This window comes from Manacus candei, unplaced genomic scaffold, assembly GCF_025592945.1.
Source record: "Manacus candei isolate 608988 ecotype Guabito, Panama unplaced genomic scaffold, ASM2559294v1 h1tg000048l, whole genome shotgun sequence".
Lineage (NCBI taxonomy): Eukaryota > Metazoa > Chordata > Aves > Passeriformes > Pipridae > Manacus > Manacus candei.
Window position 1 is genome coordinate 14,730,006 of NW_026138096.1, and position 136,400 is coordinate 14,866,405.

General features: G+C 55.6%; 8 protein-coding genes across 49 annotated transcripts; 4 read left to right on the forward strand and 4 right to left on the reverse strand.

Moving 5' to 3' along the window:
* The first annotated feature begins 4,239 nt into the window (after positions 1-4,239).
* Positions 4,240-7,200, forward strand: EGR4 (early growth response 4). The gene is given in 3 exon segments (XM_051798186.1): positions 4,240-4,527; positions 4,529-4,925; positions 5,247-7,200. Coding segments are annotated over 3 exon segments (2,031 nt in total). The 3' UTR covers positions 6,593-7,200.
* Positions 7,201-13,922: 6,722 nt separating this feature from the next.
* FBXO41 (F-box protein 41) lies at positions 13,923-30,583 on the forward strand. 2 transcript variants are annotated; one of them, XM_051798182.1, is made up of 12 exons: positions 13,923-14,705; positions 18,866-19,094; positions 19,432-19,511; positions 19,998-20,308; positions 21,672-21,940; positions 22,305-22,420; positions 22,955-23,107; positions 24,930-25,025; positions 26,292-26,410; positions 26,765-26,923; positions 27,599-27,714; positions 28,584-30,583. In XM_051798182.1, exons 1-12 carry the CDS (start codon positions 13,984-13,986, stop codon positions 28,644-28,646), a joined length of 2,433 nt encoding a protein of 810 aa, XP_051654142.1. In that variant the 5' UTR covers positions 13,923-13,983; the 3' UTR covers positions 28,647-30,583. The 2 variants fall into 2 exon arrangements, with proteins under 2 accessions (XP_051654142.1, XP_051654143.1); XM_051798183.1 differs by having other exon boundaries at positions 18,866-19,076.
* Positions 30,584-33,946: 3,363 nt separating this feature from the next.
* CCT7 (chaperonin containing TCP1 subunit 7) lies at positions 33,947-48,640 on the reverse strand. 2 transcript variants are annotated; one of them, XM_051798212.1, is made up of 13 exons: positions 48,493-48,640; positions 46,713-46,866; positions 45,330-45,436; positions 44,140-44,265; positions 43,169-43,221; positions 42,746-42,886; positions 41,531-41,702; positions 40,212-40,376; positions 38,565-38,753; positions 37,913-38,010; positions 37,103-37,235; positions 35,740-35,946; positions 33,947-34,561 (listed from the first exon to the last, which is right to left on the reverse strand). In XM_051798212.1, the coding sequence occupies exons 1-13, from the start codon at positions 48,496-48,498 to the stop codon at positions 34,337-34,339; spliced, it is 1,776 nt and encodes a 591-aa protein (XP_051654172.1). In that variant the 5' UTR covers positions 48,499-48,640; the 3' UTR covers positions 33,947-34,336. The 2 variants fall into 2 exon arrangements, with proteins under 2 accessions (XP_051654172.1, XP_051654173.1); XM_051798213.1 differs by lacking the exon at positions 42,746-42,886 and having other exon boundaries at positions 48,493-48,639.
* Positions 48,641-48,750: 110 nt separating this feature from the next.
* PRADC1 (protease associated domain containing 1) lies at positions 48,751-52,387 on the forward strand. Its single transcript, XM_051798266.1, has 5 exons — positions 48,751-48,836; positions 49,918-50,018; positions 50,710-50,819; positions 51,453-51,620; positions 51,898-52,387. The coding sequence occupies exons 1-5, from the start codon at positions 48,785-48,787 to the stop codon at positions 52,016-52,018; spliced, it is 552 nt and encodes a 183-aa protein (XP_051654226.1). The 5' UTR covers positions 48,751-48,784; the 3' UTR covers positions 52,019-52,387.
* Positions 52,388-52,706: 319 nt separating this feature from the next.
* SMYD5 (SMYD family member 5) lies at positions 52,707-59,933 on the reverse strand. The gene is made up of 13 exons (XM_051798232.1): positions 59,250-59,933; positions 58,980-59,088; positions 58,369-58,508; positions 58,058-58,179; positions 57,403-57,472; positions 57,114-57,218; positions 56,613-56,675; positions 56,391-56,461; positions 55,578-55,684; positions 55,269-55,325; positions 54,899-54,993; positions 54,592-54,662; positions 52,707-54,070 (listed from the first exon to the last, which is right to left on the reverse strand). Exons 1-13 carry the CDS (start codon positions 59,313-59,315, stop codon positions 53,932-53,934), a joined length of 1,215 nt encoding a protein of 404 aa, XP_051654192.1. The 5' UTR covers positions 59,316-59,933; the 3' UTR covers positions 52,707-53,931.
* A 2,685-nt stretch (positions 59,934-62,618) lies between these two features.
* Positions 62,619-64,106, reverse strand: LOC127475985 (homeobox protein not2-like). Its single transcript, XM_051798287.1, has 2 exons — positions 63,553-64,106; positions 62,619-62,777 (listed from the first exon to the last, which is right to left on the reverse strand). Exons 1-2 carry the CDS (start codon positions 63,682-63,684, stop codon positions 62,619-62,621), a joined length of 291 nt encoding a protein of 96 aa, XP_051654247.1. The 5' UTR covers positions 63,685-64,106.
* A 13,465-nt stretch (positions 64,107-77,571) lies between these two features.
* LOC127475922 (homeobox protein not2-like) lies at positions 77,572-80,172 on the reverse strand. Its single transcript, XM_051798112.1, has 3 exons — positions 79,965-80,172; positions 78,291-78,475; positions 77,572-77,790 (listed from the first exon to the last, which is right to left on the reverse strand). The coding sequence occupies exons 1-3, from the start codon at positions 80,170-80,172 to the stop codon at positions 77,572-77,574; spliced, it is 612 nt and encodes a 203-aa protein (XP_051654072.1).
* A 12,143-nt stretch (positions 80,173-92,315) lies between these two features.
* RAB11FIP5 (RAB11 family interacting protein 5) lies at positions 92,316-133,799 on the forward strand. 40 transcript variants are annotated; one of them, XR_007906388.1, is made up of 8 exons: positions 92,316-92,821; positions 107,656-108,095; positions 109,864-110,578; positions 120,141-122,669; positions 128,037-128,226; positions 128,856-131,857; positions 131,892-132,092; positions 132,326-133,799. XR_007906388.1 is itself a non-coding variant. In XM_051798156.1 (6 exons), exons 1-6 carry the CDS (start codon positions 92,442-92,444, stop codon positions 129,063-129,065), a joined length of 4,464 nt encoding a protein of 1,487 aa, XP_051654116.1. In that variant the 5' UTR covers positions 92,316-92,441; the 3' UTR covers positions 129,066-133,799. The 40 variants fall into 40 exon arrangements, 1 of the variants encoding a protein (XP_051654116.1); XR_007906394.1 differs by having other exon boundaries at positions 131,892-132,025; positions 132,126-133,799; XR_007906399.1 differs by having other exon boundaries at positions 131,892-132,025; positions 132,359-133,799.
* Positions 133,800-136,400: the final 2,601 nt, after the last annotated feature.

The window sequence follows — 136,400 nt, forward strand, 5'->3', positions numbered from 1 at the left end:
CAGCAGGGAATTTCCCAGCTCTACCCATCCCCACAGAGAGGTTTGGATCACCAGGAGCAGGGAATTCATCAGCAGGTGTGAGCAGCCAAGGCATTGATCACACACACGCCCATCGCTCGGAGGCTCTTCCCAAACCGGCCAGGGTGGAAACATTGGGCACATTCCAAGCCCAGGAAAAGGAGGGAGGTTTCTTTACCTAAAACTTACATCACCTCCCAGCACAGGGGTTGGTAAAGGTTCCCAAAGCAATCAGGGGAAAAAGCCACTGAGGAATGTTCAATGTAGGGCATGGGGTCGGCTGCGGGAGGTACGTGATCCGTGGATGTTTGGAGCTCGGAGAAGACACGTGGGAATTCCACTTTTCCCCAGTTATCTGCTGGCTTTGGGCACGCAGCCCCAGGTCTGGCTGCCAAAGGAGTGTTGCCATGAACCTACCCCTCAGCCCATCCCTTTGGAAAAATGAATTCCAAGCTCCCATCGGTGCTGCCCATCTCTGCCCTTGCCTGGGGCTGCCTGCTCTTCCCTGCCCGCGTGTTCCAGTGGGAAAAGTGCTCCCTAGACCTCGCTCCAACTTCTCCCTGGCTTGTGGCGAGGCAAGGCAGGAGGAAGAGGATGATCTGCCTCCTTTCCACGGCAGCTCCTCCATTAAACAGGGCTGTAAGTCCTGGAAGCATCCAAAACCTGCCAGGTTTTAGGGAAAACCCCAAGCCAAGCCCTCGGACGTGAAAACCAGGGGAAAAATGGGACAGAGCCAAAGGATTATGGCTTGTTTTCCATGCTGGAACCCCAGCTGGGAGCGCAGACTGGGAAAGTGGATGGGAAGGAAGGCTGGTGAGCCATTGCAATGGATTTACTGGGATGGTGGGGAGGAAGGGGACTCCTGAGAGCGAGCTGGCCCCTGGCTCTGTGCAGGAATCAGGGGGGATCAGCAGGAGCCAGCGAGGAGCTCGCCAAGCAAGGAATGTTGGAGGTGGGCGAGTGAGCAGGGCTGGTGGCTCGTGCCAGCCAGGTCCAGATGGCAGGGGACTGGGGGAGCCCTGGGCTTCGGAGAGCTGTGCCCTGCCAGGAAGCTCAGAGACACCTCCAGGCTTCCCAACAGCCCTGGAGCAAACCCAGGTCTTGCTTTGGGGTGGTTTTTGCTGCCCTGAGGATGTTCCCAGTTCCCAGAGCCCAAAGTCCTCCTGCTTGGGTGACCCTTTGCTGGAGATGCCCCACAGACACTCAGGGCTGTCCCAGGGCTTCCCAGGCTGCTCCTAAACACCTCCAGCAAAGCTTCCTGCAGATCTCAGGGGTCAGAGAGAGAGAAAGGACCCAAAATCAGGGCAGAGCTGAACCCTGAAACCCCCCAAGGTGTCCATGTGTGACACTGGGGGTACCTGGATCCCGCAGGGATTTGGGACCCGGATCCTGCAGGGATTTGGGACCTGGATCCTGCAGGGATTTCCTCCCTGTGTTTTCCTGACGACACATTTCACCCCGGGAAGGTTATCCCGCCTCCTTGCCAGCCAAGTGCCCCTTCTGGGAAGGGAAAAGTAGTGCCAGCACCTGCTCCCAGAGCTTGGCTTTAGCCATGGTCACGTTATCCCATTACCTCATGCGTGGTGTCACCTCCAGCACAGCCACACTCCTCCCCTGGAATGTGCCATCCAAGAGGGTCACTTTAAACTGTCTTTTTTTTTAAATATAAAAAGGTTTCTATTTATCTCAGTATATATATAAAATAAAATATCCATCCAGAGGAAGAGGGGACATCAGACAGGAGCTCCACAGCCACCCCTGCAGTGTCAGTGACACTCTCCTGAGGGTTTATGAACCTCACAATAATTGTTTTATTTTCTTATCTGGGGAGCTGAAATATCAGCACTATTTTAGGATCAGCTCTGAGGATGGAGGGATGTTTGCAAGGGCTGCCTCTGACCCGTGGTGGTGGCAGAGGAACCTTCCCCTGGTGGTGTATAAAAGGTGGGACAGTTTTTCCCACCTCTGGGAGGAAAAGAGAGCTGCTTGTTTAAGCTGCTTATTCCCAGGGATGATCCAGGCTCCAGCTCAGAGACATTCCAAAGTCTGACATCCCAGACAAAATGTGGCCCAGCCAAATAAAACCAGAGTGACCAAGGCCTGGGGGTCCTTGGAGCAGCCAAGGAGAGGTGAAGAAGAGAGCAAGGACCCCCAGGTCCATCCCTTGGTTGTATCCCAAGATCCAGCAGATCCCCTCAGCAGCAGGTTGGGGTTGTGCTCAGCAGCCACAGGTGGAATATTTTGATCCTGTTCATCACCTCAGTCCCCAGGATGTCCTGAAGTGCCGAATTCCAGGTTCTCTGAGCACTTCAGGATTAGCTGTTGCCTTTGGTTTGCCCAAAACCCACTTTCTGGCCGCTGCACTGAGCTCTCCTCATCTCCCACAAGTGAGAAACAGGGAATGACGGGCTCCCACTTGCTGTTTCCTCACCCTGATAGTTTCCTGGATCTCTCCATCCCCCTCTTTTATTCCCAACCTGAACCTTCCAGCTCATTCCCTGACTCTTCCCTGAATCCCCGGCCGGGTTTGCTGCTCCCTTGCCCCTCTTTGCCAGCGCTCTGGGTGGGTTTGGCAGAGGCAGCAGCGAGTCCCCAACGTGGGGAAGCTCTGCCAGACACAGCTCCGAGTGCTTTGCCAAAGGTAAGGCAAAGGTGGGTCATCCCTGGAGCCGGGAATAACTCCAGAGCAGGGCCCCCCTTCACCTGCTGCTCCCCGTGGCCGTGGGTGTGGGCACCGGGGAACATCCCCAGCACATCTGGCCTTCCAGCAGGGGCTAAAACACCTGGAGGCAGGGAAAACACACAGCCAGGGAGGCCAGGGAGAGGTCCCCTCCTGCTTTTTCAGCTCCTTTGCATCCCACAGCTCTCTCTGTCGCTTCCTCATCACCCACCTTGAGCTGTGAACGGCGGGTTTGTGGCTCTAAATGTTTTTATAGATGTTATTTTATAGTGGGGTTCAAACCCAGCAGCCAAAATTCCAGAGAAAACCTCCTCCTCCCCATCCAAACTGCCTGTGCTGGATGCTGGTGCTGATCCCGGGATCAGAGAGAGAGAGAAAGGACCCAAAATCCAGGATCAGCTCCCAGTCCACGCTGGAAATTTGGAAACCTGCAAACAACCAAGCAGGGAAAGCAACACCCTCCAGCTTTGCTTTGTGCAGAGGCTTCACCCCCCGGCAGCCCTTGGGGGAGTCGGGGGGATGCTCAGGGGCTGTGGAAGCGCTGCCAGGATCCCTCCTAATCCCTGCTTGTGTTGAGCCCGCTCTTCAAACATCCCCCTTGGAGCCGGTGGGATTTGCATATGGATCTGCCCTCTCCCGGCCTAAATCCGTGCCTGGGTGGGAGCCATGAACTGGGATGACTGAATCCCGGCGAGGGAGGGAGCTGGACGAAGCCTTTGCCTTCTCTTTTTGGCCGCTCGCTCCCTCGCAGGAGGAGCCGGCATCCAAATCGCGGCTCCCTATCCCAGCGACCGCGAAATAAATGCCAGCAAGAAAGTCTTGCAAAAATCGGGCAGGGAAAGGAGGGGAGGGAAGGGGGGGGGTTGGAGAGGGAAAGAAACCCGGCACCTTTCACGCTTCCAGAAGGAACAAGAGCAACAAAAGGCATTCACGGGGAAAAAATAGCAGAGGGCGAATAAGAGCCTCGGGGAGATGTAAATCTGGGAGAACGGCAGCCCACGGTGGGAGGGGAGCCAAGGCTGCGGAGCGAGGGCCAGAGCCGGGGGGATGCAGGGCATTCCCTCCCCCCCTTTTCCCCAAAAAAAAAAAATATGTGGGAACCGCAGGGGCAAAGCCGAAGCTGGAGGGAGGCAAAGGTTTGGTGCCCAGGGTTGTTCTTGCACACCCGCGTTCTTGCACACGCGTGTGGGGATGGGGGGGATGCAGGGGGTGATGGGGGGGATGCAGGGGGTGATGGAGGGGATGCAGGGGGTGATGGGGACCGGCAGGGGGGAAGCTGTGCACGCGCACACACAGCCAGGGCAGAGGTTCGTTAAAAATATCGCGATTATTAGTTAAAAAGAGAGAAGGAAGGGGGGGGGGGGGGGGGGAGAGAAATGAAAAACACAGAGGGAGAGAAAAGGGGGAGGGGAAGAGGGGGGGAGGGAGAGGGAGGGGGCAGCGCGTCACGGGAGAGATTTCCTTATTGGGACTCCCTAGCCTACATCCTGAGTCCATATATGGGCATTTACGTCACGGCAGCCTCACTGGGGACTCCAGAAATGGCTGCGGCGGAAGGTCGGAGCAGCCCCGCTCCAGCTATAAAGGGGACGGCGGGGAGGGAGAGCCGGGTGTCCGCACGGGCTGCGCTGCTGCCGGGCCCTGCCTGCCCCCCCCCGCACCGCCACCGGCCCCCCCGCCCACCCCCCGGGGCGCAGCACCCCCCGCAGCATCCCGGCGCCCAACCCCAGCATCCCCTGGATTGCCCCAAGCACCCCGCAGCACCCCCCGGATTGCCCCAAGCGACCCGGAGCATCACCCGGAGGGTCCTTGGCATCCACCCCGAGCATCCCTCGGGTCGGTCTCGGCACCCCGAGCGTCCCCCGGCTCCCCGCTGAGCATCCCTCGGCTCGCTCCGGGCACTCCGAGCATTCCCGGCTCATCCCGAGCATCCCGGGCTCGCCCCGAGCATCTCCCACCTCGTTCCTGAGCATCTCCCGGCTCATCCCGAGCATCTCCCGGCTCATCTCGAGCATCTCCCGGCTCTCCCCCAGCATTCCCGACTCGTCCCAGCCCGCCCCCCCTGCTCCGGCAGTTTCTCCAGGGAAGATGCTCAACGTTATGGATTTCTCCTGCTCGGATCCGCTTTACTCCAAGTACGAGGAGAGCTGCGAGATGAAAACCGGAGACCTGCAGGGCTTGGGGCAGCCTGAGCAGCAACTTCTGGCAGAGGCCGATTTCCTCGGAGGTAAGGATGGGGGGAGGGAGCCGGGCAGGGACGAGGGACCCCGCTGGGAGTGATCGCTGCAGCCAGGAATTGGGAATCTTCCCCTCCCCTGCCCCCAGCGCCGGGCTGTGGGTTCGACAGTCCCCTGCCAGCTCAGGGAGGGGGTCCCGCTGGAGAAGGGAGGTGAATCCCGGAGCTCCCCGTGCGGTTCCAGGGACGGAGACCTCGCAGTGACGCAACACCAGCCTCCCGCTGTTCGCCCGTATCCCGCCCCCCCAGCCCCGCAGCCCTCCAGCCCTCCAGCCCTCCAGCCCTCTAACCAGCGTCTCCTCTGTTCCCCAGGTGAGCTGGTGGGCATCCCGGCGAGCGGCGGGGCCGTGGATTATTCCCTGCTGGGCAGCCAACCCTCCCCTTCCCTCAGCTACACCGGCAGCTTCTTCATCAAGGCGGTACCGGAGCATCCCCAGGACCAGGAATCCCTGTTCAACCTGATGTCGGGCATCCTGGGCATCTCCCCCTTCTCCTCCTCTTCCGAGAGCCACCCGAGGCGCCTGGATGCTCTTTACCCCTGTCCCGAGGTGGCTCAGGGCCAGCTGGACCTTTACCCCACCTGCCAGCCCGAGATGAGCGGATCCACCCAAGCCCCGTTCCCGGAGCAGGGATACGGCGGATTCCCCGCGGCCGAGGGGGCTCAGCCCCTGCAGGCACAGCCCGCCTTGGGAAACACCTCCCAGTGCTTCTTCCAGCCCAAGCTCCTGGACAACAAGCAGGACATCAAGCTGTCCTCTGGCTCCCCGCCCCTGGACAAGTTCAAAGCCCCCTGTGCCCAGTGGGAGCCCCTTGCCCAGCACCAGGCCTACTTGCCCGCCGGATACCCTTCTCCCGAAGCGTTCCCGGCTGGAGAGAGCAGCCAGGGGCTGTTCCACCCGCTGGGCTCCAAGATGGAGAGCGTCCTGTCCGTGAGCTGCCAGTCGGAGCTGGGCAGCCTGGCAGAGGATGCCGCCTGCTTTGGAGCCCATCTGGGATTCGGCTGCGAGCCAGAAAACTTCCCGGCCCGCGGGGACTTCGCCGACGCCAAGATCCACAACATCCCTCCTCCGCTGATGCCGGAATTCGACGCCGCCGCCTTGGCCCAGCCGGAGGTGCTGCCGGGCCTGATGAGCTCGGCCGAGCTCCTCCACCCTCACCCCTCGCCCTCCGTGCCCCCCTCCACGGACTTTTTGGGCCACGCCGCCGCCGCCTCCTCCTCCCTGCCTTCCCTGCTTCCCGCCAACCCTCCCGCCTTGGCCCAGGAGCCCAAGAAGAAAACCCGCCGCACCAAGTGCTCCTCCAAGTGCTTCTGCCCCAAGCCCCACGAGAAGGCCTTCGCCTGCCCCGTGGAGAACTGCGTCCGCAGCTTCGCCCGCTCCGACGAGCTCAACCGGCACCTCCGCATCCACACGGGCCACAAGCCCTTCCAGTGCCGCATCTGCCTGCGGAATTTCAGCCGCAGCGACCACCTGACCACCCACATCCGCACCCACACGGGCGAGAAGCCCTTCTCCTGCGACACCTGCGGGCGCCGCTTCGCCCGCTCCGACGAGAAGAAGCGCCACAGCAAAGTCCACCTGAAGCAGAAGGCCCGGACCGAGGAGAAGCTCAAGGGCCTGGGGTTCTTCTCCGTGGGTCTCTCCTTCGGGACGCTGTGAGACCTCCGGCGCGAGCAGCGCCGGGAGAGAGACGGCGTTTCCCGAGGTTCCCCCCGAGCGTCTCACGGGAGAGCCGGGGTGGGGATTCCCTCCCGGGGCAGCCCCCCCTGGAGAGGAGGGAAGGAAGGATGGGCCGTGCCCGGGAAGGAGAAGGGCACGCGGGAGGCGGAGGCGATGCCGCGGTGCCGGAGGTGGGATGTGGAGCCGTCTCCAAATCCTGTGTTTTACACGGCTCCTGTTCCAAGGAGGGGGAAAGGAAAAAAAAAAACATGGACAGAAAGAAATCCACGGAAAGGTGGGTTTTTTTATCACCCAAACCTACAGACACTGGGTGTTTGTAGCCGTGATTTGCCCTGCCAGGACTTTGCAGGATGCTCCCGACTGGAGATTTCCGGATGGCACAGTCGGAGCCGTGGCTGCACTGGGTCCTTTCTCCCCAAGGAGAGAGATGCCACCAGGCTCTGGCAACTGGTGCCTGACAGGCCCTTTGGAAAGGTGATGTCATTATTATTATTATTATTATTATTATTATTATTATTATTATTATTATTATTATTATTATCCTGTTTGTAAAAAAGCAAAATCCTCTATCAGGAATATTCCAAATTTGTGTCTATTTTTCTAATTAAAGATTTGAGCTGATCCAAGCCCTCGCCAGGGTTACTTCCTGCCTTTTCCATCCCGTGTTCCCGTTGGGTTTCGGAACCTCTTGCTGCTGCGTTTTGGGGGAGAAAAAGGTGGTTTGATAATGAGCAGGGAGAGAAAAATCCATCGGTGCAGCGGGAAGGGGGTTGGTGACACTCGTCCTCAGCATTCCCAAATCCCCAGGTGGGGGCTTATCCTGGGAGAAGGGTCTTGTCCCAGGACAGAGCAGAGTCCTTGCTGATGGGTCTCCCTCCAAAAAAAAAGGATTGTGGCTCCAGGTTTGTTGCGATGGGGCTGAGTCCTGGAGGGATCTGCCCCTCTCCTGTGGGGTCCCCAAACCCATCCCAGAGCCCCCATCCCGGGCTCCCGGTCCCCAGTGGGATGTGGATGCCCCGTGTGCCCTTGGATTTACCCACGAAAAAACGGGATGAGATGCCTGCCCATTCCCCATTTTCCACCTGGCTCATCCCCAGGGCTGGAGAAGATCCAGGCGCCCCCAGGCAGGCAGGACATGGACCCCTGTGAGATTGGGGGTCTCTTCCCTCCTTTTGGAATTTTAAATGCTGGAGAGACGCTGGTCCCCTTCTCCTGGGAATACCAGAGGCTGGATGGCGCTGGAGACGACGCTGCAGCCGGGGAATGTGTCTCCCACGGCAGAACTTCCCTCCTCTGGTGGTTAAAAATCAGCTAAAACCATGAAATCCCAAAATCCCATCCTTCTGCTGGGAGATACTTGAATGGGGCATGCTGAGCTTTGGCTTCAATTAATCAGGAGGAGATTCCCGTGGGAATGGAGGGAGCAGGAACAGGGCAGTTGTCATGGATGCTCAGGTGTTTTAGGGACAATCATCCTTTCCTTGGAGAGGGGGAAAGTGAGGCAGGGAAGAGGGATGGCTGGAAAGCTGCTCTCTCCGGCGGATTTTGTCCCCTGGAGAGGGGGGATCTGCCCCCAGACTGTGCTATGAAGGAAAGAGGGGTCTCCCTGTTTTATTCCCTCATGTCCCCTCAGCCCTTTGCCAACATGTGGACTGGAGCATTCCGGGGCTAAACACCAGTTCTCCCAGCAAAATCCACTGTCCCAGTTATCCCAGCAAAATTCACTGTCCCAGTTATCCCATCAAAACTGGAGCTTGCCATGGGGTGTAAGGAACCTTTGGAGCTGGGGTGAGAGGCTGGGCAGGGGATGTGGGGGCTGAGAGCAGAGGTGGGATGTGGGAAAGGGCCAGGAGGAAACCTGGTGAAGGGGGAAATCTTAAATGTCCCCTCGGAGCCATCCCTAAAATCTCACACTGCCGATGACCCCGAGGGTGCTCCTGACCTTTGGATGAGCCATCCCGGGAATGTGGGAGCCCGACCCTGAGCAAGGAGCACTCCATGGGCTGCAGGTGACCCCAGACACCAGGAAAAACCCTTTTTCTGGGGGGACACCCCAGATGGGATTAATGGGGACCTCAGCCCCCAGGATTCCCTTGGGAAGGGGCTGGTTTGGGACGGGATGTCGGATCTCTCCAGGCACAAGAGCCGAGCTTTCCTGTGCCACTGGCCATGAATGATGCATGAGGCCTTTATTAATACCCTCTGGAAGTGCATCCATAATTGATGCCGAGGCTGGAAGCTCTGCAGAGGCACCAGCTCCAGCCTTGGCCCTCTGCTCCCTCCAGCCAGCACTGCCAGGGCAGGGTGGGAAGGGATGGCAGGGATGGGAGGGATAGCAGGGATGGGACACCCCCCACAGCAGCTGCCTCTGGGAGGGATGGGATTGAGGGCACGTGGCTGTGTTGGTGAGAGGGGAGGATCAGTGACACCCCAAATCCCAGGGGATGGGGACAAACTCTTGATCCCGTGTCAGCCCAAGCTGCCATTCTTCCCACGTGTCCAGGGAGAGGAAAACACCGCAGTGCTGGATGCCTTTGGCACGGGGGAACAAGCTGAGGTGCTTGGGGGCTGGATGAGGACCCAGTCAGGGATTAAACTGGGATGATCAGGGACTGGATCAGGACCAAATCAAGGATTAAGCCAAGGTGCTCAGGGACCAGCTGGGGACCAAGCCAGGGTGCTCAAAGACTGCATCATGACCAAGCTGGGGACCAAGCCAGGATACTTCAGGACTGGATCAGGAGCAAAACAGAGATTAAGCCAGGGTGATCAGGGACCAGCTCAGGATGAAGCCAAGAACCCAGCTGGGGTGTTAAGGCATCAGCTGGGAACCAAGCCAGGGTGCACCTGAACTCAATCAGGACCAAGACAAGGATTAAGCTGGGGAAATCATGGACCAAAGCAGGACCAAACTGGGAACCAACCCAGGGAACTCGGTGACTGGATTGGGACCAAGCCAGGGGTCTTGAGAACCACCTGGGAACCAAGCTAAGGACCAAGACAGGATGCTCAGGGACTGGATCAGGACCAAACCAGGGTGCCTGGGGACCATCTGGGGACCAAGACAGTGACTAAAACAGGGCATTCAGGGACCAGATCAAGACCAATTTGGGAATCAAGCCAGGGCAGGATCAAGCCAGGCATTAAGCCAGACTGCTCAGGTACCAGCTCAGGACTAAGCCAAGGACCAAACCAGGGTACTCAGGGGCTGGATCAGGACCAAGCCAGGGACAAAGCCAGGGTGCTCAGGGACTCAATCAGGACCAAGCCAGAATAGTCAGGGATTCAATCAGGATCAAGGCAGGGATGGGAACACGATGGTCAGGGGCTGTCTCGGGACCAAGACTCAGTCCTGACACCTGTGGGTCCAGCCCGGGACGGGGAAGGAGCAAGGCAGGTGCCCAGGCTGTGCCACACACCCCCGGGGGAGGATGCTCGGGATGATCCCGGCCGGGAGCTTCCAGGGGCAGGGGCTTCATCGGTGGGGGCGAGGGGGGGCTTGGGGGCAGAGGGGGAGCAGGGGGCGGCCATGGCAGCCAGGCCCGCGGTGTTCGTGGGGACACAGGCAGAGGGAGCTGTGCGGGAGCAACGCGGCAGCGAGACGAGCCGGGCTCCGGCTGCAGAGCAGAAGGAGGAGGAGGAGGAGGAGGAGGAGGAGGAGGAGGAGGAGGAGGAGGAGGAGGCGGCTGCTGGCGCTCGCCCTCCTCCTTCCTCCATCCCTGCATCCCTCCCTCGCCATGCAGAGCCCCCCCTGAGCCCCCAGCGCCCCGGGGACCCGCCATCCCCAGGGTGCCCAGCAGCGCTCCCGCCACCCCGCCGGGGCCTTCAGCCTCTGCTTCCTTCCTTCCTTCCTCCTCCGCCTCCTCCTCCTCCTTCCCTTCCCCCCCCCCAACCCCCCCGCAGCCACCACCCTCCCTCCCTCCTTCCCCAGGGCCTGCCTGGCATGGAGGTGCTGGCCACGGGGAGCCGGATGCTTCCCGCGGGCTGCATCGCTCCTGCCCCGCATCCCTGTGGCTGCATCCCTCCTTCCCCGCATCCCTGTGGCTGCATCCCTCCTGCCCCGCATCCCTCCGCCCTGGCACATCCCTGAGCCGCTCGGCAGCCGCCTCCTTTGTGCAGAGGAGCTGCTGTGCGGGCTCCCTGTCCAGCCCCCCCACCCCACCCCAACCCCGCAGCCCCCCGGCTCGGGGGTGGCCGGCGGGCGAGCGGGAGAGATGCTGCCCTCGCCGGAGGAGCCCAGCGCGGGAGGTCGGCGGCCAGAAGCAGGTAATGGGGTGAAACGGGATGGTTTGGAGCGGGGATGCCGCGCTGGGAGGTGGCGGTTCATCCCCAGGATGCTCCTCACCCAGGGCCCCCGGGAGCGGGGGGACGCAGCGGGGACAAAGCCGCTGGCGGGAGGTGAGGGGGGGGACCCGCCGCTCCCCGCTCCGCGGGTTTTAGGGGTGATAGGGGGGATAAACGCGCCCCGGATTTTCACGCCCACCTCCCCCTGAGCCCCCTGTGCCTCATCCCCGGCCGCCCGCGCCCACCAGGGTGCTCCCACCCTGCTCCTTCCCATCCCTCCGGAGAGCCGGGGATGGACGTGGATCGGCAGCACCCACCGCCCGGGCATCATCCTCCACCCCGGCACCATCCTCCGCCGCCACCCCTTTTCTCCATCCCCCCCTTCCCTCTTTAACCAGGCAGTGGAGCTGCCTGCTGGAATATAGATATATAATTTTTTTTTTTTTGGGGGGGGGGGGAAGGGAGGGTGGGCAGGAAAAATGTTAAACAATGCGAAGAAAGGCTCCATGATGAATCGCAGGTAGCGGCGCCGGAGCAGCCCGGGGATGCTGCAATCCCCCGGCGCTCGGGAGCCTTTCCCGGCTCTCCGGATGCGTCGGGGGCTTTATTAGCGTGGCCGCCGTAGTAATGACTCCACTAATAATTTCCTTAAATCCCGCTCGTTGCCGGGGAGATGGGAGGGAAAGGGAGGTTTTGCGGTCACGGCGAGACCTGCCCGGGAGAAGGAAGGACCGGGCGATATGTGCTTCCAGATCCACCTGGGCCGGATCCTGCCTCGGTTTAAAGGCTGGAAAATACGGGATGGGGGCGGTTGGGCACTCCAGGAGCCGCGGGCAGGGATCCAGGCCTGAGATCCCGGGGCCACGATGCTGTGGCTTCATCCCTGTGGTGGAAAAGAGCTTTCTCATCCCACCGGAGTTGCCGGACGTGCTTTGTGCTCGCCCGGGGGGTTTAACGTGCAGGGAGGTGTTTTGTGACGACCCCAAACAGCTCCAGAAACCCTCCCAGCTCATCTTGGGGTTTGCTGTGGGTTTTTTTTTAATGGATTTCTCGCCTTTACTGTTTTTTTTCCCCTTAAAAAATGGTTTCCCAACCTCGTGGCCTGGTTGTGCCCCCCCCCGAGGGGGATGCTGAGCCACGGGGGATGTTGCCCTGGGGACCAGCACGGATGGAGGGTTCCCTGGCAGATCAGTGCCCACCAACTGGTGGTTATGGAATGCAGGAGGGCTCAGAGGGGTTTTTAAGGTGGTGGGAAGAGCCCTTTGGGGGATATTGCAGCACGATGAGCAAGGGATGCTCCCACCCAGGGGTGCCCTCAGAGTTTTGGGGTGAAAGCTTCGCAGTTTTCACTGTTGAGGGAAAAATGAACGAAAAAATGAAAACATTGTGCCCTGATTTGTGCTTGTGCCCCCCAGACTGGATTTTTTTCTGGCTTATCCCGTTTCAAAAGGGTGGGGGTTTCTGCCCCTGGTGTCTTGGAGGATTTGGGGAGTGAGGGGTAAAGCAGGTCCCACAGGGACCCTCACTTACCCAGGCATGGGAAGCCACCATGTCCTTCCTCTGCATCAGGCAGTGTGGGGGTTCCATGGATCGATGAGAACTCTTGGAGACAAATCCTGTTGTGAGGCTGCATGGGTGGATCCAGTAGGATTGGGTCACCCTTTGGTTGCAGAAGGTGGATCCCAGTGTTGCACACAGGGATGACCCTGGGGCTCAGAGACCTCTGATTCTGCAGGGGCTCATCCTGTGGTTGGGCAGGAAAGCTCTTGGGTCACCTCTGCCACCTCCCGTGGCAAACTCAGGATGGATGGAGGGAGGTTTCCCACGGGTTGTCCACCTTCCTGGTGGCTGCACTCCTCCGGAATGCTTCTAAACCTTCCCGATGTCTGTGCACCTTTCCAAGGGGTGGGGGACCTTCCCAAGGGTTATGGATCTTCTCAAGGGTTCATAGAATCATTTAGGTTGGAAAGGACCTCTAAGATCATTGGGTCCAAGGGCTGTGGAACTTCCCAAGAGTTGTGGAGCTTCACAAAGGTTGTGAAACTCCCCAAGGTTTGTGGAGCTTCCCAAGGGTTGTGGTGCTTCCCAGAGATTGTGGGTCTTCAAAAGGGTTGTGGAACTTTCTAAAAGTTGTGATTTTTCCAAGGGTTATGGAGCTTCCCAAGGGTTATGGAGCTTCCCAAGGGTTGTGGAGCTTCCCAAGGGTTGTGGAGCTTCCCAAGGATTATGGATTTTACCACGGGTTGTGGAGCTTCCTAAAAGTTATGGAGCTTCCCAAAGGTTGTGGGTCTTCCAAAGGTTTGCAGAACCTCCTAAGGGTTGTGGATTTTCCCAAGGATTGTGCAGCTTCCCAAAGGTTGTGAAGCTTCCCAAAGGCTGTGAAGCTTCCCAAAGGCTGTGAAGCTTCCCAAGGGTTGTGGAACTTCCCAAGGGTTGTGGAACTTCCCAAGGGTTGTGGAACTTCCCAAGGGTTGTGGAACTTCCCAAGGGTTGTGGAACTTCCCAAGGGTTGTGAAGCTTCCCAAAGGTTGTGGGTCTTCCCAAAGGTTGGGAAGCTTCCCAAAGATTTTTTGAGCTTCTCAAAGATTTTTGGAGCTTCTCAAAGATGTTTGGAGCTTCCCAAGGTTTTTGGAGCCTCCCAAAGGTTGTGGGTCTTCCCAGAGGTTGAGAAGGTTCCCAAAGGTTGTGAAGCTTCTCAAGGGTTTTGAGTCTTCCCAAGGTTTCTGGAGCTTCCCAAGGTTTTTTTTCCTCAAAGGTTGTGGATCTTCCCAAGGGAGAGTGGGAGGGACATGGGAGGGTGGGGTGGAGGCAGAGAGGGCCCCAAGAAGAAGGACCAAGGAGGGACTTTCAGGGACCCCCCACCCCCATATCACCACCCCCCCCATCTCTTCCAGCGCCCGTCACCGGCCGATGCTGACACCCCTTCCCCGCGAATCCCCGGATCCCACAGGTCCATCCCAGAGCCCTCCCCCGGCCATGCCCCAGTGGAGCCGCCGCCACCCCACCTCCGGGGGCTCCGGATCGCGCCCTGCGCCGCCCGCGTCCCTGCGTGCCGCGCCATGAGCGCCGGGGCGCCGCGCTGAGGGATGGCCTCGCTGGACCTGCCCTACCGGTGCCCGCGCTGCGGGGAGCACAAGCGCTTCCGCAGCCTGTCCTCGCTGCGGGCGCACCTGGAGTACAACCACACCTACGAGACCCTCTACGTCCTCTCCAAGACCAACAGCATCTGCGATGCCGCCGTCTTCCCGCTGGCCGCCGACGGGGCGCTGCTGGCGCCGGCGGCGCGCCGGGACTACTTCGAGAGCACCTCCTTCCAGGGCAAGGACCAGCGCTTCTCCTGCGACCTGGTGCCCGCCGAGGAGCTGGAGCCGGCGCCGTCCTCCTCGCCCTCGCCCCGCTACGTCCACGAGATCGAGATCCCGCTGACGGAGATCTTCGCCCGCGGCAAGGCCGTGGCGCCGGCGCCGGCGCCGCCGGCCGCGATGGACGCGGCCTACGAGGAGGGGCTGGCGCGGCTGAAGATCCGCGCCTTCGAGAAGCTGGAGGTGGACAAGCGGCTGGAGAAGCTGACGGAGGAGGTGGAGCAGAAGATCGCCTCGCAGGTGGGCCGGCTCCAGGTGGAGCTGGACCGCAAGAGCTCGGAGCTGGAGAAGGCCAAGCAGGAGAGCCTGCGGCTGAGCCGGGAGAAGCAGGAGCTGGAGGACCGGGCGTCGGAGCTGTCGCGCCAGGTGGATGTCAGCGTGGAGATGTTGGCCTCCCTCAAGCAGGACCTGGTGCAGAAGGAGCAGGAGCTCACCCGCAAGCAACAGTGAGTCCTTTACCCTTCCCCCTTCCTGGTTGCAGGGTGGGGGGAAATCGGTCCCTGGTGGTGAATCCCAGGGAAACTGTGGATGTCCCATCCCCGAAGGTGCTCAAGGCCAGGCTGGATGTGGCTCTGAGCAACCCGGTCTAGTGGAAGGTTTGCCTTCCACCCTGCCCATAGAACAGGATGATCTTTAAGATCCTTTCCAACCCAAACCATTCCATGATTCTGTGAGTGCTGAGGAGCCCAACACCATCACCAAGCCCTCAGACCGAGTGCTCAGGCACAGTTCCCTTGGCAGTGTCCATCAGCATCATCCCTCATCAGGTGTTGCATCTTCTCCCACGTGGTCAGTGTCCACAAAGTCCTCAGCCCCTCCACGAGTGAGTCCAGCCTGGATCACATCTTGCCAGACCTTGTTCCAGAGCCACCAGTGCTGCCAGGACATGGCCAGGCTGGAGACCACAGAATCATGGGATGGTTTGGGTTGGAAGGGACCTTAAATCCCCTGCCATGAGCAGGGACACCTCCCACTAGATGCACGTGGCCATCCTGCTGTCCTGCCAAGGGGCATGGTGGGGGCCATGGTGCTGCAGCCCATCTCTAGTTCCAAAGGATGTCCCCCCAAACCCGGGCTGGCTCATCCCCTCTGGCTCCACAGCCGAGTTATCCATCCCTATCCAACCTGAGCATCCCACTGACCCGTCTCATGGTCTCATAAACGTGAGAGGGGCCACCTTGGCTGTGCCAAAATCAGGGGGTTTTTCCCAGAAGGAGGGTGGGACAGCCCAAGCACCATGACCTCTGTTTGCTGGTAGGACCATGGCCCTACCATCCTCATTTTCATCCCACATCCCCCACTCAACACCCCTTTCCCACCCCAACACTGCTCCCAGTTTTCCCTCCAGCCAAGCATCGGGTCATTTTGTTGCCCCAGCAAACTAGACCTTGTTCCTCAGGAGTTTCTTATCAAATCCCAAGGGCACCACAGGGTCCAGAAAGTCAGTGAGGAGCAAGTTAGTGAGGGACAGTCATGGCTGTGCTGGGCTGGGAGTACTAGTGGGATCCCTCAAGGATTTGTCTTCATCCCCACCATCCTCAGCACGTTTGTTAATGATTTTGACTCCAAAATAATGACTGTGGCTCAGGAAGAGGGTTCACAGGACGTGGTGGTGGGGATGGTCTGGGGTGAGGATGGGATGGTGTTGGGTCTGGATAAGGACACCACCTCTTGGTTTGGGGGCATGTGGGGGGTTTAGGGGGCTGCCATCAGCTGCCTTGTGGGTCTTGTCCAGGGGCATTTTGGGGATATGTGGTGATGGAATGAGGGACACCATTCCTGCTAGAGACATGCAGACAGGGTAAACAGAGGATGACCAGTGGGTCAAATGTGTCTTGGTCAGTCCATGGTGGAGCTTGGACATCGTTACCACCTAAAAACCTGGGTTTATGCCCCAAAACAACTTCCTGAATCTCCCTTTCTTTAAATAAACTCTCCTACCCCTCCACTGTCCCCATCAGTCCCCAAACTCCTCCACCCACCCAGAGGGACAAAATACCTTTCCAGGTTGCAGGGAGAGCATGGGAAGAGCTGATGGGCAGAGATGCTTTTTCCCCTAGACGTGGGCAAGTCATTAGAAATCATTTTCAGTGCCAAAAACATGGTGGGGACACTTCCCATCCCCATCAGCTCCCAAATATCACAGAGCTGTTGTCCCCACGGGAGCCTTTTTGCTCCCAGGCTCCGTTTGCTTTGCCAGGGGTGTTTTTCCACCCAGTCCATGGGAATGAGAGAGGAGCAGGCGATAACCATCAGCATCACCTTACACTTGCTGCCCAGTGCCCCATTTGCCTTCCAAATCTCTGAGGCCCCTCACTGGGAGCCTTCCCGGGGCATCAACAGGAGCTCCAAGGCTCAGCCTGCAGTTGGCAGGTTGAGGGGGGGGGATTAAATGGTGATTAATTGGTAATTAAATGGTAATTAATTGGTAATTAATGTCCAGCAATGGGAATTAAGTTGCTAAGGGCTGGCCCTTCCTTTTTCTTTGGGCTTCTGAGTAGACTGGTGTGCCCAGGTTTGTGTGGTCAGGGGTGCAGGGTTGGGTGAGTTGTCAGGTGTCCAAGGTCAGGGTTCTGTGGTCAGATGGGTGTCCAGGTCTGGGTGTGATGGTTGAGTGTGTGGTCAGGTGTCCAAGGGCAGGGTTCTGTGGTCAGGTGGGTATCCAGGGCTGGGTGTGATGGTCAGATATGCATGGTCAGGTGTCCAAGGTCAGGTTTCTGTGGTCAGGTGGGTATCCAGGGCTGGGTGTGATGGTTGGGTGTGTGGTCAGGGGTCCAAAGTCAGGGTTCTGTGGTCAGGTGGGTGTCCAGGTCTGGGTGTGATGGTTGGGTGTGCATGGTCAGGTTTCTGTGGTCAGGTTTCTGTGGTCAGGTGGGTGTCCAGGTCTGGGTGTGATGGTCAGGTGTGCATGGTCAGGTGTCCAAGGTCAGGTGTGTGTGGTCAGTTGGATGTCCAGGGCTGGGTATGATGGTAGGGTGTGTGGTCAGGTGTCCAAGATCAGGGTTCTGTGGTCAGGTGTGTGTCCAGGGCTGGGTGTGATGGTTGGGTGTGTGGTCAGGTTTCTGTGGTAAGGTGGGTGTTCAGGGTTGGGTGTTCATTGTTGGGTACATGGTCAGGTTGGTGTCCAGGGCTGGGTGTGATGGCTGGGTGTGTGGTCAGGTGTCCAAGGTCAGGATTCTGTGGCCAGGTGAGTGTTCATGGCTGGATGTTCATGGCTGGATGTGTGGTGAGGTGTATATGGTCAGGGTTCTGTGGTCAGGTAGGTGTCCAGGGCTGGGTGTGATGGTTGGGTGTGTGGTCAGGTGTCCAAGGTCAGGGTTCTGTGTTCAAGTATGCACAGTCAGGCACCCAAGGTTCAGGTGTGTGTGGTCAGATGTGCCCGAGACAGATGAGCAAAGATGTGTTTGTGTTTGTTTGTCAGTGTTTGTGCCCCTTCTGGGGCTCCTGCTGCTGAGGGAAGGTGTGAGGTGGTTGTGCCCGTGTGTGTGTGTGTGTATCATGTGCACCATCAACCACAGAGGTGTGTTTGGTGCCGGGGTGTGTGTGACCAGCTGTACCTGTGCCTAGGGGGGTGTGTGCCCGTGGAATGGTTTGGGTTGAAGGAATCCTTTAAGATCATCTCATTCGACCCCCTGCCATGGACAGGGACACCTTCCACTAGCCCAGGTTGCTCCAGGCTGGCCTTGGACACTTCCAGGGATCCAGGGGCAGCCACAGCTTCTCTGCCCAACCTGTGCCAGGGCCTCACCACCCTCTGTGTGTCTGTGCCCGTGTCGGGGTGTACGTTGGGTCTGTGATTCCCTGGTGTGTGTGGTGCCCTCGTGGGTGTGCAGGACAGCTCTGGGTGTGTGTCCCTGCGTGTGCCCGTGTGTGCTCACGGGGCACCTCCAGCTGCAGGACTGGGGTGGCCACAGCTGCTCACTGGTGTGTCGTGTCTGCGTGTAATTCCATGTGTTTTTGTGAAGTGGATGAGGCCAGTGGACGTTTGTGCCTGGACACACGTGTGTGGGGGGGGGTGGGGTGGGTGGGATGGGGCCAGCTGGGGTGGCTGAGCTGCTGCCCCCCAGAGCTGGCCACATTTTGGGGTGGAAACAGCCCATCTGCAGGCTCAGAGAACCTGCGAATTATTGTTTAAGAGGGAATCAGGGCTCTGCAGGCACTGGGCTTAAGGGGGTACAGGGCTGAGGGGGTTTAGGGAAGTCAGGCTACTCCTAAGGTCTTTCCTAAGTCTGCTCCAGAGGAAGCAGGATACCACCTCCATCCTCCTCCAGCATCCCACTGCACCATCATCCTCTTCCTCCCTCTGCTCCATCAAGCTCAGGAGCCTCACTCTAGTCCTGGAGGTGATGCACGAGGTGCTGGGGATGTCACCTCCTCCCTAAAACAAGGTGGCAACATCCACTCTGCACTGTGGGAGCACCCCTTGGTCCCTGCTCTGCCCCAAACCACCCCAGGAGCCACTTGGGCTGGCACAGACCCAGACCAGGCTGATGACGGAACAACCCGGATGGGCACGAGCATCCTTGACCCCCAGCCCAGCTCGGAGGTGTTCCCCAGGGGTGGGTGGGGCAGGACTGGGGTGTCACCCGCCGGTCCCTCCGTGCAGGGAGGTGCTGCAGATCGACCAGTTCCTGAAGGAGACGGCGGCGCGCGAGGCCAACGCCAAGGTCCGGCTCCAGCACTTCATCGAGGAGCTGCTGGACCGGGCGGATCGGGCGGAGAAGCAGCTCCAGATCATCAGCAGCAGCTGTGGGACCACCCCAAACGGCAGCCTGGGGCGCTGCGGGACCCCCGGGGCCAAGGCCATCTGCCGACCGGTACCTCCGCGGGCACAGGCACGGGCAGCCGGCGGCACTGGGAACGCAACCACGGGGCTCCTCTGGGGGCTGCCAAGGGCTGGATGGGGAGGTGTAGGGACCCCCTTCTCATCCCCATGGGGAAGTGGATAATTCTGGGGGGGGGGATCCCAAAGATCCCAAAGAGAAGATGCTTCTCGGTGGGTCTGCGTTTCCGTGGCGATGTCGGAGATGCTCTTCCGCATCCCGCTGGGTGTGGGGCCTCACCCCACAACGCAGCTGGCACTGGGTGGGTTTTTGGGGTCATCTCTTTGGGGTGCACCACCCGCACGTTGGGGTTTGCCACGTTGGCTCCTCTTGTCCCATCTCCCTGCAGAGAGACCGGCACCCAGGGCCGTGCGTGGCCGTGCACGGTGCGTACGGCGTGTCCAACCAGCGCTCCTCCTCCAGCACCGGGTGAGTCCCCAACCCTGCTGCCTCTCCGGGATTTTCACGGGACACAGGCTTCTGTTTGCAGGTTGCTTGCATGGCTTTAAATAAGGATTTAAACACCTCGGTGCTGAAAATTCCTAACATAAGGGATGTCTTCGCGTGTGCGTTGGTAGCAACGCGAAATTTCCGCGCAGCGCCTATTCCAGGGGCAAGGATCCTAAGAGAGAAGGCGAGGGGAGGTGACTTTCAGGGTCCTCCAAATGTTCATTAACCGCTGCTAAACTTGGTGTAATTTTGAAAAATAAAAATAGATGCCAGTGAGCGCATCGAGGGAATTTTGCGATTCCGAGAACCGGTCGGTGGGTTTACTCCAGCGATGGGAAAGCAGGACTAACGACAGGGAATACAACACGGGAAATAGGCTGCGAGCCATGGGGCTGATGGGAAGGGGATGCCCATCCCAGAGAGACCTGAGGTCGGGCATCCCTGTCCACCCCCCCCCCACCTCAGGGCCTCGAGCCGGGCCAAGGCCGTGTCGCAGAGCTCGGGGTGCTACGACAGCGACAGCGCGGAGCCGTGTCCCACCGACGACACGGCCGACGGGCACCCCTACGCGGCGCGGGACGGATCCCGCGGCTCGGGGCTGCGCCGCCAGGCCATCCAGAACTGGCACCGCCGGCCCTACCGCAACAGCACCGAGGGGGAGGAGGGCGACGTCTCCGACGTGGGATCCCGCACCACCGAGTCGGAGGCCGAGGGCTGGGAGCCGGACGCGCCCGGATCCGCCGCGTCCCGGCCCACCGGGAGCTGCCGGCTGACGGGTGAGGCCACAGGTTCTCCCGGTGGGGTGGTGGGATGCTCCAGCCCCAGAGCTGCAGCTCACAGGCTCAGACAGGAGTTTTACTTTAAAATGTATATTTAGGGTTCTTTAACACCTCGAGAAAGCGTCAAGAGAATAAGCCACGGGCTTGTTCCCAAGGGGTTTCTTTACTAATTCAGGGGAGAAAACAAGGGAACTTGGCCAAAGATCAAAAAGGGGCACCACACAAACTGGACAAAATATTCCACCACGATATCAACCCAGCACAGACTGATTCACAACACTTAAGCCAAAATCCAACCCCTCCAGCTCCCAAAGCCACCCAGAGTGTCAAGAAAGGGGCAGGGAAAGAGAAGCAGAAGGAGCAAGAAGAGAGAAGGAGGAAGAGGGAGAGGCAGATCCTGGAGCTGCCACCGGGACCTTGTAGAAGACCAGTCACATGTCCAGATGGCAGGGCCACGTGGCCTTTGGTTTGATCTGCTCTGGTCCCTCTGGCCACCTCCCCCAGGAGGGGTCTGTGACCCACCGGCCACTCTGGGGCTCCAGGGCAGGGGAGGGGCAGTGACCTCACTGTCCCTGCCAGTCTGGGCTGGGTGAGGGGCTGCAGGAGCTGGGGGGTGTTCTAGGGCAGTGTCCTCACTGTCCCCATATGAGCTGTGGGTGTTATAGGGCAGTGTCCTCACTGTCCCAGTCTGAGCTGGGTCAGAGGCTGCAGGAGCTGTGTTGTGTTATAATTTTCCTGGGCTGTTTGTGACTGGAAGCTACTCCAGGGCTGCCCCATGTGGCTCCAGGGGCTGCCATGAGGGACATGACCCCACTCCACCTCCGTGAGGTTGCATCCATCCCTTCCCCCTCCAGACACACACACACACACACACACACTCCCCACAAGGTGGTTCTGACCCAAAAATCACTGATTTTTTTTCTCAGAGAAGGGTTCAGGTGAGGCTGAATCCTGTCTTAGCCTCGGGCTGTGTCAACAGTTTAAATTTAAGGAATTACAGAGGTGTGATTAAGCCACTTTGTCCCACAGGTTTTAGTGATGGCAAAAGGATATATTTATACAAAATGAGTTATTTATTATGACAAACGAACAGAACAAATGAACAGACGAAAGAACTTAGCCAGAATTATTTACTACACAGTGCAAAAGCTAAAAACCCACCAGTAAGGTATAATATGGCATAAAGCAGTGCAGTGCACCGTGTCAAAGCAGTTATTTAAAGCAATTGTATCAAAACCAGCAAAAGCATTGAGTAGAGATTGATATAACTCACAGAGGGCAGAAGGTGGAGGATGGGGAGGTTGGGAGTTGGGGGACAGGGGTCGAGGTTGCCTTACCTGCTGTTCTCTGTGTCCCCCAGTGGCCACTGACGCCGGGTGTCCCCCGGCCAGGCCCGAGGGGGCCGGGGGCAAGGTGTGCCGGCTGGAGAGGGGCAGCCCGGGGCACTCCAGCGAGGTGATCAGCCCCGAGATCCTCAAGATGAGGGCGGCTCTCTTCTGCATCTTCACCTACCTGGACACCAGGACCCTGCTGCGGGCGGCCGAGGTGTGCAAGGACTGGAAGTTCGTGGCCCGGCACCCGGCCGTGTGGACGCGGGTGCTGCTGGAGAACGCCAGGGTGTCCTCCAAGGTACTGGGGGTGGGGACGGGGGTGGCACTGCCCAGGGTGAGACCTTCCTTCCAGGGAGGTGAAGCTGTGCCAGCACCTCGTTGGTGGTCAACCCTGTGTGGGTGGTCGTGGCTCTGTGGTCATGGGGGGACACAGGTGGGCACTTGCACCGGCGCTGGGTGTGTTGTGCATTCACCTGTGAATGCTCCAGGGCAGGAGCTCACGTGTTCCCACGTGTTCCTGTGGTCACACCCGTGATTTTGTTGCCTGCACTCTTGCACAACCTCGTGTGTGTGCACAGACCTGCCCGAGGACAGCTGGGGGTGGGTGGTGGGGGCCGTGCTGAGGGTGCCCACCTCGGTGATGAGCACCCCTGTCCCCCCAGTTCCTGGCCATGCTGTCCCAGTGGTGCACCCAGATGCACTCCCTCACCCTCCAAAACCTCAAGCCGCGCCAGCGAGGGAAGAAGGAGAGCAAGGAGGACTACATGAGGAGCACACGGTGAGTCCCCGCGTCCTGGTCACCTCCTCCCACAGCCGGAGCTGCTGGTCCTTGGGGATGATGATGATGATGCTCCATGAGTCCTCCCCTGACCCAACCTTAGGCCATTCCCTGTGTCCTGTCCCTCCTCTGACCCTCCCAAGGAAGTTGGAACTGCAGTGAGGCCTCCCTTCAGTCTTCTCTGCTCCGGCTGAACACACCAAGTGCCCTCAGCCCAGAGGCTGGTTGGGCACTGCCCAGGCTCCCCAGGGCAGTGGGCACAGCCCCAAGGCTGCCAGAGCTCCAGGAGGGTTTGGCTGATCCTCTGGGGCACAGGGGGGGACTCTTGGGGCTGGGCCTGTGCAGGGCTGAGGGTTGGGCTGGATGATCCTCATGGGTCCCTTCCAGCTCAGCACATTTTGGGTTCCTGTGATCCCATTTCCACTGTGGGACACTGGTTCCTGCTGTGGGTTTCGGGCATCCCAGAGCCAAGGGGTGGCCATGGGGAATGTGAGCATGGCCTCCCGTGCCTGACCCTACCTCCACCCCTGGCAGGGGCTGCCTGGAGGCTGGTCTGGAGTCCCTGCTGAAGGCCACGGGCAGCAACCTGCTCATCCTGCGCATCTCGCACTGCCCCAACGTGCTGACGGACCGCTCCCTCTGGCTGGCCAGCTGCTACTGCCGGGCCCTGCAGGCTGTCACCTACCGGTAAGGACGGCCACCGACACCCCCCTGCTTGGCCACGGGGCTGGGGGAAATCTGGAAACATCCGTGGGATGTGCTGGGGCTCCGCTGATGCCGGTCCCTATTCCCTACTCCAACGCCATCCAGAGGTGTGAAGGACCCACCTCTCCACGTCCCCAGCCCAGCAGCAGCCTCGGTGTCCCCCAGCTGTCCTTTCAGCTCTTGTCCTCTTCTGGCGTGTTTTCCCTTCCAGCTCCATTCCCAGCATCATCCCATCTCATCCCAGCTGGAGGCGTGACCAGGGTTTTGGTAGGGGGACACTGCTTTGTGTTAGAGAAGGGTGAGGAAGAGGCGCTCAGTGAGGTCCCACCTGACTGTCACCTCATGAGGAAGGCTCCTAATGGGGAGAAGAGGCTCAGGGTCCCTCTCTCCTGGGAGGGAGGAACAGCTCTGCCGTGGGATAGCTAAGATCCAGCTTGGAGATCTCATCCAAGATCAAGGACACAAGGCTCTGGTGTAGGACATGGAGGAGGTCACACATCCTGGAGGAGATCATTGACCTCTCCTTGGTCTTAGCCACTTTCCAAAGAGGTTCTGCCCGCTGTGGAGACGGGATTTACCTTTCCTACACACTCCAGGAGGATGATCCTTGCTCTCGCTGCACCCTGCAGGCGACCACTTCAGCCTTGGAATCCATTTTCCCTGTAGCTGATGTGTGTCCTCACCCAGCCCAGGATGGAGAATCCTTCAGGTGGGAAAGCACATCCAGCCACTCCTCTGGTGTGGATCGTGTGAGCTCAGACACGGCTCTGGTCAGGGGATCCCACCCCATGAGGCAACTCAGAGCTGCTGGGTTTGACCCAAAGCCTCCTCCATCGGCTCCTCCAAGGGCAGCAGAGCAGGTCCAAGTGCTCCTGGCACGTCTCTAACCTGTGACTCTGACTCATGCTCTAATTAACCTGCTGCTCTTGGCAACCTTCTCCAGTGGAGACGCGTGAAGCGCTCGAGATAACACCCCTCGCTTATTTTTAGGCTTGCCTGCAGTTTTGAAGTAGGTCATTTGGAGTTAGGAAGCACAGCCCTGGCCTCCAGGAGACATCCTGGTGTGGTAGAACAGCCAGGGGTCTCTGTTTGGGCTGGTGGCATCAGGTTGGTGCTCTTTGACATCTCTCCTTGGCACTGGGAGCATCAGCAGAAGCTCCTCTGAGCTTGTGGTACACCCACACCTCCACCAACCCCTGCACGAGTCCAGCAGCACCCCATGAGGTTTTGATACCTCCAAAAACACCAGGGAGGAGCCCACAGCAAACACCTGTGGTGGCATTTGGCCAAGAGCCACCACAGAGCTGGGACAGAGGCCAGGGAGCAGCCACTGCCCATGGCCAGAATGTCCTTCCCACCTCCTGGCACCTTCCCCGTCCCCAAGTGAAACCATCCCAGCAGGACCTGCAGGGATGTTCTATCTGCTCCTCGAGGGTGCATGGCCTGGCAGTCTCAGCCAATCATTTGTGTCACCTTTGCCTTTGGAAGATGCCCCTCCAACCTCCCCTTCGACCTTCACCCCCCCTCCAGCCTCACCTCAACCTCCTCCTCGCCTTCAGCCTCACCTTCTCCCGTTGTTCTTGACATTGCACATCCATAGGCACAATTCCAGACAGGAATGCCTTCAGCCTTCCGACACGGGCTGTGTGGGGACTGCCTGGTCCACGGGCAGGTCGTGGGTTATGAACAGTGACCAGATTTGCACCTCCAGGTGCTCCAGGGAGCAGCACAGAGGCTGCACATTCGGCCCCCGGGGCGGCATCGCTGCCGACGGGGCCACCACGTGTCCTCTGTGTTGTTCCAGGAGCTCCACGGACCCCGTGGGCCACGAGGTCATCTGGGCCCTTGGAGCAGGTTGCAGGGACATCATCTCCCTCCAGGTCGCACCTCTGCATCCGTGGTAAGAATCGTGGAATCGTGGGATGGTTTGGGTTGGAAGGGACCTTAAAGACCATCCAGTGCCACGGGCAGGGACACCTTCCACTAGTCCAGGTTGCTCCAAACCCTGTTCTGTCTGGCCTTGGACACTTCCAGGGATGGAACTCTGTTAAGTAGAGGTTGAGTGCAATGGGTTGGAAAGAAACTGGGTGCCAGATTTGCTTTGGGAGGGTCTTCATGGGATGAGCAGCAATCCTGGAGACAAGTCTGGGAGACCAGGAACTCAGCCCCATCCCAACCTGCGAAGGCTGGGAGCTGTTGGGTGTAGACACCTCCCTGCTGAGCCGGGAATGTTTCCATGGAGGCTGCTCACTCCAGAGATGAAAGGGAAGCCGTGATGGCTCTGGTTGGTGACACTGAACATCAAACACTTGTCTGAGCTCCTCCGTGCTCACGTAAGAGCAGCCCTGAAGGGCCGGGGTGTTGTTGAAAGGGTGTCACTGCTTGGGGAGACAATTCTCACTTTTGGAAAAGCATTTTGGGGGCGTGAAGATGCTGGTGGATCTCCACCCCACAGGGTCTGGGCGCTCGGGAGCTCGTGGCTCGCACAGCAGGTCGCTCACATCCGTGCCACGGGAATGTCCCCAGGGCATTTCTTCTTGTCTGGGAGGTCTGTTGGGATGTCACAGCCCTGTCAGCCCGGATTGAGGAGCACAGAGGGGATGTCACTTAGCAGGAGGAGCTGGATGTCAGGTCCTGGTGGCTTGTGTCTTCCCTGGGGGAAGCAGCACATGGCATGTCGGCTTCTCCACCTGAGCCAGAGCTCCAGGCTCCTGCTGCCAGTTTGATCTGTGCAGGAAACTGTTCAGAACCTGGTTCAGATCTCTGAAGGGAGAGTCATGGAGTCATGGAACGGTGTGGGTTGGAGGGGAACTTAAAGATTGTCTTGTTCCAACCCCCTGCCATGGGCAGGGACACCTTCCACCAGCCCAGGTTGCTCCAAGCCCCGTCCAACCCGGCCTTGGACACTTCCAGGGATGGGGTACCCACAAATTCCCCAGGCATGATGGAGGGTTTGGGGCACTGGGCTGCCCTGTCCTGGTGGCAGCACAGCTTAGGGTGATTGCTGGTGTGGAGACACCCCCTCAGAGCGTGACCATCGTGGCATTGGCAGGGTGGGTGATGCCCCAGTCCCACGCCGCTTCCAGGAGCGCTCGTGGAGAGCGGGCTGAGCTTTCCCGGCAGCCCTGCCCAGCTGTTTCTCCTCCCTCTCCTCTCCTCTCCCCAGCCAGCAGCCGACACGTTTCAGCAACCGCTGCCTGCAGATGATCGGGCGGTGCTGGCCCCACCTGCGGGCGCTGGGCGTCGGAGGCGCCGGCTGCGGCGTCCAGGGACTGGCATCCTTAGGTAGGCACCTCTCCGGGGATCAGTTGGGTGGGAAAAGACCTCTGAGGTCACCGAGTCCAACCCGTGACCCAACACCACCATACCACCCAGCCAGGAGTGCCACGTCTGCTCTTTCCCTGAGCGCCTCCAGGGATGGGGACTCCACCACCTCCCCGGGCACCACCTCCCCCCTTGGTGGGACAAGGAGAAGGGCACCTTGCAGGTCCCCCTGGGGATCTCAATGGAGACCCACGTCCATGGGCCAAGGTCCACGGGTGCACCCCACCACCCCTTGCTGCCACCCACCCCTTTTGCCACCTGCTGCCCTCATCCCTTCCCCGTGGGACGCTGACAGCGGGTGCTCTGTCCCTCCAGCCCGGAACTGCATGAGGCTCCAGGTCCTGGAGCTGGACCACGTGGCCGAGATCAACCAGGAGGTGGCAGCCGAGGTGTGTCGGGAGGGGCTGAAGGGGCTGGAGATGCTGGTGCTGACGTCCACCCCGGTCACCCCCAAAGCCCTGCTGCACTTCAACAGTGAGTAGCAATGCCAGGGGGCATCACCCATTCGCCATGAGGCCACCAGATATCCAGGTCCGTGGAGCAGATCCTTCCTTCCAGCCTCATCCACAGGAACCTGTTGGCACTGGGAGGAGCTGGAAGCTCCAGGTCCTTGAGAGGGGATCCAACATCCCCCTGCCAAGGATGGGCCAAGGAGAGCTGATATTGCCTTGGACCACAGAGAGGATGGGGATGCTCCCTCCATGCTCTCCACAATGCAATCCAGACCCCAGTGTCTGTGACACACCTGAGGTTCACCCCCCTGTGTTTGAGTTCGGGGTCACACCACTTGCCCAAAGCCTTTTCCCGGGACAGGAGGTCCACAACCATCAGCAGGGTCTGTCCTGGTGGCCATGGCTCATGTGACTGTGGTGGGACTTGCTGGGAATTCCCCCCTCTGGACGGAAGGGCAAGGGTTTCCCAAGGAAAGGGCAGGATGCTGATTTGGGGACAGGACAGTCAGAGACCATCTCGTAGCCCAGTGTTGGTCTTGGCCACCACGAGCAGGTCTCCTCCAGCTTCAGGGTGAGGTTTCCCCACGTGCACAAGGCCTTGAGGAGCACTAGGGTGGGATGTGGGGTCCGTGCTGGCCGTGGGGAGGTCATTTGCCCCCCAGGTATGGAGAATCCAGGTGGTGTCTCTGCCCCTCAGGTGTGTGCCGGAACCTCAAGTCCATCGTGGTGCAGGTGGGAATTGTGGACTATTTCAAGGAGCCCCACAGCCCTGAAGCCAAGAAGATGTTTGAAGAAATGGTGAACAAACTCCAGGTAAAGGGTCCCAGTCCCAGGTAACACAAGTGTCACCAGATCCATGGCAAGGATTTGAGGTGTTTTCCCCCTCTTCCTCACCCCGTTTCCTTCCCATGGCAGGGATTTGAGTTGTTCCTTCCTCTCCCTTCCTTGCCTGGTGTCCTTCCCATGGCAAGGATTCGAGAAGTTCCCCCTTCTCCATCCCTTTCCTCATGTCCTTCCCACGGCAGGGATTTGAAATGTTCCCCCCTCTCTCTCCCTCTCCCCATGTCCTCCCATGGCAGGGATTTCAGATGTTCCCCACCCTCCTTCCATTTCCCTGTGTCCTTCCATGACAGAGATTTGAGATGTTCCCCCTTTTTCCTCCCTCACCCCATATCCTTCCTGTGGCAGGGATTCTCCTCTCCCTCCCTTTCCCCGTGTCCTTCCCAGGGCAAGGATTTGAGATGTTTTCCCCTCTCCCTCACCCCATGTCCTTCCATGGCAGGGATTTCAGATGTTCCCTCCTCTTCCTCCCTTGCCCTGTGTCCTTCCCATGGCAGGGATTCCCCTTTCCCTCCTTTTCCCTGTATTCTACCCATGGCAGGGATTTGAGATGTTCTTCCCTCTCTCTCCCTCACCCCGTGTCCTTCTTTTAGCAGGGATTTGAGATGTTCCCCCCTTTCCCTCCCTTTCCCCGTGTCCTTCCCACGGCAAGGATTTGAGATGCTCCCACCTCTCCCTCACCCTTTGTCCTTCCCGTGGCAGGGATTCCCCTTTCCCTCCCTTTCCCCGTGTCCTTCCCATGGCAAGGATTTCAGATATTCCCACCTCTCCCTCCCTCACCCCTTGGAGCATCAGGAAGGCCGGATCCCCCCTCTAACCCCAACTCCCCGCTCCTCTTCCAGGCCCTGAGGAAAAGACCCGGCTTCTCCAAGATTTTACACATCAAAGTGGAAGGAGGCTGTTAGACCTTCAGGGAAGCACAAAGCACATTCCCTCCTCTGCCTGGCGGCCCCGTGAAAACCAAACCCACCGCCCGGCGCGCGGATCCGGGTCCGCCGGCTCGTGCACAAGGAAAACCCGAAACTCTCGCAGGCCTTAGGGACTGGCAGCCGGGGCTCATCCCAGGGCCGGCTGGCGGGCGAGAAGGTGCTACTTCAGGACAGTTTTTTTTTTTTGGCTGCCCCAGGAGACAGGGCGACGCTCCTTCCCGGGAGGGGAAGATGGCTCGGAACCCCCGCGGCCGCTCGTTGCCAAGGATCCGCGTTTGGGGAATGTCTTTTTCTTCGGGCTCTGTTTTTCTTGGAGGGTTTTTTTTTTTTTCTTTGACCGTCCGAGGATCTCCCGGCCCATCCCACGGGCTCCTTGTCCTCTCCATGGGGTGGGGGAGGTGGGGTGGGAAGGGGCTGTTCCTCCAGAGGGAAGGACGCCCCGCGTTCCTGCGGGGTCTCCGTTTCATTCGTTGGACAGAGGGGCTCCCAAACCCGGGCAAACGCTGCCCAGAGAGCAGCAGCCCCCACAGCACAAGCCCGGGGGGCAGAGCTGCATCCCGGGGGGCTGCGGGAGCCAGAGGACACCAGGAGAGATGGTCGCTCTTCCAGAGGTCTCCAGCCTCGCTTCCTCTCCACCAAAACCTTCCTGCCAAGGCAATAAACCACCTCCAAAATCCTCGTCCACCAGGAAACACGGGTCACGCTCCGGTCCCCACCATCCACCACCACGTTCAGGCTCCATCCAGAGCGAGTTGTCCCACGTGGAGAGAAGGACTGGAATGGGACGTTTGCCATCTCATCGCCTTCCCGAGCAGCCTGAAGGAGAAACCCCGGGCAAATGATCCCAGAATCCAAAGCTGCTGGTGAAAGCACCACCCGACAGCCTCTGGTTGACCCTTATCCGTGGCCACGGCTGGTTTTTTTAACTCTGCTTTTTCCTTCCCGGGTGTCTCCAAGGAAGTCGCCATCCCCAGAATACCCTTTTTTTTCCCAAGGGAAAAGGCTTTGGAAAGGCATCCAGCAGGGCCAGGCATCTCCATGCTCCACCCTGGGGATAAAGTACCAGGAGGTGCCCACGGAACTGGGGACACCCATCACAGCACTGCCAGCAGTGGGGACACACCGGCCTTAACCACAGCCCCTGGTCATCCCAATCCCCCGCCAGGTGCCCTTGGATCGGGCTGAGCGGAGAGAATCCGACTGGGAAAAGCAGATTTTGGGGGTTTTTCCTCCGATTTGGACCAGTGTTGGAGGTTTTGATGCCTGCTGGCCAGCGTGGCTCCGAGGAGACAGCCCTTCCCAGGGCACCTCCCTCCACTTCCAGCCTTCCCAGGGTGAGGGGCTGACAGGGAACATCCCTCCAGGAAGGAGGAGGCTGCAGATCCATCTGGGACCACATTCCTCGCCCATGGCAGAGCTCAGCCAGGGCTGCCAGCATGACAACAGTCCGTGGGGATCCTGAGAGACAACAACATCAATCCCAAATCACTGAAGCCGGTGCGGGGCTGGAGGCACCTCCTGGGTCTCCAACCCCACCTCAGGAGAACCTTCATCCCCCCTTCATCCCACCCACGCCGCCTCCTGAAACAGGGTAAGGGATTTTTGGCCATAACCCCCGTTGGAAGCACCTCTGCTCCCCCCTCCAACTGCAGCTTTTCCAGGAGAAGGCTGCTCCCTGTCTGCACAAAATGTGGGAGCCCCCCAAAAAATGCCTGCGAGAAACTCCTGCCTCCCACCATATCCCCATGGATGAGCTTCCTGGCACCGGGATCAGCTCCCTGCCGTGGCTTTACCTCCACCTGGGGAAGACTGGGACACAAATTCCAGGGGCAAGAGGAGCAAGGGATGCCCCGACCAGCAAAAAAAAAAAAACCCACCCAGCAAAGCTACAACCCCCCGGGGAACATCCAGCCCTTATCCCAGGAAAGCGTCCCAGCGGAGCTGTCAGAGACTTGGGAAATTCCCTTAAAAAAAAAAACAAACAACAACAAAAAAACCCCTAACAAAGTAAGTATTTATTTCTATAAAGAAGGAAAAAAAAAAAAGATTTTAAAGGAAAATTATATACTCAGCATGTTTATACACTCTATGCTTAAAGACTATCGTGGTGGAGAGTTGTGTCCGAAGACTTGAAGGCGGCTGCTCCGGGTTTGCTCCGGGTTTTTGGGACCTTCTCCCAGCTCCTCGGGGCTGTTGGGAAGGCAAAGGTGATGGAAAAAGGGGGAGATGTTTGAGGATTCTTGGAGAAGAAACCTTCTGTGCCCGCCAGTGGTGTCAGTGGCCGTGTCTGTGGTGGTGTTGGAGCCACTGGGGTTTGGAATTCATGGCAGGACACTCCCACTGGAATTTGGTGCTTGGAAGTGTCACCGAGACCAGAGCGAACCATCGGCCTCCCCTCGGGGCATTCCTGAAAAATCCAGCTCAGCAAAAGCCACGTTTCCACAGAAATCCCCTGATGACACAAGGCCTTGAGCAGGTTCAAGGATTAGAAGATGGGAAGTGGGGGGTTCTCCCCGTTTTCCTTGGACTTGAACGGATCCCTCCCTCCTCATCTTGGGATGGAGGTGGGTGAGGACAAGGACACAGGTGGTAATGAGGGCCCAGCCCTCCTGGTGGCTCCTAATTGCCCAGGTTGTTAATGAGCTCATTAACAGCTCCGTATTTCTTCCACTGAAATGTCATATTGATCCTTTCCCTGCTGCTTTCCCTCCCCATCCTGCTGTTTTTCCCCTCCCCAAACCTCCATCCCTACGGGATGCTCGTGGATTCACCGCCCGGGTCACGGAGTTTCAACCCCATTTCCTCTGGAAAGGGATGGAAACACACAGAAATACCAAATTCCCTGGGAAAAGCCTGGAAATCAGGCAGTGTATCCAGGAGCTCAGCCCCATTCCAGATCCTAGAGAAGCCCCAGAGGGGCTCTGCGATGACAATCCCCAGCAAAATCCATGGATCCGGGGTGAGAATTGGGGTCACAGCGAGGGCCAGAGCTGGCAGGGGCTGGATGGATGGTAGTTCCAGAGCTGGCTCCTGCAGGACCAGTTTTGGGGAGATTTATTCCTTTTCTAAGGAGTTTTCCTGAAGTTTCCCTGTGGCCAACATTCCCAGCATTCCCTGTCACTTGAATTTGGGTGCTGGTCGGGGATTTCAAGAGGAACAACATCACCAAAGCCAGCTCAGGGGCCAAATTTATCCCAAATCCATGTTTTTCTTGGTTGGGTTTTGCTTGTTATCCATCCATCCGAGCCCCCAGGAGCTGGGAACGCTCCAGGGATCAGCTGCCTCCTCCTGCCTTATCCCTGTGCCCCCAGTTTGGGGGATCTGGGATGTCAGGGCTCGAGGAAAACGGGAACTCCAGGGTTAGCTCTGTCCAAGGAGGATTTTAATCTTTATCCCACTTTTTTTATGCCGTGTGTCCCGGTGCCAGCTGCCAGCAGGGGCACAGCTTGCATGGATCCTCCAAAACACTCTGAATTTAGGGAAAACAGAACAAAAAAACCGCAGGAAAAGAGTTGCTAAAGCTCAGCCTCTCGTTTTGGGGGAAGGAAAAATGCAGGTCGGGATGGAGCAAAAGCATTTGGGAATTGGGAAGTGGGAAAATGCTTTAAAAGGGGGGAAAACAAAGCAGGGAGATTTTAGGAACTGGAGATGGTTTGTTGTAAGGTGTTGATAGATCTTCCTCACCTGTGGGAGGCAAAATAATCCCCCCCCGTGGAGGGTGGGAGAAGGGAGGAAAGAGAGGAGGGAAAGCTGCCCAAAAGCAGGGAAAATTATGGGATTTTTCTAATCCAGCCTCGGGATTGAGCCCCGTGGAGGGGCAACGAGGCAGGTTGGGGCCGGGGACAAGTGGGTGCAATGGTGTGGGGTGGCTTTTGCTTCGAGATAATCAGAGGAGATAATCAGTGCAGGGCAAGAGAGATCTCCAAAGACAGGAATTTGGGATCCTCTTCCCTGAAGAGCCCTCGTTTGCTCCGCCAGCGGGCTCCGAGGGGCCCCTGTACAGCGACCTCCCCCCTCCCCAAAGGTAGCCAGTTGCCTCCCAAGTTATTTTTTTAAACTCTCTATAAATTTAGGTCTATTTTAGTCTCTTTGCAGCGATGTGCCAGTGTCTGGAGAACCAAACAGCCCCCTTTTTGTTTTTTTTTCCCCTCTTATCCCCGTGGTCCCTCGATGCTAAACCGGGTCCTGGGTGTGAATCCACCAGAGGATGTTGTCCTGGAGGAGGGGGAGTGGTGGGATCAGGGTGCACTGGAGGTTCCAGGTGGGTTTGGTGGGAAGCAGGGTCCGACTCCGGCCAGGAGCCCGTGGTTTTTTAGCACTTTGGTTGGAACTATCACCTGTAGACGCACTTTGATGTTGTTGCTTTGAAACTCTGGCGAGTGTAAACAATGTGTATTTAAGGAATTAACAAAAAAAAAAAAACAAAAACAAAAAACAATTCCCCCTCCTCCCTCCCCCCCCCCAAAAAAAAAAAGTGTGTAAAGAGCTATTTTATGATTCAGTGTTGAATAAAGACTCTGGAGATTGAGGTGGGGTTTCACTCTGAAGCCAGACCAGCAGCAAACCAGTGAGACCAGCTGCTGTTTGGGGCTTACTGGGAGCATCCTCATACCTCCCTCTCCCTGCAGGTCCATGATCTCCACTGGTCCAGTTCCATAGGGCACCGGGACAAAGTGGGATACTGGGGAAGCACTGGGAGGGTGGGAGAACACTGGCAAAGCTTTCCCAGAGAAGCTGTGGCTGCTCCATCCCTGGGAATGCCCCAGACCAGGTTGGACAGGGCTTGGAGCAACCTGTGGAACATGTCCCTGCCCATGGAATGAGATGGTCTTTAAGGTCCCTTCCAATCCAAACCATCCTGTGGTTCTATGAAATTCCTTCCACTGCCCTCCCTTAACATTCCAACCCACCAGATCCAAGTCTCCCTGTATTCCCTCAAGAGGATTTTCCTGCCAGAGTCAACCTAAACACCTGGACCCATCCCTGAAGCACCCACACATTCCCTCCCCACAGACCCAGAGCTGTCACCTCCCTGAACCTCCTTCCAGGAAGCCAAGGGCAAGACATAAATGCCAATAAAAATGTCACCGAGCAGCATCAGAGAGCTGCAAGAGAAAGAATCCACCCTGGAAGCACTCCTGGGATGTGCTCAGAGCCTGTCCTGCTTCCCAGCACAGCACCTGCTTTGCAAGGGGGCAAAAACACCTTTGAAAGGTTTATTTTTTAACTCTGAACACGACCCGCCACCGAGCGGAACAAAGCAGAGAACAGCCCAGTTTGCCACCGAGACAAGTTCATCCTTTTATTGTGTTGGAGAGCCTGGGGTCCAAACCCCTCCCCAGCAGGAAGAAAAAGGAAAAACAAACCAGTATAAATAGGAGCAAAGCCCATCCTCGCCGCGCCAGGGAAGGCCATTCCCGAGCGGAATGCCCAGGCGAGCCCGAGGGGATCAGTGCTGTGTGGGAAACGTCTGGGGCAGGGCAGCCCACAGGGGGCCGTGGCTGCCAGGGCCAAGACGTGACTCTAATTAACACCAACATCCACGAGCCCTCCAAGAGACCATCTGCCGACGACGAGCCCGTTAATTAACGCGCGGGGGTTAATTAACGCGGGGATTAACCATCGGAGCCGTGTCGCCGCCGTTCCGGCCGGGAGCACCGGGGTTCTCAGTGGTTGTGGGGGCGGCCCCGGCCGCGGCCACGGCCCCCCGGGGCGGCGTCCACGGTGGAGCGGGGGTTCTTGATGGTCTCGTCCACGGACACGATGAGACAGGCGGCCTCGGAGGCGGCGGTGAGCGCGTTGATGCGCACCACGGCCGGCTCCCACACGCACGCCTCGAAGTTGTCCGCGATGTCCTCGTTGTTCACGTCCACCCCGTACCACATCCCGCCCTGAGGGGACACAACGGCTCAGTCGCACGGCTGGCCGGGAGTTTGGGAGGGAAGGGAAGACAGGGAAACGTTCGGGGAACTCACTGAGGGAAGGAGGGTGTTTGAGGGGAACACAAATCCCAAACACTGTGTCCTTGGTTTTGTCAGTGCCTGTGCCCAGTCTCTGCTGGGATTCTCCACAGAGCTCTCTCTGCATTCCCCCTTTATTGGGGTTCCTTTGGTAAACAGCACCCGGTGTTGTCCTTCAGTTAACTGGGATTCCCAGGACTTCCTGCGAACTCCAGGTTTTGACTCACACACTCCAAGGCTGAAACACTCCCTTTTTTGACTATAACTGAGTGCAGGTGCTGGTGGTTTAACTTGTTCCCACAGTGCCAGCGATGCCTCACAAAACAGAAGCCTCATTCCATTTTAGGATCACAGAATCAGGTTGGAAAAGACCTCTGAGATCAGAGTCCAACCTAAGACCCAACACCACCGTGTCAACCACACCATGGCACCAAGTGCCTCATCACCACCACACCAACTAGACCATCCACATCCAGGCTTTCCTTGAGCAGGGATGGTGACTTTCCTGAAGTAGTCACCAGGCACGGTGACTCCATTATCTCTGTGGTCAGCCCATTCCATGAAGCTCTAAAGCCTCACAGGACTCATTCCACTGCTGCCTCACTCCCTAGCCCACAGCCCCAGGTTTTGCACCCCCTCATTTCAGGGTATTCCTGCTAATCCCACAGTCAGGAGCAGGATGGAACGTGATGGGAGTGACCAAAGCCAAAGAGCAACTTCCAGACACCAGGATTAGGATCTCCACAAGATCAGCAATTGGGACCTCCAGCTTGCAGCTCCCTCAGCCAACTTCCACTGATTCCTTTCATGTTTAACACAGCAGCTCCCTCCTGACAAATGATGCATTTTCAAGGAGCAAATCAGGACTCCCAGCTCTGGGAGTCACCCAACAGCTGGGATCAAAGGGAAGACAGATCCTTTCCTTTTATAGCAACGTGTGCCGAGCCCGCACTTGATCTGGGAACAAACACGGCGTTTAATCAAAGAGGACAAGTCTAACACGGGCTCAGCCGAGTTACACCGGATCCGACAGCTCCAGGAGGAAAACATCAGGGAGAAAAGGATCCCACCCACCCCTGGCTGTGCCCTGGGCTCCCAGGTGGCCCTACCTGTGCGTGCTTGGCTCGGAGCTTGTTCAGGATGTTGGTGGCATCGAAGCCGGCGTTGTCGCAGAGCTGGCGGGGAATGATCTCGAGGGCTTTGGCGTAAGCACCGATCAGCAGCTGCTGCTTCCCTGGAATGGTCCTGGAATAGTCCCGGAGGTACTTGGAAAGCTCCATCTCTATCGCACCGCCGCCGGCAACGACCGAGTCGTTCTGAAGTGAAAAGGGAAACACTCATTCCAAGAAGTGGGAGAGCTGGATAGGCTCTGTGCCAGGGCAATGCCAGCCCATGGGAATCCATAGTCCGGGCTGCTACCATCCCTGGGATTGCCTGGCAGCACTGCTGGGAGCTTCAGGACCACACTAAGAACCTCCAGGGGCAGCTACCAGCAGCTCATCCCAGCTATGCACGGGATAAAGGGGGATTTTGGGAGGGATGGCAGCTCACAGCCCACCCAGGCCAGGAAACCCACTTCCCTCACTTCCATACCCTGAGCCCACTTCCCTCACTTCCATACCCTGAGCCCACTTCCCTCACTTCCATACCCTGAGCCCACTTCCCTCACTTCCATACCCTGAGCCCACTTCCCTCACTTCCATACCCTGAGCCCACTTCCCTCACTTCCATACCCTGAGCCCACTTCCCTCACTTCCATACCCTGAGCCCACTTCCCTCACTTCCATACCCTGAGCCCACTTCCCTCACTTCCATAAAGCACCCAAAGTTAAGACATTGGCAGCAGCACCTTGCAGCCAAGTTCTGCTGTTTTCTTCAGGAGAGAGATCAGGATGTTCTGTCTAAAGGCAAGAGTTCCCAAAATCTTGATGTGCTTCTTTCCAGCCCCTCAGGACATAACAGCCTTCAAAGCTGTTTTTAACCAGAAACACCCACAGCTTGGCAGCATCCTCAGGACACATCCAGAGAGGCCTTGGACTTCTCTTGGTGCTCCCAACTTGCCTTCAAAAGCAGGGGCCTGTCACCCCCTCAGACTGGTCACCAAAAGGGGGAACAAGTGGATTTACAGGCATGGACACACCCATGACATTAATCCTGTTCCAACCTCTTGAAGATCCACCCAACACACCCAGGGTTGTGGATGGAGGACAGAGCAAACACAAGTTACAGCTGTGCAGGAAGGAAAGGAAAACCCAGGCGTGCCTGGAAAGCACTTGGAGCCGCTGCCAAAGCAGCGCTGAGTTGGCCAAGGAACAGCACTTGAGTTAATCAACTCCTCACTCCAGGCCTCTCCAGAGACCTCAGCCAACCTCTGGCATGTGAGAAGGCTCCCAGAAGGACTTAAGGCTGTGCCAAGGCTGAGGAAGAACCCCAGTGCCAGCCCAGCAGGGAGGCAGCTCCCCCGGGGCTCACCTTGATGGCTCTCCTGACGATCATGATGGCATCGTGCAGGGACCGCTCCGTCTCCTCCATGAACTGCTCCGCTCCCCCGCGCAGGATGATCGTGCAGGTCTTGGCCTTGGGGCAGCCCGTGAAGAAGTTGTACCTGCCAAAGGCACGGGGCAAGAAGGGTTATGGGGATGGAGAAGTGGTGCTGCTGCTGGAAAGGATCCACACCAGCACTCAGGGATTCCGGACGGGCCGGATCCGTGACTGAAGCCGTGTCACCCTCACGGCGCCCCATCGGATCTTGGGCTTAGAAGGAGCAGAGCCAGGCAACACACAAGGAAAATCTGGGAAAATCCACTCTCTTCCTGTTGCCAGGGATTTGCTAAACTGGTGCTCCGATTTTCACTTGGCAGGAGTCAGCAGCCAGCTCCAAACAGGAATTCTCCTCCAGCAACAGGAAGGACCCCAGTGTACTGTCCCCAACTTCACCTGCACTGAAGCGAAGCGTCACTATGGAACATCAGATAAATGCCACAATCAACCCCAAAATGTGCTGCTTTTCCATTAGAAATGAAGCAATACCACTGTGCTTTCCACATGACACTGCAGAATAAATATGTGTATTTTAAATGCATATATAAGGGGTAAGATTAGAGGAAATTTCAGCCTCAAAAAGCAGCTTTTGTATACAATAAAAGAATTGGTTTTTAACAACCTTCTTTTCACATGGACCCCTTGAAAGATGCTCCAACCTGCCAGTGCTTTAACCCAAATTCTTCCAACTGCTATTAGAGGGCTGGCAAGGTACTCCAGGTTTACAGCTGGTGTATTTACCTCTCTCCCCCAATCTGAGTCTCCTCAAAGAGTTCACACCGGCCCAGAACATCATCTGTCAGGGCATTGACACTGGTCTGGATGGATCCACCACAGGCCTGCGTGGAACGGAGATAAAGCAAGGAATTACCAACACTGACAACCCAAATTGATTTCCCAGCAGGGTCTCATTCTTTAGGGACAGCCCAGCTGTTTAGCTGATGCAAATCCATCCCGCAGGCCAGATTCAGGAAAACCCCTTAATTTCCCTGCCATCTCAAAATCCTCGACAGCAAAATAAGATTATGCGGCTTCGAAGCGCTGACTCACGGGCTCTGGAGTCCAGGAAACACACAAAGCTCAGGGAAAAAAAAACCAAACTACTCATGATGGAACAGCCAAGAACTAGGGAAAATAAAGCTGTACTGATGCAATGAGCAGACCTTAATCAGAGAAACAAAAGAGCAGTGCAGATGCAATTAGTGCGTGACTGTTCATTCCGTCAAGAACAGCCCTGTCTGTCTACGCCAAGTTTAAATAACAACCACACGGGCAAAAATGAAGTGATTATCATTTTAAATGTTTGCAAGGAACAGCGTGTTCAGGCACAGCCTGCTGCCCTGCTTTGGGAATCCCCAGCCTGGCAGTGTTGAAGTGAAACCAAGGAGCTCACCATCATGGTCCGCTTGAGATCCTCCTCCGGGACGCGGCCGGCACAGAACATGTCCCTGTCGGCGAAGTACTGCGTGGCCACGTCCCCGATGGGAAGTTTGGACAGGACAACTTTGGCTCCTGACTTGTGGATTTTGTCTAGTTTGTCATACAGGATGTTCCACTCGGCGTCCACGATGGCCTGGTAATCCTGGCAGGGAGGAGAGAGGGACAATCCCGTTACGAGGGATTGGGAATGCTGCTCTTGCAGCCCTGGGACACGGCTGCTTTCAACACCCCGGGGATTTTAGGCCCCTCTATTTTATGCCCAAACGGGGACCTTGGTTGCTTAAATTTGAGGAGGCTCTTTGAGCATTACAGAATCAAGCAGGTTGGAAAAGACCTCTGAGACAACTTGAGTCCAACCTGTGACCCAACCCCACCTTGCCCCCCAGCCCATGGCACTGATGCCACATCCAGTCTGTCCTTAAACACCTCCAGGGAAGTGACTCCACCACCTCCCTGGGCAGCCCATTCCAGTGTCTGATCACTCTCTCTGTAAAAACCTTCTTCCTAATGTCCAACCTGAACCTCCCCTGGCACAGTTGGAGGCTGTGCCCTCTTGTCCTACTGCTGATTCCTGGGAGCAGAGCCCGACCCCCCCCAGCTCCCCCCTCCTGTCAGGGAGTTGCAGAGCCAGAAGGTCCCCCATGAGCCTCCTTTTCTCCAGGCTGAGCCCCCCCAGCTCCCTCAGCTGCTCCTGTTGCTCCAGCCCCTTTCCCAGCTCTGTTCCCTTCCCTGGACATGCTCCAGCCCCTCAACATCCTTCCTAAATTGAGGGGCCCAGAACTGGACACAGCACTTGAGGTGCAGCCTCACCAGTGCCCAGTCCAGGGGCAGAATCACTTCCCTGGTCCTGCTGCCACACTGTTCCTGATACATTCCAAGCACTGCTTGATGAGCTTTCCCTGGAAGGCCACTTGGTAGGCACAGGGAAGTCACCACAGAGCTGATGCCTGGACACAGCACAGCTCAGGCACAAACATGTCCTAAACCTGCTGAGATTCCAAGTCTCCACACCCTTCTCCCAGAAGAGGCAGCACAACCCACCAGGTATTTCCCAAGGGGAAGGATGTGCACAAGGTAATCCCATTTATCACAGAATTGTTAATGGTTTGGGTGGGAAGGGATCTTTAGAGGTCACTTAGTCCAACCCCACTGCAATGAGCAGGGACACCTTCCCCTATTCCAGGTTGCTCCAACCTGGCCTTGGACACTTCCAGGGATCCAGGGGCAGCCACAGCTTCTCTGCTCAACCTGGGTCAGTGTTTTATCACCCTCACAGCCAGGAATTCCTTCCCAATATTCCATCTATCCCTGCCCTCTGGCACTGGGAAGCCATTCCCCCTTGGCCTGTCCCTCCATGCCTTGTCCCCAGTCCCTCTCCAGCTCTCCTGGAGCCCCTTTAGGCCCTGCCAGGGGCTCTCAGCTCTCCCTGGAGCCTTCTCTTCTCCAGGGGAATCCCCCCAGCTCTCCCAGCCTGTGTCCACAGCAGACACACTCCAGTCCTGGGAGCACCTCCATGGTCCTCCTACCTTTTATCCCACTGGACAAGCAGTCACATCCCGCAGGGATCAGGCAGCAGGGCAGGCTCCCCTTTGGCTCTTACCTCCACAGTGTTGACTCTGATTTCAGCGTTGTCCTTCTCAGCTTTGAGCTCCAGCTCCACGTTCAGGAGGGCAATTTTGGGGGACTGGTACTTCTTGGGCTGCATCTCAAACCCAGCATAGGAGAAGGTCTTCTTGAAGGCGACTCCGGCCACCAGCTGCGAGTCCTTGAAGGTAGGGATTTGTGTCAGGCTCAGCCTCCCAAGGTTCTCTCCACAGGGTTAATAACTCCCACAGGAGACTCCCTGCCTTCCAGAGGCCTCATTTACAAAGCCTTCCCAACGCCTGTCTCCTTTGATTAACCCACTTTTTAGAGGGAAGAAGCAGCAAGGGTTTCTCTCTGCTCACAAAAAGCAGCTTCAATGGCTTCCTCTCCACCCCTCAAGACCCCACAGCCAAAAACGCTGCACACACAACCTGAAGATCAAGGCATGAAGCCATCAGTTCTCTCCTTGATCTCTTTCCCATTCCTACCCTTTGAACATGGATACTTCTAATCCACACTCTGGGCTGGTTCTTTCTGCTCTGGTTTGTTTTTCCAAGCTCTGTCACCGCCTCTGGGATTTTTCTGCCAGCAGGACAGCCCTGCCCAACCTGGAGTGATCTCTTTGACTCCATGGCTGGGAGAGAAATCAGGATCTAACTTTCCTACTCCACAGCCAGGAACAACTCCCTGCCATGTATCCAGGTGCAATCCCATGCAGGACAGGTATTCCAGCACTGTGGCACAAACCACACATCCCACCCACCACTAGATCAGCTCCTTCATGAGGTTTTCCTTGCATTTTTCCCAACCCAGTAATCCTACATACAACCAGGATTTTTGGATCCAGAAGTAAAAAAAAACTTCCCACCAAAAAACAAAAAAAAAAAAACAAAAAAAAAAAAAAAAAAAAACCAAACAAAAAAAACCAAACAAAAAAAAAAAACCAAAACAAAAAACAAACAAAAAACCAAACAAAACAAAACAAAAAAAAAAAAAACCAAAAAAACAAAACAAAACAAAACAAAAAAAACCCAAAAAAAACCCCCCCTTGAACATTTCACTATTTGAAAAATATAAAGGGAATTTAGGGTTTATATTAATTTGTATCAGTAACATTTGCTGCAAAAGAGGTAAGAGTGTACTTGGCTCAAAACCCAGATTCTCTACCTATGGAAAATAAATCCAGCCCTGTCTCCTAAGCTTTTTCCTCACACCAGCACCTTTGTTTCACTTTGGGAATTCCCAAACAGGCATTATCAAGCCAGGCTGCATTTCTGCTCGAGCCAAGTGATTCCTGTCTCCCATCCCTTCAGGACAGGCTCTGACAGAACTTACTTCCAAAGCTCCTCCTTGCACCTTCTTTATTCCAATCATTTTGAGCTGTAACAAGTCATCCAACATCATGACAGCATCTACGACCATCTTGGAGAAGAACTCCTTGCTCTGGGAGATCAGTTTGGAGCTCAGGGCTGTGGCTGCACACTTCTCCAGGAGGCTCCTCTGCTCACTGCAAAGAGGAAGAACAAGGGTTTGCCACCTGATAAATCTTTTCCCAAGCCTAAAGCACTGTTTGGCTTCATTAATCAGAGAATTGTTTCAGTTGGAAAAGATCTTTAGGATCATTTAGTCCAGCACTGCCAAGGTCACCACTAACCCATGTCCCCAAGTGCCACATCCACAGGGATTTTAAATCCCTCCAGGGATGGGGATCCACCACTGCACTGGGCAGCTGTGCCAGGGCTGGACAACCCTTTCCAGGAAGGAATTTTTCCCAATATCCAACTTAAACTTCTTCTGGTGCAATTTAAGGCCGTTCCCTCTCCTCCTGTCCCTTGTTCCTTGGGAGCAGAGCCCGACCCCCCCCAGTTCCCCCCTCCTGTCAGGGAGTTGCAGAGCCAGAAGGTCCCCCCTGAGCCTCCTTTTCTCCAGGTTGAGCCCCCCCAGCTCCCTCAGCTGCTCCCTCCAGCCCCTTCCCAGCTCCACTCCCTTCCCTGGAAAAGTTCCAGCTCTTGGCATGAGGGGTCCCAAATCCTCTCTTATAGAGGCAAAGATCAGCTCCCTCCTGTCAACGGGGAGAACGAGGCACACACACAAATCCCAAAATCCCAGTCTCCCTTTCAGACCCTGAGCATCAGCCCAGGTTGATTGGCTTTTAGACACCTAAAACCAGGAAAACAGCAGGTCCTTTCCCTCATCCAAAGGCAGGAAGTTGTTCCTAAAACCCTCTAAAGGCAGCACATTCTCTCAAGTATTAACTCAGGTTAATTATGTGTAACCCAGTGGGTGATACAAGAGACACCAGGGAAATACAGATCCAACTGCAGGATCTCTCCCTCCAGCTCCTGCTGCCCATGGGAACTGCTGTATTTCCCATCCCAGGACAGCATTTGGCTAGATTTTTTCAGCATTTTTTCACCATCTGGACAACTCATTTTGGTTTATTTAAGGTGGTTATTCAGTTGTAACACTTCAGATTTACTCCAGGTATTAGCAAGGTCACGTAGACAAGAACTTAAAATCCAGGAAGAAAACGAACTCCAGTATTCTCACCTCAGCTGAAGGGGTCCTTTCCTTACTGCTATGAACTCTCTACCTTCCACTGGGCAACAGCTAAAAAGGGATCTGATCCTCAAGGAATTGTTGAGATTTAACACTGGCACCGACTGCAGCAAGAGCTGCAAGTCTCCTCTGCTGCAAAAAAGAAATCAGGCCACTTATTTTAGTGCCCAGCTCCCTCCCTGTGCACTGGAAGACACTGCCCTAATTATTGCCTGCAGCCAAGTGAGAGCAAGGCATCGCTCCCAGAGGAGCAGGAAATTCCAGATAATTTGGGAATAACCCCAGTGTGGGGCTGAAGCTGTTCGGTCCAACCTCGAGGCCTCAGCCAGAGGCACAGGAGAATTCAGGAACACCCTCACACCAGCTCAGCTGAAGCCCAGGAACACAACCAGGTCATCTCCATGGAAAACTTACTCTTTATCTTCCTTCTTCACGGAAACAGCGATGTCTTTGATCTTGTTCACAGCCTGCCAAGACACGGGGCAACAGCTGGATTAATGATTTATGCTCCTGAACTCATCACATCTCCAACTTTTCCCTTTGTATTTTAAGATAATCTTTTATTCCTTGCTTCAACATCACTGAAGTTTCAAGGATTGAAGCTACTCCACACCCCTTCCAGTGCAGTAATTCCAAGAAACAAAGCAATTTAAGAGGAGTGGGAAGAGACTCTGCTGTTTTCTGGGAAAACACAGGGCTTTTGAGGGATTGCACCTGCAAAAAGTCAGTTTAAGGGGACCAAGAGGCTTGATGAGATGCAAGGTTTACTAAGGAGCAGCAGAGATCAGGAGAACAGCAAGGGAATTTTCCTGATTAGTCGTTCATCCTTGGAAAAAAACACAAAGGGAAAGAGAGCACCCCAGAGGGAGTGACTGGTAACAACAGCTCCCTGACAGCAGAAAGGCAGCTCACGTTGGCAGGAAGACACCAGGAGATCATCAATGACACTCCCCACGCCCATTCAGCATTCAGTTTTCCCAAGCCCAAAGCACAGTTTGGCTTCATTAATCAGAGAATTGTTTCAGTTGGAAAAGATCTTTAGGATCGTTTAGTCCAGCACTGCCAAGGTCACCACTGACCCCTGTCCCCAAGGGCCACATCTACAGGGATTTTAAATCCCTGCAGGGATAGGGATCCACCACTGCCCTGGGCAGCTGTGCCAGGGCTGGACAACCCTTTCCAGGAAGAAATTTTCCCCAATATCCAACTTAAACTTCTTCTGGTGCAATTTAAGGCCGTTCCCTCTCCTCCTGTCCCTTGTTCCTTGGGAGCAGAGCCCGACCCCCCGCAGCTCCCCCCTCCTGTCAGGGAGTTGCAGAGGCAGAAGGTCCCCCCTGAGCCTCTGTGGTCCAGAACTCCTGTCCCCAGGTGCTCTGAAGGCTCACCAGCTGCGTGGCCGTGCGGAAGGCACGGATGATGATCTGGGGATGGAGCCCTTCCTCCACGTAGGGCTTCACCTGCTTCAGGAACTCGGCTGCCAGCAGAGTCACGGACGTGGTGCCGTCACCAACCTGCCAGGAGAGGGAACAGTGTCACCCACAGGCTGTGACAGCAGCTGCAAAACCACGGAGGGCTGCCAGGGATATCAAGATTTCAGGGTTTTCTCTGCTTGTGGATTTGTGGGCAGATTCCTTAGTGATTCATTGAATCATGGAATGGTTTGGGTTGGAAGAGATATTAAAGTTCACCTTGTTCCACCCACTGCCATGGGCAGGGGCACCTTCCACTAGCCCAGGTTGCTCCAACCTGGCCTTGGACACTTCCAGGGATCCAGAGGCAGCCACAGCTTCTCTGGCAAACCTGGGACAGGGCCTCAACACCCTCACAGCCAACAATTCCTTCCCAATATCCCACCCAAATCTCCCCTCCTTCAGCTTAATCCATTCCCAGTGTGCTGTCCCTCCATGCCTTGTCCCAAGTCCCTCTCCAGCTCTCCCTGGAGCCTTCTCTTCTCCAGGGGAACCCCCCCAGCTCTCCCAGCCTGGCTCCAGAGCAGAGGGGCTCCAGCCCTGGCAGCAGCTCCGGGGCCTCCTCTGGACTCTCTCCAGCAGCTCCACGTCCTTGTGCTGTTGTTCCCAGGGCTGGAGCAGCTCTGCAGGGGGGTCTCACCTCAGACAGGGGCAGAAGGGCAGAATCCCCCCCTGCCCTGCTGCCCACGCTGGGGGATCAGGGCACATGGGGGAGTCTGGGCTGGGGCATCTCCAGCCTCTCACCCACCAACACCCCCAAGTCTTTCTTGGCTCTCAATCACTTCATCCCCAGCCCGGACTGACACCAGGGATTGCCCCAGCCCAGATGCAGCACCAGCACTTGGTCTTAGACTAAAAAGAGCTGGGTTTAGACTACATCCCATGTGGGGTGAACTCCCATTTCCCAGTCTCCTCTCCTCATAAAACACAAACTTCATCTTTGAAGTTCCCAAACCACCCATCAGATCCGGGCCAAAGAGCTCAAAACATTCGAAAGTTATCCCAAAAGAGAGGGGATCAAGAGAGAAACCAGGATAAATCCCAGCACTCCATGAGCAATTCCCAAAGCCCACAGGCTCCCGAGCACAGCCAGGCTCCCCTCCCACCTCTGCATCCTGGGATTTGGCGATGTCCACCAAGGTCTTGGCGGCCGGATGGACGACGTCGAGGAGCTTCAGGATGGTGGCACCATCGTTGGAGATCGTGGCTTTGCCTGGGATTGATGGAAAAAAGGAAGTGAAGCTTCACCACCAGGATAAAACCCTCGGCCCTGTGCCTCAGGGGGTCTCAGCAGGTTCCTCTGTTCCATCTCCATAATGTCTCCTCAGCCCATTTTTGGAGCAGATTCAGGTTCAGAGTGCGAAACAACTCCCCACACCAACTAAGAGGGGCTTAGATTTCTCTCTGATTTCTCAGCAGCCTCCCCAGACAGATAAAAACATATTCTGGCCTGACACTCATGTGAAAAAAAGTCTAGAAATCATACCAGTTATTAGATAAATTTAAATCCAATTACCCTTTTTAATTTCATTATTACAGTTCCTATTTGTAATAACTCTTTAAAGACAATAGTAAGAGTTTCCACCCCACCCCTGAGTAAACAAAAATAACACACAATAATTAGTTTGGTGACGTCATACAAGTCTTTTCAGAGCGAGTATGAGTCTCACCCCTAAATCACACTCTAAAAAGAGATTAAAAATCAACCCAGTAACACCCACTGAGCTCTCAATGAGCCTCACTTAAAACATAAATAAATAGAGATGGCCACAAACACCTGAAGGCCAGGTTCAAGACACCCTGTTTTTCCTTTCTGACATGGATTTTTTTCATATCCAGTCCCACTAACTCTGGATTTACCCAATCTCACCCCAGGGTCTCCTCACTCTAACAGTCAAGAATTCCTTTCCAACATCCCACTCAAATCTCCCCTTCTTCAGCTTAATCCATTCCCTGTGTCCTGTCCCTCCAGGCCTTGTCCCCAGTCCCTCTCCAGCTCTCCTGGAGCACCTTTAGGCCCTGCAAGGGGCTCTCAGCTCTCCCTGGAGCCTTCTCTTCTCCAGTTGAACCTCCCCAGCACTCCCAGCCTGGCTCCAGAGCAGAGGGGCTCCAGCTCCTTGGAGCATCAGAAGCTGAGCTTTGAGGAACATGAAGACAATTCTGAACATCTGGAATTGCGATGGAAGGTCTGGAATTGTGCTGGAAGGTCTCCCTGGAGCCTTCCCTTCTCCAGAGCCCCAGCTTTGCACGCAGCAAACAGGGAATTCCTCGGGTTGGTCTGACAATTATCCTTCATTCCACAGCAAAAGTCACTGTGTTAAAGTGACACCGAGACAGAAACTGAACCTCTGCTGGGAGAGTCAAGTTTAGTACAAGGTCAAGAAGCTGAAACTTTCATATATGCAAATGCTGGGATTAATTGATAAGAGGATATGAGTAAAGAGGCTGCTCTGGGAGGTGATTCCCAGGTCCCTTTCCCACATCCTTACCCCGGTCATCCACGATGAGCTTGTCCATGCCCCGCGGCCCCAGCGTGGTGCGCACGGCCTCGGCGATCACCTGGCAGGCATTGATGTTGCTGACCAGCTGGGGGATCCCCTGGGAGGTGTCCGTGCCCTCCTTCAGCAGGATAACCGGAGTGGGCTGAGGAGAGAACCCGCGGCAGAGCCGTCACTCCCATCCCAACGACCCGGAGCGAACTCCTCACACAGCCCACAGCTCATCCAGGACCAAGAGCAAACCCTACAGACTCCTTAAGAGTTCCTCTGCTTTCCCCTTCCCACTGTGTTGGGAATTCACCCAACTGCTTCCACTCTGGCCCAAAAATAAGGGCGGGGGGGTTGGTGGTGTTGTGCTCAGGGAGGTTCTGATTCTGATGCTGGAGTTGGAGAAGACAGAACATGGAATTCTTACTGAGACAGCAAGGAACTGAACAAATTTAGGTGGTGGAAAGGGGTTCACCTGGAGAAGAAAAGGCTCCAGGGAGACCTGGGAGCCCCTGGCAGGGCCTAAAGGGGCTCCAGGAGAGCTGGAGAGGGACTGGGGACAAGGCATGGAGGGACAGGACAAGGGGAATGGCTTCTCAGTGACAGAGGGCAGGGATAGATGGGATATTGGGAAGGAATTGCTGGCTGTGAGGGTGTTGAGGCCCTGTCCCAGGTTGGGCAAAGCAGCTGTGGCTGCTCCTGGATCCCTGGAAGTGTCCAAGGCCAGGCTGGATGGGGCTTGGAGCAATCTGGGCTAGTGGAAGGTGTCCCTGCCCATGGCAGGGGGTGGAAGTAAATGGTCTTTAAGGTCCCTTCCAATCCAAACTATTCCATGAACTGTCTCACAGAGCCCAGACAAAGACTGAACAGAGCCAAAATTGGGGAGGTATGAGTTTGGAATAGAGAGGGAAACTAAAGCATGGCTGTAACAAGAATAAAAAACACAAGGAGCTACAGGAAAGAGTCTTTACGATGGATCTGGAGGGATTGATTCAATGATCCTTTAAGAGAGTCTGTAGCATCTCTCTGATGAGGAGAGATGGACTTGGTTAGTCTGGAGAAGGCTGAAAGGGGACCTCATTAATCCATATAAATATCTCTAAGGGGTGTCAGAGGATGGTCCCAGACTCGTTTTGGTGGTGCCCAGCAACAGAACATAAACTAAACCACATCAAGTTCCACCTTAACATGAGGAAGAACTTTCCATGGAGGTGGCAGAGCCTTGGAACAGCTGCCCAGGGAGGGTGTGGAGTCTCCCCCTCTGGAGACATCCCAAACCCACCTGGATGAGTTCCTGGGTCACCTGCTCCAGGCGACCCTGCCTGGGCAGTGGGGTTGGACTGGGGGATCTCCGGAACTCCCTTCCAACACTATTCTGCAATCCCTAAATCCCGGGGAAGGCTTTGTGGACGGAAAAGCACGGAGCTCCTCCACACCCGCCCGAGCAGCGATCTCAATGGAAAAAAAGGAACTATTTATCCCCGGGAGAAACGAGGGTAAAGGCACAAAAAACGAAGGGACTCGGGGCCGGAGGGGAGGGTGCGGGACGGAGCTGCGGGATCAGCCCCGCCAGGACAGCCCTGGACCCGGCGGGAAGCGCCGCCGTCCCGCCCCATCCCATCCCGGCTACCCCAGGCCTGCGCGGCGGGGCGGCCCCATCGCCGCGCCCCATCGCGCCGCAGCCGCTCGGGACGCGTTCCCCGGAGGGCAGCGGGGGCCCCGCGGGTTGTTCCCGGCGGGAATGCCCGCGGATGGCGCTGGATGGCGCGGGAGGATCACTCACCATCATCGCGGCGGCCGCTGCGCTGCCCCCACCCCACAATGCACCGCGCACGCCCAGAACCTTCCCGGGGGCGGGGCCTTTGGCTCACTATTTGGCAGCGGGGAAGAGCGAGAGGGCAGCGTTGCAAAGCCGGAAAGCTCACTATTTAGCAGCGCGCGCCGAGGTGACAGCGCGCTGCCCGCGCCGGCTCGCGGTTGATGGATGGCCGTGTGGACCAATAGAAACGAGGCGAGCGGCGGGTTCCGCCAATGGCGGGCGCGGGGCGGGGCGGTGGGCGGGGCGCGGCGCAGCCATGCTGCCCTGGCTCTGGCTCTGGCTCTGCGGCTGCTGCGGGACGGCCCGCGGTGAGTGAGGGGGGCACGGCACGGGCCCCGCACGGCACCGACCCCCCGACCCCGCGTCCGGACCCGGCCCCCGCACCCCCGGCCGGCCGCCTGCCTGCTCGGTGCTCCGCGATCCCCGTGTATTTCCACTCCCCGCATGCCGGCCCCGTTGCGATTCACCGCCGGGACCCGTGGAGGGATGCGGGGTTATTTCCCCTCGCTGCGCCCCGACCTAATTGCGTTTCTCCTCCTGCATCCCGGCCTGGGTGCATTTCCCCTCCTGCATCCCGATCTGGGTGCAATTCCCCTCCTGCATCCCAATCCAGCTACATTTCCCCTCCTGCATCCCGATCTGGGGGCAATTCCCCTCCTGCATCCCGATCTGGGGGCAATTCCCCTCCTGCATCCCAATCCAGCTACATTTCCCCTCCTGCATCCCGATCTGGGGGCAATTCCCCTCCTGCACCTCAATCCCGGTGCAGGTCCTCTCCTGCCCCCCAATTCAGGTGCATCTCCCCTCCTGTGTCCCGTTCCAGGTGCATTTCCCTCGGTGCACCCCGACCTAATTGCTTTTCCCCATCCAGCACCCCAATCCAGCTGCATTCCCCCTTGGTGCACCCCGAGCCCGTTGCATTTCCCCTCCTGAACCCCAATCCAGGCGCACATCCCTTGGCTGCATCCTGACCCCGTTGCATTTCCCCTCCGTGCCCTGTGATCCGGGTGGATTTCCCATCACTGCATCCCAGTTCCATGACATTTCCCCTCCTGCACGCCAATCCAAGTGAACTTCCCCTCTCTTCACCTCAATCCTTATCCCTCCATGGTGCATTTGCATTTTCCTCTTCCCCTTGTGCACCCCAGTCCACCCCAATCCCAGTGCCTTTCCCCTCCCTCTCTTCTTAGCTCCTGGGAACTGTTGTATCTCTCCTTGGAGCATCCCAAAACCCGACACTTTGGGTCCCGGGCCCATCCAAGACCCAACATCCCAAAGGGTGTGTTCCCTCCCCCGTGGTTCAGAAGGGATAAGTGAGAATTTTCCCATTTTTTCAGGGTTTTTCCTTGGGGTTTTCCTTGCCTCTCACCTCTCTCCATTCACCCCCAGGTCTACGCATCCATGAATACTTGTACTTCCAAGTGCTCAGTCCCGGGGACATCCGTTACATCTTCACTGCCACTCCAGCCAAGGATTTCGGTGGCGTGTTTGTAAGTATTTAAAACTCAGTTTGTCACTCTGGGTCCCTCCATCCCAATATTTCTCCTTTGTGGGACTCAGTGATTTGGATTTTTGATAAAAACAGAGCTAATCGCTCTTCCATGAGCATCCTTGGCCTCAGCAGGCTTCCAGAGGCAGGGATTAGGCTGGCTGTGTGGCACTTGGAATGGGGCACCTGGAAGCTCAAAATCTCCCCAAATGAGCAGGATATGGGACATTGAGGGGCTGAAATGTGTCCAGGGAAGGGAAGGGAGCTGGGGAGGGATCTGGAGCACCAGGAGAGGCTGAGGGAGCTGGGGGGGCTCAGCCTGGAGAAAAGGAGGCTCAGGGGGGACCTTCTGGCTCTGCAACTCCCTGACAGGAGGGGGGAGCTGGGGGGGGGTTCAGGCTCTGCTCCCAGGGAACAAGAGGAAAAATGACCTCAAGTTTTGCCAGGGGAGGTTCAGGTTGGATACTGTGAAAATTCCTTCCTGGAAAGGGTTGTCCAGCCCTGGCACTGCTGCCCAGGGCAGTGGTGGAGTCCCCATCCCTGGAGGGATTTCAAAGCCATGTGGATGTGGCACTTGGGGACAGGGGTCAGTGGTGACCTTGGCAGTGCTGGGCAGTGCAGGGACAGCTGGAGTGGGGCTGGGAATGGGAAGCAGCTCCGATGCCTCATCCCTGCCTGTTTCCCTCCCGAAGAACACAAGGTATGACCAGATCCACCTGGTCCCGGCGGATCCTCCGGAGGCCTGTGGGGAGCTGAACAATGGGGTCTTCATCCAGGACCAGATCGCCTTGGTGGAGAGGGGGTAGGTCTGGCATCACAGGGCTTTTAGGGGGACCCTTTGGGCAGGAGGGGAGATGCCCATGGCACTGTCACAGTGCCATGGCCACATCTCCCCTTCACCCCTTCTTCTCCACGTGGGTAAACGAGGAAAACACGAGGGTGTTCCTACCCCAGAGCACTTCATCCTGTGTCTTTTAGCCTGTGCTGTGGTGGAAAAAAACCCATCTGGGTTCACACTGAGAGAGGTTTAGATGGGATATTAGGAAGAAATTCCTCCCTGTGAGGGTGGGGAGGCCCTGGCACAGGTTGCCCAGAGAAGCTGTGGCTGCCCCATCCCTGGAAGTGTCCAAGACGAAGTGGGACGGGGCTCAGAGCAACCTGAGATAGTGGAAGGTGTCCCTGCCCATGGCAGGGGGTTTGAACTATATAATCTTCCAAGTCTCCTCCAACCCAAACCATTCCATGATTCTATTTTATTTTTCTTTAGCAGTGTGGGTGGCTTGTGCCTAAAATAGAGACTCGGAGGAGCGCGGTTGGGGCGAGGGGCGGGATCGGAGAGACAATCCCTGGGCTGGGTGTCTCCAGGCAAGGCCCTGGCACTTCCAGGCTTTGCCCCTACCTGCGGGCACCGAAATTTTGTCCCTCTGTGCCCCAGGGGCTGCTCGTTCCTGTCCAAGACCCGAGTGATCCAGGAGCACGGCGGGCTGGCCGTGATCATCGCCGACAACGCCTACGACAACGACAGCTTCTACATCGAGATGGTGCAGGACAGCTCCCGGCGCACAGCCGACATTCCCGCGCTCTTCCTGCTGGGCAGGGACGGGTGGGTGCCCTGGCACATCTCCCCAGGGGTGGGACAGCTCATGGGAAGGGCAAAGCGATGCCTTGTCCCCACAAAACGGGGTCCCAGCGATCAGCGCGTCCCTTCTGGGCTTTGCGGGACAGATTTGGAGTGGATTCGGTCATGATTAATCCACAGTTGGAGCTTTATGGCTGAGTTGGAGCTGTATGGTTCCAGTCGTGGTTTATGCTCAAGGCTGGGCTTCAGGTCTCCCAAATCCAGCGGCTCTGGCACACCTGTCACCTCTTTATCCTTCCAGGTACATGATCAGGCGCTCCCTGGAACAGCACGGGCTCCCCTGGGCCGTCATCTCCATCCCTGTCAACGTCACCAGCATCCCCACCTATGAGATGATGCAGCCCCCCTGGACCTTCTGGTAGCAGCAGGAGGCTGTGGCGGATCGTGGGCTTCCCAGTGGATCCCAGGAGTTTCCCCTAAGCACCAGGTTTGGAGTCCCAACGTCTTCCAGAGATCCCACTGGATTCGGCAACGGGGAGATCTTCCTGCTGGCCAAGTGCCAGGTGGAATCGGAGAGCACCCTTTGCTGTGACTTTGTGGGAGGGAGGTGATGGCCCAGAGCAGGCCAGCGCTTCCCAGGAAACGTTTGAACTTGTGCTGCTGATTTGGTGGGATGCAGGACTGGCAGGGATGGGAGGGAGAGCGACACAGGCTTGGTCTGGACCAGCAGGGCTCGCCCCATGTCTGTATATTTTTGTCTGAGCTAATGAAGTCTGAATGTTTTAGAGAAAGGGAAGTTTCTCCTTTTTTCTTTCAGCAGTCAGGGGATGAAGGGATAAATCTCATTCCCTAATATTTTTCCTAGTAAAATTCCCAAGGTGCCTCCTGCAGCTGGGGCAGTGCTCAGGCCAGACCCCAGACATGGGGTGAAGCAGCACCACGGCAGAGCCTCCAGCACTTGTCCCCAAGGTGTGTGTCCCTGGTCACAAATCCAGAGCCCACACTCCCACAGGTGCCTATTCCCTCATCCCCAGACCTGTGTCCCCACAGGACCAGCCCCTGGGTCACCCACCACGCTCCAGTTTACCAGTACAAACCACAGGATCCCAGTTCTCACCAGTCTCGGTTTATTACGAACACTGAAGGGGACGCGGCCCCTGGACGGTTGGGGACAAGCAGCGGGGTCAGGGCTGGCGGTGATGGCAGTGTCAGGGCTGTGTCACCCTCAGTCCCACAAGCCAGCTGCCACAGACACAGCAGTGGGAAAACAGCTCCCCAAAATCCATGAGGGAAGGGAGTAACCCCGGAGCGCACCCCCAGCCTGCTGCCTGTCCATCGCCGGGAGCCGTGTTGTCCACAGACAGGGACACTGCAGCACGTGGTGTGGCCTCATCGGTGGCAGCGTGGGATGGGTGACAAGGGGACATCCACGTGGGGCCTCTCGGTGCCAGGACATCTGTATGTGGGGCCACTCGGTGCTGGGATGTCTCCATGTGGGAATTTGGGGTGGGGAAGCGCACAGCAGCTCCCGCTCGGGCACATCCTCGTCCCACTGCCGGACAGAGGGACAACTCCCAATGTCTTTGGGGTTTTGGATGACACCACATGTCAGCTCTGGGATGCTGGGATGCTCTGGCCATTCTCCATCCCCAGATGGTCCTGGAATCACTGCTTGGGGCTGTGTTGTTGGAAGGACGGGCTGAGTCAGGAAGGAGGTGCCTGCAGGATCGGCTCTGCTCTCCCTGCTGGACTCAGGATCTGAGCCCCCCTCTAAGGTGTCCCTGTCCCTGCAAAATCCCCTCACTGCTCACCAAGGCATGGAATGGAGGATACATAAGGACCCCGGCTCCGTAGTGCGTAGACAGTGCTTATATAGACATTAAATAGTTCCCCTCGTGCACAAACACACACACACACACACATTCCCTCATCCCTGCGGGGCGGGAAGGACAAGCTCCTCCGCATCCACGGCCGGCACAGACACGGAGCAGCCTCGAAGGTGGCCACAAGGAGGGGCTGGCTGGATCCTGCTCTCCTCCAGCTTCCTCTGCAAGCACCAGCCAGCCCCTCCAGGAGGCAGGATGTGGCAGAGGGACACCAGCTCACAGTTTGTCCTCACAGGGAGGACGGGGACAGCCTCACACACACAGGCAGGGACAACACGGACAGGCGGGAGCAGGACCTGCCTCCGGCTGCCCCACTCTGGCACCTCCGCACGGCCGCCCACCCGACCCCACAACACAACCCTGTTCCTTGGATGAAAGCTGCTGCCTCTGGGAGGAACCCCCAGTCCCTTCCCTTCCCGTCCTTTCCCTTCCCTGTCCTCTTGCCAGGATCAAACATCGGTCATCTCATCCTCCAGCTCGGCATCGTCCGTCTCTCCCTCGCCCTCCTCGTCTTCGTCCGACGTCACGTCGGCGTCGTCGGCTTGCGCCAGGCACTTGGGACACGAGCAGGTAAACAAGTAGTTCTCCCTGGGAAAATGGGAAGGAAGGAGGAAAAAGATGGATGGCCTTGAGACAGGCACAAGCCCACACTGCTGCTGGGCAGGGGTCGGGGACAGAGCAGCCAGGAAAGGGGCTAAATGTGTTAAATCCAGAGGAGTCTGGGGGTTCCATCCTGCTGGTTGAGGTGGGGTGAAGGTATTCCAGGTGGGGAGGGGGATTTCTCAGCCCCACGGGGTGATGGGACACGGGGACAGTGACCACCAGCAGGAACCTCTACCCTTGAAGGGCAGAGAAGGAAAAGGAAGGTGGTGGGGACTGCAAAGGGTCTGCAGGAGCGAACTGCAGAGTGGTGCAGGGAGAGGGGGGAGCCCAAATCCTCAGTCCCCGGGGCTACAACACATAAGAAGGGAATTCTTATGTAGAATTCACACACAGCCACCCACTAAGGCACACACAGGACCCCAGGGTGGGGGTGCTGCCCAGACAGACAGTTTGGAGGTGCAAAGGAGTGTGGGGTTCCCCCCCAGGTACCTCCAGGCAGCCCCTACCTGAGTATCTTGTTGCGGCTGTGTCTGCTCCGCTCCCTCTGACAGCAATCTAAGTAACTGATGCAGATTTCCTGCGAGCAAAGAGAAACAGGTTGGGCTCAGGATGACTTCCCACGACCCCAAAGCAGCACAACTTGTGCCAGGCCCTCTCAGAGTCAGGCAGAGATGGGGTCTGGCAGCCCCTACACGGGACGGGGATCGAATTCTTCTGCCGGGACAACACGGGAGACAGGAGGTATTGGGGGATGTTGGGGACACAGGGATGATGCCAAGGTGTGATGTCACCACCCAGGCCCTGCTGTCTCACCTCTCCTGCTTCGATGTCCTCCAGAGCAGTGAGATGCAGGAGGAAGTTGTTTTCTGGGAAGGATGTCTCGGCATTGGGGATGCAGCTGTGGTTACCTGTGGGCAAGACGGTCTCTTTGCTAAATGCTTAAGTGGCTCCTGGAAACTACATCATATCCGAGTCCATCCAAGCCAGGACTGACCATTCCACAGCTAGGCAAGGAGCCACAGACCCTGGGAGAGCAGCCAGGCTCCAGGGCAGCACCCATCCCATTCCATCCCAAGGCTGGGAAGCACAAACCCCTTTCTCCAGAGGCTTTTAGGAAGAGGTGAACCAGCCTAGCACAGGACATCTCACTCCTAGTTTTCCTCCCAGTCCTCGTGTTACTTACAGCAGCTCTGGAGCACGTAGAGCCCTGATCCCTCGCAGTTGAGGAACTCTCCAGACTCTGCAGCACAGAGAGGTGGTGTTAGAGCTTTACACAGACCATTCCAGCTCTTCCACATGGGAGCACAGAGGGATTTGCAGCAACGTGGAATGCACTGTCTTGGTTTTAAGACCCAGCCAGCGCTGCTTTGGGGCCGGGTGTGTGAGGGTGATTTCTCAAGCACCCTTCCCTCCCCATGGAAGGGGATGGAGGGCAGGAAAGTTTGCATCTCCAGGCTCCCTGTCCTGCCCCTGCATTCCCACAGATCCTCACCCTTCTCGATGTCCTTGTAGAGCTGGTCAATGAAGGCATCCAGCTCCTCCCGCTGCAGCATCGGCAGATCCAGCGCGTCACACGCGTGCACCCACTGGCTCAGGGAGCTGTGGGGAAGAGAGGGACACTGTTACAGTCCCACAGTGGTGTCAGGAAGCACAGGGACACTGTTACATCCCACAGTGCTGTCAGGAAGCACAGGGACACTGTTACAGTCCCACGGTGCTGTCAGGAAGCACAGGGACACTGTTACAGTCCCACGGTGCTGTCAGGAAGCACAGGGACACTGTTACAGTCCCACAGTGCTATCAGGAAGCACAGGGACACTGTTACAGTCCCACAGTGCTATCAGGAAGCACAGGGACACTGTTACAGTCCCACAGTGCTATCAGGAAGCACAGGGACACTGTTACAGTCCCACAGTGCTATCAGGAAGCACAGGGACACTGTTACAGTCCCACAGTACTATCAGGAAGCACAGGGACACTGTTACAGTCCCACAGTGCTATCAGGAAGCACAAGGACACTGTTACATCCCACAGGGCTGTCAGGAAGCAGCAGGACCTATCATGGTCCCACAGTGTTGTCAGCACATGGTGGGATCTCACAGAGGGGATCCAAGGTGGCTCTGAGCAGCCAAGGTGGGAGAGGTATGCCAAAGGGTTGGACACAGCCAAGACAAAGTTTTTCAAGTCTTTCCCTCCATTCCCCTTTCTGAAACCCAGCCTTACTCAGGAGAGCATGGATTTACATTCTACATCTCTGCTGCCCTGCAAGGAACACCCATTACCTGGTTCCACAAAGCCCCTTTACCTGGTTCCTATGCCTTGGCCATTGGTCCCAACGAGGGCAAAGAGGGATCGAAAGCCTTCTGGAGTGAACCACTGCAGGAGGGAGAGGAGAAAGGAACTGAGTCCAGACCAGCCTGCAGCATCACCCCACTCTGCAGTGCCTCAAATCCCACAGGGAGCTTTGGGGGAAGCAAGGAATGAATGGGCAGATTCCTTAGGCTGTTTGGGAGGCAGATCCACTCACCCTGCTGAGATACTCGTCATAAAGGGCTTCGGTGAAGAGCAACCTCAGCAGCTCCAGCTGGCCCTGGCAGGACAAGGAGCACAGTCAGGGTGAGGAGATGTCACTGTCACTGGGTGCCAGCCCCAGGCTGAGGGCTGGCCCAGGACAGGCCACAAGGCTCAGGCTCCTCATCCTTCCCTGCAGGGCTGGAGGCTGCTGCCCTCACAGCAGCAAAAGCCACTCATTTTAGCAGCAAAAGCCACCTACTCAGCAGCTAAATATCACCCTGGCCCAGCCCACAGCAAAGCATCTCCCCCACAGGAAGGAGCAGCGCATCCCATGGAAGCACCACGAGCCCAAAGCCCTCTGAGCAACTCATTTCCTGGCTGTCAGGGCCCTACTTTAAGCCTGGAATTTCCAGTGCCTCCCATCCCAGCTGTAACAGAGCTTCTGCACCTCTGGGCTCACAGACACAGGTGGGAGAGGGCAGGCTTGGGAATTCAAGAGCTGCCAGGGTCTTACCTTAAATTTGTCCCCCAGCAGCTTGTGCACAATCTCCTCTTCTTCATTTGCTGTCTTGCTGCAGAACTGGGAGAAGGCCTTGATCCACCACTCCTTGTCTTTAGCCTGACAAAGGAATCAAGCAGAGGCATTGCACCAACCTTGCTTTCCTCCCCAGCCCCGAGAGAGGGAATATTGTCAGAAAAAACACTGAGAAAGCCAGGCCAAAGAACCAGAGCCTTGGGAAAACATCCACAATGGGATAACGAAACCACACACGGGCAGCTGCAGCTACAAAGTGCTGACGCACCTGCTTGATGGTGGCAACCATCCTGGCCATCAACATAATGCTGGAAGTCTCTGGGGGATAATGCATGTTCCTGCAGGATAAGAATGAAGAAGAGATGAGCAGAGCAGGGCTGGTATGGAAATAAAAAGCTGGAGGGAGGCACAGGCAGCTGCCACTCGTGTGGTCAGGCCTGTACTAATCCATCACACCAAAGTGGCCATTGCAGGAACACTGTGTGGGGATCCAGCAGAGAAACCTGCATCCACCTCCCTGCTCCAACCATACAAACAATCCCCTCCCATCCTGTTCGCCCTGTGTCCCACACGAGGCCCAGCTGGGGTTTTAGACAAGATTTGGGTCAGGGATGTCGCTTCTCCCCTCTGGGACCGATTTTTTTTTTGCAAGCAGGGACAGCAATTTATGAACTCGTGAAGAGGATCCCCAGAGGCTGCAGGAGCACCATAAAATTGCAGGAATGAGCTTTGTAGCTCTTTACAGGGAGAAAAACAAGGACTACTCAGCCGTGTGCGCTGCCCACACCAACTCACCCAACCAGCAGGGAGAGCCAGGCAGCGTTTCAGGGGCATTCCCACCCTCCAGCCACCCCATGCAGGGATGCAAAGCAAGGAGAACCACCTCCTTTGCCTGTGGAGCAACAGGCAGGTCGGTGCCTTACCTCCATGCCTCCTGCAGCTTGTTGAGGGGGTGTGTGGGGTCATCTCGGGACGGGCCGAGGCAGAGGACCTGGTGGTACTGCTCCAGAGCTGCCTGCCTGCACTCCGCGCTGCAGTACGTCACCTAGAGCGGGGGGACAGCGCCCGGCATTGGCTCCGGCAGCAGGGAAACGGGATCCTACATCCAGCTGTGCCAGCTGTGCCCCCTCCCTGACCGGCCGGAGCGTGGAAAGGCAGACACCCATCTTGGGCAGCGCAGGTGCCTGGCTCGGGAATCCCAGAAAGATGGCATTCCCTCCCGGCAGTCCCATACCTGGCATCGGGGGCACTGCTGGTGCAGGTCTTTCCGGGTGCTGCACTGCTCTGGGTGAGGCAGCACCAGAGAGCTCTTCCCCAGCAGGCGCTGGGCGTTCTCCTCCGCCGTCTCCAGAGCCCGCAGGCAGTGATCACAGGCTGCAGGGGAGAAGAAGGATGGATGGATGGACGGATGGATGGATGGATGGATGGCACAGGAAAGCCTTCGGGAAGGAAACGGACCAGAGCCCCAACATGGTGCAACTGGTACCACCATCAGAGATGAACAAGGGGATGGAGCTCGGAGCAAACTGGGCTACTGGAAAGTGTCCCTGCCCACGGCAGGGTGGTGGAATGAGTGGATCCTTAAGGTCCCCTCCAACCCAAACCATTCTGGGATTCCATAGTGGCACCTGGCGCATCCCCCCGGAGCTGATGGAAGTCACCATCCCTCAAATGACACCTCAACTTGCCAACGCTTTAGCGCAGAGGCAGGAACGGCAGCAGGGGCACCTTTACAGCATTGCGAAGGCAAACCCAAACCTTTCCCTTGATACCGGGCAGCTCCTTTGGGACCCCGCGGTCACTGGGGCAGGTGGCAGGGACACGGCACCAGTGCCAGCCGCTCACCTCGGTAGTTGTACAGGGCATTCCAGAGGAACTGGGAAGACACCACCGGCCTCTCCACGAAGACTGTTTCCCCTTTGCGGATGTTCCTGGTGGCGAACAAGCCCTTTCCCTGCCGAGGCACAGCCGTGGGTCAAGGGACGCGCCCGGAGCCGAGTCATACCCGGGGGCTGAGGGTACCCCGCCATCCCGAGGGGACCTTGTGGGCTTCTACCCCCTTTCCCCTCTAAAATTGGGAAGGAAGGGAGGGATCCCCACGGAGCGGAGACTCACCTTGGCGCTGCTGATGAACCGCGCCTCCGCCGCAGCCCCGGCGTGTCCCCCCGCCGCGGCCGCCATCTTCGGGCGGCGACTTCCCCGCCCTGACCCGCCGGGCAGCGCCTCTTCCTCTTCCTCCTCTTCTTTCTCCTCCTCCTCTTCCTCCTCCTTCCCCTCCTCCGCCCCTCAGGGGTCCGCGCCCGCCATCGCCCCCCTCAGCCCCGGGGCGGGCGGGGGCCGGCGGCCATTTTAGCCCCCCCCCCTTCCCTCAGCCCACAGCCACGCTCCAAAAAACACCGCCAAAACGCTCCGAAACGGCGCCGGGGCGCTTCCACAGCCACCCCGAATCGTAAAAGAGTTTTGCTCCCTCTCCCTTATTAATTGTTATTATTTGGTGGTAGAGGAATAGCCGTCGCGGCTCTCTCAGGTGGGACCGCAAGGTGCCCCCTCACAGGAGGAGGTGCCCCCTCACAGGGAGAGAAGGAATCTCCCGCTACCCTGCGCACCCAAAACTGACCAGAGTTTCCCCAAAAAACATTTAATGCAGCCTCTATTAATTATTATTATTATTCTTTAATGGCTGGGGAATAGCCATCACAGCCCTATCAGGCAGGAACACAAGGTAACCCCTCACAGGAGGGGGTGCCCCCTCATAGGGAGAGGAGGAATCACCCACTGCCGTGCACACCCAAAATTGGCACTATTTCCCCCCCCCCCCCCCAAAAAAAAACCCACTTCAAAACACGCTAAAGTGGCCATTCTCCTCCTGCTGCCTCCTGCTTGGTGGTCTGCAAAGCCTAAAATCCACAAAAACGCGGGTTTGGTTGTATTTCCTGATTCACGTCCCTCAGGCTTTGCCCCGCTCCTCCAGGACCAGGTGGCGGGAACCGGGTTGGGAATTTGGGATGATTCCATACTCGGGGCTTTTTGGAGTGTTTCGGTGTCACTAGATGTCACTGTCGGCTCGTGGCGGGGACACGACAGGGGGTGGCAAGGCTGGAGCTGCCACCTCCATGCCCAGCGTGTCCCGTTGTCCCGGTAACACCTCTCCAGTCACCCAGCCAGGTGACAAGGGACAAACAGTGACAAACAGGCTGCCAGGGACACCTTTCCTGGCTGTAATGTGGGATCTGGTCCCGGTGAAGCCAGCAGTGGGCTGTGCCAGCCACAGCTCCATCTCACAGTGCCCATGGCAGGGGGCTACAAGGACCGAGCCACAGGTGGATCAATGCTGCCGTGATTCCTGCTATAATTATATTTTCATAGAGAATATTTGTGAGGGAAAAGCCTTCGAAGATCATCGAGTCCAGCTGTTCCCCCAGGACTGCCAAGGCCACCACTAACCCCTGCCCCCAAGTGCCACATCCACACGGCTATTAAATCCCTCCAGGGATGGGGACTCCACCACCTCCCTGGGCAGCTGTGCCAGGGCCAGACAACCCCTTTCCATGAAAGAATTTTCCTTAATATCCAATCTAAACCTTTCCTAGCACAACGTGAGACTGTTCCCTCAGTGATTTATTCACGGATTGTCAGGCATTGGAAGGGACTGCCCAGGAATGTGCTGGAGTCACCATCGTGGAAGTGTTCAAGGAATGGCTGGATGTGGCACTCAGTGCTCTGGTCTAGTTGACAAGGATCAGTCACCAGTTGGACTCGATGATCTTGGAGGTCTTTTCCAACTTAAATAATTCTGTGATTACTCGTCCTGTCTCTTGTTCCCTGGGAGCAGAGCCCCACCCCCACCTAGCTCCACCCTCATGTCAGGGAATTGTAGAGTGAAAAGGTCCCTCCTGAGCCTCCTTTTCTCCAGGCTGAGCCCCCCCAGCTCCCTCAGCTGCTCCTTATTCTCCAGACCCTTTTTCCAGCTCCACTGCCCTTCTCTGAACATGCTCCAGCCCCTCAGCACGGAAGGTTTGGCCACATCCACCTGCAGACACAGGTCCTTGTTCTCCAGGAGCCACAGCTCCAACCTGAGCACCCCAAGCTCACCAGGCACTACCTTTCCTACTGCAAATTTTATCTCTGCAGTTTTATCTCTGCAGGAACCAGCCCAGAGATAATAACTTATGTTAATTACTTTCACCTATAATACGGGGTCATCAAACAATTAAAGGAAAAATTCTTTACCATGTATTTTGTTCAAAACATTTTATTAAGGAAAAAAATCCTCAAACATTTTTGAGAAGGATGAAAATAACACTGGGTTTAACTTTTTTGGTAATAATTTCAATTGAAAATTTAAGTGAGTAATTGGAAATGTGTTTTTCGACACCCTTTCCATTTCTCTTTTTAAAACACGCTCAACTTTTATTAAGAAACAAAGCAAATAAATAAATGGCACTTATTAAGGAAAGAAAAAAAAACAGCTTTTATAAATAACAATAGAAGAGTAAAGTGATATACAGTGTTCTGGGACAGAAAGAGAAGGAATAAATTATCCTGAGCTGACTGGACGTGGTTGGTACCCTGGGCAGACATTAGTCCTGACCCCTCCAAGCCCTCCCAGCCACCAGAAATCCAGCTGTTAACTACATCGGGCCCTTACAGATGTGCTCCCCGAACGCTCCAGGTGCTGTTTCCCATGGCACCTGGGTGGATAATGAGGAGAGAACAGAGCAGTTGCCGTCTGGGCAGAACCAGCACATCTGGACAAGGGGCAGGGGGTCGTCTGAGGCACCAGAGGTGTTGGAAAGCTGCTTTTTACAGCAGCCCCCCGTCCCCACACCTTGGCCAGGGCTCCAGTGCCTCATTCCCTGCAGCACACGGACACCTTGGCCAAGGAAGGCAATGCCAGGAGATGGAGAGACCACCGGGTTCTCCTGGGTTTGAGAAGCCAAAAAAAAAAGGCACAAATACACCAAGGCACTGCCAAGAGGAGGCACTTCTGTTCCAGGGGTAGAAAGACCCTGGAAAGACCCTGATCATCTTATAGCAGGAGCGTTGTGGGTGGAAGCAAAGGGCTTTCCAATTTTGGGGTGTTTTTGGTTATGATCTAAGCATCAAACAGGGGAGTCAAGTTAACCAGGAAAAGCCATCAGGGAGAATTGTCACCCCCAGCATCAGAGACACTGATTGCCACCCAACCATCAGAGACACCCTCTGTCACTCTCTGCTTGAAACTGTGCCCTGGTGCTCCAAGAGCAAACGGGAGATCACCTGCCATCAAGCACAACCAGCCTGGTGAAGAAGCCCCAGGAATTACAGCACATGGCTACCAAAGAGCAGCCAAATAAATTTGGGATGGGTTCCTCCCCACCAGCTGCATTTTAGTCCTGTAGCTCCAGCTCTTGGATCGAGAGGGTAATGTCTCTCTTGGACCAAAGCAGCACAGACACATCCCCAGGCATCAAAAACCAGCAGTGGCAGCTCAGTCTCAGCTGCTCAAAGCTCCACGTCCACGGTGTCCTCCTCGTGGTCCTTGATGTCCGTGGAGTCGGCGGTCGCAGGCTGGATCACCCCAAACTGGGACAGCTTTGCCGCCTTCTGCTCCATGCTCTGCTTCCTCCACTTGATCCTCCGGTTCTGGAACCAGACTTTCACCTGGCAGGGACATGGAACAGCTGAATCCGAGGTCTCCGGGAGCACGTTTCCAATGCCACGTGCTTCCAAGGAAAATGTCCCCAAAAAGAGTTCCTTAAAAATGGGGACGTGCCCTTTCTTTGCTCGGGGAATGGTGAATGAGAGCAGGAGGAGGTGATGCTGTGGAGGGCAGAGCAGTGCTGGGAATAGGATCAGGAGAGATGGGGATGCAGCTGCGCTGAGGAACCTCTGGCCAGGAGAGTGAAGGAAGCAGCTCCCTAAGGAGCCACTGGACCCATTCCCAGGACTGCAGCTGCCAGAGGGCATGGTGAGACCCCAAAACACCCCCTGTGCCCCCAGAATCACCCTGGCTTTGCTCTCCTTTTTCCCCAGCTGAATTTAGACCCCACCATGGAAGATCACCTGCCTCCTTCTTTTCACAATAAACAAGCAGCTTGCTTTGGGAAGGGCAGGAACTTATCGGGAAGAGCAGGAAAGTAACAATAATAAATAAAAGGACACTCAAAGCACAAACTGCCCCAGAGGACCTAAACAGCACAGATCCATGAGTCCAACCCAGCTCCAGCTCTAAAGCATAGCAGGTTTGTGCTCCTGAATGCTTAAGAAATCTCACCCATGAACCATCCAAACCCATCTCTCCAGGCACATCCCCTCCATGCCATCTTGCAGCAGGGAGTCCCACGGGTCATTTTGCATCGTGTCCTCCTCCCGCTGCACTTCCCTGCGGGAAAACCATCCCAGAGCAGACCCAGGATTGGTGCCACCCATTCCTTACCTGAGTCTCTGTGAGGTGCAGAGTCGCAGCCAGGTCCACTCGCTCCGTGCCCACCATGTACTGCTGCTTGAGGAATTCCTGCTCCAGCCGCTCCAGCTGCTCTGGTTTGAAGACAGTGCGGACCCTCTTCATCTTGCAGGGCCCCCCCGACCTCCAAGGCCCAACGGGACCCAGAGAGTTGGTCCCAACACAGTGAGACAACTCCAGACCTGCGAGAAAGCAGCGAAAATTGAAGGGGTTTTCGTCACAAGAGCCAGGGGAAAGCAGCACCAAAAAAAGCAGGGGTGTCCCTGCCCTGTCCCAACCCAGATAATCTCATCTAGGCTCCCTTTCCCAGGAGAGGTTGGAGCAGATGATCTTTTGGGGACCTGTGATTTTACTCTCAAGTACCACCTGGACATGCAGCCAGACCCAAGGAAATCAACTCTCGGTGAGGGGAGCAGGATTTGGCCTCCACCCCCACAGGATTTTTGTAACAGGATAAAAAAATCCATCAAGAGCTGCAGAACACAAAAATCCCATCTCTGTCTCAGGAAGGCCCAAGTCACGAATGTCTAAAGACCACATCCTGCTTCCCTGGTCCCAGAAAAGTTCCCAGTGTGCAGAGGAATTAGTAGATCTGGTCTCTTGTCTCCTGTCTAGCACTGCCCTCAGGATAACTATAATTACCATAAATTAACATACAATACAACACCAGGGGACCATCTGGCACCTGACTGAGAGTGGTGCCTTCTCTCCTTTCTAATTCCCTCATCCTGATTCAGTTGAGGTCCCTGCTCACTGCAGAGGGGTTGATCCTTTAAAATCCCTTCCAACCATTCTGTGATCCCATGACCTGCCTACCCAGGTGATTCCACTGGATTAACTTTAAAATAACCCACGAGTAACAACCAAAGGGGAATTTCCACGTGGAAAGCAATTGGCAGGATCAGGCCATTAATGCTCCCCATCACTGCTGTTCCAAATATTGTGGCAAGCCAAGTTTCTTCAACTTTTATGGAAATGCTGCACACATAATGATCCCAATTCACACCCTGCTACTTATCTCTCCTTTAATGACTGATGTTGTCACATTCTCCAGGCACAAAACAGCACCTTGACCTACTTATTTCCATTAATTAGGTGTAAGTTCTGCGTGTGTTTAAGGATTTGTGGGATGGAGACCTGACAGCTTAACAGCTGTAATTGCACTTAAAACTATTTTCATCATTAAAATCATTTCACCCGTCACGTTTTTTTTTTTCTTCCCCTCTATTTTCATACTGGGATAATAGCAAGTGTAATTTCCAACCTGAAATGCTGTGTGGAAATAGCTCTGCGATTGTTTAACTGTGTTTTCATACCTGTGTGTTTGATATAATACAGAGATTAACGCCATTGTGCAGATGCTGCCTCGTGAAAGAAATAATATATTAAATAGTTATGTTAAATAGGTAAAAAAAAAGAAAAAAAAAAGATTAAAAATATTTTTGGTGCCTAAATATTTTAGAATCAGGACCAAAATCAGGACTTCCTTGTACACAAAAAATGCGGGCCTGGCTGCAGGTTTTGCCTGGACAACAACAAGATTACACTCTGAATGTTAAAAAAAAAATACTTAATTTCATGAAAAATATTCTGAATAGAGGTATTTTGTTAAACTAAATTAGTCAGTTTGCTTATAGTTACCCTGAAAATAGAGCTTGATGGATCAGTCGGTATCACCCATCACCACTGTGTAAATTTTACCCACAGAACAATAATACCTTTATCTTCAGATGCTTTTGCAGTAAAATATGAACTTTTAGGGCCAGGTGCTCCCAGACACTCTACATTTTCACTTCTGTGAGTGAAAAATTGAAGGGAAAGCAAAATAAGGGAGGGATGAGGGCAGATTTTGGGAGAAGGACCCACACAGCAGCAGAGGTGGAGAAATGAGTTTGGGGAGTGAGGCTTTGGGAAATTACAGCAATTTTTTGGAGGTGTGATAAGACAAAGGCAGTGAAGTGCTTTTCTCATGTATGAAAAGAGAAATAAAAGCCAGTGCGATAAATAAAAGATAAATAAAAGCCACTCGTAAAATACAGGTGGGGACACACACGTGGCCATGAGGGGACTGTTTCCAACCTGAAACCTTTCAAGCCTGAGGGATGTAAATGGTGTCACTGGGGTCCCAAACATTTAATCTTGGGGATAAATCAAAATATCACAGAACCACAGACTGGTTTGGGTTGGAAGGGACCTTAAGGATCATCCACTTCCCAGCCCCTGCCATGGGCAGGAACTCCTTCCACTAGATCAGCAATACTCTTTTTAGCTCTGCCACTTTATATTTATTATTCAGATTCTGCCAAGTTTATGTCTCCATTTCAAATGTGAACAGTGCATTTGGATATTCTGCACGAGTTTCCGACTCGGGGCTGGTTGTTGGATTAGTAAAATCCTGGAGCGTCTTTTAGGAGTTAACCACAGGCTCTTTATCAAGAGAAATCAAGCGTGTTAGAAATTGCCCTGCAGCATAAAAAAAAAAGAATCCCCAACAGATTAAAAAGTTCATTTTTGCTCTCGCTATATCCATCGCTTACAGCGGGGGAAAATAACTCTAAGGAAAGTTTTCCCTCTCCCTCCTCCACGTCCCACAGCCCCAGCCCAACGCTTCACCTCGGGGCTGGTCCAGAGGCTGCAGGGAATTAAAATACAACCGCGGTGAGGGGAATAAAGCGATTTGGGGGTGACCCAAACCGCGCTATTTCCCAGCGCCAGCCGAGATTCCGGCGGGAAGGTGTCCCCGCATCCCAGTTCCACCCGCAGCATCCCCAACACGCACCCGCCGCCCCGGCCGGGCCCCCCCGCTCACCTGCACCTCCCCAGCCCCAGCCCCACCCGCCGGGCAGCGGCCCCAGCCCCGCTCCCGGGCCGGCTCCTGCTCCTGCTCCCGCTCCCGGAGCGGGTCCCGCCGCGGGCCAGCGCGGGGGCGGCGGGATGGACGGGATGGAGGTGATGGACGGGATGGAGGTGATGGATGGGATGGACGGGATGGAGGCGGCGGGGCCGCGGCGCGGCGGGTCCCGGGCGAGGAGCGCTTCGATGTGGAAGGGGGTCTTGGAGGGCGGCGGGCCGGGCCGGGGGCGCGGCGGGCTCTGCAGCATGGCCGGGCTGGTGCGGCCGCCACCGCCCCGCCGGCTTTTATGGAGGGCGGGGGGGCCGGGACGAGCCGCCCTCCTATGCAAAGCGGCGGCAGGGGGGCGGAGGGCGCTGCCCACACCCCCCTGGCCTCCAGCGGCACCTCCACTGACACCTCTGCTTCCCTATTGACACCCACAGGGACACCTCTGCTTCCCTACCACCATCCCTGCTTCCCCATCGATATCCCCAAGGACACCCCAGCTTCCACACAGTCACCCCTGCTTCCCTGTCGACCTCCACAAGGGCACCCCTTCTTCCCCACAGACACCTTTTCTAACCCGTCAACACCCCTCTTTACACTCAAGTTCCTCCATGGACACCCCTCCTTCCCCACTGACATCCCAACAGACATCCCTTCTTCCCTACCAACACCCTCATGGACACCTCTCCTTCCACGCCAACACCCTTAGGGACACCTCTCCTTCCCCACCAACACCCCCCCTTCCACCAAGTTCCACAAGGGACACCCCTCCTTCCCCACCAACACCCACCCTTCCACCAAGTTCCACCAGGGACACCCCTCCTTCCCCACTTGCAGCCCCATGGACACCCCAGATTCCATGCCAACACCTCCACAGACACCCTTCTGCTTCCCTGCCAGCCCCTCCTTCCACACTGACACCCCCCTGGAAATCCCTCTTTCCCTGCTGTCACCTCTGCTGTCACCCACCTGGACACCTGTGTCTTCCCCCACGAGCACCTGTTCTCCTTCCCCATGGACACCCACATGGATTACAGTTCCTTCCTCATGGCCCCCCACACTGACACCTGCTCCTTCCTCATGGACACCTTCTCCTACTCCATGGACCAATCCCGCTCCAGACAGACATCCACCTGGACACTTGCTCCTTTCACCACCCCCTCCCTTCCTCATGGCCCCAAACCTTCCACCTCAAAACCTTGCTGGAACTCTCACCTTCCCCATGGACACTCACATGGGCACCTACAGTTCCCACTCCAACCTCCATTCCCAAATTTCCCCTGATGCCCCCAGGCCTCACAGGAGCACCCACCCCATCCCCTGACCACACTCCTCAGGGCACAGACCCCACAAGGCACAGAGAGACCCCAGGACTGGCTGTGCCAGCCCATCCTGCCACTGTTCCAAGAGGAATGTGTCAGTGTGTACCTGTCCAGGAATGCTGGAGTGTGTGGGAATATCTGGGATACGGGGCAAGCACCTCAGGAGCTCTCACAGGACACGAGGTGACTGTGAAAATTGAACTGATTTCGGTTCCATCCCTGCTTGACACCCCCCAGTGCATCCATGTGGTCCAACAGGGAGCTGTGGATGGCACAGGCACCTCTCCCAGGTGTGATTCCCGCTCAGATCTCACCAAGTTCACGCTGAAAATTCACTCCATGTGCAAACATGGAGAAATCCTGGAGCCTCCAGGTTGATAAACACGGAGCAAAAATCCCCCATGGTTTAATAACCCGGCATCAACCATCTCTGCATGCACAGGCTCACAGTCCATATCCCATGAATCCTACCTTTAAGAGGGATTCATGCCATTTAAATTTCTTTTCCCTCCCCAATCCATAGAAATTGTTATAAAAATCTCTAATTTTTGAGCATTTCAAAGCAGATGGAAAAGACGGGAATGCACGGGCAGGATTACCCCAGTTGTGAGGAAGCACCCTGGTGATGGCTACAGGATCCTCAGGGAAGAGGATGCCCTCAGGAGACAAAAGAGTCCCTCAAGTTTGCCTTTAAAACACTTTTTTTTTTTCCCCCTGCCTTTTAGCATCCTGTCTTCCACAGGAGCTTCCAAATAAGTGGATAAATACAGCTGCTGCTTTATGGCTCCTTATCCAAACAGGCAGCCCCGATCCCGCCGCCGTGGAACCGCGGCCTTAATTGGAATCACACGTTCAAAGCTGGGCAAGTGCTGAAGCCTCTCCCCCCCCCCAAAAAAAAAAAAAAAAGAGCCACCGAAGAGAAAAAAAAAAAAATCCGTGGAAATTCCCAACTCCCGGCTTTGCTGGCACGGGGGGGGGAGTGTGGGATTGAATATGGGTGTCATTAGACGAGGGGGTTGGGTTGTTTTATTAAAAGGTTGTTAAATAAATTATAATAGGCAGCGACTGTGATTCCCAGGAGAAGTGATGTCGGAGCCGCTCGAGTTATTAAAGGAGCAGATCCACGTTCAGGCTGCTGGCGTGGGAGAGCTGTGGGGTGATGATCCAGGATGGATGGACGGGGAGCCGCCGGGATGGACAAGGAGCAGAACCACGGGCTGACTTTTCCCTTTCGCCTTCTCCTCCCCGCTCGGCCAAATCCGCTGCCTAATGACGCGTCCTGTTTCCCATTAGTACTGTGTGCTCAGCTAATGCATTTTGGTTGGAAAGCTGGAAATTTTCACTCGCTGGTAATGACTTGGGAAATGTAGCACCCAGTAGCAGACACCCCCCCCCACCACCCACAGCAGCTCCAGCCCCTCCGAGGTGGAGAGATGAAAGAGATGAAAGGATGGGATCTGATCCTTTTTTTTTTCTTTTTTTCTTTTTTTTTCTTAAGCAGTGGTTATTTTATTTTAATTATTCCATTTTATTTTAATTTTTTTTTTAAAAAAAAATTCACTGTATTCTCTTAATTTTATTTTATTCCAGTTTTGGTTTTCGAGCGCGTAGAAAATAAAAGGGGAAGGTGGTGGGCAAAGGGGGGGAGTTTCTTAGGGAAGGGGTAAAAAAAAAATAAAAAATCCCAACAACAAAACAACAACCCAAAAAGCCCCCCAAAAAAAGCCCCCAGCCCTTTGTAAACATCCCCCCTGAGCAAAGGGAAGGAGGTGAAAAGCATTTCCTGATAACTCCATTAAAGAATGAGGCTGCATTAACATTCCAAGTCCCTCGACAAGAGATGAAAGTGGGGAACTTGAGTTCAGCCTCCCCTCGCTCCAGATGTTATTATGGGCTCCCTGAAAGGTTTTTTTATTTCTTTTTTTCGCGAAGAGACAAAGATGTTGCCCACTTCAAACGGGGCTAATTGATGCTAATGACTATCAGATAGAGGGGGGGCCCTTTTCCCCCCTGCCAAGGGGAAAGAGAGAGCGCATTTTACAATCCCCCCATAGAAAACGCGCCTCTCTTCAAGCCAGGTTGGTGCTTTAGGGATTTTTGTTCCTCCCTGGCTGCTTCTTTCCCTCCTCCTCCTCCTCCTCGTCGTCGCTGCCCCCTTCATCTTTTCTGTCCCCCCTTCTCTGGGCACCCCGCGGCTCTCCCTTGTTCGCCCATGAGAAATTTCGCACCTCGCCTCCCCGGCGCTGGGGAGAGCCCGGCTCCATTTCCAGCCCTTCTTCCAGCCGCAAAACCGGCCCAGCGGGGACGGAAACTTCTCCCCCCCCCCCCCCCCCCCAAACCCGCAGCGAGCACACGCGAAAACGTGACGGGGATTTGGTGCATCTCTAATCCCGCGGGATGAGTCCTCCTGGATCCGGGAGCATCCTATCCGGGAGAAGATGGATCCAGGGGCTCCTGGAGGTGATTAGACAAGGCGTGTGCTGGCGGTCATTAGGATAACAAGCCCAGCACCGCCAACGCGAGGAGGTTGAAATCATGAGCTCGCGTCTTTTATTCTTAAAACAATAAAAATTCGCTTAAAAATGGGATTCTGAACACTAAATTTAGCTTTTAGCCTCGTGTCGTATTTTTGCAGCCGTTTCTGCTGTGATAATCCATAGCAATAATAAATAATAATCCACAGGGATAATAAATAATAACCCATAGTAATAGTAGGTAATAATCCATAAATCAGTAATAGGCAATTAGGAATGTCCTCGAATCCTGTGGCTCCTCGAGCTGCTGATTTGCCCCTTTCCAAGGTGGATCCCACCGAATCCTCCAGGGAGAGGGGAATGGGGATTCATCAGTGAAAAGAGGAGTGTGGGGTTTGTCCAAGCAGGATGATGGGTATATGTTCATATTCCTTGAAAAGATAAAATTTTTTGGCTACCGGTAATTACTGTGGGTTTCCTTTGCACTGGGAACACCTGGAAGTGGGTGCCAAGGTGCCACCCTGCCTTGGCTATCCCACCTTCAGCCAGCTCTCGAGGGGCTTCTGGGAGCTCCAGAGCAAGGTGCTGGTGTCCATTTTTCTTGGAAAACCCTGTCTGTCCTGTCTACCGGGGGATCCAAGTTGCCCTCTGGATCCTTGGCACCTCGCAGGGTCCCACCGACAGCCCCAAACTGGGATGAGGACAGGAGGGGTGGCACCACCCTGCACTCTGAGGGTGTTGCAGAGCAAGGGGAGCCCTGGCTGCAGGTGACAAGAGCAAGGCCACCCTCAAACGTCCCCCTGCGAGAGCCCAGTGTCAGCAGGAGCCTGGGATGAACAGGACAACTTGGAAACATAGGAATTTCCTAGAAGGATGTTATTCCAAACGCTGGCCTGCAGAGGAGACCGTCCCCACTCTCTCCATCCCTGTCACCTCATTTTGTCTCCTGCTTGTCAAACCTCTCCAGGAGCTGATTCAACATGTCCAAGGCCAGGCTGGACAGGGCTTGGAGCAACCTGGGATGGCAGAAGGGTGTCCCTGGCCATGGCAGGGGGTGGAACTGGATAACCATTAAGGTCCCTTCCAACCCAATCCATTCCGTATTTCCGTGTTAATGCAATGGAAAGCTACCCCTGGAAAACACAAGATTCTTGGTTTATGCTCCAGGGCAGGGCACATCCTCCTCCTCCTCCGCTCTCCCGGTTCCAGACAGTCAATACACACCCCGGCTGCCCTTCAGACACCGCTCCCGGGCTTCATTGTCAGGTTAATTTGGGATGATGGCCTGCAAAGCGCCTCAGCCCCATCCAGGTCTCATTAGCACTTGATAATATCGAGCATCCTGAGGAGGTTTTTTCTCCTCCTCCTCCTCCCCCCCAGGGCACGGAGTCCTTCGAGCGGCCCGGGCTGATTTATCACCCAGGTATGGCAAGTCCAGGCAGGATCCTAATGAAGGCCGTGCTGGAATGAGGCTCAGCAGGACCTGGATTCTGCCCCAGCCTCTCGATGGGGGGATATCCCTGATCCAAGCGGGGTCGTTCCTCGGTGTCCCGCTCCCCGGTGTCACATCTGGCCTCGTGTCTCAGTCAGATGTGAATGAGGGAGCGGGACCTGCTGCATCCCACCACCCTCACCCTTCCCGGCTCCTGGGGGGCTCATCCACCTACCCGGGGTCCAAATACAGCGTGGGTTGAGCCCATGAGTGGAGCCCACGGTGTGATTGGACTAAATGACCTTCCAAAGTCCCCCCCAACCCTATAATTCCATGATTCCGTGGGCCTACACCCAGCTGACAGCAAAGTCTGGGTGACCCCCACAAAATCAACCAAAACCCAAGTTCTCGGAGGATGCTCCGTGGCTTTCCCTTCATGGACAGACCCGAAGACCCTGCTCACAGAAGTTGCAATTCCAGGTATTAAGAGCATCCCAAATCCACGCATTTAAAAAAAAAAAAATTAATTGGGAATTATAAACAAACTAAGCATTGAGGCAGCCCTGGGCCGGGCTTGAGTGCACCATCAGTTCGCTGCTCCCTTCAATTATCTTTTTTCTCCCACATTGTTCTCCCCTAATGAGGAGACTAATGACCAAAGGATAGTTCATAAGTGGTTCCCAGACTCTCCTCGCCCAGGGCAAACACCGTCCACAATAGGATCACAAATTGCAGGGAGAAGCCCCGGCTGATCACATCAGAAACGGTGCAGGGATTTATCTCTCGGCCTTAACAATAACAGTATGTTCTTAATCGCCACTCCAAAGGGACAACTGGCGGGGGATCTGCCCGGCCTCATCATTAAAAGCTGGCAGCATCTTTGCTAGCGCTGCCCCTTTGTTCATCTTTCATTATCCCAATGCTCCGGCCCCGTTAATTCCCCTCCATCTTATTAAATCAATAGAGATGGAGTGGGGGAAGGATGGGGCAGATCCAAGGGGTTGGATCCGGCTCGAATCTCCGCGGGGGTGCCGGGTGGGAGCGGGATCAGACCTGCTCAGCACCACGTGCGTCCAAGGATTTACTCACCCAGCTCTTGCGGCCGGGGAAACTGAGGCACGGGAGGGTCGCAGCCTAAATAAATCCCGGGAGGAGGTTTTGGTAGAGCTGGGAAGCGCTTTGTCCGACTGCCAATCCCACACCTCCCGTCAGCATCCCTGTGTTGCTCGAGTTAACGATTTAATCAACTCCCAAAATAAAATCACGCCGTTCAGAGAGTGATGCCAGAGCGGCATCTCCAGTGAAATCCCAGCCGGTCCATACTGGCACGACACGGGGACGAGGGATTTTGTGCCACAGACCATTTGCAAAGAGGGAGATGATGCAATTTTCATCTTTTCCCCCCACCCCCCGCTTTTTTGTAACAGCTCATTTCGCCGAAACTGGTTTAGATCCATGATTTTTAAAACCGGATATTTTGGCCACTGCAATGCTCACCCCATAAGAGGAGTGTCCTTAGTCTCTCGGTTTTCCTGATGCATTTCCAGGCAGGTTACCCCATTCCATCCTTATTTTCATGGATCCAGAAGAGAGTTTAATGTAAAAATTTGACGCCTTTGCTCTGTGTCCGAGGCAACCTGGGGCAAATTCATCCCAGAAAGCCTGCAAAATATGGGATGTGGTGGCATTTTCTCCCATTGCCAGTGATATTTTTTTTTTATTATTATTATTATTATTTAATTTCCACCGAAACCAGTCAAAGCAGCCTCGGGAAACTTATTTGATGTTTCAATCGAGAATTAAAGGGGAGGGAGAAGCAGGGGAAATGCTCCCTGACCATTTAACAAGATTACACGAGGGGATGGAGCCTGGAAACATGCACGGGAACGACCCCCGGCATCCCGTGTCCCGGCTTTGCCTTGAACCTCTGCCAGCGGCGCGTTGTCCTTCCCGACATCCCGGCCCTTCCACATGGTAATCCCATTTAGCAACCCCCCTCAAAACACGGCAATCAGCCGAGGGGATGGGGCTCCCAGCTCCGGGAAGGCGCCTGGGAAAGCGGCTGGATCAGGGCCATTGAGGGGCTGGAGGGGTCCTGCATCCAAATGCCCCACCCTGCAAACAAATCCCTCGCCATGTGCTCAGCAGGAATAATCCTGGCAGGAAGGAGACCAGGGAGGAAGACCTGAAGGGCCTTCAGGCTACACCTTCACCTGGTTATCCCTTCTCCTATCTCTCCATCCATATCCCATCCCATTTAGCCAGACACCCATTTGCACCTCTTCACCAGCTCCCTGCATTCATCCCCAACCTTCCACCCATCCATTTTATCCCCATTACAGGCTATTCCTCTGGGAAAACACTTCTCCCTGATACACCCACACACCCATCCCACATCCTACCTGTCCTAGGAAATTCCTACTTATCTATGGGGCAGGGAGGAGATTTGCCGGGAAGGGCTCAGCGCTGCATCTTTGGCAGATAACCTTTATCCTCTTAATAAAGCTGCTTAATTCTCACTTCCTTTTAATTATCTGTCACTGAAAGCCATCCCGGGTTGTGCAGACAGGTGAAAAACTAATGTCTTGCAGAAAGTCATGGATTAGGAAGGGACTAGCAGGGTCTTTGGGATGGGAGGAGGGGGCTGGGTAAAGACACACAGCTCTTCTCCTTTATTCTTCTCCTTTATTCTTATTCTTTTACACACAGACTTTCCTGGGGGATGAGAAGAGCCAAGGCTCTGTCCCAGGTGGGTTGATCCAGCCCAAAACCTTTCCAAACATCTCTCTCCCTTATTTTCCACGGTGCTGGGTTTGATCCCAATCCATGTGCCCCAGCTGATCTGCCAGGAGCTGGGCTGAGCTGCAAGACCTCCTCTTCCCCGAACTGGGGAGGGACTGGGAAGGAAACTGCATTTCTACCCCATTTCCAGAATGTCCAGGCTGGTAGGGGCTTGGCAGGGCATAAAATGACTGGAATGAATCCAGCTTTTCTGCAAACCATCAACTCCATTCCCATGACCAGGGTCAGCTTCGTCCCACAAAGTCCCTTCCCCACCCTGAGGAACCTGCAAACAGGCTAATCCCTGACTGAGAGGAGGACAAGGGATGGCCTTCCCTGGCACCCAGCTGTCCTGAGGGAACACAGCCATCCTGAGCCCCCAAGGACCGACCACCCCATCAAGGATTATCACCCCCTACGAGAAAAACCTCCTGGTCAAACCCCAAGGTGCCAGAGGGACGTGCTTTAATCCATCTCATATAAAAGTAAATTAAAAAAAAAAAACCTCAATCAAGCCCGGCAGTTTTAATTAAACCATTGCCCCTGGTCGGACACCCCCCGCGGAGGGGTCCGGGCTGGGCAGACCCTGCGGGAGCATCCCCTGGAGCGGGAATGGATCCCCCGTGGCTGCCCGGGAGGAGCCCAATCCTGCCGGAGGCTGAGCGCTGCCAGCTCCCAGGGGATTAAAGGTGTCCTGAGAACAACTTAACTCCCGCAATCAGCTCGGCCCCCGGCCGGGCGATATTAAAACACCCCCGTAAGCCCCGTTGTCTCGGAGCTGATTGCAATAAACCCACCGGCACGGGAGATTAGCGGGTTAAACCCGCCGGCGCAGCGCGGGCTCCCGGCAGACATGTGAAGACATTAGCACAGTTTGGGCTCTTTGAGATGTGCCGGCTAATCCCGGCTCTGAAACGGCCGGGACAAAGGGCAGCTTCCGTCACATCGGCCCCTTCTCCTGGCACCAGCCCCTTCTCCTCGCACTGTCCCTCTCTCCTTGCACTGTCCTCTTCTTGCATCCTCCTCTTTTTATTTTATCGCCCTCCTGCCACCAACCCCTTCTTCTTGCCCTGTCCCCTTCTTGTATCCTCCCCCTCCTCTTGCACTGTCCCCTTTCCTTGCACTGTCCCATCTTATATTGTCCCCTTCTCCTTGCCACGTCCCCTTCTCCATTTCTCCTGGCATCATTCCCCCTTCCATGCACCATCTCCTTCTCTTGACATTGCTCCCTCTCCTGGCATCATCTTCTTCCCTTTGCACTGTCCTGCCTCTCTGCTTTATCCCCTTTCCTTGCACATCCCCCTTTTCCTTGCACCATCCTCCCTCTCTGCTTTATCCCCTTTCCTTGCACATCCCCCTTTTCCTTGCACCATCCTCTTCTTGCATCCTGCTCTTTTTATTTTATCGCCCTCCTGCCACTAGCCCCTTCTCCTTGCACTGTCCCCTTCTTGTATCCTCCCCCTCCTCTTGCACTGTCCCCTTTCCTTGCACTGTCCCATCTTGTACTGATCCCATCTCCTGGCATCATTCCCCCTCTCCATGCGTTATCCCTTCTCCAGACATTGCTCCCTCTCCTGGCATCATCTTCTTCCCTTTGCACTGTCCTGCCTCTCTGCTTTATCCCCTTTGCTTGCACATCCCCCTTTTCCTTGCACCGTCCTCTTCTTGCATCCTCCCCCTCTTCTTGCACTGTCCCCTTTCCTTGTCCTGTCCCATCTTATATTGTCCCCCTCCCCTTACATCGCCTTCTCCTGGCATCATTCCCTCTCTCCATGCATTATCCCCTTCTCCCAACATTGCCCCCTCTCCTAGCATCATCTCCTTCTCCTTGCACTGTCCCCCCTCTCTGCCTCATCCCCTGTCCTTGCACATCCCTTTTCTCCTTGCACTGTCTCTTCTTAAATTGTCTCCTCTTTGAACCCTCTCCTGGCATTGCCCTCTCTCCTGGCATCATCTCCTCTTTGCACTGTCCCCCCTCTCTGCCTCATCCCCTTTCCTTGCATATCCCTTTTCTCCCTGCACTGTCCCTCTCTCCTTACACTGTCTCTTCTTAAATTGTCCCCTTCTCCTTCAACCCTCTCCTGGCACTGCCCTCTCTCCTGGCATCATCTCCTTCTCCTTACACTGTCTTCTCTTTCCTTGCACATCTCCCTTCTCCTTGCACTGATCCCTTCTCTTTGCATCATCCCCTTCCCTAATTTTCCTTCCTTTCCTTGCAAGGTCCCCCCCTCTTCTTGCTCTGGGTTTCACACCTGCCCAAATAAACCCTCCACCTGGATCCCTTCTTGCTCCAGCTCCAAACCTGGCACAGACATGGAGCAAATCTACTTCCAGGAGCTGGTGCTACCCAGCTGAGCACCCAGGTGTCCCCATTGCTGCCTCCATTGCTGCTTTCATCCAGCAGATCCCAGGCCCTTGGTGCTCACCTGCTTTTCATCCTTCAAGCAGCTCCCCAGCTTCCCACAAATCCCACTTTTGGCTCACCCCCAGCCCAATGTCCATCCCAGAACTGCTGGATTAGAAACCTCTACCTCTGCCTAATCAGGGTAAAGCAATTAAAATCAAACCCTGGCTAATCCTTGCCCAGCTGAGATGTCACCCTGGGTGCCCAACTCGCAAAGCTCCCACCAGCTCTGCTCTCCAGGTGTGTTTTCCCCATTGTCCTGGCTCCAAAATCCCTGGAGAGAGGGATGCCAGTGCTGGGTGGGCCATGTGAGCTGTGGGCAGAGCTGGTTATGGTGAAGATGCCACTGGCAGGGAGATGGATGGACTATGAGAGGAACGTCCTCTGCAAGGACCTGGGTGCTCTGTGAAGGTCCTGATCTCCGAGATATCCCAGCTCCCAACACCTTTGGGATAATCTGTGGGTGGGGGTGTGCAGGTGACCCCCACTCCCCCAAATCTTTCTCCCATAAAGACGCCCTCATCGAACACTCGCTGCCACTGTGGGCATGCTTGTTCTCCCTCCTCCCTTTCCTCCTCCTTCTGCAAAGATGAGCCCAAAAATTGCATAAATAATTTATTTTCACCCCCCCCCTCCCCCGCAGCCCAAGGAGTGCCCTGTATATATCCTGTATATATTAGATATGGCCAGCTATGGTACAGTCATATAATACACATGGAGAAAGGGCCCCGTGGGGCCACTCAGCAGCTCTTTGTCCCAGTCTGTGCAGGTCCTGTCCCCGTGTCCTCCTGTCCATCCTCTGACTCCGCTGGGAAGTCCTTGTCCTCCTCTCCGTGGTGGCTCTGAGAGTCAGGGCTGCCCTGTGGGGTGGCCAAACCCATTTTGGCCAGCTTGGCTTGTTGCTGCTCCAGGCTTTGTTTCCTCCACTTGATCCTGCGGTTTTGGAACCAGACTTTCACCTTGGAATCAGAGAATCATGGAATCATTACGTTTGGAAAAGACCAAAAGACCTCAAAGACCACCAAGTCCAACCACTAACCCAGCACCACTAAACCAGTCCCCAAGTGCCACATCCACGTGGTTTTTGAACACTTCCAGGGATGGTGATTCCACCAGTTCCCTCCCACTTTGGGAAGGGCTTTCAAACTTGGTTTCTCCACAACCTGCTGAACCCCCAGGCTCAGGCAAGTTGGAGAACTGCCCCCTGCACCACAGGAGCTGGACCTACCACTGGTGGAGAAGGTCCAGCCTTAAGAGGGACACAAGTTCATGGCTCTTGGACAACCCTTCGTGCCTCAGTTTCCCCACCTGGCATCCTCCACATTTTTAATCCAAACTCTCTGCAACCACCACCCCACAAGGCCCCTTGCTTCAGTCTGAGGGACACATCCCAGGTCCCACCCATTGGCACAGAGGTTTGGGAGCCTCCCAGGTGGAGCTGGAGGGTGGGGGGGGTTACCTGCTCCTCGGTGAGGTGCAGGGAGGAGGCGAGCAGGCCCCTCTCCGTGCCCACCAGGTACTGCTGCCGTGAGAATTCCTTCTCCAACCGGGCCAGCTGGTCACTGGTGAAGATGGTCCTGACCCTCTTGGCTTTGCCAGGCTTGGCTTTGAAGATGGGGAAGCAGCACCTGGAGATCAGGAAGCCTGGAGATGACAGAGAGAGGGAGGGTCAGGATGCAGAGGAGCCCTTGGAGAGGTCCCAGTGGGGTCCCTCCCTGGGAGGTCATTTCCTGGAGAGGCAGAAGGGATCTTCCCACTTGGAGGTGTCCCCTTTAAAAAGATTATTTTTGGAGGGGGTTCCCTATGTGAAGAGGTGGGAGAGGGTCCCCCATTTGATGCAGATCTCCCTAGAAAGGTGGATACAGGTTCCTGTCGGAGAGAATTCCTTTGGAGGGAGTCACCATGAAGAGGTGGAATATCCTCCATTTGCTGAGGATCTCCTTGGAGAGGTGGATAGGGGTCCTTCCTGGATATATTCCCTCTGGAGGTAGTCCCAATGAGGAGGTGGAAGGAGCTCTCCCTCTTGGAGATGTCCCTTTTCAGGGTGTCCCAAGAGAATTGGGCATGGAATTCTCCTGGAAGAGTTCCCATTTCAGGGCATCTTCCCTTTGGAGAGGTGAAAGGAGATCCCCATTTGGAGTATCCTGTGGGGGAGGTGGATGTGGGTCCCTCTGGGAGAGGGGGTCCCTGCCTGGGAAGCAGGAAGGAGATCTTCATTTAGGGGTGTCCCTCTGGGAGAAGAAATCCCCTTTTGGGGAGCAGGAAAGAGGTCCCCATTTAGGGGTGCCCCTCGGGAAAGGTGGATTTGGGTCCCCTGAGAGAGGGGATCCCCCCTAGGGGAGCAGGATGGAGGTCCCCATTTGGGGATATCCCCCTGGGAGAAAGGGGTCCCCCTTCTGGGGAGCAGGAAGGAAGTTCCCATTAGGGGTGTCCCTTAGGAGAGGTGAATCTGATTTCCCACGGGAGAAGGGATCCCCCCTTGGGGAGCAGGAAGGAAGTCCTCATTAGGGGTGCCCCTCAGGAGAGGTGGATGTGGATCCCCCTGGCAGAAGGGATCCCCTTTTGGGGAGCAGGAAGGAAGTTCCCATTAGGAGTGTCCCTCAGGAGAGGTGAATCTGGTTCCCCGTGGGAGAAGGGATCCCCCCTAGGGGAGCAGGATGTAGGTCCCCATTTAGGAGTGTCCCTCAGGAGAGGTGGATGTGGGTCCCCTGAGAGAGGGGATTCCCCCTATGGAGAGCAGGAAAGAGGTCCTAATTTGGGGATGTCCCTCTGGGAGAAGGGGGTCCCCCTTTGGGGAGTAAGAAGGAAGTTCCCATTAGGGGTGTCCCTTAGGAGAGGTGAATCTGGTTCCCCATAGGAGAAGGGATCCCCCCTTGGGGAGCAGGAAGGAGGTCCCCACTGGGGGTATCCTGTGGGTGAGATGGATGTGGGTCCCCCTGGGAGAAGGGATCCCCTTTTGGGAAGCAGGAAGGAGATTCCCATGTAGGGGTGTCCCCCAGGAGAGGTGAATCTGCTTCCCCGTGGGAGAAGGGATCCCCCTTTGGGGAGCAGGAAGGAGGTCCCCATTGGCGATGCCCCCCCCGGGAGCAGCAGAGGGGGGTCCCTGTGCGGGGTTTGGGGGGGGTGTCGGTACCTGTAGCCCCGAGGCCGGCGGCCCATGCGGGGGTTCCCCCGCAGCAGTCGGTGCAGAGCGGCGGCAGGAGCGGGGCTGGAGCCGGGGGGGACCCCCAGAGCGGCGGCAGGGGGGGCCCACGGCGAGGCGAGGGTCCCGAGGGTCCCAGGAGCGCGGCGATGGTGAAGGAGCGGCCGGGGGGCGCCGGGCTGGGGGTCGGGGTCGGCATCGCGGGGCCACCCGGGGCAGCGCAGCCCGCCCGCCTTTATAGGGCCCGGGGGCACCGCGGGGGCGGAGGGGACGGGGAGGGGCCCGAGACTCCTCCGTGTCCCCTCCCTGTCCCTCTGCCCTCCATGGGGATGTCCCCGTGCCGTGTTCTCTGCCCTGGGTGGGGACGTCCCCCCACCATGTCCCCCTGCCCTCCATGGGGATGTCCCCTGCCATGTCCCCCAGCTCCTGATGGCAATGTCCCCTCCCCGTGTCCCCTTGCTCTCGATGGGGATGTCCCCCTACCCTCAACTGGGATGTCCCCCCTCCATGTCCCCCTGCCCTCCAAGGGGATGTGTCCTCTTCTCCATGTCCCCCTGCCCCCGTTTGGGATGTTCTCCCACGTCCCACTGCCCTCGGTGGGGATGTCCCCTCCATGTCCCCCTGCCCCGGGGGCAGAGCCCCCCATTTATCCTCCCCCAGGGGGGCTTTGGCCCCGAATTACTCAGGCAGGAGCATCCAGCACCCAGGGGACACCCCAGGGCAGCCAGTGTCACCTTGAGGCCACCAAATTCCCAGTGGGGGACTCGGGGTCCCACTTGGTACCCCCTTGGTACCCTGAGCTTACCTTCCCATCCTGGACCCCCCCCCTCCCCCGGCAGAGCTGCTTTTTGGGGTGTCAACAACACCCCAGGCCAGGGAGAAGGGACAGGAGCAGGGAAGCTCCAGGAGGCAGTGCCAGAGGCAGGGGGGGGGGGTTTCCCTGCACCCCCCCAGCTCTCCTCGCTCGGCTGATGGGATTCAGATGGTCATTAGGGTTTGAGATCCTTAAAAATCCCGCAGCTTTTCCTAATGAGCTGGGAAAAGTCACACCTCGGCCGGCGCCGTGGGGGGGGGGAGAGCCCCGGTCAAAGACTCCCCCGGGGGCTCGGGGGGTTTATTGGGGAGGAAATGGGGGAGTCGGGGGGCCGGGGCCACATCTGCACCACAGCAGCCCCCTCGTTGGGCTTTCCCGATGGATAATCCCAGTACGTGCAGCCTCCCGAGCTGGGAATAACCCCGAGGAGCTGGGAAAGTCATTACGGAGCTGTGCCCCCGCCAGGAGCATCCCCGGCTCTGCAGCTTCCCGGCCTCCTCGGGGATGGAGGTGGGGATGGGGGATCCCAATTTCCATGCTCTGGGGCACATCCCAGCCTGGAATCTGCCGGTGGAGGCTTCCTGGGGGTGTCTGTGAACCAAAAATTCCATAAAATCCCGCAGTGGGCACCGGTGCCGGGGATGATGCCACATTCCCTGGAGCATCACAGGGACATCACCCCCAAACTGAGGCAAATAAAGGTCCTGGAGAGGGGGGGGCAGAGATGAAAGGGAGGCAGATTTGGGGTTATTGAGTCTTAATTACGGTCTTGGAAAGATAAAAAGGCAGGAGGCCCTTGGTGAGCTCAGCTGTGTTTGGATAAGAGGTGCTTTCCCTTTCTTTATTCCCCTTTTTTCCTCTCCCTGTGTTTGCTGGAGCTCAGCAAACACCCCCCTGGCACCCTCACCCAGCTGGGTGGGCCCAGGAATGGGGGTGTCCAACATCCCTGTGCCGGGTGGGAGGCAAAGGGTTGGGATTCCAGGTGATCTGGAGCCAAAATAGGGGTAATGGTACCCAGTGTTTCCTTGGGATCCATGGGGTTGGGATCCAGGTGATTTGGGCCAAAATGGGGACACTGGTACCCAGTGGTTCTTTGGGATCCAGGTGATGTGGAGCTAAAAGGGTGATATTGGTATCCAGAGGTTCCTTGGGATCTATGGGGTTGGGATCCAGGTGATTTGGGCCAAAATGGGGATACTGGTTCTTTGGGATCCAGGTGATGTGGAGCTAAAAGGGTGTACTGGCATCCAGTGGTTCCTTGGGATCCATGGGGTTGGGATCCAGGTGATACAGGGTCAAAATGGGGATGCTGGGTGATATACCCAGGTGATGTATTCCCAAAATGGGAATACTGGTACCCAGCAGTGCCTTGGGATCCATGGGGTTGGGATCCAGGTGATACAGGGTCAAAATGGGGATACTGGTTGGTATCCAGGTGATATAGGGCCAAAATAGGGACAGTGGTACCAAGTGGTTCTTTGGGATCCATGGGACTGGTATCCAGGTGATATAGGGCCAAATGAGGATACTGGGTACCAGGTGATATGTCCCCAAAATCACCACATATCCAGGTGATATGTCCCCAAAATGGTGATACTGGTAGCCAGTGGTTCTTTGGAATCCATGGGGATGGGATCCAGGTGATATAGGGCTGAAATAGGGATAATGGTATCCAGCAGTCCTTTGGGATTCGTGGGAATGGGATTGAGGTGATCTGAAGCCAAAATGGGACTACTAGTACCCAGTGGTTCTTTGGGATCCGTGGGGATGGGATCCAGGTGATATGGAGCCAAAATGGGGATACTGGTTGATACCCAGTGGTTTTTTGGGATCCATAGGGTTAGGATCTGGGTGATGTAGGGCCAAAATGGGGCCACTGGTACCCAGTGGTTCTTTGAGATCCACAGGGTTGGGATCCAGGTGATATAGGGCTGAAATAGGGATAATGGTATCCAGCAGTCCTTTGGGATCCATGGGGATGGGATCCAGGTGATATGGAGCTAAAATGAGGATACTGGTTGGTACCCAGTGGTTCTTCGGGATCCATGGGATTGGGATCCAGGTGATTTGGGCCAAAATGGGAATACTGGTACCCAGTGGTTCTTTGGAACTCTTTGCTTCATTTCCAGGTGGGAAAATCCTGTCCTGGAGAGGTGGAAGGGAGGTGTTGGTAATTTGGGGAGGGGATGCTGTGGAAACAAGGAGCATGGGAGGGAGGGTTGGAATTGGGGGGGGGTGTCACTGCCCACAAATTGGGCATCTCCTGCCACCAGCTCCGGATCCAGAAGTGGGATGTGAATCCAGGGATGGCTCCTGCCTGATTTTGAGGCAAAATGGCCCCAAGGCTCGGGCTCCTGAGCTAATTAATGACAAAGCTGCTCATTAACCCTCGGCAGAGCTGTCTGGGCAGGGTGTGGATTGTCTGTCTGGGGCCTCCGGGATCATCCCGCTGTCCCTGGACAGTCCCTGGGATGATCCCAGAGCCCCTCCCTGGTTTTGTGTCCATCCCCTCTCCCAATGCATCCCTCTGTCTGGCCGTTGTCCATCCCTCCCTCCCAGCCCTTGGAGCCTTTCACCCACAAAATCCCTTTGCATCCAATCGCCAGCCCTGCACTGGGGGACTACGGACACCCCAAATTTCCAGGGAAAAGGGATATTTCTTACCAATTCAGCTGAAATTATTGGGGGAAAAGGGAAGTGTTTTGGGCACCCGCTGCCATCAAGTGGCTGAGGACGATCCAGGCCTGACCCTCATTCCCTGAGGATCGTTTTGTTGGAGTCCCAGATCTGCCCCCCCCCTCTCCAATTAAATCCACACTTTCCCCCCACTTATTAAAGGTCTCCCCACCCGGATTTGGGATGCAGAGTGAAGCCCTTCCTTAAGCATCCTAAGATATGCAGCTCCACTTCCTCTCTCCACAGGCCTGACCCAGCTCCAGGGAGATTTTTCCAGGCAGAATTTTCCAGGTCTCAGATGTGCACAGGGCACAGGTTGTTTGAGGCTCCAAAGGCATTAAAAAAAAAAAAAGGAAAAATACTTATTTTTTTTAAACCCTGGCAGTGATTGACCTGGGAAATTCCTTGCACAGGAACTTTGGGAAGTTGAGGGCTCCAACAGGGGAGTTTCTGTGAATAATGACAGCTGTAGCTGTAAGATATGAGATGGAATGTGTCCCAAATCCCAAACTGGGGGTGTCCTGCAGCAGAGCTGGGCAGCTGCATGCTGGGATGGCCCCCCCTGGAGCAGGGAATGGTCCTCTGAGGGCTGGGATGGGTCTCCCAGGACAGGGATGGGTCCCTAGGAGAGGGATAGGTCTCCCAGGACAGGGATGGGTCCCCCAGGCTGGGATGGGTTTCCCAAGACAGGGATGGGTCCCCCAGGGCTGGGTTGGGTCTCCTCCCAGCAAACAAGTGGGTTATGCAAATGCCTCCAGGTATTGGGGTAGGAAGGACATGTCACCTCTAAAGGTTTTGTCCCTTTCCAGGCACCTGAAGGAAAACTGGTGGGATTTTATTCCATAATCTTCCTGATTTCTGTTTTGGGGCTTTTTGGAGCTGTGGCTCCTGGGATTCCTGACTGAGGACAGATCCTGCCCTTCCCACACTTGGTCCCACTCCTTACCCGAGCTCTTTCGGATGCTGGCAGTGCCAAAGGAGCCAGTTCCAGAGAAAAAAAAATCCACTTTTTGGAGCATCTGGGTCCAATTCCCAAAGGCACCTGAAGTGCTGAGTAGCCCTTGACCCAGAGGGACCCAAGAGCATCCCAGTTGGTGAGGATCCCAGCTGGTGAGGATCCCAATTAGTGAGAATCCCAATTAGGGAGGACCCCAGTTAGTGAGGATCCCAGTTACTGGGCTTTCCACTTAGCAAGTATCCCAGCATATGAGGATCCCAGTCAGTGAGTATCCCAGTTATCCAGGATCCCAACCAGCTGGCTCCCAGTTAACAGGTGTGCTGGTTAGTGGGGATCCCAGTTGGCAAAGCATCCCATTTAGGAGGGATCCCGGTTAACCGGCATCCCAGCTGGCACCACTCCAGCCAGCAGGCTGCCAGTGAAAGAGGGTCCTCCCAGCACCAGCCGTCCCAATTAACAGGCTGCTAATTACTGGGGGTGCCAGTTAGGGTCGATCCTAATGAGCGTGTCCAGAGATCCCGGTTATCGGGATCCCGGTTAATATCCCGCTCAGTGGGATACACGTCAAGGAGGATCGCGGTGGGAGGCAGCCCAGGGAAGGGTCCCGGTGGGATCCCGGGACGGTCCCGGTGAGATCCCGGTGGGATCCCGGAGGGACAGTTCCCGCAGTGACCGCCAGAGAGCGATGCACGACCGCGCTCCGTCCTGGAAGTACCGGGATGGGACAGTGGGATTGGGATAACGGGATGGGACAGTGGGATTGGGATAGCGGGATGGGACAGTGGGATTGGGATAACGGGATGGGACAGTGGGATTGGGATAGCGGGATGGGACAGTGGGATTGGGATAGCGGGATGGGAGAGTGGGATTGGGATAGCGGGATGGGGACAGCGAGATGGGACAGTGGGATGGAGACATTGGGGTGGGACAGTGGGATGGGACAGCGGGATGGGGGCAGTGGGATGAGGACATTGGGATAGGGACAGTGGGAAGGGACAGTGGGATGGAACACTGGGGATGAGACAGTGGGATGGGAGAGTGGAATGGGATAGCGGGATGGGGGCAGTGGGATAGGGACAGTGGGAAGGGACAGTGGGATGGAACACGGGATGGGACAGTGGGATAGGAGAGTGGAATGGGACAGTGGGATGAGGACAGTGGGATGGGACAGTGGGAATGGGGACATTGAGATGGGACAGTGGGAATGGACAGCGGGAATGGGACAGTGGGAATGGGACAGCGGGGATGGGGACATTGGGATGGGGACAGTGGGAAGGGACAGTGGGGTGGAACACTGGGGATGGGACAGTGGGATGGGAGAGTGGAATGGGACAGTGGGATGGGGACAGTGGGATAGGGACAGTGGGGTGGGGGCAGCGGGATGGGGGCAGTGGGATGGTACAGTGGGAATGGGGACACCTGGAGAGGACACTGGGATGAAGACAGTGGGATGGGACAGCAGGAGGGGACAGTGGGATGGGGACAGTGGGATGAAGAAACACTGGGACAGGACAGAGGGACAGAGACACTGGGATGGGACAGTGGGATGGGGGAACACTGGGATGGGACAGCAGGAGAGGGGACAGGGTGTGGAGGGACATCAGGGTGGGGGACACTGGGCAAGGGGACATGGGGCTGGGACACACCCAGCTGGGACACACTGGGATGGGATGTGATGGGATGGGATGGGATGGGATGGGATGGGACAGCAGGATGGAGGACACCAGGCAGGGGGACACCAGGCTAGGATCATGGGAAGAGGGACATGGAGCTGGGACAGTGGGATGGGACACACTGGGCTGGGGGACACTGGGGCAGGGGGCATCAGTCTGGGGGACATCAGTCTGGGACAATGGGATGGGGGACACCGGGATGAGATACACACATGAGGGTGGGACACTCCAGGATATCACAGCGGGCTGGGACACACCAGGGCTGGGATATCCTGGGATGGGACACACCAGGGTGGGACTTCAGAAAGGGATACAGCAGGTTGGGATACAGCAGGATGGGACACTCTGGGCTGGGACAATCTGTAATGGGGCAAACGGGGCTGGGACACACTGGGACACACTGGGGTGGGATGGTGGGATGGGACACCCCAGGGCCAAGAGGTTTTTCCCATAGATAAAGAGGGGTGACAACCTGTCCCCTCTCCACATGTGGGTGCCACCACTGGCTGTGCCAGCTCTGGCTGAGCCTTTGGGTGACAATGTGTCCCCACCATCCCAAGGGATGCTGGACTGGGCTGTGGGGATGGTGGGAAGGTTTGTCCTTTTCCATGCACTGATTTCCAGGCAGCAGGGCCGAAATCCTCCAAGTTCCCCCCCAGAATCCACTCCAGGGGGTTGCAGCACCCTCAGGGCCACCAGGATCCCTGTGGATCCCCCTCTTTTGCTCCACCATCTGCCCCGACAGCCTGGGAGTGGGTCAGCACCCCCACCCATCTGCCCAGCAGGAAAGTCAAAAGCAGTGTCATTGCCAAATCCAGAGGCACCCGTGGAATTGATGGCGCCGGATTTCCACCCTTATTTGTCAACAAGGCTCCTTGGCCTCCCCCCCGCCCCTCCCGAGCCCCCTTAATCTCCCACACAATTGGAATTTGCTGTGCAAACAGCTCTGGGGGGCCCGGAGTTGGGGTTTGCATGAGAAATGTGTCATTTGGGTAAAGCAGGGAGCGGATCCCGGCATCCCTAACGCGGGATTGAAACAATTCCGGAGCCTTCAATAACCCTAATCCTCGGCCTGGATGGGGGGGAGAAAGGGGGGCTTTAACTCCTGCCCCCTCATTCCCACCTTATTATCTATTGATTGACTTTTAGAAAGGGTAATAACATAAAGAGATGGACGCTCGGAATCCCGCCAGGGGATCACCCGGATCACACGTTTTCCGTGCGGGATGCACTGGGTGAAGCCCCGGGCTGTGATTTTTGCCCCCCTCGGAGCGGGGGTGAAGAGGTCGGGGGTGGTGGGGGGGTAAGGAGATGGGAAAGGGGAGGGAGGAGCCTCCATCCCTTCCCCCTCCCCCTCCCCTCTACCAAACAATCAGAATAAAAGCAAATTATTCTTCCTATTTCCCTTCCCGAGAGATGAAGGATAAACTGTCCATCCCTGAAAAGCCAACTGATAACACCTTTAATTTTACTGCAAGGCCTAAAAAAAAATGCCATTTCTACGCAAAGCAGGGCCCCTCTCTCCTCCCCAACCTTCCCTTGATAAACGTCGGGGGATTTTTTTTTTTTTCCCTTCCCGGTGTTTTTTTTTTTTTTTTTTCTTTCTCCCTATTTCCCTTTCAGTTCGGTCCAGGGAAATGCCCCCGGAGCTACAAACAACGCACAAGAAAGGAAAATCATATTTTAGTCAAAATAGGCAGCCGGGTGCTCGCAGCCAACTTTCAAATTAGCATTTTGAGGGCAAATATGCAGCAATTTGAGATAATGAGGCCTGATTATTCAATCCAATGAATGTTAAATAGGCACAGAGGGCGCCCCGGCCTTATCTCCCCCGCTTTCCATTTATTTTACTTTAGTTTAGTTTTAATCGTTTCCCATTTGAACTCTTTATTTGTCTCCGCTCCAGCCCCCGCCTCTCTCTCTCTCTCCCCCCCCTTTCCCTTTCGCAGCCCCTCCCTCCATTCCCGGGCATCCCTGCGCTGCCAGCCGGGATTTTGCAGTGGGAAATCGCCGGTGGGGATCCGCCGTCCCCTGTAAAAGATGTTTTCAGGGAGCGTTTTGTGGCTTGTCCTCCAAAAAACCCAAAAAAATTGGGGTTTGGGGAGGTTTGGGTGTTGCTGCAAGAGCCGGTCCCTGTGTCCGGGTTCGGGGTGTGTTTTGGTGGTGGTGGGAATATTTGCTGGGATGGGAAGCACTGGCGTGGAGATTCCATAGAATCCCAGGATGGTTTGGGTTGGAAGGGACTTGAGGATCGTTTTGTTCCCGTGGGCACCTTCCACCATCCTGGGTTGCTCCAACCTGGCCTTGGACACTTCCAGGGATCCAGGGGCAGCCACAGCTTCTCTGGACAACCTGGGACAGTGTTTTATCACCCTCCCAGCCAGGAATTCCTTTCCAATAGCCCACCCAAGTCTTCACTTTTCCAGTGGGAAGCCATTCCCTGTGTGCTGTCCCTCCATGCCTTGTCCCCAGTCCCTCTCCAGCTCTCCTGGAGCCCCTTCAGGCCCTGCCAGGGGCTCTCAGCTCTCCCTGGAGCCTTCTCTTCTCCAGGGGAACCCCCCCAGCTCTCCCAGCCTGGCTCCAGAGCAGAGGGGCTCCAGCCCTGGCAGCAGCTCCGGGGCCTCCTCTGGACTCTCTGCAGCAGCTCCACGTCCTTGTGCTGTTGTTCCCAGGGCTGGAGCAGCTCTGCAGGGGGGTCTCACCTCAGACAGGGGCAGAGGGGCACAATCCCCCCTGCCCTGCTGCCCACGCTGGGGGATCAGCCCAGGGCACGGGGATTTTTTGGGATACCAGCACATGTGGCTGGAGCATCTCCAGCCTTTCATCCACCAGCACATTTGAGGTGCTGGATCCCCAATTCTGGCTTCATCGCTTCCCTTCAATCCCAGGGCTCTTTGTGCAGTTGCTCCCACTCTGGATTTCAGCACCATCAGAAAATGAATCCAAAGAGCCAACGAGCCTTGGGGGAGATGATCCCAGCTCCTGCTGCCATCCCAAAGCAAAGCCTGGCTCAGCATCCCATGAAGATCCACTTTCTTTGCAACCCCAACAAGGTGCTTTTCCCATCCCTAGGAAGGGTCAGCTCCAGGTTGGGAAGCTCCCGGGGTGAGCAGCACCAGCCACTGATGGTCCCACCAGGATGGAGAGCAGCATTTTGCACCAAAAGTGAGGCAAAAGAGCAAAATCATGTCATTCCTATCATTTTCCAACTTCTTCCCAGGAAGGGAGCTCGCTTAGATGTGATCCCACATCCAGCATGTCATTGCAATGGGATTTAGGGAAGTATTAGAGTGATTTGGGAGAGGGAAATGCCATGGAGGAGGAGGAAGGAAAAATTAAAGTTAGGCAAAAATTGAAGAAAATGTTAAGGGAGAAATTAAAGGGAAAAAAATAAAATAAAGAAAAAATTAAAATTGAAAGAAAAATTAAAATAAAGCAAAAATGAGTGGTGAAGGAAATATTAAAATAAAGCAAAAATTAATCATAGAATCACAGAATATGTGGCAGGGAATATTAAAACTGAAGGAAAAATTAAAGTTAAAGCAAAAAAAAAATTAAGGTAAAAGCAGAAAAATTAAGGTTAGAGCAAAAATTAAAGTTGAAGGAAATATTGAATTGGAAGGGAAAAAGTCAAGCTAAAAATTAAAGTTGGAGCAAAATTCCACCCAGCCCAGGACGGTGCAAAGGATCCCCGTGTTCCCTTCAATTCCAGAGTGGAATAAAAAACATAATAATTGATTTCAGGGGTAATTAAAAAACCTCTTTATGCCTCAGAATGCAGAGATGTCAATGAAATAAGAGAGTTGAATAAATAAGAGAGAAATAAATGGGAGCAGGGCGGGGAAGGGAGATGGATGAAAAAAATCCCAATTATGAAGGTAACGGGTGGGAAGTGGCGGAGAGGAGGAGATGTTGCGAGAGGAGAGATAATCAGAGCATTAAAAAAACGTGGAAAAAACAATCAAAAGAAGGGAAAATCAAAAGCAGATGCTGAGGAGGGATAAGGGGCGGCCGGCGGAGCGGGAACGGGCGCCGGACCCGAGGGATAATTGGATTTGATTTCGTCTCGGGGGCGATAAGAAATTCCCAGTGTAGGTTTTTTTTTATTCCCATCTGAAGCATATTTTAATGGGAGATTTGAATATAGCTGGGGCAGAGCATCCCGACGGAAAAAACTCGCAGGATTTTCCACAGTTTATCCCCTCGCTCGGGGGGCTTTCTGGGGCAGTTCCCGCACTCGGCGGCTCCGTTCCCGTGAGCAGCGTCAGGAGCCCCCAAAAGCAAGGGAAGGGGGCGCGGGAATCACGGATCACGAAATTGGTTTGGGTTGGAAGGGACCTCAAAGACCGTGTAGTCCCCGTGTCCCCGCGGCCGAGCGGAACGGGCGCCTCCGGCCCCGGCAGCTCCGGGAACACGGAGCGGGAGCCGGGAGAGGGAGATGGAAGCGATAGGGCAGAGCGGGCGCTGACCCGGGACGCCCCCGGACATCCCTTATCACGGCGGGATCAGCGCTCCAGGCCCGGCGCCCGGCACGGCTCCGCGCCCTGACCTTGCTCCGGGGGCCGGGAATGGGATCGACTTATGGGGTCAGGGAGCGGGTTTAATTAGGATTGGGGCCACTGGGGGTGTGTTGGTGTGTCCCACACCCCGCTCCGGGCTGGGTGTGAGGTGGAGCTCGGGGCGGGGAAAGGGGGGGTGTGGCTCGATGCCGTTGGGAATAATCCTGTTGGGATTGCGGGAATCTGCTCCTGTGTGTGTGAGGTCGTGGGAGAACGGCACACGAGGGGATCTGCGAAGCCCCCAGGTTTGGGGGGGTTTGGGGGGGGCTCCAGCAGCCAGAGGAGAACACACAGGTTGGAATGTGTAGTGGGTGTTGGTGTGGGCACAGACATGCCGGGGTGTGGAATCACCTGGGCATGGACACACCGGGGTATGGAAACAGCTGGGCACGGACACACCTGGGCATGGACACACCTGGATGTGGATACAGCTAGGCACGGACACACCTGGGCGTGGACACACCTGGATGTGGATACAGCTGGGCACAGACGCACCAGGGTGTGGCATCACCTGGGCATGGACACATCTGGGCGTGGACACGGCTGGGTGTGGACACACCTGGGCGTGGATACACCTGGGCATGGATACATGTGTTCGTGTGTGTTCCTTTACGTGCATGGACACACCTGGGCATGGACACACGTGTGTGTGTGTGTGTGTATGTGTGTGTTTCTTTATGTGCATGGACGTACCTGGGTATGGACACACCTGGGCTTGGACACATCTGGACATGGACACATCTGGATGTGGACACACCTGGGCATGGACACACCTGGGCATGGACACGTGTGTGTGTGTGTGTGTGTGTTTCTTTATGTGCATGGACTCACCTGGACATGGACACACCTGGACATGGGCACACTTAGGCATGGACATGTGAGTGTGTGTGTGCCTTTATATGCACAGACACACGTGGGCATGGACACGTGTGTGTGTGTGCGTGTGTGTGTGTTCCTTTATGTACATGGACATACCTGGGCACGGACACACCTGGACATGGACACACCTGAGCGTGGACACACCAGGGTGTAGAAACACCTGGGTGTGGACACACCTGGGCATGGACACGTGTGTGTGTGTGTGTGTGTGTGTGTGTGTTCCTTTCTGTGCCCAGACACTCCCGTGTGTTTGCGCGTGCACGGACACCCCTGTGCTCGCACACGTGCGGGAGCCAGGCCGGGCAGGGCCAGGCCGGCAATGCCGTGCCGGGGGTGCCGCGGGCTGTGGACACACCTGGGGCACAGGTGAGACCCCCAAACAGCCCCCCCGGGGTTGGGCGTGGCCCACCCTGCTCTGACCGCGCCCCCAAACAACTCTGACCCCGCCCCAAGAAGTCTGACCACGCCCCCACGGTTTTGACCACGCCCCCGCCGCCTATAGGCGTCAGAGGTGGGCGCACGAAGGGGGCGGGGCCGGAGCGGGTAGTGGGCGGGGTTAACACCGGGCGTGGAGGAGGCGGGGCCAAGGCAGGTCATGGGCGGAGCCGGAGCGGGCAGGGGCGTGGCTAGCGCCGGTTGGGGCGGGGTCAAACCCTGTCGGGGGCGTGACCAGCTCTGGGAGCGGGGGGCGTGGCCAGCGCGATGGAGGCGTGGCCAGCGATTACGGGGCGCGGCTAAGCGCCCGTTGTGGGCGTGGCCTGACCGTTGTGGGCGGGGCCGGGGCGGGGGCGGTGTCCCTGTCGCTGCGGCAGCGGCGGCTCCGAGCGGGGCCCGGCGCGGCCCTGCCCGCTTTTCCCGGCTCTTCCCCGCCCGTTCCCGGCCGTTCCCCCGGCTCCCCCCGGGCCGGCCATGGCGCTGCTGCGGGCGACCGCGCTGCCGGCCGAGGGCGGCCCGGCCTGGCTGCCCACGCACGTCCAGGTGACGGTGGTGCGGGCCCGCGGGCTGCGCTGCAAGGGCGGCACCGGCAAAGGCAAAGCGGGCGGCAGCGACGCGTACACCGTGATCCAGCTGGGCCGCGAGAAGTACAGCACCTCGGTGGCCGAGAAGAGCGGCGGCAGCCCCGAGTGGAGGGAGGAATGCGCCTTCGAGCTGCCCCCCGAGCCCGGGCCCCGCGCCGGGCTGGTGCTCACCGTGATGCACCGGGCGCTGGTGGGCATGGACCGGTTCCTGGGACAGGCCGTGGTGCCCCTGGAGCCCGCCCGGCAGCGCGGGAGGGAGCCCGACGAGCGGTGAGTGCGGCCGGGGGGGCACAGCTGGAGGGGGGGGTGTGGGGTGGCCCTGGGTGGGTGTCCTGGGGTCACTGGCTACCCCAGGATGGGCGTCATGGGGTCCTTGTGTATCCCAGGGTGGTGTCACGGCACCCCTGGATGCCCCTGGATGGATGTCATGGGGTCCTTGTGCACCCCGGGGTGTGTGTCATGGGGTCCCTGGGTACCCCATGGGCGTCACGGAGTCCCTGTGCTCTCCAGGATGGACACATGGAATCCCTGTGTACCCTGGCATGGGTGTCATGGGGTCCCTGTGTGTCCCAGGGTGGTGTCATGGCATCCCTGGATACTCCAGGATAGGTGTCGTGGGGTCCTTGTGTGCCCTGGGCAGGTGTCTTGGGGTCCCTGTGCTCCCCAGGACGGGCGTTTTGGGGTCCCTGGGTACCTCAGGATGGGCATCAGGAGGCCACTGTGTGCCCTGGATGGGTGTCAGGGGGTCACTGTGTGCCCCAGGGTGGACACATGGAATCCCTGCATGCCATGGGATAGCTGTCATTGGATGGGCACTGTGGGGTCCCTGGGTACCCCAGGGTGGGTGTCCTGGGGTCCCTGTATGCCCCAGGATGGGTGCTGGAGGAGGAAGGGCAGCACAGGACCCATGGACACCCTAAGGAGGGTGTCACAGGGATTAGGGTGTGATGGAGTCCAGGGAAGGCCTTTCCAAGAGGTCATCTGCCATCCATGGGCTGTGCATCCACCGGGAAGGGTTGTCACTGGGGAGGGTGTCCCAGAGGGTGGGCTGGGGTCTGTGTGTCACCCAGGAAGGACACTGCAGGACACGGGGTGTCACAGGGCCCGTGGATGCTCCAGGAAGGACGTTGTGGGGGATGTAGGACATCACGTGTGCTCCAGGAAGGATGTGGTGGAGGATGGGATGGCTCAGGGCCCCTCCATCCCCCCTGGAAGGGAGAACAGGCACTGCAGGATCCATCCTCCCCCCAGGCAGGGGGGTCCAGGGGACGAGATGCCCCAAGGTCCCTCTACATCCCGTGGGGGTTTTCCAGGGATCTATCTCCTGGGAAGCCGTGGCACAGCTGCAGGTCGTGGTTTGTCCCCCCCCAGCTCCGTGGGACCATCGGTGTCACCTCCCAGTTTGGGGGTCTGCACCCCAGCCCTGTGCTGCCTCCAGCATAAATCCCTGTTTGTGTGTGAATTCCTCGTCTTCCTCCTTCCCCCAGAAGGGTTTAAAACAATCATAACGTTTCCCGAGCCTTTGCCAAGCACAGAAATGCAGGAATGCGGCCGAAATTCCTTTAGGGAAGAAGTTTTTAGGGGCTTTGTTCCGGGCAGACCTGGCTGGGCTGTGCCTCCGGGAGTGTCCCCCCTGCTCCCTGGCCCCCTGGATCCCGGGAATTCAGCTGGAATGCTGCCCGAAGCTGCGGGCTTGGAGAGGGACCTCTCTCACCCCCCTACCCGGGGCAGCGGAGGGAGTGGGATTGGAGTGAAAAGGGGCTGGAAAAAAACTTTTCCCGTGGAGAAAACGCGGCTCCGCAGCCCTTGGAGATTCCTGATTTGCCCTAAAATGGGAGCGTGGGGAAGGAGGAGCGGTGACTAACCCCGGAGATGGTGTCTGGGTGTTTCCCCGCCGGCGTTTATTTTGCTTTCCTTAACAAAATGCCTGGAGAGCGGGCGGTGCTGGGGCTGGATCGGGATTCTTGGGGCCCTAATTGAAACCAGGACGACTCCGGAGAGAGCCACGGCCTGGCGGGAGAGACGAGTGGTTCTGGCACGTGGGGATGTGGAAGAATTCCCTGTCCATCCTTCCTGTGGTTTTGGGAACGGAGCTGGGATAGGAGCTGGGAGCTCAAGGAAAGCCACGCTCCCAGTGGGAAAAGTTTATGGAGCTGTGCAAAGCAGGGGCCCCAGGGTTTGGGAGGCTGAGCCCATGGACTCGTCTCAAAGGTCTCCAAGGGCGTCAGGGGCTGTTAATCCCATGGGAGCAACGTCCAGTGTGGCTGGACAGCGTGTCACAGCTCCTGGTTATCCTGCATTGGATAGTCCTGGGGGATTTGGGCTGTGAGGTTGGAGATCCCCAGGAATTTTTGAAAAGGCTCCAGGGAGACCTTTCAGCGTATTTGAGTTCCCAAAGGGGCTCCAGGAGAGCTGGAGAGGGACTTGGAACAAGGGATGGAGGGACAGGACACAGGGAATGGCTTCCCACTGCCAGAGGGCAGGGATAGGTGGGATATTGGGAAGGAATTGCTGGCTGGGAGAGTGGGGAGGCCCTGGCACAGATTGCCCAGATTCCTGGAAGTATCCAAGGCCAGGCTGGACAGGGTTTGGAGCAACCTGGGCTAGTGGAAGGTGTCCCTGCCCATGGCAGGAGGTTGGAACTGGATGATTTTTATGGCCCCTTCCAAACCAACCCATTCCATGATTCTCCAGCTGGCTCTCTGTCTCCCTCCCTTCCTGCAGCTTCGCTTGCATAAGGAAAATTTACTTCCCCTTGCAGCATTCGGGATCACAAGAGCTTTGCAGGCTCTCTATCTTCACCCTTGGCCCCTGAGGATGGAAGTGACCACAGAAAACATGGAGAGCTCTCACCCTGTGCCAGGAGCATCTCTGCTCGCTCCAAGCCCGGAGCTGGAAGGTGTCCCCAGGGTGGGTGACAGCTTTGCAGCGTGGAAGAAGCTGCACTTTTTTTTTTAGAGAAGACTCCCAAGGGCTGGAGCTTGTCCAGCCAGGTGGGAGAAGGATCGTGGGGAGTCCGGGAGCCACCGGAGCTTCCAACCGGCTCCTGACGTCTGGTGTGGCCCCCGTTGCAAACAACTTTTGTTTAGGAGGAAGTTTTTTAGTCCCAGATGAAAAAAGAGCAAAACAAACAGAGGCTCCCACCCTCCTGGCCCAGGCCTGTGCCCCGGAGATAACCAGGGGTGGGGGGGTGGGAGTTGGGGCTGTGCCAGGCGCTGCTTTTTGGGATCCCGTCTCCGGCCCTCACTCCTGGGCACAAACCCGCTGCCAGCTGGGATGGGATCCTGCCTAAAAAAGGCCTCCATTGTCAGTGTGTTGACCTTGCTCTCGTTTTCCTGCTGATTTTTTTATTGCATGGAAACTTCACCGGTGGATAATTATGATCCTTGTTTTCGGCTGGGTGGAAAATGTTCCGTCAAAACTTGGACTCTTCTCCGGGAACGCGCCGGTGGCCGGGGGTGTTGATGAGCTGCTTTGTCCGGCTCAGTTCTCGGTCGTTTCAGTGTTTTGCCGGAAGAAAATCAACTCCTGGAGTTGCACAAGAGCAGCTTGAGAGCTCCCGTGGCCTTTTTGGGCATCCCAAGGCTTGTCCCACGCTCCGGCAGCTCCAGGGATTGGGCTTGGCAGGCAGAGCAGGGGCTGAGGATCCCGTCATTTCTCCCTTTCCACTTGAGCCATCCCACATCCAAAAAGCCCTGTGCCTGGGCAGGATGCTCCTGGTCTTCACCTCCCCCTCCCAGGACTTGGTCCCTGCAGCTCTCTGTGCTGCCTCATTTTTTGGGAAGTCAAAAAAACGTGGCAGGTGGTGATTCCCTCCCAAAGCAGGGCCCAGCCCAGAAGAAGAGGGATTTTTTGGGTACTCACAAGGCAGCTGTTGCTTCTGCTTCCTGACATCCAGGAAATGCCCTTGGAGTCTCCCAAAGGGTCTCCTCCTGCTTTCCCTGTGATGTGGCAGCAAGACAGGGAGTGTCACCTCCATGTCCACAACATCAGCAGGAATCTGGGGAGGCTGGAAATGCATCCAGCAAAAAACAAGCTTCCATCTGACACCCATCAGGCTGTGTTTTCATTAAGTCATGGAATGGTTTGGGTTGGAAGGGACCTTAAAGATCACCCTGTTCCAGACCCTGCCGTGGGCAGGGACACCTTCCACTAACCCCGGTTGCTCCAACCTGGCCTTGGACACTTCCAGGGATCCAGGGGCAGTCACAGCTTCTCTGCCCAACCTGGGACAGGGCCTCAACACCCTCCCAGCCAACAATTCCTTCCCAATATCCCACCTATCCCTGCCCTCTGGCAGTGGGAAGCCATTCCCCTTTGTCCTGTCCTTCCACCCCTTGTCCCCAGTCCCTCTCCGAGGCACTTGGAGACCTTTTCCCCTTGGCCAAGGTGTCACATCCCTTGGGTGGGGTCTCAGCACTGAGGGGGGCAGGAGGTACCTGGAAACACCTGCAGGGTTGGACCCCGGATCTCACTGTGTGGGGACCCAAAATATCCTTGATTTTACTGCCTGGGCTGTGGTGGGAAGGAGCAGTGGGCATCCAAGGCTTCCTGGGCTGGCTGAAGAAAACCCTAACTGTCATTCCTTCCTTTCTCCCTCTTGGAAATACCATTTTCATTTGCCTGCTGTCCCTAAGACCTCCCAGCCCCTCGGAAATGGGAAAGGTTAACGCCGTAAGTCTGCTGGCCGTGCAAACACCAGGCTGCTGGAGCAAAACCCAAGGCTTTCCAGCAGTGGGATCTCGTGTTGAAGGGGATGATAAGTGTGGCAGGAGTCCTGATTCCTGGCTCTGGTGTTTTCCTGCAGTGCCTTGCAGTCATTCTCTGGTTGCTGCCTCGGATCGGGAGCGACGGCAGCGTGTGGCCGTCGGCGTCTCTGCGACAGGGAAGTTGCCTTGGGAAGTTGTTCCCCCTGCAAAATTAGCTCAGCTCCGAGTTCCCCAAAGCCCTTCCGTGCTTCACTTCACTTCCCTTTACTTGTTCCTGTTCCTCCCCAGCTGTGGAGGGGGAGCCTGGGCTTGTGTGGAGCCGCAGCATCTCCACCCTGGCAGCAGGAATGGGACAATCTCCTCCTGCTCCATCAGCAAAGGAGTTTCCCTCTGGGTGCTGAACTTCTCCAGCCGAGGTCCTTGAGGCCACCAGGGCTTTTCCTGCTCCGTGCCATGATGGAGCTCTTTTGGGCTGAGGCTCAGTGGAGAATAGACAGGGAATTCCTTGGATTTGGGGGGAAGATGTCATGGAGACAGGCCGAGATGGCAGAGGAGTTTGTGAGTCCCATCACTGCCTGGAGCTCTGTGGCTTGGCATGGAGAGGGAGAAGCAGCTGAGGGGAAGGAAAGGGCTGATCCAGAGGCACATCCAAGGCTGATCTGGAAAGTCAGTAATGGGTGCTGTCCATCTGCTCAGCAGTATGGGGGACTTTGGAGGCTCCCAAACTCCCTCAAGACCAAGGGATGATCCCCAAATCCCTGCCAGGGCTCTCTCACTAAGCCCCCCACCAGACACTTTTCCCTCCCCCTCTGTAGTGGGACCCATCACATCCCCTCCTTGCTGTGGCCAGTGCTTTCCCTGGCACTGTCCTTGTGCTTTCCCAGGGATAGATCCACCCTAATCTCCTCCTCCAGCCCCTCTGGACCTGTGTCAGCCCATGCTGTGCTTGTGGCCACCTCCCTCCCTCCCTCATCAAATTAAACAGGAGCTCATTAGCAGTGGAGCCCTGCGGGGCTGTGGCATCTCTGGGATGTGGTGCTTGTTGTCATTCCCATCTCTGGGATGTGGTGCTTGTTGTCATTCCCATCTCTGAGATATCTGGGATGCTTGTTGTCATTCCCATCGAGGCTTTGGCTCCTCCTGCATCTCCCAGGGGAGACTTTTCACACCCTTTCTGCTCCCAGTCGGGCACCAGCCGAGGCCAGAGCGCTGCAGTTTGTCCTTGGCACGTCTGTCCTTAAGCCTGGGAGAGGAAGAGCCCTGGCAGGGGGTGGGGAGGAAATCGCTGCTCCGTGATGGATTCGGGATGGAAAGTTTTAATCCAAGGGCAAGGAGGAGCCCTTTTCCCTGGGGGCTGCCATCAGAGGTGCCAGTGAAGGTCTTGGAGGTGGCCCAGGAGCAGCAGGGAGCTCCCTGGAGGCCCTGAGCTGTGATGAAACCCGTGTTTTGGGGCTGGAAACGCAGCTCTGGGGGGGGTTGTTGTGTCTCCTCCGAGCCAGGAAACACCCTGGAGTGTCGAAATCAGGGGGAGGAGAGGGTCAGTGCTGCCAAAAATCAGGTCAGGATGCTCTGTGTGCTTCAGGAGGGCAGCCAGGCCTCGGGATAACGTCCTTGGTGGCCGGCTGGTCCCAGGCAAGCCTTTCCCCCCAGTTGTGACCCCCAAGGTGCTTCTTGGGGCTTAATTTTCCTCCTGCCTGCCCAGTTAACCCCATTTTCACCCATTTCCACTGCTGATTTAAGGAGTTTAAGGCCCTTGCTCTGTCCTGCTCCGAGTAAACTCTGATTTTTCTTGTTTTTTAAAAGATATTGGAGTGGTTTGATCCCAAGTCTGGCATCTTGGGTTTGGTCTGTCGGTGGCCTGTCACCCTCCATCATCTTAAAACCCCAAAAAGCTGCAGATTCAGGCTTTTTCCTCTGTTTCACACAAATTTTCAGGGCCCTGGTTTCCTCCAGCTGCAGAAAAACCTTCAGTCAGCTCGGAAAACACCTCGATCCTATCGGAACAAAGCTCCAGACGCTGGGGTGGAACCGGTGCTGTTGCTTGTGCTGAGTTCAGCTGGTGCTTCAGGAGTCTCCAAGGGGATTCCCTCCCTTCCCTACTGGCAAAGTGCCAGTCTTTGGTGCCCAGGAATGCAGGGTGGGCTCTGCTCTCTGCCCCTCTCGCCCTCCAAGGGATGGCTCAAAAGCAGGAGAGGAGTTTTTGAGGGATGCTCCTCATGGTTCCCCAGGGAATCTTCTCAGGGGTAGAGGAGTCCAGGAAAAACCTGGCATCCTCTCCACACGTGGTGTGTCAGGTGAAAATGGCCTTTAAGCCTTCCCTGCTGGGTCTCTTCCTACCCTGGAGCTTGTTGGAGCCTGCCCTTGGCACAGGTGTGCACATTCCTGCCCTGGGAATTTGCTTGCCCTGGCTGGGACACAGGGTTTGGCTTCCGGGATAGGGGTCTGGGGACTCCATCCCTGGGGCAGCATCCCATGGATCCAAGTGTCTAAGCAGCTGCTGGGCTCAAAATTCCTTCCATTTTCCCTTTTCCCCCCTTTTTTGTGTGCGTGACTCATTCCCAGGAGCCCGTTGATGTGACAGATGGACATTCCATGCATGACCTGTTGCCAGATTGGGTATAGCTGGTATTTTAAGCTCCTTGGAGCCCTTGGGGTTGGTGTCCCTTTGGAGAACAGGCATTCCCAAGCCTCCTGTTGCCTTTGGGAACCGAGTTCTCCGTACAAACCCTGCTGTGATGCTTTTCCCAGCTGGAAGTAGGAAAGGATTTGCAGCAAATAAACCGTGTTTCTCCTGCCCATCCCGTGCCCGTTGAGGTGCTCCAGGGGAACCTGTGGAGCAGCTCCTTGTGCTTTGCAATCCTGCAAAATCAGCTCCGGGCTTGGCTTTTTTTTTTTTTTTAACCTTGGAATCTCGTGCAGCAGGTGATTGGATCACCCTCTCCCATCCTCACACGGGGACCTTGCCCCCGTGTCTTGTGGTGCTCGGGAAGTTCACGTCACTTGGTGACCCCAGATGTGGTTTATTGGCTTGTTGGCAGCTGGTGAAACATGGGAAAACACAAACCTTGGATGCTCTGGAGTGGATAAATGCAGCTGGAGTGATCTCCTCCTGACTCCTCCTGGTACCACTTATAAATATTCCATGCTCCATTTTACAGCTCCTTAAATCTTCCCTCCTCCCCTCTTCCCATCCTGTGCTGGAGAGAGGAAAAGCCTTGGATTTTCTCGGCCCAGAGTGGTTTGAGGTGAAGTTACTGCCCGTGTTGTCATGTCCTGGTGGCTGAGAGCTCTTCTCTATCCCTGGTGTCTGTCCTGTTCCAAAAATTGTCCCCCTCTGTGCCATCACATCCCCCTGTTTGCCTCTGCCAGCTGGCACAGAGGCTGTAGGGACAGATTTGGGAACAATGGGGTGGTTGGGAAGCATCCTCTATCTCCTTGGAGTACAGGGACAAGGAAACAACTCCTCTGGGGGCTCTGTGGGTCACCCCAGCCCCCCCATAGCCAAGGAGAGGGTCCTGTGGGGCATTCCATGCAGGAATGAGGATGGTCAGGACCTTGCCAGGATGGACCTTGTCCATGGAGCACTGAGGTGCTGCAGGAGCCGTGCATGAGGTGCCATGAGCTTGGACACAAGCAGGGCTGGGGTTATTCCTGGTTTTCAGGCCGTTCCCTGCCACTGAGTCCCACTGGAGTGACACTATCCCTGTTCCCAGCCTGTGAGCCGTGGGATAAGCCTTTCAGTGTGGGTCAGTGGTGGGATCTTCTCCCTTGGGTTCCTGGTTGTCCCAGTGGGCTACATCCTGTTCCACCCCTCACCACACCTTCATTCCTGAGGAATTCCATTTAGGCAGCACCTCTGGAGCTGTCAGTGCCAAAGCTGGAGCCCGTTAGAGGGGCAGGGCAGAGCTGTTTCGTGGAGTTGTGTAACGAGCTCGGGGTGGAGGGGGGTTGGTTTCTACGAGTTCTGTTTTCGAGCACTTCTCGGAAGGATGGAGGGATGAACTTCCCACCTCAGCTGCTCCATCTGCAGGGGAGGGAACCAGCCCTGTGTTTATTTTTCCAGCTGTGCTTTTAGCAGCTCCCAGGGCTCACCTGGCAAACAAAACCAGCCGTCCAAAACCCACCCGAAAACCGACGCTGCGGAAAAGCTGCCGGCGGGGGAAGGAACGCGGAGCCAGACAAAGAAAAGCACAAAATTCCCCGGGGTTGGGTTGTTTTCCACCCCTGTGCTTCCCTTCCCAGGCAGGTGAGCTCCAGCTCTTGGCTCACCAAGATCTTCTTTGCTGTGTTCTCGAGGGGGTTGTGCCAAGAGGAGCCAACGTTCCTGTTTTCCCTGGATCGCCTTTTCTGTGCTCGGAGCTGCTCTGTCACTGTAGCAGCCCAAATAATCCTTAATTTAAGACTTGGGGCTCTTCTCTCCATCTCCAGCCAGCCTGACCTTGTTGCAGGGATGAATCAGCAGTAAATGTCAGGCTGGTGTGATCAGGGAAGAGGCTTTGGCTCCGTGTTGGGATGTGTCTGTCTCCAAAGTGTAGTTCAGGCGGATGAGTTGGGCAGGGCAGGAGAATTCCTGCTCAGTTTGAGACAAACCTCGACCACCCTGACAGTGCTCAGTGGTTTTGGGAGGCTTTTGGGAAGCACCTGATGGTTGAAGTGCTCCAGAAACACTCCAGCTGTGCATCCCTAAGGGACTTAATTTCCCAAGGAAGGTCTGGTAAAGCACTGGGACCAGTTTGAGAGTGAAACTGGAGACCCTCATGCCCAGGGTGTGTTGAGCAGCTCCGGTGGGGCAAGGTAGGATCAGCTGAGCTGGAAGTTGGGCAGGGATCTCTTGGGGACCCCAGCTGGAGTCATGGGAGAGCAAAGGTTGTTTTCCTTGGAAGGACCCATGTTCTCCCTGGAAGTGGAGCAGGATGGTGCCCGTGGCAGCTCCGAGAGTCGTGTTGTGTGCAACGCGTTGCTTGTCTGGTCTAATCCCGGCATCCATTGGTATTCCCAAACCAGTGAAATGAGCTTGGATCACTCCAGGGCTTTGTCATGCTGATCCCTGAAACTGCTGATGGGCTGGAGGCCTTGGCTTTGTGCTTGGTTTTGTGCTGAGGGAGTTGTTTGGTCAGGAGGAGGGTGTGGAAAGGTGATGGAAAACCTCGGATCATGGGCAGCGTTGTCGTTCCATTGGGGTTGGCTCAGTGTCCTGGTCATCCCAGCAGCTTGTCCTCCTATCCCAGGGGGTTCTGGCATTGGCTCAGTGTCCTGGTCACCCCAAGAGCTTGTCCTCCCATCCCAGGAGGTTTTGGGGTTGGCTCTATGTCCTTGTCACCCCAGGAGCTTGTCCTCCCATCCCAGGAGGTTTTGGGGTTTCACTGTGTGTCCTGGTCATCCCAGGAGCTTGTCCTCCCATCCCAGGAGGTTCTGGCATTGGCTCTGTGTCCTGATCATCTCAGGAGCTTGTCCTCCCATCCCAGGAGGTTCTGGTGTTGGCTCTGTGTCCTGGTCATCCCAGCAGCTTGTCCTCCCATCCCAGGAGGTGCTGGGTTGTCTCAAACCCAAAGGAATATTCTCATTGACAGGGAGAAAATCATGCCCAAGCAATTCCATACCCAGCAGAAGGTTCCAAGGAGCGGGGTGTCCCTGTGCTCCCCATAAACCGTCACCTGCAGTCCAAGGGAGGACAAAGAGCAAGGAAAAGAGGATGGTGCTGACCCTGAGCAAACCCATCCTGTCCTCATCCCTCCTTAGCAAACATCCCTATGCTCCTGTTTCCACTCCAGGGTGTTTTTTCCCTTTGCTCAGCACCGGCCGCCTTTCCGGTCCGGGATGCTGCTGGAGGATGAGAGGGGGAAGCACGTGTTTTTTTGGGAAGCTGGAGATACAGCAGTGCTTTGTGTGCAGCTCCCCGTGCCTCCAATTGATCCTGGCAACAGCAAATGTAAAAATAGACGCCGGGTGCCTTCTCCCAAACTTGCCTTTTGGCAGCCACTCCCTTGGAGTCTCGGTGGAAATGAGTGGGAGGAGGGAGGGAAGGGATTCACTCCGAGCGTCTGGAGGCAGTTGGGATGTGCTGATTAACCAGGGTGACCTAAATGAGTGAGCACAGCCACGGGGTGGGGGCTGGGGAGGCCTCTGCCACACGTGGATGCTCACAATCCGTGTTCTCAGCTTCCAAACCCCTCGGAGCACCTCTGGCTTCCCAGGAGCTGCCCCAGAGCTCGCAGGGGCCTCCGGGTGCTTCCCGTTTCCGAGGGGTTCTCTGTTTGAGGTTTCCTCTCCCAGCCCCCTGTGATGGGGGGAGTTGCTGTTTCCTTCCCCCTCAGCCATCCCCAGGGCCTGGGGGCCTCTCCAGCCCCTTCCCTGCCACAGAATCCATGGAGGACAGATCCTGGAATCCCCAGTTTTGGGAGGATTCACCTGCAGGACAGTGCAACACTGCACCGAGGTGCTGGATCCAGGGAGTGTCAGAGGGAAGAATGCACATTTTTTTAGGAAAAGCTAATTTCCTGAGCCTATGGTTTGTGTCTCCAGGCTGAATTCCCTGGATGTGTCCCATTGGAGATGTCCCTGAGCACACCTGGCTCTCCACGTGTCCAGGGCTGAGGTGTCTCAGCAGGAGCATCACTGATGATCCAGCAGTAGCTCACGGGGGAAGGAGCAGTTCTCCACAGAGCAGAAGGATGTGGATTTAGGACCAGCAGGCTGGGAAGCAGCTGGATTCATCCTCTGGGATGCCCCTTTCCAGCTGTAGGGAGCAAGAGAAGGAGCACAAACTGGGGGGCCAAGCACATCTCCTTAGGTAGGAGCAATCCTGTTCCCCATCACCACCAGCTCTGGCTCTGGGACAAGACAGCCAGTTTAATTTAATTTTAATCTAATGTTAATCTAATTTTAATTTAATTTTTTTAACTAGCAAAGCCCATGTTGGGCTGTGCCCCCTCCAAACCTTGCTAAGAACCCTCGGAGCAGGTGGCTGGAGATGAGTGTCTTATCCAGGATGTCCTGTGCAATGAGGAGCTGGATCCAAGCTGGTGCCACCTTCCTCAAGAGAGGCCTCCAAAACACCCCCAAGAAGCAGATCCTTGTGGTCCCATATCCCTGGTGCTGGATGTGCTTGGCACAGCTTCCTCCCTCTCCCTGTGCTCCTCCAGCACCTCTTCCAGAGGTTTAACATAACCCAGTTCTGCTATTTCAAGCCTGGAAAAGGGGTTTTGTGGGCAGAGCTGGTTTGTTTTTCCAGGTGTATCCTCTGTTCCCATAAAAGAGGTCGTGGCCCCCTTCAAAATGTGACCTTGGGTGGCCCCAATCCAGAAACCCCCAGCCAGGGAAGAAATATGGGAAACCAAGGGCCGTGGGATGAGGTTAATAGTGAAATTATGCTGTGGAATTTTGATTTTTAGCTGAGCTGGGACTTGCAACCCTCCCCAGGCTCAAGCAGTGTTTGCACCTCCCTTTTCCACTGGAACTGATTCATAAAAACCCAGGAACACACAACGTGTGGAACAACTTAATCCTCCCAAACACTCGTCTGGTGCCACAAACTTAGAGCTGAGCCTAAAAATAGCCCTGTTGCCTGTTGGAGGTGTAGTCCTGACTGTTTGCCGACTGTGGATGAGGTCTTGGGATCCAAAAATAGCTCCTTAATCCCACACCAGCACAAGCAGGGGCTTTTCCTTCAACAGATGCTTTTTGGAGCAGCTCAGGCCGAGCCCCCAAATTCCTTTTAATGCCCACTCTTGGAAGGGATGGGATGGGAGATACTGTTCCCTCTCATCATCCTCAGAAGCTCGTGCCTTTCCTTGTGTTAATCCACCCAGATTCCTCCTATTTTTTTTTTCCATGGGATGACATAAGGTGTAAAAACCACTTTCAGGAGTTTTTTTTTGTTTTTCCTGCGAAATGATTCAGCCCCCAAATCTCTCCTGTCCCAGCTGCCAGGCTGCTCCAGCCCTTCCCTCTTGAACTTCTTCCAGCTCTTGAATTCAACTAAACAATATTGGATGTTCCAGGCAGCCTTTTCCCCTCCAATCCTACGGGAAGTGTCCTCCTGACTCACCTGCTCCTTCTCCCTGGCAGTGGATTGGCCCATTCTGGTGTCTTTTTGCTGCTGGTGTTTTGCTCTAAGGGGTTAATGCTGCTTTTTTTTCCCCATTGATTTTGTTTTTCCTGCCTGCCTGGATATTTTGAAGCTCAAAGCCTGGGTACTGAAAATTGTGCAGTGGGAATCCTGTGGGATGGGATAAGGGAGTGGTGGGAACAGGAATGCACTCACTGGGGATTTAATTTTGTGTGTGTTCCCAGCAAAGTTCCAGGCTCTGTCCTTCCTGCATTTTGAATTAATTGGTGAAGGACCTGGGTGCTTCCAGCTGTGCACTTGGAATATTTATCAGGGAATTAGGGGGTCTGTGCCCCATTCACAGAATGGTTTGGGTTGAAAGGGACCTTAAAGTTCACCTTGTTCCACCCCTGCCATGGACAGGGACACCTTCCATAGCCCAGGTTGCTCCAAACCCCATCCAACCTGTTCTTGGACAATTCCAGGGAATGGTGTAGCCTTCCCAGGCTTCTCAGCTCCTCCCTTCATCCAGGATGTGATAATTTCCCCAGCAGCAATAGGGAAACTTCTGGAGAACACAATTATACTTCTCTCCTTGCCCTGGTGATTTCAGCCTGGTCACACCCACCTCCATCCCAGCACGTTTTCCTTCCCTATTTTTTTTTTCTTCTCAGTGATTTTGCTCTCCAAGTGGATGTAAAACACCACTGGGATATTTTATTTTCTGGGAAAATGTCAACCCAGGTCCAGAAATGTCTTCCAGCTCCCACTGCTGTGTCTTTCACCCAGGAAGGACAACGTGGAGAAATAGGGTCTGTCCTGAACCTACGGATTTCCTTGGGCCTTGTTAAGGGGAATTTTAATCATAAATTCATCTTTTAATACTTTGATTTGGGAGGGAGCAGAGCTACCAGGGCAGTGGCTGTGCTGGAGACCTGCTCATCCTGCTGCAGCTGCCCTGGGAAGCAGCACCTGGAATGGGGCAGAAAGATGGAGCATCCTGTGGGAGAAGGGAGCGAAGGACTGCTGGGTTGACAGTGATTTTTGGGAAGAAACTGTTCCCTTGTGGCCTGTGTTTGGTGCTGCCCCATCTAAACATGGAAACAGAGAACTAGAAGGTGGCTCTGGGCATGTCTTGTTGTGATGTCCTCTCTCCCACCTTTCATTCCCACTGGCAGGAAGCAAGACCCCTCTCCCAGAGGTTGCTCCGTGCCCTTCCCGTGGAAGGATTGGGACCTAAATGGAGGTTGGGATTATTTTTGCCTCGTGCAGTGGATGGTTTGGAGGCTTTTCCCATGTTCCTGCCATGCAGAGCTCTGGAGCACAGTCCATATTCCAGGTTTTGTGTGGGGCAGGACAGCGGGAAGCATCCTGGGGATCCCACTGTGGAGTCAGTGGGAGCCTCTGAGCTGGTGGACATGGCCAACATCTCCTTCTGGAGCTCTCACCAGGCAGGAGAATTCCATCAGCCAGCTGTGGGAATGCAGATATTTCCCGAAAATCAGTAACCTGGGTAGAGTTGGGTTGAGTAGTTGCTTCACAGAAGGTTCTCCTTCCCATAAAGGACTCCCGGGATTCACCATCCTCGAAGCACTTGATGCAAGGACACTTTGAGTCAAACCTGAGCACCTTTATTTTGGGTGAGACACAGAAGGTCTGGCAGAAAGTTATTTTGATGGATGTCGTTGGGAGCCTTTGCCATTCCAGGTCTGCCTGTGCCTGGAAGGATTTGTTGAGTCACTGGCTCTGGAATATTTCAACCAGGAGCACAAAGCGCCGCCGGCTTTGTTTTCTTTCCCACCTGAGCTCCCAGCAACCTGACAAGTGACCCTACAAAAATTGGGCCACTGGTAGCATTCCCTGGAAAAGCACAGTGGTGTCTGACAGCAAGGTGGCATTTTCCAGGTTATTTAGTGGAAGGATGGTGTTTAGGATAAGGGCAGGGATGGAGATGGAGCTCTTACAATGCCATGGTGGTTGAGGGGTGTCTCTGACTCGGGTTTTAGGTGGTACCTGGGACTCTTAGAACAGAATCATGGAATCATTAAGGTTGGAAAAGCCCTCCAAGATCATGGAGTCCAACCTGTGACTGATCCCCACCTTGTCACCCAGCCCAGAGCACTGAGTGCCATGTCCAGTTGTTCCTTGGACACCTCCAGGGGTGGGGACTCCACCACCTCCCAGGGCATCCCCTTCCAATGTTTAACAACCCTTTCCATGAAGAAACTCGTGCTAGAGAGCACTGGTGCCTTCTCCCACCCCAGCAGCATCTTCTCCAGAGTTTTCCTGGCTTGTGACTCTTGGAAATGACAGAGGCACCTTTCCTTTTCTTTCCTCTCTGGCTCCAGGTGGCACAAGCTGCACTCCAAGGCCGGGAAGAAGGAGAAGGAGCGGGGTGAGATCCTGGTGAGCATCCAGTTCACACGGAACAACCTCACGGCCAGCATGTTCGACCTGTCCATGAAGGACAAACCACGGTCACCCTTCGGGAAGCTGAAGGACAAGGTGACAGGCAAGAAGAAATACGACCTGGAGTCGGCCTCTGCCATCATCCCCAGCAGCCTGGGCGGCCTGGACGTGGAGGATGACTACGAAATGGGGGGCAAGAAGGCCAAAGTCAAGGGCTTTTTCCTGAAGAACAAGCTGCGCAAGTCGTCCCTGACGCAATCCAACACTTCCCTGGGATCCGACAGCACCATCTCCTCTGCCAGCCTGAGCTTGGCAGCAAATGTTCCTGAGGTAACCAAATCCCCGAGCAGACACAGCAGTCTGTCCATGGAGCGCTCTGGTAAGAGGATCATGGATAATCCCTCCCCCTTTTTTTTTTTCCCCCCACTCTTTTTTTTCCCTTTGTAAAGGACTGTTGAGACTTTCTTGCAAATCTGTTAACTAATTACTGACCTAATCATGGAATCGTAGGAATGTGGGGTTATTTGGGTTGGAAAAGCCCTCTGAGGTTGTCAAGTCCAGCACTACCAAGGCCACCACTGACCCATGTCCCCAGGTGCCACATCCACAGGGATTTTAAATCCCTCCAGGGATGAGGACTCCACCACTGCCCTGGGCAGCTGTGCCAGGGCTGGACAACCATGATGAAATTTTCCCCAATATCCAACCTGACCCTTCCCTGGCACAACTTGAGGCCCTCTCCTCCTATCCCTTGTTCCCTGGGAGCAGAGCCCGACCCCCCCCCCGGCTCCCCCCTCCTGTCAGGGAGTTGCAGAGAGCCAGAAGGTCCCCCCTGAGCCTCCTTTTCTCCAGGCTGAGAATCAGTGTCCTGCAAAAACCCTCTGAGATCTTCTGCCTTCTGCCTCTGTGCTCGGCAGAACGGGGAGAAACATCCAAGATTTTGCTTTTCCGTGCCTGGCTCACGTTGATGCTCCCTGTCCTTCCCGCAGCGCCACGAGCTCCCGGGGTACGAGGGTTCCTCAGGGCTGTCTCTTCTCACCCCTCAAAGCAGGTCCCTGACACTGGAAGGCCCCAGGAGAGGGCTGGGGGAAGCTGCTGCTGCCCTGCACTGGGTCACTGGTCTAACGAGCCGCCTCCGGCTTGGAGGCAAAGCCGGAGCAGTGCCCAGTTCCCGGTGATTAAAACAATCCGAGCTCTTGGCGCCCGGAGAGCGGCGATTTCCAAACAAAAAAGGCCCTTGTAGGGAATTAATTCTCGCCGTCCCTTGAAAACGAAATATGTAATTAGGTGGTTTAATTGGCTGGCCACAGCCAATTCCCGGATGGGGTGGGAGATGCCGGGGGGTTTCTGCTGGATGACGTTCCCACATGTTGTGTCCGTGTCTGGAGAGCGAGTCGAGACACTGCTCTGATCCCATCATCCTTGGCATGAACCTTCCATCTAATGCCAGTTCCCGTGGCAGGGGCTTGGAACTAGATAATCTGTAAGGTGTTTTCCAACCCAAACCATTCCATGATCCTATGAAGGAAACATCTCCAGCCAGGAGGGGAGAGCAGCTGGTTGTCACCTCAATCCAGGCAGTCCTTGTCTCTGGGTCCTCCACGATTTTTAACCCCAAAAGTCTGCAGTATCCACAAGGTCGTAGAATCATGGAATTGTTAAGGTTGGAAAAGACCTTTAAGATCCTCAAGTCCAACCCTCAGGGCAGTTGAGAGGGAGATGAAGGCACTGGATTCTCCTGGCTTGTCATACCTGGCTGGCTGGAGCAGAGCTCAGGGCCTTGTCATCTCCTAATCATGCAAACTCCAAAGTCACACAGAAGCATTAAACCCTCTAAGTAGTTTCTGGGGAGTTTCTTGCATCTATTATCCATCTCAGATCCTCTCAGATCCTCTCAGACAAGGGGCTTATGTTACAGAGTCTCCTCTCTGGGTCCTGCAGTGGGAGGTGATGTGCTCAGGGAAAATATTGTGTGTCCTGTATCCCCACTTAGTTGTATCCCGGGCTCTGCATTTCAAATTTAATTATAATCCAGTGGAGCCCAGGAGCTGGGGTGACTTCAAGGCTCTCTTTAGTGTTTGCAGGTAGGAGATAACACTGCTTGTCACGTCCTCACCTCTGTTTTGTGCTCAATCTCCCCCCCCCAGTGAAAGACTATTTGCCGTCTCCCAAGCTGACCCACAAGAGAGCGTTCAGCGACGACGTCTCCCAGGTCAGCCCGGTCCTGGAGCCCAAAGCGATCCAAAGCCTGAAGCCAAAGAACGATCCCGTGTCCCGTTCTTCCCTCTGCATCAACGGGAGCCACGTTTACGGCGACGAGCCCGCCCCGAAGAGCCCCGCGCCGGTGCCGCCCGGCTCTGCCCCGCTGCCCGTGCCCGCCGTGCCCAGGAGGCAGGACGAGGGGTTCAGCTTCGCCCCGCTCCATCCCGACCCCCACGAGGCGCCCTGGGGGGTCGGCGGCTTCGAGAGGCCTCAGCAGAGGGACGAGCCGAGGTTCATCCCGTCTCCTCCCAGCTTAGCCCTGCAGGAAGAGCTCAAGGTCTCCACGAAGGCCGTCACCCTCAGCAACCACCTGGGCAGGGCCAGGATGGAGGAGAGCAGCCGCCTGGAGAACAAGCCCACCCAAGCCGCGGCACCCGTGGGCTTCTCCTCCGACAAACAGCCCGAGGAGGCGAGGAAGGAAGAGAAGAAACCAAAAGGCGGCTTCTTCCACCACGGGGGCAACCGGAGCGAGGCGGGGAGCAAAGGCCAGGGGGAGAAAGTGGGACCCTCCGTCCAGGCCGCGGCGGCGGGAGACGAGAGGAGTAAGAGCAGCGGCTGGTTTGGTTCAAAGGAGCCCAAAGATTCCCCTCAGAAACCCAGGTCAGTGGAAAAGGGGGTGTGGAGATATCCAGGCTGTTGATTCCTGCCCCAAATTCCCGTCTTCAGAGGCTGGGAAACGCTCCCGGGATTGGCGGAGCGCCGGCCCCGCTGCTCGGGCGAGGCCACAGCAGGGAAGAGGCTTCCTTGGTCTTAAATGTCTCAAAGGGAAGGGGATTTTTCCTGGATTTTCTCCTGGCTTCTGCCACAGCCCAACTCTGTTTATCCTTGTGGGATGTGTTTTCCACTCAGGGAGGGAGGGATCCCCTTCATGGAGAGGTTTCCCTCTGCAGGGTGAGGCTCAGGGTGTGGTCACACCAGGTGTTTCTGTGGCCTTGAAATAAAGGATCATTATCCTTTAATTAGCTGAAAAGGCTTCCCTGGAAGCCAGTGTGGGATGTGGGATATCATGACATGTAATCACATTATTTTTATTAACCTCCCACCCCTTCTGCGTGGTCTGGTCACTTTGATAACTTGAGATATTATTAATAGTCCCAAAGTCACTAATCCCAACCCTGCTCTTTCCTCTTCCCATTCCACCCAGCCTTCCCTTCTTATGAATCTCTAACTGTTCTCGCTTTCTGTGATGATTCATCCCCCCAAATCCTCAGCCCTGCCTTTGTGGCACACAAAGGGTGATGTTTGTGCTGTTTCTGTGAGGAATTTATCACTTGTGTCCATCCCTGGAGCCCCCAGGAGCTGAGCTGGGAGTCCAGAGGGGTTTTTTCTGACTGTTTTTAACCCATTTCCTCCCTTTCCCTCAGGAAATGGGTTCAAAACAGCCAGAAAAAAATAACCAGGAGTCGAGAGCTGGTTGAATCTACAAGGTTGATTCATTATAGGGATTTTCTAATCTGGGCTGACTTTAACCTAATTTACTGAGCAGAAGGATTTGAATTCAGTCTAAGCCTCCTTTAATGAGGAGGCCACTCGTGGTTTATTCCACCTAAAGAGGCTCCCACATGGGTTAAACCTTTTAGAGGGATGAGCACATCCCTCAGCCTGGCTTCAGGACAGGGGCAACTCCTGAAATTCCTCCTCCAGAATTCCTGCTCTCCTCACCCCACACAAAGCTTTGAGGCTCCACGGGCAGAGCTGGGGAAACTGAGGCAGGTGGGAGCTGCTCCCCTGGGTCAGGAATATCCCATCTCACAGGCCTGAGGCTCTTTCCCCCCAAAAGTGTCATGGGAGAGGGAAGGTTGGCACAAAGGGGTGGGAAGGACCAGGCAGGATGTGAGAGCTCCATCCTCAAGCTGCTCCAGCAGCGGGAGAGACAAGTGGGAGATCCTTGGACTGCCATGGCTGCATTCCTATGGATGGGTCTGTCATTCCCCATCCCTGGAAGTGTCCAAGGCCAGGTTGGACGGGGCTTGGAGCAACCTGGGCTAGTGGGAGGTGTCCCTGGTTGGAACAAAGTGATCTTTATGGTCCCTTCCTACCCAAACCATGCTGTGATTCCATGATTCCTAGGACACTTGAAACCCTGGTAGGGATTTGGTGCCATATCCCAGTGCCAGATTTGTGGATGAGCCTAAAGGAAATACTTATGGTCTCTGAATCCTGTCATTGAGGAAGGACAGACTATTCCCTCTCAGGATTGTTCTTTTAATTTTTCCATCTAATTTTGGGACAATAAACCTGCTCTTTAAGTCCTAGAATAAAAAAAATCAAGCCATAAAAATCCTGCTGTATCCAGGCAGGGATTCCACAAGCTGCCTGAGCACTGTGAGCATGGGATGGGATGGGAAAGGATGGGATGGAACGGGATGGGAGCTGCCCTCTGCATCTCCCTCTGGAGCCTTTTCCTTGGAAAGTGGGTGAGAAACCAGTGGGTTTCCTCCTGCTGGGAAGTTCTGGGAAGGAGGCAGGTGTGTTCCAACCTGATTCAGGAGCTGTGCCTGTCCCACTCCCCTTGGACACAACTGATTTCAAGGCCGGGATGTCTCAATTCCAGTTGGAATTTGGTTCCTGGAACATCCAACCCAGCAGATAATCACAAAGCTGCCCTTAAACTCTGCTGGTTTCTAACAATCCCTGCCTTTCCTAAAATGCTGGACACATTCCCACCGTTACTCCTTTCCCAGAGAGTTTTCACTCCATGGTTTTTGGGGTTTTTTTAAATCCACTTCAGTGCTCTCACAGTTTAATTTCAAGCTCAGCCGAAGCCGAGCTTTGCTGGGAGTCATTTTGCCGAGGATCCCGTCTGTCTGACAAGGAAAAACTTGGATGAGCCATGTGACAGCAGCTCCTCTGGCTGGGATTCTCTCTCCCAGAAATAGGAATGGCTTCGGAGCGGCGCAGGATGGAGGGAACAAATTCCCAGGAGCCCCCTTTTTTGGGGCGTTTAGAAACGTCTGAGTGGGTTTTAGCTGCAGTTTGCAATTGAAAATGGGAATTAATGAGCTTAAACTGGAGCGGGGGGTGGTTTAAAGTGGCTGTTGGGAGAAGTGTCTAATGGAGGATGGGGAAGCGCTGGAGCTGCCTGGCTGGGAAGGGGGTTTCTCCCTCCCAGCATCCAGGGATTTGGGAGTGGGATAGATGAGAACCTTTGGGAAGCATTACAAGGTGGCAAGTGGTGGCAGGTGGTGCCTGAGTCTGATTTGATGCAGAAGTGGCCTTTTCATCATCCCAGGGGGATGATGTGTCTCCATCCTGGTGCTTCATTTTTCCTGGCCATTAATTACGAGGTCATTACTTCTCCTAATTATACAGAACTCTGGTTTTGAGTCAGCTCAAAGCTGTCAAAGAGCTTGTTAGGTCTTGGTGGCTTCCCACTGCCAGAGGGCAGGGTTAGGTGGGATATTGGGAAGAAATTCCTGTCTGTGAGGGTGGGGAGGCCCTGGCCCAGGTTGGGCAGAGAAGCTGTGGCTGCCCCTGGATCCCTGGAAGTGTCCAAGGCCAGGTTGGAGCAATGTGGGCTAGTGGAAGGTGTCCCTGCCCATGACAGGGGTGGGACTGGATGGGCTTTAAGGTCCTTCCAGCCCAAACCATTCCATGATTCTGTGATCTGTGGGGGTTCTGTGAATGCCCATCTGCAGCTGGAGGAGCTGTTCAGGTTCCAGTGTAACTTGTAGACCTGAAGATGGATTAACCTTTGTCCTGGAGAGAACCAGCCTCTGAACGAAGCAGTTTGACATCTTTGACTTTGACCTGCAGAAAGGACTTTTCCCCTCCTGCTCTCCTGATTCTGGAAATTCAGCTTTGTGGCTCCTGTCAGCAGCATCTCCTCACCTTCAGGCCCACCACAGAGAGGTCAAGATTCCCCTGGAGCTGAACGTGGCGTGAGAGCATCAAAATCAGTCACTTTTGCAAGACCGAAAACCTCAACCTGTAATTAGTTAAGAAGGTCTGTAATTAGAAGGATGGTTCCAGCTGAGGTTTAAAACTCTGCCTGCAGCTAAGACCAGCTTGGCACAGCTCGCCTTTAAACACTTGCTCTTGCAAAACACACCCTTTCTAAAATAAGGAGCTGCTGACTTTGGGCTGGGTTGAACTTCAGCTTCACAAAAAGGTTTTTTTTGTTCTGTTTTTGGGGGAGTTTTGCTGAGCCATCAGCACATGAGCCGGAGCTGCAAACCCATCTGGGGAGAGAACGAAGACTTTTCAGCCTTCAGCTGTTATTTACATGTGTTTTTCCTTGATTCTTGACAGGGGAGCAGCTCCCTGGCTTTGCTAATCCATGTGGGCTTTGATACTGGGTTGAATGGGAGCAGTAGGAAGGTGGTGTTTGCTCTTTGGAGGCTGAATAAAAGGCTGTTTGGGGTTTGTTGTTTTTAAGGTTGAGTGGTCAAGGGTTGTAGTGTAAGGAAGAAGCTCAGCAGGTTTATTTGAGGCAAAGCCTGGGGCTAAAACAATCAGTTGGAGTGTTTTTCAGGCTTTCCTACAATGTTATCAGAGCTCTGCAGGTCCTGCTTCCTGTGCTGTGTGTGAATCCCCATGATAAAAAAGGGGCTCCATCTTGGCCTTGGCAGTAGGAAAAGAGAGAAACTGTGCTCTGTCTTGTAAAAATAGTTGCATTAGTCCCATTTTCAGGTTAAAACCCCTTCCCTCTTTGCTGCTTTCGTGTGGGGAAGATGTAAAATCCCTCCCCCACCTCCTCTGTCAGTCCCCTTCCCAGAGTCCATCCCCTTGGATCCAGCAGTGAGGCCAAATATTGACTCGAATTCCTCACTGTTTCTCATGTTGTCCTAAAAAATACATTTCCTAAATGCTGGAGATGGGGAGAAGGTTTGGAGTGGTTGGAGCAGGACAGGCTGGCAGCGTTGGGATTAAACACAGACGAGTGGGACAACCCCCATTAATGGGGAATTCCAGAGCAGAACCTGGGAAGCTGCAGAGTTTGATGAAGAGGAAGATGAAGGCCATGATGTGAGACCCAGGATGTGGTGGATAACAGTGGATGAATCCATGTGGGAGCCATCAGGATCATACCTCTGGCCCAGGTCTTGCATCCAGGAGAGCTGCAATGCCTGCATTGGATCAGTCGTAGGGGTGGAGCTGGGATCAGTGTGAGGAGCCTGGAAATGGCTCTTAAAATGCTTCTACCTCCCTTTTTCCTGCTGAGCCTGCCTTTCCCAGGGATGGACACGGAGCAGGATGGTGAGTCGGATCCAAAGCTGGCACCAGCTCAGCCCTGATGACACAAAAAATGCTTTGTAGCTGTCCAGGTAAAGCACAGCCCCACTCCCCCACTCCTGAAAGTGGGAATGGGGGTTGGAAATTTGCATCTGGGCTCCTACTACCCAGATTCCTTTCAATTATTTTTTTATTCCCCTGGTTTTGGGAGCAAATGCTTATAAAGGAGGATTTGTCCATTTTAATCAGGATGATGGACAGGTGAGGCCCAAGGGCAAAGTAAAGTGGTTATTGCACAGATAATTGTTGTAGATTATTTATTAGGGATACATCCAGTTCTTTCACCCCCAGAATTCCTATTTAAAAGCAGCATTTGCTTATATTTCCTGACTCATTCCCTCTTGGGTTCCCACCCTGCACAAAAAAGTCCCGGAGTGCCGTACCCATCTCTTCCCAGCCCCTTTCTGCACCAATCCTGTTGTGCCAGCCCTTCTCCTGCCGGTGGGAGGAAATTCCTGATCCCTGCCAGGCTTTGAAGCTGCTGCAGGAGCCTCCAGCACCCCTGAAAATACGGAAAAACGGGGCAAAAAGCAGGTTGTGAGCGGGAGGGTTGCGGTGCATCCCTGGACCTCCTAGGAGGGATTTTCCACTTGAGCTTCAGCACAGCTCTTCCCCTCGGCACATTCCGGGTGGATTTCTCCCTGCCCTCCCCAAACTCCGGCTTTTCCAGCGCATGTGCTGTTTTATCTGCACGGTGCAGAGTCACCCACCCTCCTGCAGACGGGCTGGGGCTGGTGCTCTGTCACTGCAGAGCTGGGGCGCTGCCCTGAGCCTGAAATCCAGGCTAGGATCCACAGGGAAAATTCTCCCTGCATTGAACAAGCTGTTTCCACTAGACTTTTTTCTTTTTTTTTCCATCAGGGGGTTGCTCAGCAATATTTTATTCCTTTTTTTTTTTTTTTCCCCTATTGCTGGGAGGCTAAAACTCGTCTGGGTAGTGCTGCCAAACAAATAAGTGAGGGCAGAAAGGTACCCGCTATTTATTTTGGCTGGCAGAGCCTTGTGCTGGGAATGGGAGGAGGAGGAGAAGGAAAAAGGAGGAGGAGGAGGGTGAGTCAGCGTTTCAGTGCTGCAAAGAGCTTCCACCAGGCTGCTGCAAGCGGAGGTTTCCCTCTAGAGGAATCCGCCGTCCTCCGCTCCTCCTTTCACTGAGCACTTCCAGCATCAGGGAGAACGGGAAAAGGGGCTTTTTTAGGGGATGGATTATTCGTGGGGAGAGAGGTTTTCTGCCAGTGCCGGGCTGGTCACCAAGACAGAGGTGTTTGTGCCAAGGAAAGGGGTGGAACGGTGACAGTGCAACTTGAAAACTCGGGGGAAAGTCACAGATTCTGAGGAAACGGCCCCAAGTTGCACCAGGGGAGGTTTAGGTTGGATATTAGGGAAAATTCCTTCATGGAAAGGGTGGTCAGGCATTGTCACAGCTGCCCAGGGAAGTGGTGGAGTCCCCATCCCTGGAGGGATTTAAAATCCCTGTGGATGTGGCATTTGGGGACATGGGTCAGTGGTGGCCTTGGCAGTGCTGGGGGAATGGTTGGACTGGATGATCTTAAGGGGCTTTTCCAACCTAAAGGATTCCATGGTTCTTCTGCCTGGAATTTGCAGCTGAGAGGGGCTTGTGCAGCCCCTGAGCAAACCCTGGTGGGTCCCAGCAGGAATGGGGACAGGAAAAATCCCTTTTGTAGATGTTGTGAGCTCACTCAGGACAGAAAGGAAAATTCCATAGGGGGATTTTAGAGCAGGAAAACCGGAATCTGACAAGAAAAGGTGAATTTAAGTTCTGTGTTTATATATTTAGACATTGTCATCAAGTCCAGCACGGCATGAGCCTCATCATGACTTTACAAGGGCCTGGAGTGACAGGAATGGCTTCCCACTGTCAGAGGACAGGGTTAGGTGGGATATGGGGAAGGAATTTTTCCCTGTGAGGGTGGGGAGGCCCTGTCCCAGGTTGGGCAGAGAAGCTGTGGCTGCCCCTGGATCCCTGGAAGTGTCCAAGGCCAGGTTGGAGCAACCTGGGCTAGTGGAAGGTGTCCCTGCCCATGGGCAGGGGGTTTGAACTGGATGATCTTTAAGATCTCATCCAACTCCAACCATTCCATGATTCTGTGATGACTTGGGGAATGAAGACAGGATCATCTGGGGTGGGTTTGAAGAGACCTTGAGGCTGTTTCTCCACCTGTGCAGATGCAGTTTGGGGTGAGGGGCTGCTGTGGCATCAACCACCCCCTGAGGAAGGAGCTTCAGCCACTCAGCCTTCTGGCAGCTCTGAAGGTCGTTAGCGGGGAGTGCTCATTAGGAGCCTGCAGCTGATTAATGCTCTGGAGCCATTTAGAGCTGGAGCCCAGCAGAGCTGGATCCGGCCTTGGATGCTCTTACTCAGCATTAAGAGCCACAAATCATGGATCTTAATCTGGACCAAACCATGGAAGCAAGTGCCAGCAAGGAGCAGGACGAGCAGAGGGAGGGCAGTGGGGTGTGACATTGCACCACCCCGACATCGTGGTGGTCCGGCTTGGAGTTTGACACCTTCCCTTTCCAGCTGGAAAGGAAAATTTGCCATGTTTTGCCCTGTTAAAACCCACTTGTGGATGTTGTGAGCTCCCTTGGGTGATGAGCAGCTGTGCTTCTCTTCTGGGAGGCTTAAACATGATGGCGATTAGGGAAAAAGGTGCAACCACACGCTGATTCCCGGGTTGGGAATGCCGGGAGACGTTGGCTTCCAAGCAGAGACCGGCTCCTCGTCTCTCTGGGGTGGTTTGTGCCTAAAGGTCCATCAGCTTCTCCCATCACTTCTCCTGGGGACCTGTGCACACCTGTGAAGAGCTGGGCTGCTCACGGTGGTTCCTCCACCCTGGTCCGACCAGGAGAGGACACGGAGACCCGTCGGAGCACGGCCGGGCTGTTTGGGGACCGGGATGGGCACGGCCACCACTGCTTAGTGACAGCAGGAGAGGGCACCCACGAGCTGTCTCTGCCCACAACTGAGCTGCAGGTTTGAGTACAAATGAGGGGTTTGAGCCACCTTGTGTCCCTGGATTCCTAATTCTGCTCAGTGGTGTCCGGCACGGTGTCCGGTGGCTGCTGGAGCTGAGCCTGTCACTCCCGGCCGCTTCCTGTCCGTGTTTTTTCTACCAAAAAACTGGGATGAGGGGATTTTGGTGCCACTGATGGCATAAATAAGCACCTTTCCAAGGGTGATGCATGAGGGGGGCTCTGAAGCTGCCAGGAGTGGGGAGAAGTGGGGCCATGTGGTTGGGGCATCACTCGTGGTCCGAGGGGCGCTGCCGGCTGTCGCCCTTCCTGCTTTAAAACCAGCTGGCTGCACCAGCCCACAGTGTCAGCTTTTGCCTCAAGATGGCATTTTTGTGCTTTAAAACGTGCCCAAGGTGTTTTGTGCATCCTCGATAACAGGAAAAGAGTTGTCCAAGTAACTTTGTTTTTGCTTGATTTTGTGTTTGATCTTCTGGTGATTCCTGCGATCCCTTCCAGCAGCTCGGGAGGGAAATCCCGAGCTGTGACCCCAGGGCTGGACAGACCCTGTGGATTGTGGCAAAGTAATTCATTTATTCATTCCTTGTTAAACTTTGATGTGCCCAGTGCTGGCTGATCCATGTCTGTATTTCTCCCAAACCAAAAGTGGGAGCTCTGAAACTTGTGGCCATAATCCCAGTGGATCAGTTCTGGTGCTGAGTGCCCCTATCCTGGGGATGGGAATGCTCCTTCCAAGGGTGAATCAAGGGGATGGGGGCTCAGGAGGAGGGAGAGTGGCAGCTGGAGCACCGGTTGGGGTGTGGAGTGTTCACACCACACACTTTGGGATGTGAAAACCATTGAGCCTGGTGAGGGTTCCTTGGGGGTGGTGATGCACATTCCTGGAGTTGTTCCCAAAGGAAGATCAATGAAATTCCAAAGAAAGGTCAGTGTAGTCCCTCTTGAAAGGGCAGCAAAGAACTGGCCTCCTCCATGGGACTGACAGTCTGAATTCAGGATGTGCTGAATCCATTCCTCCTCCTTGGGGTTCCCTGTGGTGGGGGTTCCAGGCATCTTGGGATCTGAGGCCAGAAGTGACATGACAAAGGGCATGTGGGAGGCTGGGCAGAGTCCAGAATGGAGCCAGGGTCACATCCTGCTCCTTCCTGCCTGGCTCTTGTTCCTTGGCCACCTGGAGCTGTGCTCCCCCCCATCCTGTGCAAGAGGGAGCTCTGTGTCTGCTGCCAGCCTGGTAGTGTTGGCAAACCAAGTCATGAGGGACTGGGGTAAGCTGGGAAAGACTCCTGTGTGCCTTTACTGGTTCAAGCAATCCCAATCCAAGAGCCCAGCCCGGCTCCTCCTGCACAACCTGCCCTTGGTTGGGGCACCAGCGTCGGGACCAAAATCTGAGCCGAGTCCTTGGGCTGCAGGAGGTGGGAAAAACCTCTCGGGCTCCTGGGCTTGCTGAGGCAGAGAGGGGAACGTGGAGAACTGTTCTAGGAGAAGGGCTGCCCTTTCCTTTGTGTCGTGCATGCCCTTTCCACGCCTTGACTCCATAATCATTGCTCTGCCTAACAAGAGCCGAGAATGTGTTTGGTCATTGCATTGCTTGGACCGAAGCGTTTGTGGTGTGTGTGGTGTGTGCTCACAGCTCTGTCACAGCATTAACCAGGAGGACTGTTTTGTCTTCCCTCCACAGCCTGGAAGTGTCTCCTCAGGTAGAAACCAGCTCAGATGCTCCTTCTCATTTTCCTCCCTGCTCCCCCGCCCCGTTTCCTCCTGCCCATCTCGCTCGCATGCCAAGCTCTAACCTCCCTCCCGCTACTGGAGACAGTCAGGCCGGATGCTTGTCCCCCACCAACCCATTCCTCAACTCCCTGCAGAGCAATCCCTTCTTTGAGGACCTCCTCGCTGACCAGGTACTAAATTCTCCTTCACCTACTCACTTTTTCTCTAGTTTCCCGTGTGGGCCGCATGCTTCACCAGAGGTCGCTGGGAGCTTTTATTCCTCTGAGGATTGCAGTCCCTCTGCCTCCCTAAGGCACACAGACCCAGAGAGGGAGTCTCCAGCCAAAAGCATTGGTGTCCCCGTTCCTGAAACCACTCCCCCATCACAAGGAGACCTTCCTCCTCCGGACACCGAACCCGCCGTCCCTCTGCCGCTCTCGGAGTGGGACGATACCTTCGATGCCTTTGCCACCAGCAGGCTCAAACCAGAAGGGAAGAAGGAAAACTTCTTTGCTTCCCTGGCAGCAGAGGGCATGGCTTTCATCGACGATGCCGATGCTGCCAGCCCAACGGAGAGAGCAGCCAAACCAGCCCACGAGAAGGGCACACAAGGATTCGAAAAGGCCGATTCCCAAATGGGCGGTGAAATACCTGCGGCTCTTCGGTCTTGGACAAATTTCTCCAGTTTAGATGTGGGGGCCAACTTGGTGAGCACGACCCAGGAGGCCACGGTGATAGAGGACGTGCTGAGCCCCGTGTCTGCAGGGTCCATGGGGAGGAGGAGGAAGAGCAGCACGCCCATGGTTTGGACAGCCGCGTTTGCGTCGGGAAACTCCGCGGAAAAAGAGGCTTCGACAGCACTGACCACTGGAAGTAGCACCAGGGAGGGAGGAGACAGTGATGAGGAGGAATCCTCTAGTGCAGGGACAAATGGCTGGATGACCATAGCCACCGAAACTGCTCCTGAGCCCTCGGAGAGCACCCAAAGCGTGGCTGAGGAGCGCGTGGGTCAGGACAGCGTGTTCGGCCCACGACCCGCCTTCCTCAGCGACGGCGCCTTCGAAGCCAACAACGCATCCCGTGCCACCGCCTGCGTGCTGCCCAGGAGCACCTTCCCCCCCGAGCTCACCCCCGAAACCCTGCCAGGCAGCAGCGTGGTGGCCATGCCCCCGCGGGTGCTGGCGGAGGTGGCAGCACGGCCGCTCCCTGCCCCTCCCGAGCTGGGGACGGAGCTCCAGGGCGCTGGGAATGGGGAGGACACGTTCGACATCCGGACATCGGTGTACCGGCTCCAGGCCAGCATGAGGCTGGAGGCCAGTGAAAGCCTTGTAAAGCTCAGCTCTGACATCCGTGAGAGGCACGTCGTCCTCTCCCCGTGGACAGGGACCCACGAGCGGGAGGAGATCGCAGCTGGCTTGGCAGTGCCACCCCCAAAACCTCCCCGGTGGTTCGCAGCTGCCGGCATTGGAGGGGATGGGGAGGAGGAGGAGGAGGCTCGTGGCCCACAGCGAGGCAGTGAGGAGCGAGGGGAAGACACCGAGCGCCCAAAAGCAGATGCGGAGTTGCCAAGGAGCCGTGTGAGCAGCGAGCCCTCTGTCCCGGCATCTCCCAGCCCGCCTGCCCTGGGAGTGGACATCGCCGAAGCCGGGAGGGAGTTTCTGGTCTCCAAGGATGCCGAATGTGTGGACTCAGCAGAGAGAGCCAGCGAGCTGGGAAAAGGGGACGCCTCTCTGGGGGAAGACCCATCGGAGATGAACGAGACGGATGCAGCTGAGCAGTTCGAGACTTGCACATCCAAGTTCTCCCTGGACGGATCAGGCCAGTCGGGAGCTGAGCAGAGCTGGAGCCAGCCCCGTTTGTCCCCTCAGACGGGGCCCACAGACAGTGCCAAGTGGGAGATGGCCTCTGCACAGGAGCCGTTCCCTGAGGAGCTCAGTGTTTCAGGACTAAACCCACCTTCCAAGCTAGACCTGGGCCAGCCGGAAACGTTCTGGACGGCTCTGGAAGAGCAGGAGGCAGCTGCTCATCCCGCTGGTCTCAGCCCAAGGTTAGCACGTGGGGAGAGCCCACCCCGGCCGCAGCCGGCATGGGATGATGGTGAGGGGCAAGAGGGACACCAGCCTGAGCCTTGTGCCCCCATGGCAGTGGCCAGCCCTCCTGAGGAGGCAGAGCAGGGCAGACCCCCCTGCAGCGAGCCCGAGGGGCCGTGGCACTCGGCAGACAGCAGGATAGACTTCAAGAAGGCGGATTTCTGGAAGCCAGACAGGGCGGAGGAGAGGCACAAGCAGGAAGCTCCATCCCTGAAAAACCCCTTTACTCTGGCCCTCAGCCCCAACTCCCCAAGCAACCCCTTCGTGGAGACACCCCCAGACCACCCCCTCCCTGCTCAAGCTGTGCTGCCCGAAAAGCTTGACCAGGGCGACTTCAGCTTCGCCAGCCTCCACGAGGAAGCCCTCGGGCAAGGCTTCCAGCCCACTAACCCCGCCGGGCACCCGCTCGTGCAGCCTCCCTTCCCGCATGCCAGCCAGCCCTTGGCCTTCTCCACCCCTTTCCTCGTGGCTGCCACTAACCCCGAGCAGTTTGGTTTCCCCTCCCCTGCCGTGTTCCCCGCGAGCCGCGGGGTCCCCGCCGCCTCCAGCCGCGCAGCCGCCCAGCCCTGCCCTTTGCCGCAGCCCGGGGACACACAGGCTTCAGCGCTCGTGGTTTTGCCCAGGGAGACACAGCCAGCTGAGAAGCCCCTTTTCCAGCAGACGACCAGGTGAGCTACTCCGGGGAAGGCGAAGGGTGTGTTAGTTTTGGTGGAGGTGAGCCCCGACTCCCTTCCTGCTCTTATAAGAGGACCCCGGCGCGGTGTCGGCAGCTCCCTGTGTGTTGCTGCAGGTCCTCTTCCCTCACCTTCCCGTGGTCCCAGAGGGTCCAGCCTGAACTGCTTGAAGCCTTGGCTTTCTGGGATCACGGAATGGCCACTGGTGTCCTGTGTTTTCCCTAATGAGGGCAAATGATTTGAGGCATCCACGACCCACCCCAGCTGGAAATTCAGCCACTGCACCCGCGTTTCCCTCAGTGCTAGTTTTGGCTCCATCATCTTCCCCGTGCTTGCAAAAATAAATGCCTTCTCCATGTCTGCCAGGAGAGCTCCTGGCCGTCCATGCTCTCCTGAGTTCCCTCATGGCATGTGCACAGCTGCTGCCCCTTCCCTTTCCATTCATTCAGCTTTGGTTCCTTTCCTTTGGAATGCCCAGCAGGTACTAAAAAAAAACTTCTTCTCTCCATAGCCAAAAAAAAAAAAGAGGGTAGTTTCACCAGGGCAAAATTCTCCCCTCCCTCCTGCCGAGATGCCCGTTGGTTATGAGGCAAGTGGGATTTAGCCTTGAGGATAACGGGAATGGGAAGGGGGATCCATGGTGGAAAGAAGGGGATGTTCCTCCTCCCAGGCCAGCTGTGGGCTTGTAGAAGCCATGAAGTAAAGATGGTGAGTTTTGGGCATGGAGCCTTGCTCTGTGTCCTTCAGTTCATCAAGTTTTCCTGGTTCCCTCCCCTGCTCTGCCTGGGCAGGAGAAGGTTGTCCTGGGCTCTGTCTGCCCAAGGATCAAGCTCTTATGGTGATTTACTCAGCTCTAGCAGGGATTTACTTGATCAACCTTGCTGATCATGAGGCAAATGGAGCTTCACGGGGGCACTGAAATGGTAAAATCCCACCTGGCCCAAGAACTATGTTGGTCACAGCCCTGGGGAGAGAAAGGGGAGAAGGCTGGGCCAGCAAAACTGAGCTGAGCTCCAGCCCTTCTTCATGGGATCCTTCCTTGGCTTGAGGGCGGATTTGAGGAGCAAAATGATCTCAGGAGCAAGAGCTGGGGCTGTTGGCTGATATTTTTTCTTATTACTTAGTTCAGACCCTCAAATCATTTTTAATTGCATTATTCATCCCACAGCAGGTAACCTTGTTCAAAATTTGCAGGGATGGGATACAGAAACCTGCTGACCCTTGGCATGTTTCATGGAAAGAGAAGTGTCCTGCTGTCCCAAAGGGTAAAATGAGGCAGTGAGGGAAGTACAAGACTCTCTGTGTCAATAGGACGAGCTCGTGGTCATCTTCAAGCTTGGTTGTGCATCCATCCAAGGCCTGGCTGGCTCCTGGGATGGAAGTGGGCTTGGATCTGAGGGCTGGTCGTCCTATCAGTGCTGGTTTCTGTCGTGACACACAGCTGAGAAGTCCTGGAACTTCTCTGCTCCGATTCCTGCTGTGATTGAAGAGCCTTTGAAGAGTTTCCATGTGTCTCTGGAAAGCTTTGAGGTTCTGCAGTGCTTCATAAGATTGGGGAGAAGTGGTGATTGTCATGGGGTGAAGAGAGGAAAGCTGGAAGGGACCTTTTCTGGGTCCCCATGGCCATGCTTCCCTTTCCCAGAATCATCCCTTGTTAGGATGGCACATGGACAAGAAAAGCTATGGCAGAAAAAAAGTGGAAGGAAAAAGGGAAGACTTCAACCTTAGAACAGGCATTAAGGCTTGGCTTTAGGGACACTTTTTGGGACAGAAGTGTCCTTTTTGTTCCATCAGGTGAAGGAGGAGCTGGTACCTGGTGTGGATTGTTGAGAGTCTGTTGTGCTGGGGTTGTGTGTCCTCCTCAGGAGAGCTGGAAACCGGGTGTGGGGTCCCATGTCCCCTTCCCAAGTGGCCAGAGGGCTCTGCTGGTCATCTTGTGTGGCCACTGGGGTAGGGTGGGTGCTCAGAGCATCAGGTGTGACACTCAGGTGTGTGGAGGGTCCTTGTCGCTTTAAGAAGGGTGGGGTGGTGCCTTCACTGCTGGGAAGGTGACTTTGGTCACATCCCTGGGACAGGTGGGACCTCAGGGACAGTGACTGTCCTTCAGGGACTCCGCTGCCTTGGAGGGGTGCAGCAGTTGTGCAGCTCCTCACCCATCCCTCAGGAACTCAGGTGTGTGACTGTTCCAGCGTGCCATGGTGCTGGCAGGTGACAGGACTGGGGACATCACAGGTGCCAGGGTGATGTTGGCACACGCTGCTTTGTGCCTTCCTCGTGTCAGGGGTGCAGCACAACCATCATCTGCTGAAAATGAGGCTTCAGGTTAAATCACGTGCCAGTGTCTGTGATTTAAATGCAGTCCTTGTAGAGCCCTTGGAGCTTGGAGAATGGCCTGGCACATCCATGGATAGACCTGGGAGATCTCATCCCGAGTTCAGTCATTCCCTTTCATCCTGGAGACCCTTTTCTCCATGGAGATCTGGCCCTCAGGTGTTGTGTGCTGCTCCACAGCAGATCGATTCCCTTGGATTTGTCCTTTCTTGTCTTGTTCCCTGTGAGAAGCATTTTAATGGGGTGATAAAGACTTGATTTCAGAGGGATTTTTGTCACTGTGCTCAGCAGTGACCTTGGGAGCGTCGGTGAAGCTGTGACACAGCAAGGCTGGCTCAGAGGGGGGGACAGAGCTGGGCCACTGTCACCCTGAGAGGTTTCACCCTGACCTGTTAAGCTCCACCTTGGACTTGGGTCCACTCAGTGTGAGGAATTAGTTCTCTCAAGTTCACGTTCATCAGCCAGCAGATGGAAGCAGATCCAGCTTCTTGGAGGATCCATCAGAACTTCAGACCTGGCTGTGAGGTGTGAAACAGCCTCTGCTCCCCTGGAAGGACCTGGTGCCAACCATCCTGGGGCAGGTGCAAGGATGCCTCCAGCTTCTGGACCTTCTCAGAGTGACCAGTGGAGGGGGCAGAGCCCTGCACACACAACCCCCTGAACAGGAAAGAGTGGGATTGTGATTTATTTTTAAAAATACCTTTTCCAGCTCTGCAGAAATGACTGTTCCCACTGTCTGTGGGCCTGTGACCAGACTTGCAGTGGGGAATGTCCCCTGCTTTCAAAATGCATCCAAACTATCCCACTGGCATCCCAAGGCAGGATTTCATTCTGTAGAGTTATTCCAGTTTGGTCCCAAGGTTTGGGCACCTGTGGTGTCCCTGCCCTGGCTGTGGGGGTGCACCAGGTGATGGTGACATTTGGGGCTGCTTATGTTCTGGTCTGGCTGTGATAAGGAGTCCTGGTGGCTCCCCCAGTGTTCTCCTCACAACTGCTGGACCGTTTGTGGCCTGGTGGTGACAGCTCTGGTGGTGCAGGGTTTGATCCCCAGTGGGGAGCTTTTGAGGCAACTTCTCCAAGCCCTGACTGAGGTCCATGGATCCCTCTTCATCCTTGCAAGCTGCCCAGGAACCCTGGGCTCTGTCCACATGCTCTGACAGCTCTGACAAGAGATCATAGAATCACAGAGTATCCTGAGCTGGAAGGGACCCACCAGGATCATCCAGTCCAACTCTTGGCCCTGCACAGACACCCCAACAATCCCATCCTGTCCCTGAGAGTGTCGTCCAAACCCTCCTGGAGCTCTGGCAGCCTTGGGGCTGTGCCCACTGCCCTGGGGAGCCTGGGCAGTGCCCAACCAGCCTCTGGGGGAAGAACCTTTTCCTGAGATCCAACCTGACCCTGCCCTGACACACCTCAGGCTGTTCCCTCAGTTCCCTGGTCACCAGAGGGAAGAGATCAGTGCTGCCCCTCCACTTCCCCTCATTAAGGAAGCTGATCCTTTGGCTTGTTGGAGCTGCTCAGTGGCTACCAGTGCTGTCCTGTCCTAACACGTGGATGGCAGGAGGCATCACAGTGGTTGAAGAGAACTTCAGACCATCAGCACGACAGGGAGGCAGTTTGGGACATCCTGATCCCACCACCATGGACAAGACACAAGGACACCAAGCCCGTTTGGACACGCAGCAGTTGGGATTGTCACTCTTTTGCAGGGTGGCTGCTGCACCCCATGAGAGCAGAGGCTTTGCAGAGTTCCTGGGTAGATGTTTGGATCTTTCCATCCCAGGAATGGTGCCCAGGTTTGCCTGTTCCTTGGATCTTTCCATCCCAGGAATGGTGCCCAGGTTTGCCTGTTCCTTGGATCTTTCCATCCCAGGAATGGTGCCCAGGTGTGCCTGTTCCTTGGATCTTTCCATCCCAGGAATGGTGCCCAGGTGTGCCTGTTCCTTGGATCTTTCCCTGCCAGGAATGGTGCCCAGGTTTGCCTGTTCCTTGGATCTTTCCATCCTGAGGATAGTGCCCAGGTGTGCCTGTTCCTTGGATCTTTCCCTCCCAGAGATGGTGCCCAGGTGTGCCTGTTCCTTGGATCTTTCCATCCCAGGAATGGTGCCCAGGTTTGCCTGTTCCTTGGATCTTTCCATCCTGAGGATAGTGCCCAGGTGTGCCTGTTCCTTGGATCTTTCCCTCCCAGAGATGGTGCCCAGGTGTGCCTGTTCCTTGGATCTTTCCATCCCAGGAATGGTGCCCAGGTTTGCCTGTTCCTTGGATCTTTCCATCCCAAGGATGGTGCCCAGGTTTGCCTGTTCCTTGGATCTTTCCATCCCAGGGATGGTGCCCTGTTCCTTGCAGGAAGGTAGAATCAGGTCACTTCTCTTTCCATCCTGCTGAAAAGCAAACGGACTTTGTTTAAGCCCAGAAAAAAACCTTTTGGGTGAAGAGTGAGGCAAAAATAAATGAAAATGTTAATTCCCCCTTAACTGACTTCTCACTCTCTGTTTTGGCCCAGTGGAGAGGGACAAATTCTGTGGTGGCTTCCAGGCAGGAGGAGCCCAACTCTTGGGCTGGAGCATCACTGAAGCATCAGTGGTGACCCCCCACTCTAATTTTGGGGGCTGCTGGACAAAAAAATGCCCTTCTGGGCATCCTCTGATCACACTGCACCTGGGTTTGATCTTCCCATGGGCACCAACACCCAGCAGGCTGTGGGAGTTTTGACCCACAGCATTCCCAGTGTGGAGTGAGCACGGTGTGGACGCAGGGCCTGGTCTGTGTCTCAGCCAAACACGTGTCCTGGGGCTCCTGTTCTCCTCTCTGGGTGGAAATGGCTCCATGGGCTGCCTGCTCCACAGGGCGCTGCCTCTCCTCACTCTCTCCTCGGAGCAGGAGAGCTTTGGGCAACACAGCCACAGGATTTAGGTGTGTCCAAAGTTTCCAAGTGGGTTCCATCCCTGTAAAATCCACAGGGAGGGGCAGCAGTGTCGCTCCCCAGCTCGGGAGGGTGTTATAACTGCCCCACCTTGTTCTCCCCAGTCCCCACCCGGTGAAGCCCATCAGCGCCGCGGTGCAGGAGGTCTCTGCTGAGAAGAAGCAGCAGCACAGGTCCAGCCTGACCTCAGCACTGAGCAATGGCCTGGAGAAGCTGAGGACAGTCACCACGAGCAGCGTCCAGCCCGTGGCCCCGACCTCCCACCCGGAGAAAACGGACTCCAAGAAGTTAAAGGTAGGAACCCTCCGCCTCAGAGGTGAGAGCTGCGCCCACACCTGCTCCAGGTGTCCCACAGCCGGGGGCACAGGGGCAAAGAACTGGTGTTGGAGGAGGTAGAACAGGGTCCTGCCACAGGGTGAGTAATAATCCTGGATCCTGGTAGCTCAGGATGGATGTCAGACTGCCACCAACCTCCCTTCCTCCGTGACCTGGTCTCTGGACCTTCTCACCCTGTCGTTGTTCTCCCATTGCTTGCTTTGGTTTGGGTTTTTTTATTGTGCAGTGTGTGAGTGAATCCCTGGTTATAGAACCATGGAATGGTTTGGGTTGTAATGAACCTAAAAGACCATCTTGTTCCAACCCCCTGCCATGGGCAGGGACACCTTCCACTAGACCAGGACAACCCTGCTGCACCCTTTGTGGTGCCACAGGTGGTTCAGGTTGTGGGTTATGAGTTTCTCAGCTTTTCTGGGGTGAGGTCTGGGTGGGTCCTGCTTCCCTGCGATGCTCCAGCCTTTCCAGATTTGGAAAGAAGACAGACACAAAAATAGGATTGCTCTGGTTGTCGCTGCCCCCTGCAAACGTTAAAGGGAGCGGGGATGTTAATTTGATTCATTGGATGTTCCTCTTGGTTTCTACCACAGGATCCCACTGTGCCAGACCAGTCAGCCAAGTATTACCACTTGACCCACGACGAGCTCATCCAGCTCCTGCTGCAGAGGGAGATGGAGCTGAGCAAGAAGGAGGAGCACATCCATGAACTGGAGAACTACATCGACCAGCTGCTGGTTCGCATCATGGAACAGTCTCCCACGCTCCTCCAGATCCCACTGGGGGAAGGCAACACCAAGTAACCTCTGCCCAGAGACCAGCAGCACTCGCCTAGAGCACTTCTCCAGTAACCACGCTGCAAACATCCCTGCACTCCCCCCTCCTCTTCCAAGAGGGCTCCAGTGGCTTCCGTTCGCAGAGTTTAGCGGGAAAGGTTGTCTGCTCCTTCCCAGCCCAAGCTTCTCCCAGCTCTGGCTCCAGGGAACTGTAGGGTGGATGATGGGCAGTCGTGCACCCTATGGGGAGGAGCAGGGCCCTCCACCTGAGGCAGATTCCACCTTAGGTTCCTGTCCTTGTGACCAAGTGCCATCTTCTCGGGCGCTCACCCTGCCAGTGCTTTAAGTGGCCCATGGACATTGGAGAGCTGGAAACCACCTCGCCCATGGCTTCATCCTGCTGCTGCTGCTCTTCTGCCCACACTCTTCCTCATCTCTCTTCTGAAGTGGTGTCCCCTGGCTGGAGGATGATGTTGAACTGGTTGAGGACAGCGAGGATGTCTAAACCCAGGAAGGCTCTCCCAGCACGTTAGTGACTGCAGAGCAGGGCTGTTGTTGGATGCCTCCTCCCCTTCCTGCCCTATTTACCCCCCAGGATGAAGGGTCTGTGTCTGAAGAGCCAGCTCCAGTTTGTGCCAGTTCCTGACTGCTGGGAGGTGCTACACAAAGGGACAACAATGGAGTTGGAGGCCATAAAGGACTTGATCCAATGTCACTGCCTGACCATGAGCTGTGTTGGCTCCTTCACTCCGTGGGTGCAGAGTGGTGATGCTGCCTCAGCTCCTCAAAACTCAGCTTGCAGCATGGAAAAGTGATGGTCTGTGCACCATGAGGGCTCCAGGAGATCTTCCTGCTTCCCACCCAACCCATCCCCAGCCTGGCTGTGCCTTGAGGGGATTCCTTTGTGTATAAACCACAGCTCAATTTTCTACTGGGTATCCCGTGGGAATTGCTCTCCACGGCTTTCCCCACCGTTGGCTCTGTGTTGTCTTTCCCAACCCAACAGGAAAATGCCACTGGACCAAAGCTCATGGATGTCTGACCGTCTGGCCGCCTCTGCATGACATCCTGTGGGATCAGGCTCCCACCAAACACTCCCTGTCCCAGCTCACATTCCAGGAATCCTGGCAGACCCCCTTCCAGCCACTGTTAGTGCCAAGCACCTCTCCAGCTGGATCACATCCACATGCCAGTGTTGGATCTCTTGGGCCCAGCTCTGCTGGGAGCTGAGTGCTTCCAGCTGCTGACCATGGAGTGACCATCCAAAGGGCTCTGATTTATGTAGTTTAATGAGAATCCAGCACAGATTTGAGTTCAGAGGTGCTGTGGAAGAGGATAGAAAGGATGTTGCTCCATCTCTCATCCTGTCAGGATTTTGTCTAGAGAAGTGATGGAGGGTTGGTTGGTGTGGGATTTGAGCTGTCTTGGCATGTAAGGCATCTTCTCCCTCTTCTGTATCTCCCAAAGTTACTGGATTCTTTTAAAACCTCCATACTCTTCTCTCCTTACTTCCATGTATGCCATGACTTTGAAAAACTGTGCCTTTTGCCATAGGACAGTAGCAGTTTCCTACCCAAAAAGGCTCTGAAATCCAATTCTCATTTCCACACAACCCATCTGGGGACAGGTTTCTCTTCTGTTTTCCCGCTCATCTGAAAAAGTGAGTTTATTTTTACATGCAGAGCCTTCCCACCCCTGTGTGCAGGTACTTTGGGTCCTTGGCAGGAATTCTGCACAGGAAGCTCATGGGACGTGGGAGGCAGAGAGTTTAGGAGATGACATGGGGAGGAAGAGCAGGCCAAATATTCCAAGACAAAATACAGCTGGATAAAGACAGTATTGGGTCAGGAGAGAAGGAGGTTTGGTCCTGTCTAGTTAAACCATCATATGAGGGGGAGGATTTGTCACCTGGGAAGGTACCAGCCATGAACTTCCAATTCCTGCCTGCCTTGGCCCCTCATATGGAATAATCTGAAGGTTTGCACTTCTCTACCTGTTCCTCTTGTCTTTATGTTCCTCCTCCCTTTGTGTTTCTGGGATGAGACGTGAGGCTCAGAAGGAAGATGCTTCTCCCGTTTTAGAAAGTCCCAGAAATATTTCTCTGCCTGTAGGATCAGATCCCATGGCCTGAGCACCACATTCCCTTTCTGAGTGCCCAGAGAAGCTCTTCCTTTGAGCTGAAGGCAGGCAGGGAGGAGTTGTGGGCAGCTGGAATGCAGTCCAGCCTTGGAAAAGCAGCACGGCACGGGAACGAGGGCCGGGAGGAGGGGCAGGTGTAGCTCAAGTGGGCATTAATAAGGGGGAGGAGCAGAGCCAAAATCTCACACGAGAATCCCACACTGGCTCCCCACTCCCTAAAAAACATCTGCTTCCTTGGAGCTCTCCCCCGGCAGCGTTGGCTCTGCAGGTGCTCCCCACACACAAGTGCCAATGTTTCTGAGGATCTCACTGCACCTCCTCCCTGCCTTCTCCCCTCCTCTTCCATCGTGTCTCACCACTTCCCTCAGCCCCCTCTGCCTTACTCAGCTCTGCCTTTTGTCGCTCCAAAGCTTGAATGTTTTGCACTCGAATATCTGAAGTTGCTCTCAGAGCTCAGCAGGCGGTGCCGGGGGTGCAAGAGGTGCTTCCCCATCTCCTGCCTTTCCAGCAATAGGTGCTTCCTCCATCTCCTGCCTTTCCAGCAATAAGTGCTTCCCCATCTCCTGCCTTTCCAGCAATAGGAGCTTCCTCACCTCCTGCCTTTAGAGCAATAGGAGCTTCCTCACCTCCTGCCTTTAGAGCAATAGGTGCTTCCTCATCTCCTGCCTTTCCAGCAATAGGTGCTTCCTCCATATCCTGCCTCTCCAACAACAGGAGCTTCCTCATCTCCTGCCTTTCCAGCAATAGGTGCTTCCTCCATATTCTGCCTTTCCAGCAATAGGTGCTTCCTCATCTCCTGCCTTTACAGCAGTACCTGCTCCCTCCATCCCTTACCTTTCCAGCAATAGGTGCTTCCTCATCTTCTGCCTTTCCAGCAATACCTGCCCCTTCCATCTCCAGCTTTTCCAGCAATAGGTGCTTCCTCACCTCCTGCCTTTAGAGCAATAGGTGCTTCCTCATCTCCTGCCTTTCCAGCAATTCCTTTTCCCTCCATCCCTTACCTTTCCAGCAATAAGTGCTTCCTCACCTCCTGCCTTTAGAGCAATACCTGCTCCCTCCATCTCCTGCCTTTCCAGCAATAGGAGCTTCCTCATCTCCTGCCTTTCCAGCAACAGGTATTTTCTCAAATCCTACCTTTCCAGCAATAGGGGCTTCCTCATCTCCTGCATTCCCAGCAATAGGTGCTTCCCTGTCTCCTGCCTTTCCAGCAATACCTTTTCCCTCCATCCCTTACCTTTCCAGCAATAGGTGTTTCCTCACCTCCTGCCTTTCCAGCAATACCTGTTTCTTCCATCTCCTGCCTTTCCAGCAATACCTTTTCCCTCCATCCCTTACCTTTCCAGCAATACCTGCTCCCTCCATCACCTGCCTTTCCAGCAACAGGTACTTTCTCAAATCCTGCCTTTGCAGCAATAGGTGCTTCCTCATCTGCCTTTCCAGCAATACCTGCTCCCTCCATCTCCTGCCTTTCCAGCAATACCTGCTCCCTCCCATCTCCACAGGCCAAGGCAGGTCTGGCACTGGTGCCTTGGTGTTGGGTGTGAGGCAGGAGCTGCAGAAGGAACAAGCAGTGATGGGTGTTTTGTGTCTGTCCTTGAGTGTTTGGAAGTCCTGAGGTATCTACAAATCGACTGGTGTTTAGGAAAAGGCATCTTAAAGATGCTCCTGTCTCTGTTCTCTGTTTCTCCACCCCTCTGTCCTGAAAATGTGGGGTTTTCCCCAGCACCCCCCAGATTGATTCTGTCCATCAGAGCAGCAGCTTGGCTACACCACAGCACTGGAACCAGAGTCTGTTTAATTTGTTGTTAGAAGTTCCCAGAGGGAAATGGTTTTGAGGACCTTCTGGAGGGAAGGGATGAGGAAAAGAATTGTGGGGGGGAAATGTTCTCAAGTTGCCCATGTTCTGTCTGGGGTTTATCTCCATAGTTAGTGATCTAAATCTCCGTTTTTTAGCGATTTATTTGGCAGCCCAGGGGCAGGAGCAGCATTTCTGCTCCTTGTTGGAGCCACACAGAGCTCTGTTCCTCTCTGCTGAACCCAGCAGACCACAAGGTTTCGCTGGACCAGCAGCAACTTTCCCCTGGTTCCACTTTAAACACAGCCATAACAATCCCTCTGTGGTTTTGCCTTTCTCTTGGACTCTGTTTTTCCACACTGTTCCACGTGGTTCCAGCAGGGTGCTGTTGGCTCTGCTTTTGTTGTCAGCCCACCACTGGGTTTCTTGCTTGTCAAGAACTTTGGCCAAGTGATTTTCTTTTCTCCTTGGCTGCTCCTTCTGGTCACAGGCTGGGCCAGAAGAACCACCAAGGTTTATCCTTTAACTGGAACAAACCTGAAGGGATGTGGGTTCTCAAGTGTAGACTCAGCCTTACGACTCGTCTGTGAAGAAACCACCGTGTGTTTCGTGTTTTCATGGGGTGGAAAAACATCCCAAAGTGGGAAAAGAAGCATCAGGGAGGGTTTGGAGTTGTTGATTTCCCTGTACTTCACGTACCAAGGAAGTGGGTTCTGTGCGTTTCATGTTTTAATAGTTGCAACTAATGTTTATAAAGAGCTTGTTATTTACGTTTTCAGCACTTTAAAGAAGAAAAAAAAAAATAAAAGTTGTTCAAGCTGTTCCTAGATACTTCTGATTTATTGACAACAGCGTCTGTGCTGATGGCACTTGGACAGTGAGTGACATTTCTCTGTTTATTTTCTGAAGGAGGATGACGGTGTCCAACTCCTCCAGCAGCTTTTCCAGCTCCTTAACAGTCCCCAAGCCCTGGAACCTCGAGTTCCTCCCCAAATATTGGTCCTGGCTCAGGTGATGGGAGCACCTGAGGGGGTTTAAGAGCCTCACAGGTGTCTTGTGTGGGTCTTAAAAGTCGTGTTTTGTGGTGAGTAACCCCGTGGAGCTTTGCTGGGATGGCCTTGGGGGATTGGAGCTGGCAGGAGGTGGAGCCGGGTGGGGTCCGGTTCTGCTCCAGGGGAACAAGGGACAGGATGAGAGGAAACGGCCTCAAGTTGCTCCAGGGGAGGTTTAGATTGGATATTGGGAATATTTTTTCATGGAGAGGGTTGTAAAACATTGGAACAGCCTGCCCAGGGCAGGGGTGGGGTCCCCATACCTGGAGGGATTTAAAATCCCTGTGGATGTGTCACTTGGGGACAAGGGTCAGTGGTGGCCTTGGCAGTGCTGGGATAAGGGTTATGATTTCGAGGGCTTTCCCAGCCTAAATTCCATGATTCTGTCTGCCTGCAGCTCCCTTGCTGCTCGTGCTGACTCTACCCCTGCATTCCTGTGGATCTGTGGGAAATCAGCAGCTGAGTAGAGGAGAGGGACCCCAGGGCAGTGTCTTGGAGGGAGAGGAAAGGAGAGCTCCTGTCACATCCCAGACAACACGGAGATCAGCCTCGGGATGCCTGCTGGGAAAACCTGGCTCCATCCGTGCTGCTGCTCCCAGGAATGGGCAATTCTGGGATGATGATCCTCCCTCTCCTCTGCACTGAGCCACCTCCCAGACCTTCTCCTGCAGCCCCTCAGCCCCAAATCCCTCCCACCTTTCACCACTCAGCCGTTTTCCTTCTCAGCACCTGCTGCTTTCTCCGGTCGTGCCTTTTCCTTCTCAAAAATCAACTCCCCTTAAGCTCCTGTAAATGACTTTGCTGCTCCTACAGAGGAGTTTCCTTAGCTCTAATCCCAGTTTATTTTTCATCCAGCTGGATCCAGGCCCTTACAGAGCTCAGCACCTGTCCGGGGGGGGAATCATGTTAACCCCGAGAGCCTGGATGGGCCTGGCAGGGAAATGTTTGGCACGTTGTTTTGTGGGATCAGGGCGCTGAGCTGTGACCCTCTGAAAGATGATCCAGCCTAAGGAGAAGCTGGACTAACTGGGCTAACTGGGCCAGTTTGGGCTTCTCCAGGCAGCAGTCACTGGGAGAACTGGAGTCTGGAAGCCGGGGAAAAAGAAGGATTTAAAGTCCTGCTGGAACGCCCGCGTGTGATTCCATCGGGTGTCTCTGCTTGTCTTGAGCACAGACTCAGGACTGAGGGAAATAATTCCCCTCCCTGCGGGAAGGACTGGCTGGGTTTGTTGTTCCAAGCCGGAGTTTCGCTGCCCGCCTCGAGTTTTCTTAAAATCTGGCTTTGCAGATGGAAGCTGACAAGGAATGTTCCTGTGACTCCCTCCCGGAGCCAGCAGGAAGCCCAGCCCCACTCCCAGCTGTCACGTGTGGGGTGGCTCCCTGAGACCCCCAAATCTCCCTGAGGATGGTGGGCTGACCCTGGGTGCCCCACAAAGCTGCTCTCGCTCCCCTCCTCAGCTGGGCAGGGAGAGAAAATCCAAGGACAGGCTCGTGGGTCGGGATAAGGGCAGGGAGGGGTCACTCACTGGTTGCTGTCATGGGCAAACAGGCTCGATTTGGGGAAATTAGTTTAATTTATCAATCAAATCAGAGCAGGGCAGTGAGAAATAAACCCAAATCTTATATCACCCTCCCCCACCCTTTCCTTCTTCCCAGACTCCTGAATTCACTCCCGCAGGGAAGGGGGGCTACAATCACACATTGTCTCTGCTCCTTCTTCTGCAGGGGTTGGACTCTTCACACTCTTCCCCTGCTCCAGTTTGGGGTCCCTCCCACGGGAGACAGTTTTCCATGAACTTCTCCAGTTTGAGTCCTTCCCAGGGGCTGCAGTTCTCCATGAACTGCTCCAGCGTGGATCCCTTCTTCCAAGGGATCAGTCCCTCGGGAACAGGCTGTGGGATCACGAGTCCTACCAGGATCCTGCTCCAGTGTGGGCTCCCCTCTTCATGATGCTCCTGCCAGGACCCTGCTCCAGTGTGGGCTTCCCATGGGATCCCAGCCTCCTTCAGGCATTGCCCTGCTCTGGTGTGGGGTCTCCATGGCTCCCTGTGGATCTCTGCTCCCCCTGGACCTCCATGGGCTGTGCAGGGCTACAGCTGCCTCACCACAGCACCACAATCTGCCAGGGAATCTCAGCTCCAGCACCTGGAGAACTTCCTGCCCCTCCTACCCCTCCTTCTGCTCTGGGGGTCTGCAAGGTTCTCCTCTCACATGTTCTCACTCCTCTCTCCCTCTGCTCTTCCACACCAGTTTATCCTCTTCCTTCTTCCACATTTTGTCCCAGGGGTTCTCCCACCATCACTGATGGGCTCAGCCTTGTCCAGCATCCTGGAGCCGGCTGGAATTGGCTCCGTGGACACGGGAGAAGCTTCCAGC

Coding starts and splice junctions, on each gene's coding strand:
- FBXO41 (XM_051798182.1), top strand. CDS start 13,984: ATGGCCTCGCTGGACCTGCCCTACCGGTGCCCGCGCTGCGGGGAGCAC. Junction 19,512..19,997: donor CGCTCCTCCTCCAGCACCGG/GTGAGTCCCCAA, acceptor CCCCCACCTCAG/GGCCTCGAGCCGGGCCAAGG. Junction 20,309..21,671: donor CGGGAGCTGCCGGCTGACGG/GTGAGGCCACAG, acceptor TGTGTCCCCCAG/TGGCCACTGACGCCGGGTGT.
- CCT7 (XM_051798212.1), bottom strand. Junction 38,754..40,211: donor TCAGAGTCAACACTGTGGAG/GTAAGAGCCAAA, acceptor CCTCCCTGCCAG/GATTACCAGGCCATCGTGGA. Junction 34,562..35,739: donor TCCGAGCCAAGCACGCACAG/GTAGGGCCACCT, acceptor GTGTCCCCTCAG/GGCGGGATGTGGTACGGGGT.
- PRADC1 (XM_051798266.1), top strand. CDS start 48,785: ATGCTGCCCTGGCTCTGGCTCTGGCTCTGCGGCTGCTGCGGGACGGCC. Junction 50,820..51,452: donor ATCGCCTTGGTGGAGAGGGG/GTAGGTCTGGCA, acceptor TCTGTGCCCCAG/GGGCTGCTCGTTCCTGTCCA. Junction 51,621..51,897: donor TTCCTGCTGGGCAGGGACGG/GTGGGTGCCCTG, acceptor TTATCCTTCCAG/GTACATGATCAGGCGCTCCC.
- SMYD5 (XM_051798232.1), bottom strand. CDS start 59,315: ATGGCGGCCGCGGCGGGGGGACACGCCGGGGCTGCGGCGGAGGCGCGG. Junction 59,089..59,249: donor GGTTCATCAGCAGCGCCAAG/GTGAGTCTCCGC, acceptor GTGCCTCGGCAG/GGAAAGGGCTTGTTCGCCAC. Junction 54,994..55,268: donor CTACGTGCTCCAGAGCTGCT/GTAAGTAACACG, acceptor TCTTGCCCACAG/GTAACCACAGCTGCATCCCC.
- LOC127475985 (XM_051798287.1), bottom strand. CDS start 63,684: ATGAAGAGGGTCCGCACTGTCTTCAAACCAGAGCAGCTGGAGCGGCTG. Junction 62,778..63,552: donor TGCACCTCACAGAGACTCAG/GTAAGGAATGGG, acceptor TGTCCCTGCCAG/GTGAAAGTCTGGTTCCAGAA.
- LOC127475922 (XM_051798112.1), bottom strand. CDS start 80,172: ATGCCGACCCCGACCCCCAGCCCGGCGCCCCCCGGCCGCTCCTTCACC. Junction 78,476..79,964: donor CGCCGGCCTCGGGGCTACAG/GTACCGACACCC, acceptor TGTCATCTCCAG/GCTTCCTGATCTCCAGGTGC. Junction 77,791..78,290: donor TGCACCTCACCGAGGAGCAG/GTAACCCCCCCC, acceptor TCTGATTCCAAG/GTGAAAGTCTGGTTCCAAAA.
- RAB11FIP5 (XM_051798156.1), top strand. CDS start 92,442: ATGGCGCTGCTGCGGGCGACCGCGCTGCCGGCCGAGGGCGGCCCGGCC. Junction 92,822..107,655: donor GGGAGGGAGCCCGACGAGCG/GTGAGTGCGGCC, acceptor CTCTGGCTCCAG/GTGGCACAAGCTGCACTCCA. Junction 128,227..128,855: donor CGGACTCCAAGAAGTTAAAG/GTAGGAACCCTC, acceptor TTTCTACCACAG/GATCCCACTGTGCCAGACCA.